Source organism: Triplophysa rosa, linkage group LG9, assembly GCF_024868665.1.
Source record: "Triplophysa rosa linkage group LG9, Trosa_1v2, whole genome shotgun sequence".
NCBI lineage: Eukaryota > Metazoa > Chordata > Actinopteri > Cypriniformes > Nemacheilidae > Triplophysa > Triplophysa rosa.
Genome location: NC_079898.1, coordinates 6,579,363 through 6,723,541, shown reverse-complemented (window position 1 = coordinate 6,723,541; position 144,179 = coordinate 6,579,363). Strand labels below are relative to the sequence as shown.

Sequence of the window (144,179 nt, the reverse complement as noted above, 5' to 3'; positions counted from 1 at the left end):
TGCCTATCCCTGTCAGAATGGTGGCACGTGCCAAGATGGGCTCAATGACTACACCTGCACCTGCCCGCCTGGATACACCGGCAAGAACTGCACCTCTCCGGTCAACAAGTGCGTGCACAATCCGTGCCACAACGGGGCCACTTGCCACGAGAGGGACAACCGTTACGTTTGCGCTTGCGTGCCGGGGTACGGCGGACGTAACTGTCAGTTCTTGCTGCCGGAGGGACACGCCGTGGCAGAGGCGGCCGGGAAAAGGTACTCTTACGACGAGGACAACGAGGAGACCTTTCCTTGGATGGCGGTTTGTGCTGGGATTATTTTGGTGCTTTTGGTCCTGGTCGGAGGTGCTGTGTTGGTGGTCTACATCCGTCTTAAAGTGCAACAGAGGAGGCATCACGAGGACACCCACAGTGAAATCGAGACCATGAACAATCTGACCAACAACTGCAGTCGTGAAAAAGACTTGTCCGTGAGCGTCATTGGAACCACGCAAGTGAAGAACATCAACAAGAAAGTGGACTTTCAGAGCGACGGTGCGGGCGGAGAAACGAACGGATTCAAATCTCGATACTCTCTTGTGGATTACAATCTTGTTCACGAGTTGAAGCAGGAGGACTCGGTAAAGGAGGATTCGGAGAAGAGCGAAATGTCTAAATGCGAGGCTCTAGATTTGGACTCGGAGGAGAAACATAGAAAACATTTAAAAAGGTAAATGTTGGTCAAAGATCGACGTGTTTTTATTAGTCAAAAATGAGGTGTTTTTATACAGTACTAATGTCTTTCTTTTATCATTTTCAGTGATGCTTCAGACAAATGTACAGAATCTTTGTGCAAAGACACTAAGTACCAGTCAGTCTTTGTTTTATCCGAGGAGAAGGATGAATGTATAATCGCAACCGAGGTGAGTCAAAAGAAAGCAGCGCTCGCAGTCTTAACATCTCAACGTGCTTCATTTCCGAAAGCTAACCGTGTGCCGTTTTCTGTTTGGCAGGTGTAACGCCACAAAAGAGCCGTAGCTCGTGTTGTTCTACAGGAGGTTTTACTCCGGTAATGCTGCTCAAACCAGAGGGAAGGTTTCCTCCTTCATGTGACTGCTGCTGTGAAACTCATGTTGAAGGTGATATTCAGAATGAGCTGGTTCTCAACTGAAGTAAACACAGTGACTGCAGGAAAGGACGTTGGGCCACACTGGCCCGGACTCTCAAAGTTTGTTTCCCAGGAACGTGCCAGATGGACTTGCTGCACTTCCTGTAGGGACGGTTTTACCTCATTGCACTATGATGGGTTGTATTTTATTGTATTTAAAAGACGAATGAATCGAATACTGTGTATGCATATGCACTCACTGCAGTGTGTATCTGTATGCTCTCGGATCCATGATGTGGATCGGATGAGGAGAAACACTGCCATCAAATATGTTTGTAACTGATAAGTTGTATCTCTTTTATTTAAACGTTATTTGTGATCACTGTGTTTGTGGTTTCTTTTTATTTGTGTGAAGTTTGATGTAATTTAAAATCTTGCTCATTTTGCAAATTTGTCTATTGTATATAAGGCACTTCGGGTCATTGTGACTGTTTTCTGATGTAAATGTATTTAAATTCGCTGTGGAAACATACAGGAGTTGTTGTATGATTGTTGTCCCTGAAGAGAATCACCTTAATATTTTTCCAAATAAATCCTGTATGAAATATTACGAAACCGGTCGGCTGAGTTCATGAACGGCAAGCGATGTGATGTGAAAAAAAGACCGTCTTTGAATCATTCTTTTCATATTGTAGCAATAACCAGACTTACATCGCAAATGTATTATATTTTCCTTTTGGTATAAGTGAGACAAATACACACCCGGTATTCACAAATTACAGCCTTTACTTTGATGGCAGGATATTTTTGGAACTCTCTGGCTCTTGACAAAAACACGAGAAACCACTTTTTGTAAATGGTTTGGTGAAAGTTTCTGTTTGGTGGAACATTTTTATGTTGAAGCTGTAGCCAAGCTCATTAAGTGACGTAAATAGAGCAAAGGGAAAAAGAGGAAAACACCCCCAGTATCTTAATATGAAGGAAATATGAAAACTTAACAGGAAAACTTATAGTATTCAGAACAATTTTTCTGGTTCACCTCACCTCAACCAAATTGTCCTGCAAAGTCATTCTAAAGCTGATCTCTACTTTTCATCTGTGATATAATGGTTTGAAAGAAGCTCTATTATCTAACATGGTTATCGGTGACCACATGGGCACCTCAGGTCTGTAAAGCAGAGCCGTCTTTGGTTGTGAGTTTAGAGAGGATAGAGTGAAAAGTATTTGCTGGTATTACCCCACTGTTGGACAGTTGCTTTCACATACCACGTTAAGCTTTTAACATAACTTTTCACTCACACAATAGGATTTCGCTGAGTTGGAAAATATCAGGAGACAGGCCTAAAGCACCTCTTTTGTTTTCTTCATTGACAGGCCGGTGGCACTGCTCAGTAGCCAGTGGCAAATATCTTCCATTAGATCTTTTTCCAGTTGTATGTTTGCAACAGTGTGCTTGGTTTGAAATAAATGGCTAAATGCATCTGTTACAGTTTTCTTTCATTCAAAAAAGGCAAGAATATTTTTAAAAAAGTGTCAGTATCATGACATCAGTTTTAATATGACAACAGGTTCACATGGTTCTACGTGCTTAATAACCACACAAATGGGGTAGGTTCCTGTTAAATCCGTTTTTATTTATATTTTATAGTTTATGTATATAATATTTCTGTACAAAAGCTGGTGTAGGCGGTATACAGGTATTTCTCTGAATGTTCTGTATAAATGAATAATTCTGCATTAGCATCACATCAAATGTAGGTGCTTGTTACCTGTACTCCAGTGAACATTCCGCAGGTTAGGTTTATTTTTGAAAGTCAATTTCAGTATTTACACAGAAATACACTTTAGAAGTACCCTGTAAGTTCACTTTGGTCTTGGCTCAACCCCCCCCCCCCCAAAAAACACAACTGTTGAACTAGAAAACAACACATCTCTCTTTATAACCCTGGAAATGTTAAGGGAATTTTCATATATACATTTATGCATTTGGCAGACACTTACATTGCGTTATCCTATACATTTTTGTTTCTAAGTATGTGCAATCCCCTGGGATCAAACCCACGACCTTGGCGTTGTTAGCGCCATGCGCTCAGCTAACCACTGAGCTACAGGAAAGCTGTATCCATATAATATATTGGTTAGGTGTTAGGTAGGATAGTGGCATAACAAAAGTGATTCTTGTTTTAGAATGCCCCACTGATATCTTTCCTGTTAAGACAGCCTGATGTTATAATTTACTAATACATCTAGTATTAAACCTAGAATTAAATCCAGTAAAAAACTGAGCCCAACCCACAGTTAAATTTCATTGGTCCAAAATCCTGTTTCTGTTTTTTTTCTGTAACGGGACCTTAAAAAAGACACTATATAATGTTACATGTATAACATGTAAAGGATCCAAGCATCAAAGGATTTGTCTTTTTTTCTCTTTTTGCCCTCTTATGAGCACCACAAACAAGCACCACTACTCAGTCAGCCACACACATCCATCATACATTAGGTGGCGCTATAACAAGACCATAGCACATAGCTCAAGAAACAGAAGCGCTAAGGGATCTGAAAGCTTAGAAAATGCATATCCATGTTGAAATTTCCACCATTTAAGGCATGTCAAGTTCTATTGGCCAGTTGCCAACAGCTATTCGGATTCATTTTGTATAGAGTATGATGTTAACTTGCCATAGTTGGCCATACTTCCTGTCCGCCATTTTGAATTTCAATTAAAGTTGACTCCCTTTCGAGCCCTACTGTAGGCCATCTAATTGGCCAGCTACACTCATGCCTAAGGTGTACAAATGTGATAACAAACACAGCAACATGGATTCTATGCTGTATGTTTACAGTGCATTGGTTTTATTGAAATGGTATGTGGTAGGCCTACTATGTGTCATTGCACCACATCCTGACTGCATGGTATTTTTGGTAGGTGATTTAAGTGCCCTTTTTAAAGGGTTTTTCATCAGCAGCAATGACATATACAGTATATACACCTGCACCTGGAGAGCGCATATTTCACTCTTTGTTTATTTACTTAATACTTACTTAGTTTGTACATTTTCCGTTTCAATGTGATTTATTGTTTCCATGTGCTGTGTCTTTTATCTGTGAGTCTACCGTGACAGCACAAGACGTTTCATGGTGAAGAACATTTACATGACAAGAGATGAATTTCAGCTGAGCTGAGCTGTTTAACTGTTTCCACTTCAAGGGCCGCTCTCGTCACAGATTATACTCTCTCTTTCTGTCATTTGCTTCCTTTACTCTTTGTTCTGGGAAGCGATGTGAGATTCCAGTGTATGACATGCCTCGGACTCGGCCTGTGTGCTCGATCTTACTTCTGCTTGGCGAGGTCCCTATAAAGCTATTTTCTGCTGCCAATCCCTTCAATGGCGAGTTAAATTTTGACAGATTGTGGCGAAAGGGGAACACGAGCTTCAGAAAAGGGATTTCGCCGCAGCAATGACCCAGCTTTTGTTCAGGCGTAGTGGTCACCTGTCAGCGCTCACAATGCTGGGCCGCCCCCTTTCAACTGTTGCAACCTGGACCCTCAGATCTCATTTGCTCTGGCAGAGGAGCGATTCAAAGTCCTGCAAGGGAAGTTTCGGGGAACAAAACTGTTCCATCCAGGACAATTGAATGAAAACAAAAAGAAGTCAGTGGGTGTACTAGCCTCTGTTGGTACACAGAATGTCAGTAAAATGGACATCTGGGAGTAGAGAAGAATTTGCGTCTTATGCTATTAAATCAATTCATTTTTGTGTTGCTCTAAATAATAAATCACATAATAGACACACCAAATAGTGCTTGGAACTCCAAAAAATCATGTCCTACCGTAAAACAAATGGAAGTAAAATCATAACATTGATTAGATAGAATAGAGAACTTGTCCTTGTGCAAAATACTATGAACTGCAGAAGCATAATAGCTATAAATGTATATATCAAAAAATTACTTTTGCTGCATATTCTTTATTTGATATCAATTACTTATATTTTAAATAATATAAGTAATTTTAAAATAATGTAATAATGGCTATTGCAGGATAACTCATTTTATTGTTTTCTCTTGTCAGTTGGAACTTCATAGATTGCAATTGAACCTAACTGTAAAAAAAATTGTTGGTTCAACTTAAAAATGGTTGCCTTAACATTTTAATTCAACTTAAATTATTAGTTAACTCAATGAATTTCTCGTTGAGTTGACTATTCTTTTTAAAAACTCAAAATTTTAAGTCAACCAAGTAACTTCTTTTTTTAAACGGAACCAACGATTTTGTTTTACAGAAAGTTTGATTTCAATCTTTAATTTTAACATGATTTCAATCCTTGACATGGCCTTACACTCTTAAAAATAAAGGTGTTTAAAAGGTTCTTCACAGCGATTCCATAGAAGAACCATTTTTGGTTCAGTCAAAGGTTCTTTTAAAGAACCATGCCTTTTATCACAACAAAGAACCTTTTGTGGAACAGAAGGCTCTTCTGTGGCATTGTGAAGCAATTGTGAAGCAAAAAAAAAATACATTTTTTGTGTGTGTTTTTTACAGAATGTTCTTTAGATTATGTAGGATGATTTTATTTCGAAAACAGTAAAGCGAAAAAAAATTAATAATAATAATTAGTAAACATTTTACAACTTTAATGTAACAAACAAACAAACAACTAGCAAAATTATTTTAAAAAGAGGCATTACATCTTTAATGTCACACTTGATAATGTGAAAATGACAAATCTGCAAAATTTTATGCAAAAAGGATTATTATAACTCATTGGACAAGCAGATTTTAAGATGCTGGAATTCCATGCCCTTGTTACACATGTATTTACACTATATTTTGCTTAATTAAATTAAACTAACCCTCAACCACACCTTAATCCTTACCCCAACCCTATAGTAAACACATGTAGTGAATTATTATTCTTAAAATTATACTGTAACACGAAACACCTAAAATAAAGTGTAACCGAATCTGATGGAATTCCTGATGTCAGCTGCAAGGAAACTCGCTTTGGAGACAGAAGGAATTATTACATTTGAATACACACCTGAAGAACATGTACCTCTAAAACATGCACAGTAAATCCATAAATCTAGGAAGATTTTTTTGTTAGTTTTTCTTTAACAATAAAACACTATAAACATTCACTACAAACTGAATTGTGAAAATGAATAGTATGGCCTGTACCATCACATCAACACAAATTTCTGATGGGATTGTGAGCCATTTAGCAAATGAAAGCAGTGTTCATTCTAACATTCAGGTAATTCAAATGATCAAATTCCTTACACATGTCCGGGTCTCTGGCTTGGAGGTAAAAATCTTAAGGAATGCGTTCATTTCAAACATGTGGCTGTCCCATTGAGGACACAGGGAGGTCCATAGCATCTGACTTATCCATTGACACAGCGGTTTACCAAATGGACCTGTGATTTATACATAAACAATCAGCAAAACCATTTCACGTGTCAGGTATTTATGGAGATGAAAATGGGTTAGCAGCATAATCAGTTGTTTTCACAGGCGCCGCAATTATTTATATATTTTAAAGTGTGATGTTTGTCTAAAGTATTACACAGGTAGGTTTAGAGGACACCTCGTGACCTTCTCCATTCTGTCCCAAAAGTGCCCCTTGACATTGCCCAGGAGAGACCACCCAGCCTGGAGAAGACAGTGCACCTCAGGCCCTGCAGATCATCAATCACTCTCCATCTCGATGAGGGACCTAAAGACCTCTTGACTGATGTGAACCCTTTTCCAAAATAAAGTCACTGATCTAGAGAGGGTGGCTTCTTTGTTTTTTTAAACACACAGAAGGACCAATGCTTGTCACGGCTGAAGAAAAAAAGGGCAATTCCAGAGTTATGGATGTGACAGTTTCAGTCAAAACTAGAAATATAAATTCTGAGACAGTGTATTTATTTCCAATATATTCAATCATCTGTATACAGTATATTTGACTAAACCCCTGATGATAGAATTCAGACATCAGAACTTAGTCTCTGCACAAGATTTCTGTTTTAAAAGAGGGGAAATGAATGCGTTACGGATGTGACCAAAAAGGACGCACGTTTTTGAGAGACACCATACTTTGTAGGATTTCTGTGAATTAAAATGTGCATAACCAAAAGCAATAATATCCAACAAATCGGCAACAAAAAATAGAACATAAAAAAAATTTACATTTTTATGTGCCCATTTCCGAGGAATATTGACAGTTATGGATGTGACAAATCCATTACGGATGTGACAAAAAAGTACTTTAAAAACTTTATGAGAGACATCACATGGGTATTTAAACCACCAAATGTTGACATCTGACCTCTCTATATAGTGAAAACATTCAGTACGTTGAAAGCCATGCATTTAAAAAAAACAAAAAAAACAATGCTAACTATTTTTAATATGCGTGCTTGGGTTTTTATTTTCAAAAGAGCGAAAGTGTGAAACATTGAGCAAAGTTTATTATTAACATCTGCTGTGTCTTCACAACCAATCGCACGGTGAGCTTGGCTTGGGGAATTGTGGACATTGTCAGAAGATAAAGGCCCAAAGTGTTTTTTACCCCCATGTTCCTCTTTCTCCAAAGAGACTCCTGGAAGTCTCATCATGGAAAGATATTTATAATGTCAATGGCTTGTGAGATATAAATCAAAGTTAATAATGTGCATCCCATGCATTACGGTCCAATTCAAGTGCATTCAAACATTATTTTCCTGATTTAAGCAGCATCCCAAATCTTGTTGCAAGTTCCACTACCAAAATAGTAATCCCGTACATGATATTTCCAAGAACACACTGGTCTTCTATGATGAGATGATCACTTCTGACAGTTGTTGTGTGGTAACAGGTCTGTAGGCATGGCAATAACTTCCTCAACATCGTGGGAACTACCCGTGGAAGACAATGATTGAATTCACAATGGTGCATACAAAGGCCACCTTTGGGAGAAACCATATCCCACGGCATGCTGGGAAAGAGGAGCAATAGCAGCAGATGTTGTGAAGACTATAAGCGACAGATGCCTCTAAAGCCAGCATTCAGCCAGGACGAGCCGAGCACACATCCCCGAGTCCAGTGTAAAAAAGAATTAGAGAAGGGGGCGAACAGAACACATAGGCAAATAATAGCAGAGGAGTTTCTCTCTAAAAAGAGAGATGGCGGTAAATTGTGAGGGGTTTGATGTTTGTGTACTTATAATTGTTTCTGGTTGTTCTAAACGTTCTTTGTGAACATCTCAGGGCGCCGAAACGTTTGTTGAAGTTACGCTGTTGTGACTGGCACAAGTGTTTGGGTACACATTAAAGAACCAAATATTGCAGCAAATGGCATACTGTATATTTTAGCAAAATTTAATAAAAATATTTTTTTAAGTTGTAAATGATAGAAACCTGAAATCGAAACAAAGACAACGCTGGATGTGACTATAGATGTGGTACTTGGACACCTGTGTGAACTTAAAGGGACAGTTCACCCAAAAATGAAAGTTCTGTCATTATTTATTCGTCCACAAATCATTCAAAGCCTGTATATGGCTCTTTCTTCTGTAGAACACAAAAGAAGATATTTTGAGAAATGTCTCAGTGGTTTTGATTGGTTTCCAACGACTTCAAAATATCTTCTTTTTGTTCTGCAGAAGAAAGAAAGTCATACAGGTTTGAAATGATGTGAGGTTGAGTAAAACGATGAAAGAATTTTCATTTGTGGGTGACCTATCCCTTTAAAGGGCGCTGCATTCATGCATACTCATTTGTTTGTGGTTTGATGTTTCACTATCTATCCAATGATATTCATAATTTCAGACATTTTTTAAAGTGGAATAAAAGTCCAAAAACATTTTGGGGAAATTCTGCCGTGAAATTCATCAGGCGTCTTAAATTGGCTGAATGAACGTTTCGCAGCCCGATTTGTGGGTGATGTTCAGCTGGCCTTGTTGACATCTCCATTTGAAAGATTTGCATGGATCAAGAGCTATAATGACTTTAGGAGTGGATCACTTCAATGAGTCCACCAGTGCAGAAAGTATAAATATGCATACACAATATGAATTCTTCCAAAAGAGCACAAAAGCCAGAGCGGAGACAGCAAGAAATGCAAATGAAGACCATTTGAAATGTAGTTGTCACAAAGAGTTACTAGCTATTTATTCTTTATGGCTGTTATATGTTGACATTTGGCCTGTGTGAACCAAACTCAGGAGTCGAATGCAGCTGCTGGTCTTGAATATGAAGATCCATCAGTGACCTGTGAAGGTCACAGCATAATGACTTAAAAAGACTTCAATTGACATAACTCTCAGGGTTCTCAGCCGATGGACCACAAGTGTCGGCCAAACACAAACCGCATACAGTACGATGACTTTTCAGCTCCGAATAAGTGGTAATGCGATTCTGGCTTGCGATTGGTTGTCGAGAAGGGGCGTAGATGTGCGACGCTCTTTTGAGACGGCGTCGGGCATGATGTGTGGGAATGGACAAGTGGACTGACGCCTGATTAATGACCACAAACTCTGAATGCTCCTCTCTCTTCACATGATAATGGTTTTCAATGCCAGATGGGGAAAGTTGAGGTTTGTAACTCTTAGGACAATGTCTGACAATTCTTCAGGGTCAGGGACAAAAGAGGGAAGCCGGCTAACAGGCTCTTGCACTACACTTGGATGAAACGGGTGGAAGCGAGATCTTTGTGTTTACAGAACACGGCCATACAGCAACATCTTGCTGTGATCCTCTTTACGCTCACTTTGTTTGAATTCCTTCTGTGGTTATGAATAAATATTTGAATGGAACAAAGCCATAACAGGAGGATGATGGGTTGGGGGGTGAGCAGGGGACTCTTGGATACAAAACTATGAACCAAGCTAGAGAAATAGTATAGACATAAATCATTGTTTGCAGAGGATACCATCATTTTACTCTCATTATAATTAGGGTGATAACAAATTGTAAAAAATAAAGGTGGCAAGCTGTAATGTGGGTGAGTAAAATTCATGCTGTGCAAATTGAGTAACTGGTCCAAAACCTAGTCCATTGCATTTAAGGGGATCATTAGATATGCTCTTGAAGTGAAGGATATACAAAAAAATAAAAAAGCATAATTCATAAGATTCATAAGACTTTAAAGGAAAAGCAATCCCATAATGCATTGTGACAAGGTTAATAAAAATCACAAATGGTTTTTAGAAATATACAAAGAATTATTTACAAACATATCATTTATACTTAAAGGCACAATATGTCCCACCGAATATTTTTACCACCGAAACGATAACAAAGGTTTGCATGACGCTGAAATGCGTGGAATGAGTTGTAGTCTTCATTTCACCCGCCGATGGAAATCAATCTGACAAGGCTCACAAAATAAGGTTTATAGATAAGATTATGAAATTATTATGAACGTATATAATTGTTATATTTTTATATAAGCGTATAAGTATACTGTGGCAGTCGTGGTTAGAGAGTGGGACTCGTGACCAGAAGGTTGCCAGTTTGATTCTCAGGGCCGGCGGGTAACGACTGAGGTGCCCTTGGGCAAGGCACCTTACCCCTACTTGCTCCCTGGGCGCTGCAGTGATAGCTGCCCACTGCTCCGGGTGTACGTGTGTTCACTACTCTCTGGATGGGTTAAATGCAGAGGTCACATTTTGGGTATGGGTCCACCATACCTGACAAATAGGTCACTTTCACTTCACTCACTTAAAAGTGCATGATAAAAATAATAGCAGTGGTGTGCCATACACTGAAAAACTAACGAGCTGGATTTGCTTATTTTTGTATGCAAAAAATTAAGTAATTGACACAAAAAATGTAGTAAATCCTACTAGTAGTTTTTTACAGTGTGGACATTACTACCTCTGCATTTTCATTTTCAAGAGACTCGCTGTTTTGCCATGATGTGTGTATTAAAATTATTGTGAGAGTGACTCGACAGTACTGCTTTCGAATTGCTTTTGTGTACGCCAATCAATCTGTGCAATGCCACATGAAGTCATATTGTGCCTTTAAAGCTGCAACGTTAGGTTTAGGGGTGGAGTTAGGGGAGGGGCTTCAGTGACACTTCTTCAAACATTGTACAAATTAGCCACCTCTTAAAATACATACTAATTCCTATGAGATCAGGTTGGATTATGTTTATTTTTAGCCAACCCCCCCCCAAAAAAAAGATTACGAATTGCAGCTTTAATCCTAATTAGGTTTTGTTTTTATTTTGTGCATTTTTTTTGCATATAAACTCATGTGTCAGTTAGTCCTCCAAGTTGTAGACTATGCATAGTGTTCCAAATCAGCCACTTCTGAGACTCAACGTCAGTTAGAGTTGCCTATGTGAGCAGCAGACAGCAGGACAGCCCACTATGGTTTGGATCAGGATGTCCTGCAGGTCTCCGGGTATCTCCTGACCATCCTCTGTGTGCGCATTTATGTGCATGTTGGTGCATTTGATTGGTGAAAGAAAAAGTGGAGACCTTTGGCTCCAGACTGCCTTCTCCGCAGTCCAGCCCACAGGTCTACAGACTGCTCCAGCATTGCGCCGAACAGATGGTGAGCACCGCCCAATGATGGGATGACTAGCATTGCACCGTCTTTGCCCTGGTAACTGCTGGGCTGTGCTGGCATTTTCTCATCCTTAACCCCCTCCCCAACAGCGACGGCAGCCCTAACACTCTCACTCCTCGAGCATGTAAATAAGCTGACAGAGAAGAGCTGCTTTCATCTAAATATGAATAGAATGAGAAGAGGCCGCTCAGAGGGAGACAGAGAGAGCGAAAGGGGGGCAGGGCCCGGTCTCCACTCCTCCCAACAGACTTCATTATGAAAACATTAGACTTAGACACTGGTAAACATAGCTTTACAGTTTTCCCCAGGATGTTTATCAGGACTGTAATGTTTTGTTATTTTTGGTCAAACCAAAATGATTATGTATAATACCAATTGTGCACCATGATCATTGATCACATACATAACCCTATTCTGGGTGGATGGCACAATTGAATGTGAATGAAAACTAAGCTGTGAGGACAGAAATGAGTTGTATTGTTGTTTACTGTCTTTAGTCCTACTCAAAAAAGTCCTACTCAAAAGAAAATGTGGACTAAAGATCAAATGGTAACACTTTACATTAAGGTACCCTTTATGAAGCATTTATAAATGTGTTTATTAATGATTAATAAGTAATTTACACATAAAGCAGTTATAAATGAATAAATAAAAAGGGGGATTCTAACGAAATACCTGACAAATAGTGAGCAGCTATAAGAAAAACAACATGACACCCTACAGTGTCCAGTCTGACAGCCTATATTGCAAACAACATCAAGATAATAATGAATCTGCTTTCGAGTCAACTAAATTATGTAAACATACGTTTAATAAGCATTTATAACATGCGAGTTAAAAATGGCTCACTATTTGGCAGGTATTTCGATAGAATCCCACTTTTTATTCATGCAGTTATAACTGCTTTATAATGCATTTGTAAATGACTTATTAATCATTAATGAACACATTTATAAATGCTTTATAAAGGGTACCTTAATGTAAAGGGTTACCGATCAAGTATTGTATCTGAAACCAATTGCCATGCATAAATGCTTTCTGTCTGAAAGTTACATATTATTATCTAAACAGCATTCTACTGCCACTATAAAACAGACACTACATTCAAATTTGATACGCCACATTTAATGCAATTACACAATAAATGTCAACGCATCAACACGGTCTATATTATGACTCTGAAGAACTTTATTAGCAACCATAAATAGCCTTTAGTTTGGTAATCTTGTGTAGCGGACCTTTGACTGTGGATAAAGCGCTGGTGTTTTTATTGCAGCTCAAACTGGACAAGAACCGCCCATTTAGACAGCAAGAGCCGTCAAACTGACATGTAAAGCCATCAATCAAACATCGTTTTATATGCCATTTAGGGGTGGAGGTATGTTAAATCACAATAATACACTGACATGAATAAAAAATCAAAGTGAAAAAATGAGTAAAACACAAAGTATTTAAATAAACTGTAATATTCATCTTGTGTCGTTGTAATTCTTGACACAAAGCATTAGATATGCAGTAAAATATTAGGTTATGTACAACAGCTCTTAAAGGGATACTCCACCCAAGAATGAAAATTCTGTCATAAATTACTCCCCACACCAAGTTGTTCCAAATCTGTATAAATTTATTTGTTCAGCTGAACACAAAGAAAGATGTTTGGAAAAATTACTGACATTTCTGGGTCGTCATTGACTACCATAGTAGAAAAAATTAAAATGGTAGTCAAAGGTGCCCGAGAACTGTTTGCTTTCCTAAATTCTTCAAAATATCTCAATTTGCGTCCAACAGAACAAAAAAAATCCTACTGTGGAAGTCAATGATGTCCCATGCAGAAATCAGTTGCTAACATTTTTTCAAATATCGTTCTTTCTTTTCATCAGAACCAAGAAAGTAATACAACTTGGAACAACTTGAGCGTGAGTAAATGATGGCAGAATTGTCATTTTTGGGTGAACTATCCCTTTAATAAACACAGGCGTTAACAAATAATAAACTTTAGCACAATATGGAAACAAATGTATGTAAAACAGCTTGAAGTTGGCATTAAAGTGGCTTCTGGAATGAGAAAAAATGTAGGGCGGGGCTTAGTTTCATCCTTTAATTAGGAGTCATTGAAAGTTGGATGTCTGGCTATTGGACAGTCAATATAGTCCCGCCCTCGCTTCGAGACATAATGTCATGCTTAAAATCCTTTAAGTAAACACTGCGATATGTACAAAAAATAGTCCATTTTGATTTCATGGTAACTTTTATTTCATGTGCAGCTTTTGTCAACACAAGTCTGCTCTTTAAATTGCCAGGTAACATGGAAAACGCCATAGGAGAGTCATATGAATTCTGCAAACCTCTTTCCATGCGTTTCATAGTGAAGTGTTACAGGGTGATAGAAGAAGCTTCCAGGCAAACAGCGCTGCTTCCTCTTGTGGTAGAATAACAGAGAGTTGCTGATTAAGATGGGTTTTGCTGAGGAGTGATAGCAGACGGCCAGTGTTAGAACAGCAGGAAACTCTGCCTGTTTCCTCCCTAGAGTCCCAGAAACTGAGTAAAAACAAAGCCATTGATTTGTTTATGGATTAGAAGATCATCGCTTACGTAAGGCTCGTTTCACACCTAAACACAATGTAAGTCATTTCTATGAACATTTACTTTTCTTCGGTTAAGGTGCTATGCCAAAAACCTAACTAAGATAGCAGTGTGATATGGAGGATCTACAATCACTAAACTTACAAACTAAGAGCAAACAAAAGCACCAAACTTTCTCTAATGGCAGGGGGCACCTTTTGCTATGCAACTTTTTCCATGTGGCCAAAACAAACAGCTTAGAAAGCAACAGTGTCAGAGCAGATCAGACAGGCACGTTCCCCAGCCCAGAGACCTCTGTTCGCTGTCAGGAGAGATAAATGTTAAAACTCTCAGAGGTTTTAAGGAGAGCCACTGACAGGGCTGTTCTGCCTGCCCTGCCTAATGGGCACGGACCCGGGGAGAGTCGACGGGACGGGAGCCCCGCATGCCCGGATTTGTCATTTGCGAGATTTAATTTGTCCAAGAATGAGCCGGAGTCAGAGGTCAGTCGGTTGGGGAGCAGACCTGCTGGCAGGTTGAACATTCACGGGGGGCTAATGAGAGCGCTCGAGCCGATGAACGGAACAAAAGCAGACGGATTACATGGGCTCATTTGTTGACTGGAATCAATAACACGCGGTCACTGGGACTCCACCTATGCACCGGGCCGGCGCAGGACTTTATTCACCAAACGTCACGCACACACTTTCACTTGGTGCAGGGACGACAGAGCACGGCGCATCAGGCGTCATCGATTTTGCGGATCTTTCCACTCGGGTTGAAACATTGTTACTGTGTATGAGCAGAGTCGCCCTATTACAGGCGTTCATCCTTTTCCACTTGTCCACTCGCGTTTTGCTTTTTTTTGGCTACTCACCATTAATAACAGACAGACAGATACTGAGTCAAGAGCAGTGGCCATATGCCTATTAAATACATTGCAAAACATGATATATTATAAAAATGTATGCGCTCAATAAATCTTGGCAATGCATGTTTCTACATTATTAACTCATCATAGTCATATACTTTTTAATTAATTCAAATGAATAAAAATAATACACTTGAAATAATAAAAATGAATACATCATTTACATAATTGTATTAACTTATTTTGTTCAATTTATATTAATTGCTATAAATATATTATTTACAGATACTCATCACTAGTCAAGATTTAAAATAGTAAGTTGAAATGACTTGTATAGAGAATCAAAAGCACAATTTCAGCGTCATTTTTTCCCCATTTCATTCATATTCATTCACACGTAAAAATATAAGTTATCACATAAATTTGGTGCAATTTGGTGTTTTGTTAACTAATATTTTTAAGTTGAATTAACACAATTTTAAGGCAGCCAGGTAACTTGATTTTTTAAGTTAAAACAACAAATCATTGTTGCACAAGCGCTCTTTTTTAATAGTTAAGATAACTTACTTGCATTTTATTTATTTTTCTGTACAGTAATGATAATTTATTTCCAGAGAATCTGAGAATAATGAGAAATACAAAAAAAGAAGAAAAAACTTGCTTAGTTAAAAAAATGTAAATCCAAAACATCTTTATACAACAAAACCAGCAGATTCGCAAATACATATTCAGAATCATTGTCCTATATTATAAAAAGGAATGTCAGATTGAACATCTCAGTGTAAGTTTGTGTGTGTGAGGTTGTTCCAGCGGAATGCTTGTGATATTGTTCAGGCTGATGAGGTCTGGCTAAAAGTTTTACTGAGGAAGTGCATCAGGACCTGGAGGAAGCCCTTGCCAGCATCCGCCCTCTATCTGCTGCACATGGAAGGGGAAAAAGAAACGCTAATGTAAACAGAAGCACAGCCATAAACTGTCTGATTGAACCTGACACAATGTAGAGAGTGTTTACCTTTTCACTCATGTATGTTGATGGATTTTTATTTGCTTTTATGACGTCATTCGGTTTTCTCCTGTCACTATCATGCTCTGAAACAATTGTTAATGAATCACACTTTAAAAGCTAGAAACAGTAAGGGTGAAGATGACATGCTATCAGAACCTTTAGTAGTCTGTCGGTTGGTATTGTAAAGCAGGCTTATACCTCACAGCAGAAAGAGCTTTACCTATGCCAACATTGTGTGCCACGATTGTCAAAAGTGCCAGAAGAATTATATAAGAGCTGAAGAGTAGAACATTTTGAACGCACTAAATCAGGAGAAAAGATTGTGTGGTTTTGTTCAAAGTAAATAGCCTTCCCTTTAATGTTAAGAACACTTCTTAGACAAAACAAAACAAATGGCACAATGAAAAGTATGATGCTTAATAAATTGTTAAGCCGTTAGCACAAAGGTCATGGGTTTGATTCCAGCGAAGACTAGACAGATAATGTGTTTGAACGCACTGTAAGTTACCTTCAGTAAAAGCATCTGCAAATGCATAAATATAAATGTGAATGACTGTGGATTTGCACATAACATTGACACGGTGCAGGTTTTTAGTGTCAAATCTTTAAAAGTTACTTAGGATATACTTCGGGCAAAAACACAGATATCCACAACAATATATTCTGCCAAACTTTCAAAGTTAAAAATAAAAAACCTGCTTTTTTGATGGACAGAAGTGCTACACACAAAATATCAAGAATGATGTGTTTCTGTAGTTATTGAAGCACAGACACAGCCTTATTCTGTGATTATATTTGATCTGATAATTGTTGTATTATCAACTGTTTTAGATAAACACAATGTTCAACAGTACATATAAACAAAACAAACTTTTTTGACACTAAACGTGGAGTTCTCATTCAGAAAAAGCTGCAAAGTACACAAGCGTGTAAAATGAAAATCAACTGAACTACAGTGAGTGAAAACTACACATTTTGACAGAACATGACAAAACAAAAAACAAAAGAAAAATCCTCTTCTATTAAGCTCATATAAAATATGATCAATTTAAGTCTTACAAAACATGAGCTTACAATCCCAGTTTCGGGGTACAATAATAGTACAATAGTTATGTGTCTATCTATAGACCCCTTTGGAAAACGTATGCTGGTCCAGAAGAACTTCCTGTTTCAGTTTTTTATACGTTTGAATAAAATACAACGAGGTAACTGAATGTATACTGTTAACTGAATATCTTTAAGATTTAATTATATATGTAAGATTTACAATAAAATAAATACAATACAATACAATACAATAATACAACAAATTCAATAAAATAAATACAAATGCCAAATTAATAAATGTAAATGTACAAATGAAACTGGAAGTGCTTCTGGACCAGTTTTCACATCTGGTCTATATATGCAAAAGATATTGTCAATCATGCTGTCATGCAATATGATGCCTTTATTTAATATTGAAACAATTAACAGCAGCAGTCACAAATACTATTCTAAAATGTACTGTGTTTATTCTGAGGCTAAATCTGCAGAATGGGCTAAAACACAGTAAAATGAGTACTATACACTCTTAATAACAACAGAAAGGTGAATGTCGGAAATTCGCAAAGCTTTGTGTGGGGACAGATTCAGTGGGGGTCACGTTAAAAGATGACAGACAACACTGTAATGCAGTAGTTCTCAAACTGGGAGCCGTGGCCCCTGGGGGAGACCCGAGATGGATCCAGGGGGCCACAGATTTTGTGGCATTTTATGAAATATAGAAATTGATCATAGATTTTATGCAATCAAACATCAGAAAAATAAGACCACCAGACAAAAGAATTGATGTTTCAGCATTATATAACCGATAATAATTAATATGTTTTGCTTAAATAAAAATGTTAAATTTAAGATTATAAGTCTTTATTTGGGGGGCCGCAAAGCGATGCACTCTACACAAAGGGGGCCTTACAACAAAAGAGTTTGAGAACCACTGCTGTAATGAAGACTAAACCATCAAATTACGTAGTTACACAAGGAAAATGTATCATCACAGGAGCAGATTCCTAGAAAGCCATCAGAACCCTCCAAACTGCTACACACTTGACTGCATTCACTCTGCAAATGTGTGCAGGGATGTATGGCAGAGACCTCAGCCCTGTCTGAAAACTTTTTCTCTATCAGACGAGGGTCTGTCCAAATTATTAGTCAGGAACAAGATGGTTTCCTTGGAATCTGTACCCATTTCCTATTTGACAGTCCAAAGAATGAGCTTTTCCTTACTGTGGCCATTTCCCCCTCATATCCGGAGACCACCCTTTCCATTCAGGATCGTTACACATTTAACTGTTTCAACATCCACTCCACAAACAAGCAGTGTTGCTAACAAATGATAATAATCACAATCAATCAAAGCAGTGAATTCAGTCATTAAACATATAGTAGTTAGGCTGTCGTTTAAGGAAAAATATTTAAAAAAATACGTTGATAAATCAAATTGATCGCAAATAATCACTTAAATCAGAATCAGTATCACAAAGAGTTTTATTGTACACTGTAAAAAACAATTTGTTGGTTCAACTTAAAATGGTTGCCTTACAATTTTAAGTTAATCAACTTGAAAATATTAGTTAACTCAAGTTGAATTAGCTCAAAATTTTAAAGCAATCAGTTAAATTATTTTTTAAGTGGAACCAACAATTTTGTTCACGTATACACACAAGTGCGAACATGCATAGCAGTTACGCAGAATACACAAAAATATTACGCAAAAATAATTGAAAAAAGAAAACAAATAATGCGATATAGTCCAGTCATGGAAATATAGATAATTGTTTTTATGAATGTAAAGATGTTTTACAGATGTAAAGAATGAAATATCATTTACGGCACACACTAATATGACTTGTTGTAGGTGAGATTTAAAAATGTTGTATCCGAAGACAAAGTACTGTCAGCACCAACAGCCCAATGGGCAGCAAGGTCAACAACAGCGCTTCGGGCGACCCGAGTTTAAGTCACACCTTGTGGTCTTTCCCCTCTCTCTAACCTTGTATGATTTCCCATCCTCTCTTCACTGTCCTATTGAATTAAAAGCCTCAAAGGACAGAAAATAATAATAATAAGTAAAAAATAATCTAAATAATTTGAATTCCCATATTACTAAACACAAATCTATTAGTCTTTTGAAAGTGATTTGGGTTAAAGAAGATTGTCCAAATAACCAAAGCAAACTCCATCCATTTCTTCATTCTCCAAATCCACTTGTCTTCAGCAAGGTCGTGGAGGGCGGGAACCTTTCCCAGCATCTTGGGCCACAGGCAGGGCACACCCTGGATAGATGGCCAATCCATCACACAGCCAAACCAATTCCTTTTTATAATTTATAATTTATGGATGAATAAATCACCATTTTGTGTAGTGAATGCATTAAATTGAGTTTTTTTAAAAACCAATAACAATGGCAGTTCCCCTTTAAACACCTCTCAACAAGGCCTGTCTAAAAACTGCAGAAAAGTTCAGCAAGTAACTCGCAAAGTGGGCCATCCTGAGGCACAACATCTTTTGGACCCCGTCCCATGCACTCTCTGGTCAGTTTGATAGAGCCAGCTCATTGGCTTTATAAAGTGGAAAGTTTAATGAAGTAGCCGGCGAGGGAATAGTGGGGACCGTTCTCTGTGCACAGATGGCTCTTTGTAACTCCTGACACCTGCCAGCTGCCTGCTCTTCAAAATGATGGTGCTGGGGGGAGAGAGGGGACACCCTCTCTTCTAAGCTGCCTACAGTGGCTGAGGTTGACCCCCTAACCCCTGGTGTCAGACAGGGCCAGCGAATGTTTTCTCTCCTCCCAGTGGGTCTCCAGCTCTTGTCTATGGCCCCTCACAATCCATGCAGTGGCCTGGGAGTCTGCCTGCTTTGGCAGTCCTTTGTAAATGTGCTGGGGATTAGATGCCCCGTGTTTCTGAGTTCATTATGAACTCGATTAATCAGTTCTGGGCAAAAGTAATATTGATACTGTTACCAGCACACTACAATATATCGAACGGATAGTTTTGATTCTGGATGCTGATTGGTCAGCAATACAATAATGTAACATATAATACCACAGCTGTGTACCAGCCTTACTTGTAAAAGAAAATGCTTTTATTCAAAGCAATTTACAGTGCATTCAATGTAAGCATCATATCAGAGTATGATCTCTGGGATTGAACCCACGACCTTTGGTTGCCAACATGATGCTTTTTAAAGGACAAGTCAGTGAGATTTAGCGGCATCTAGTGGTGAGGTTGCGAATTGCAACCAACGGCTCACTCCAACCCTCCCTTTCGAAGCACTGCGGAGGCTGACACAGATCAAAGACATTGTCACATTTTTGCTTCTTCGCAAAAGGGGATAACGTGTTTACGAAACACACTCTGTAGGGCAGTTTGTCTGTTTAGGGCTACTGTAGAAACAACATGATGAGTTCCATGCAAGGGGACCCGCGGTGTATGTAGATAGAAATACTGTAGCTCATTCTAAGATAATAAAAACATAACGCTACATTATGTAAGCTCTTTATTCACCTCTGAAGACATAGTTATGTATATTATATTGCATTTCTGTCAAGAGATCCTCCAAAAATTTACACACTGGACCTTTAAAATGGGCCAAGTATGACTCTTATCTCCGCAGCACTTTACATTGACCTCACGTTCATGTTGGCTTTGCTGGTGTAATCTTTCTTGAATTTGAAAAGAATTCGAGAAAACAGACAGCCGTACTCAAAGTGAAACCGTATGTTTAAACTGTCAGTTATGTCTGACACCTGTGATGGAGAAAGATGGATTGCCTCGTGCGATGTAAATTGGGTAATTGCACTAAATGGTACTAAATGTTTTCTTTGGCAAGTGTTTTTAGAGATTTGCTGAGGTTAGCATGGTGAGTGCAATCATCTATAATTTGGAAGTGAATGCACATTGCAGATTCATGTTGTTTTAAAGAAATAAAGTTATATTGTAATAGCTAATATTAGGTCTGTCAAAGGATTCATCGCGATTAATCGCATCCATAATAAAAGTTTGTGTTTACAATATACTTGTATGTCTGTGTACTGTGCATATTCATTTTGTATTTATACACATCCACATCCATACATACTGTATTTAGGAAATATTTGCATATGTTTGTTTATATGTATCAATCATTTAAATTATATTTATTAATGTGTTTGAATTTTTATAATGTATATCTTTCTTAAATATATGAATGTATGTATATGTATTTATAAATATACAATTATTATGCATAGTGCACAGACATAGATTATGTAAACACAAACTTTTATTCTTGATGTGATTAATTGTTTGACAGCCCTAAATCATCTTGATTTTGAAGTTTATTGACAGAAGTAAATTAATATTACTAATATAAATATAGTTACAGAATTACAAAAGTCACAACAAGCATGGATAGTGGGGCAAGCATGTACACTCATATTTACTGCAAGGAAAATACCAACACAGTCTCAGAGGAACTGTTTTAGGAGGTGGCTAATTCATTAGAATTGTAATTCAGGCATTTGTCTTTTAAAGGTCCAGTGTGTCATTTGTTGGAGGATCTATTCACAGAAATGCAATATATTATACATAACTATGTGTTCAGAGGTGTATAAAGACCTTACATAATGAAGCGTTATATTTTTATTATCTTAGAATGAGCTATTTCTATCTACATACACCGCGGGTCCTCTTACATGAAATTCTCCATGTTGTTTCTACTGTAGCCCTAAACAGACTTTTTGACAAACATTTTGTAAATGTGTTATCTCCTTAAGCAAAGAAACGAAAACGTGACAACATTTCCCTTCTGTGTCAGCCACCGTAGTGCTTCGAAAGGGATGGGTGGAGACGCTGGTTGAAATTTGCAACTTCACCACTAGATGCTGCTAAATTTCATACACTAGACCTTTAAACTATGAAATTCACTGCTGCTCAAAAGTGGCTTGTGCATTAAGCTTTTTATTCCACGTTTATTAAACTGATTAAAAATGTGAGGTTTTTTATGTGATTTCAAATCTTTCTTTCTTGAAAGCATATGCACTCTTTTGTCTATGTTTTACTTTGCTTAATGTAGACAAAATGTTTGCATTGGCCTTTGATTTTATCCAAAGCAACTGATAGTTTATTTTACTTTATTCTGCAGAACACAAAAGAAGATATTTTGAAAAAGTTTCTAACCGAACAGCACTGGCCCCCATTGACTTCCATTGTATGAACACAAAACCAATGCAAGTGAATGGGAGCCAGATACCAACATTCTTCAAAATGTCTTCTTTTGCATTCTGCAGAAGAAAGAAAACCATACAGGTTTGAAATGACAAGAGGGTGAGTAAATGATTACAGCATTTTTATTTTGGGGTGAACTATCACTTTAAGTACTGTGTTAAAGGTAAAAACATGTAAATGCATATTTATGTAGTAGAGTAATGATATGCTTTATAAGTTGTGCAGTCATTTTTTCCCAAGTAAAGTCACTCTCAACAATTACATACACCTAAAAAAAGGACTTGAGAAAAAGTAAAAATACTTCAAGACTATACATCTCTGTGCATTTGTCTATATTTGTTTCCCTCAGAATCAAACTCATGACCTTGGCATTGTTATCACCACAATCTAGCAGTCGAGCTGCAAGAACATGTGCTGTTACTGTTCAAGCCTTCGAAAGAACAGCTTCAACACATCTTCACTCCAGAAACACACGACTGCTCTGTTTGAGTCCTGCAGGCCAGCGCTGACATGTGCAACAGATGTCATTTTTAAGAGCATTTCTTAATAAGTGCTTTGATTATGAAATAAGTCAGTTATAAGAGTATTGAATCCAAATAACAAGATAAAAACAAAATGAAACATCTGGAAAACAATCTTTTGCGATTGCTCAAATTGTTACACAGTATCTGCGTGTGTTGCAACTTTTAAATATTTACATAAACTATGATTCTTTGGAAATGGCAAATACATACTTCACTAAATCCTGATCATCAATATTCAGGATACATTTTTGTATCCAGAGGAACATTTTGTCACAACTCTATGGTTCACATTTCTACAAACACATTTTCCTATTGACACATCAGATCGGGTGAGATCCCACAGGATGGGTTAAGATCTCGAGTCTGTAAATACAAGCTACTTGAATTACATCTTTAGTGCATAGAAAGCCAGGAGGTGATTTCACTTCAACAGCTGTCATGTCTGAGCAAAAGGAAACAGTAAAAGGGGGCTACAGGCGTAAGATTACCTCATTAAAGCATTTTGATGCAACAAAAGTTTGAAACCCTCCCAAACTGAACCAAAACCTTCATGTTATGAGAATACAACAGTATAGACTGTTTCATCGGATGCGCGCGACTGACCCCCAGTTAACTTCCGGTCTATGTTTGGCTAGTGTCTAATAATATAACTATTTATATTTAATTCAATTTATGTTAATATTAATTTATTTTATTGTATAATAGTTGTATTAAATAAACGATTTGTTGAATTTTGTTGTATGTTCATTTTATTAAACAATTTGTTGAATGGGTCCTGTAGTTCGGTCGTATTTAAACAAACCGTATGGTACACTGACATCTAGCGGTTGAGCTTGGTATCGCAGTCTAAATTCAAAATATAGGAGATACGTTTAGCGGTTTAGCAAAGTAAGGCCATGAACACACTTGGTGTCTTTTTTGACAAGAAAAAGTTGACGAGCGCATTTTTATTAAAAAGAAAAGCTGGCAGCGTTTGTGCATGAAGGCAGCTCAGCACACTGGATTCATATAGGCAGAGTAACGGAAGTCTATTTGAATTATGAACAGAGACCGTCTTTGCAAAAACCAACCACATATTTTAAAACTAAAGTACTCATTTCTCGCTAGAAATGCAATCGAAAGTTATTAAAGGTGAAAAATAAACTTGAATTCATATAAAAATATGTTCAAAGCAGCGCTTCAGCCAACATTTTATTTTTTAGAGAAGGATCCTGCTCGACCAATCACCTTCCTCGCATGTTGTTACGGAAACGACAGGATCGCTACTCGCTTGTCATTGGTCAGCTGTCAAAAAAGATGCTTGACGTAGGGCGTTTTCTTCAGAAAAGTTGAACTTTTTTCAATTTAAAAAGGCGCTAGAAAAAGCTGCAGAAAAAGACGCCGGCGGTGGCGTTTAAAAAAGAGCACGTGACTTTTTTGGGAAAACTCGGTTTACTCCATAGGATTATAATGTAAAACAAACGCTGGTAGCTTCAAAAAAGAGGTCAAGTGTGAACACGGCCTAACGCTTCTTCTCGATTTCTTTTGATTATTATCAGAAATAATCTACAGGCACTCTATTGTTTGTGAATGTGTACCGGAAGTTAAGGTAAGGGGGGTCACAAAAGTGTGCATGCGCAGTAACGTTTGTTTATGTCGTTAAGATGAAACCGTCTACACAACTTAATACCTAACACAAAAAAGTCGATACAACTAAAGATCTTCAGAGCTGAATCTATCAATAACTGATCTCGCTCACAATGGAAGGAGATAAAAGTATGAGCGGCGAGTAATGGATGTGGCTGTCAGGCTCTTTGGCTTCTCTTAGAAGGGGGAACGTTTCAACATGAGCTCCCATAGTACTGCTGTATTGCCACAGCCAGCTGGCATGCTGCATCCTCTTCTGCAGATCCCATCATCTTCTCACTGTGGGTCAGTGTAAATGAGTTCTCCCCGAGGTCAAAGGTGACGCTCCTCTTCCCAGGAGTCCACCCATCCAGAACAACATTCCCTTCGAACAGGAAGGGAGGGCATGGTGCATATGTTGCGCTCACTCAGAGGGGCAAATGCAGACCCGTCGGGAACTGTGAGGTGTATGAATCTATACCTTTTATCTATACCTTTTATGTGATGTATGTGCATCTTGAAAGCTTTGGTATCCTGAGGGCTGAGGTTCCAATAATGTGCAGGTGTTGTTTGGAGAGTGGGTGGCCACTGGTCAGTCGTGTTAGAATGAGCATCTGTAGCCACTTGATCCAGATGAAGTTTAGCATCTGCACGTCCTGGTTTTGGTCTAAAGCAACAGCTGGTGTTTATACTCAGCAAGATGCTGTTGGTAAGCGTGTAGCTGTTGAACAACTTCTGCATCGTATTTGTTTTATTTCAATATAGTTATCAAAATACATGGGACGCAGTCAATGGCCATACAATTATCTGGAGAAGATGGGCCAGCACACGCTGAACTCATCTCAGCATCCCAACAGCGCCGACGTGGAGTCCTTTCTGTTGTGAGGAGACAACAGGTGTGAGGCAGGTGCCCAAGTGTGCAGCCCGCCGCTGCTCAAAAATACATGAGTTTCTCCATTGCTTAACTGCTGTTTTGTGGTTATACGGTTTAGTTGCATGGAAAAAGGAGGGAAAGTATGATATATTTGTCTCTTGTTACTTAATCTTGCACTCAGTATGCAAGGAAGGTAGAAAAACGTTTCTTTAAAACTTGTAATGGTGGTTTTCTATTGCAGGTGGGTTTCTACTGTTTAATAATTGATTCCCAATACAAGCAGTACTGTGTTGTCTGACCACAGGTCAGTGTTAAACAAGAGGAGATCAGTAACCACAGTCCTGCTAACAGTTGAAAAGGACATCACCTGTAATAATTGTTTTTAGGAGACTGACAGCTCGCAGTCATAGATGGAAGAATACCTCTCCGAATAAACGGGTCTGTTCTGTGTTAACGTTTTGAGATTTCAATTCATTTAAAATTCTAAAGGCAGGCGGGTTATAACTGTTATTTTATCATTTTGTACATTTTAAACGTTTCATTTCATACATTTAAAATGATAAATCTGCAAAAGAATCCATTGATAATACTCAATAATATTTATGCTAGCTACTGTTCAAAATCCACATTTCCTAAAAAACGATGTCATTAGAAAACATCTGCGATCTTTGCTAAAGACACATTATAAACACTAGCAGGATAAAAAATCCACGAGCATTAGTACAACAATATTACCCTTTCTTAATTTTCACTGTAAATCTTTTTTTTTTCATTTGACAGTTAAAATTTTGTAAATATTACAATCAACGGTTAAAGTGTTAGTTCACCCAAAAATCGTTTACTCACCCTCATGTCATTCCAAACCTGTATGACTTTCTATCTTCTGCAGAACACAAAAGAAGATATTTTGAAGAAAGTCGGTAACCGAACAGCAGTGACCCCCATTCATTTCAAATGTATGGACATAAAACAAATGCCAAAATGTCAAAATATCTTCTCTTGAGCTCTGCGGAAGAAAGTCGTACAGGTTTGAAATGACAAGAAGGTGAGTAAATGACAACAGAATTTTCATTTTTGGGTGAACTATCACCTTAAAAAGACTGTTGCCACAAGTGATAAAACTCAAACCAATTGAAAAATGTACAACTAGAATAAATGTTGAGTTAAGGTATGTTTTTTTACAGTGCTGGAGGAAGGACAATATGAATAAACATATATAGGACATTTCTTTATATAGTTCCAATTGTTTCATTTAGTTAACTTGATGCATAGAATAACAACATTGGCTCAAAGAATTAAAATTGTAAAATATGTCATTTGTTGTGGTTGAAAATCATATCGTTTTTAAACTTAAAAAATTCTAAATGTAATATTTCATCAATTTTTCAAGACGTAAGCCATTTTACATTGTAAACATTGAGTGGGAAAGCGGAGTTACCGCGCCCTCGTGTGGTGGCTAAGAATATGCTAATTAAATTCAAACAGTCATGAAGAGTAATCGAGAAACACAAAATCTTATTGTAAATACACAAAACACGCGATTGTCTATTTTTTGTCATTGACATAACACGTATTATCAGCCTAATGTTGAAGAGTTCATTTGCAAAAACAGATAAAAAAACACAAATCATGTTTTTAGTAATACCATTCAAACTGCATAGTATTAGGGAGAAAACTGAACAGCCATGATAACACAATAGAAAACATGATTCAATTTTTATAAGAGATTTATCTATTTTTGCAATGCCACTTATTTTTTAAGTGGCATTTTAGGTTTCTTTTAAAATGTAAAATTGTGAAAATATTACTTTTACAAAAACTCCTGTCAGTAATGAGCTGACTGTATAATAAACTGTATAAATGTCACTGCATAATGACATAACTGTAATGATTTTCATTCAAAGCAGCAAAACATTCCAAAAAAAATGCACTTTAAAGCCAATAACTGAGCTATAGACTCATGTATATACTTCATGTCTATCTCGAGAATAATTATTTCAATTGTAATAGGATATGTTATTAATCTCTTCATAAAAATAGCCCAAAACTACACATAGTGACTGCTGGCTGCACACGCCTCCTTTTATCTAGGCTGGTGTATCATTTTTCATATGATGGGACCTTTTGAAAAGCGACCTGAAGATGATCAGATCCAGTTCCACAACACAAACTCCCAGCCGCCAGACATCACCCTTGGCTCGGTCAAAACAAACAAGACTACTCAATGGAAAGCTGCATCCTTTGTTTTGAGACTTTCACAAGTGTCTCTTTTCCAAAGAGCAGGCTGGCGTGTCCATTGTGGCGCATACGCACCTATCAGGTGGCACAGCAGACGTCTTACACGCAGGTCGCCCCCACACCTGTTACCTGCTGCTTTTCTATCGACCTCCACGTGGCATCTGCTACAACACAATACAAAAAAATACAGTTCCCATTCAGTGGGCAGTGAAAGCCGAGACAACTAACTTGGGTCATTATGGTATGGTTTAAAAACACACCCAACCCCTCCTTATGCCCCTCCCTCTGCTGCTCATTTGATAACACATTAGCTATGACAACATCAAAATGAGCTTTCATTAAATGTGAAATATTACAGTAATATTACATTTTAGATGGAGGATCAACGTAACAGTGAAAAGAAAAACAGTGAGACAACATATTTTCTTTATAACTTTATTTTAAACAACACAAAACTACAAGAAAACAATTATATAAAAAACTGCTACAAAACTTTAATGCAACATACAAAACATTGTTTGGGCTTGTCGAGTAGTAACAAATAGAAATGAATAACAAAACTGTCAAAAAAAACCTATTTGGATTTTCTGGGTGTTTTTGTCGTTCCTTTTTTCTGAGATGTGGATAACACTTTGTTGCATAAATCACAGACCCAGCAACCTGTTAAACAACATGAACAAATATAGTGACTGTTTAACAACATCAGGCCACACACATGTATAAGAAAAATCCAATCAGATGAGAAATGGTGTGATCCGATAGAGACTCACCTAGAGGAATGGAGTCCATGCCCACACAGAAGGTATGGAAACCCCGATCACACTTATCACAGAACATCATCTCGTCCTCGTGATGAGGCTGCTCACAGATGGTGCATGTCTTGCATTCCATGCACTGCCACGGGTACATCTTGATCTGGGACACCAACTCCACGCTCATATCCAGACAGGACGGGTGACCTGTACACAAAACAAGCCTCTCTCAAGATCTCTACATACACGCATACAACTGAGATGTTTTATCCAACATCATGACTTTCAGGAGGCTGGCACTTAGGAAACACTCAGAAATCATTTAAAGATGACAATGGGGAAATGATTCTAGAGTACATGAAGTACTAAAGCGAATGTATCTGGGGTTATAGATTGAAAATGTTGACTTACCGCTGTTTTGGCACTGGGAGCAGTGGATGAGGGCTTCTGGTTTGCCTTTCTTGTTGGCCTCCTTGCCCTTCTGACATATGCCACATATAGCATTGGGAATGACCTTAGGCTGCAAGGGCAGAGTAATGCTATAAACGCCATGGCAACCAAGGTCATGTGACATAATTCTCGATAAACACACTATGATTTTTAAAATGAATTTTTGTATAAGGATAAATATGAGACAGTACACCAACAAGGACAAAAGAAAATTTGAGGATATGTACAAATTATGCACATGTGACAAAAACAAAATTAAATAAAAACTTTCTGATTTAAGATCTTTTTGGCAGTTGTCGTTTCGTTAAAATAATAAGTACAAAAAAACAGGCAAGAACACAACATTGAATGTGCAAAATCAGCTCACCCAAAAATAAAAATTTTGTCATCATTTGCTCACCCTCAGATTGTTCCAAACTTGTATAAATGTATTTGTTCTGCTAACCAGAAAGGAAGATATTTGAAATAATGTCAGTAACCAAACAACTCTCATCCCTCATTGACTCTACTATGGCAGTAAATGGGTTACTGACATTCTTCCAAATATCTTTCTCTGTGTTCATCAGAACAAAGACATTTATACAGATTTGGACTCGAATGTGAGTAAATGATGACAGAACTTTCATTTTTGAGTGAACTGTCCCTTCAAATGCAATCTGGACAATTTCACTCGGTGCTCACAGTCACAAGCATTAAGAAATCCCTCTACAATCTAATTTCTTTAAAACCTCTTTATTCAAATGCTTAACTGTGACGTTACTCTATATACTGACATGTCAAAGGCCCTGCTATCAAACCATTATACTGAAAGAGCAGTGACAGCAGTATGAAAAACAAAAAAAGGCTAATGGAAAGAGGCTGGCCAGCTTAAAGACACAGATGCTAGTGAAGCTCATAGCCTTCATTCTGTCACATCATTAAAAAGAGAAACCATATAACAGGATTTCATGTAAGTGTAGTTGAACTACAAACACTTTTAACAAGACAAAAGAAATGGGGGATAAAAACAAGCCAACAACATACTGTACAATGAGAAGATCAACAGAAGCTGTACCTACCATACTGTAAAGAAATGAATGAATGACTCAAACATAATTAAATTAGATGAGTTTGATAACTGTGTGCAAAGTGTTATCAATATACTCAAATTGTATAAACACATAACATCACATTTTACATTTTGTAGGAAATTTGGGGTTTTGCAGGAAAAACAATCATCCCTGTTGTAATACTCTAAAGGAGAAAAACAGAAAACTAGTTCACTTTTTTTATATATGTATTTAGCAAACTGCATTATGGGAGACAACATTACATGCAATGTCCTCATCATAGTGCACATTTTGGCAAATGTGGTAGGTATTACATGCACACAAAAGACCTACATACTTTGTACAGTATGCATACTGCAGTAAATAACCGTGATAATAGTAGGGAAGCATGCTATTCTGAACACGACGCGGGACTACTTACACTCACTGTCTAAACTTCCTGAGACAAGATTACTACTTGGGAAACGAAACGAGAAAATAAAAAGAGCCTTTAGCTGGTGCATTGTTAAAACGCTGATATCAACTAGTTTGGTAAAAGGAAAAAGTAACGGATATCAAAAACTATTGCACCTATTGCACAAAAAAGCTTACTACCCACAAGTACTGTCATTCCAAATGTTTGTTGTGACATTCATTGGACAATATACAGTACTAAATGTATACATCCCTTCATCAAGGAATGAAGTATAATAATATATTATCATTTTAAATAAGACTCTATTTAGCATTGCTGGTGTTAAAGGTAAACCTTTTGTTGATCCAGTAACCACATTTTGACAAGAAAAAAGCATACACAAATTAACCAAGGGAACCCAAAAGAAACACTGATATCAAGCATAAGGTGCACACAAAGCCAGTGTAGAAAACCACTGACGTTCCCTTTAACATAATCCTTTTATATCAAACGATAGTTTGATAACCAATTTATGTCTGAAAGGGAGTAATGCAGCACTATTAAAGAGGATAAATCAAGTTTAAAGGTGCACTCAGTCGGTATGTGTGTACTGGCATTTCGTTGACCCAGTGGTACTTGATTTATATTGATACAAATAATTGTTTTTATTTGTATATTATATATTTTTTATTTTCATAAAAGTTTTACAAATAAAGAAAAATTTACAAATAAACGTAGCATGCTACATTATTACATGCGAATGCCATTCAATTGTCATCTTGGAAATATAGCCATGTTATGTTACGCTATGCTGTGCTGTGCTATGTTATGCCATGTGTTATGTTGTGTTATGCTATGTGTTATGTTTTGTTATGCTACGTGTTGTGTTATGTTATGCTACGTGTTATGTTATGCTACCTATGTGTTATGTTGTGCTATACTATGTTATGTGTTATGTTTTATGTTGTGTTGTGTTATGTTATGATATGAGTTATGTTGTGCTATACTATGTTGTTATGTGTTGTGTTATGCTATGCTATGTGTTGTGTTATGCTATGCTATGTGTTGTGTTATGCTATGCTATGTGTTGTGTTGTCTTATGCTATGTGCTGTGTTGTGTTATGTTATGCTACATGTTATGTTATGTTACCTATGTGTTATGTTGTGCTATAGTATGTTATGTATTATGTTTTATGTTGTGTTGCGTTATGTTATGCTATGTGTTATGTTTTGTTATGCTATGTGTTGTGTTGTGTTATGCTATGTGCTGTGTTATGTTATGCTATGCTACGTGTTGTGTTATGTTATGCTACGTGTTATGTTATGTTACCTATGTGTTATGTTGTGCTATAGTATGTTATGTATTATGTTTTATGTTGTGTTGCGTTATGCTATGTGTTATGTTTTGTTATGATATAAGTTTTGTTATGCTATGTGTTGTGTTATGTTATGCTACGTGTTGTGTTATGTTACCTATGTGTTATGTTGTGCTATAGTATGTTATGTATTATGTTTTATGTTGTGCTGCATTATGTTATGCTATGTGTTATGTTGTGTTATGCAGTGTGTTGTGTTTTGTTATGCTACGTGTTGTGTTATGTTACCTATGTGTTATGTTGTGCTATACTATGTTATGTGTTATGTTTTATGTTGTGTTGTGTTATGCTATGTGTTATGTTATGTTATGTGTTATGCTGTGTTATTTTGTTATGCTATGTGTTATGTTGTGTTACGTTCTGATCTCATACAACAATCAATCACATCTAAATATTATTAATTTTGTCACTTTATGGTTTGTTGTTGGATTAAGAATAGAATCAAATCTTTTTGAGCCATTCATTTAACTGGTGTTAAGGTTCTTCTATATGATGAGCAGAATAACAAAGAGAAAATGAAATGTCCGTTTGTAAACCACGTAATAAAAATAAACAAATAAAATATATACATATAAAGTTATAATTTGTCAGATTTCTAGTCGATTCATGATACTAAATCTTATATCATGTTAATAAAAATCTTAAGTAAGCATCTTTAAAAGTGCTTTTCATTGCTTTCATTTTTTTAATGGGGAATACTGAGTGCACCTTTAACATTCCTTCAACTGTTTTAAATCTATGATCTAGAAGTTAAAGTAAAACACTATGCAGTGTTTAGCAGCCAAATAAAACTACTCATTTGCCTTTCAATTTAACTGACAGGCAGACCATCAGGTAGAGTCACAGAGGTATTTTAAGCCATATAAAGTACTGTTCAATTAAAGTAAATAATATGTATATCACAGCAAAAAAGCCCTAAACTAACAGCAGTACCACACAGGAAACGTTATTGCTCCAAAGGTCTGTGCAGAACACAGAAACTGTCACTGGGTTTCCGGCACTGGAAAAAGGAGTGCCACTATTAAAAAGATAAAGAGGCTCCATTGCTGAGTGCAGTCCCGATCTATGACCACCAGGGGGAGAGTGTCTGAGTGCATGTGTGTTTGATAAGAAAGAAGACATCTCTGCTGAAAGTGCTGGAAAAGAACGGTGTCGAGAAGGGGAGAAGAGAGATGTTGGGTTATTAAAAAAAAATCAGGGGCTTTTTTCTTCTACCTTGTACCCAGGGACAGATTTTTGTTGGATGGTGCGAGGCGTGGCGTCTTTGCTCTGGGCTCCTTTGCTCTTGACTTTGGATTGAATTCCACTGTCTTGGCTGTCTCCATCTGATGTGTTTCCAGATGAACTGTCCTGAAAGTCAACAACAAATCAACAAATGAACCATTATGAACTTAATCCATGTGATAACTCCTCCCCTTCAGTCTGTAATGCCCGTTTCATATCATCCATTAGACGGATCAAATATGGAAGTGAAATTTGTTGTGAACTTTGTTTGCACTTGGTTTTGATTTACTATATCATACTGGATATCTCTGACTTGCACATCATTGTTTTTGCGTAAGCATAATGTTCTACATACTCAAAAACGGCATCTTTACCAAACGTCAGGCAGAGAGGATATGAAATCAACTTACAGAGGAACCTTTATTTTTCTTGCCGTCTTCTTTCCCCTCTTCTCCATCGTCAGAGTCTCCATCACTGTCCAGAGCCGGCAGCTCAGGGTCCAGTGGAGGCTCATATAATGCCGTGTTCAAGGGCAAGTAGCGGATTTCATTTGGGGAATACCTACAGACATACAGCGTGACTCCAGTTTTTCAATTCTACCTGCCAGTAGCTCACAACTTTTTCTCAGGTGCACAGGACGATACATTATTAAAGGGATAGTTCATCCAAAAATGAAAATTCGGTCATCATTTACTCACCTTCATGTAATTTCATACCTGTATAAATTACTTTGTTCTGAATAACACAGATATTTGGAAGAATGTTAGTAATTTTCAGTTCCTGGACATCTTTGACTACCATAGTAGACAAACTTAAATGGCAGTCAAAGGTGCCCCAGAACTGTTTGTTTTCCTAAATTCTTCAAAAGAACAAAAAAAAATACTATATTTTTTCCTACCATGGTAGTCAATGATGTTCCAGAACTGAACATTTTTGACATTCTTCCAAATGTCTTTCACTGTGTTCATCAGAACAAAGAAATGTATAGAAGTTTGAATCAACCTGAGGGTGAGTAAATGATGACAGATTTTTCATTTTTGGGTGAACTGTCCCTTTAATGCTGCAGATAAACCAGAGGCACTGATGGGTATAAAATGAGCAACAGATGAATTATACATTTACCTTTTGTAGTACTCTTGGAACTGCCCAGGGATGAGGGCAACTGGGTATGGACCCGTCTTGGTTTTTTCAGGAGGGAGGACTTTGTATTTTCCTTGAGGTACCTGAATAATCTAAAAAAAGAAAAAGAGAGAAGTTGTAGGGATGTTGTAAAGCAGTTACAAGTGTGTTCTGACTGGTTGCTAGGATGCTATGGCTGGTTGATAATTCAATGATAGGTGATGTCCTGACACGTTTCTGGACAAAGGGACATTTGGACCTACTGGATTTGCAGGATTTCTCATGCCAACATAATTATTGACTTAAATGTATTCATGTACAGTATATATCATTATTAAGAAAAACAAATATTAAAGTTTTAAAGTTTATCACTGCAGGTCATTCTTTTCTAATTCATGTGCCCTTTCATGATTAAAATTAGAAAATGCACTTCATCAGAGAAGGGCCGCCCTCTAGTGGTGATTCTTCTCTGACGATGTCAGTTTGAAACCTGGCCAGAACATCTGTTAACTCCTCCCCTCCAACTGTTACGCCCCCGTTCAGACCGCCAGTGACTGTGTCGCTTGTCTCTAGCTAAGAGGCCGTTAGAAGGCATTCCTAGCTTTGGTTGTCCTAGAAACATTTATAAACAAACCCTGCAGTAACAAATGAGACACGGATGACGTGAGCACCACTGCTGTACTCCTATTGGTAGTCGCTCATCATTTGCATAAAGTTGAGCATATCTCAACTTTGTCGAGTCGATAGACACCGCCCACTTCCTGTCGCCAACGGTCACTGTTGCTCGTGTCGCTGGATGTCGCTAGGTAACCATTGAAATGAATGACATCGCCTGGCTTTGTCGCTGGGTGTCGATTGCGGTCTGAACAGGGCTTTAGTCGTTTTTATACATCCAATCAATTTGCAGCGGAAAACAAGCCCCGCCCACTGTTTTTATCATTCAATATTCATTTCACTTGGAAATACATCACAATACTAGGGATGTAACAATTTTATCGCTATCGTGTTCTTGCAATAGCAAAATTGTCTCAATATTATCGTGGTCACATGACTGTGTGAAGCGATAGGTCTTCCGGGCCTAACATAGAGAATGTTCGAAAAAATAATAGATATTACCTTTGGCAAGGTCCATCTGGTGCAATTATTTTATTTTATAAAAGGGTCATAGACCCATCTCATACTATACCTCTAAGCCAGTGGTTCCCAAAGTGGGTGCCGTGACAACTGGCTAGGGGTGCCGCCGAATCTCAGCTTTTTTCCAGTCCCATATAATAATCTTTTACATCATATATTTTAAAATATATCAAAACACAAACATATGAGCATGTCCAAACGAAACTGAAAATACGCGAAAAAAACAATCATACATATGTAAAGTTTAAATATTTTTTTACCGCCACTTGGACTGTTCCCAGGAGAGAATCGTTCAGCTCCGCCCATTGTACTGATGCGCGCTCATGTGGGGCACGAGTACCAGCTATCCAGTGCTCGAATTGAGTCAAGTCTTATGGGGGGTCCCCCACATAAGATTTTTTTTGGTGGGGGTTAGTCTCGCAATATACAATTTATACAAAATACACAATATATTTGATCATAATATGCATAATTATATACTATTTATTAAAAACAGGCTTAAATAAAAGAACAGGCTTCTTTTACTGTATTTTGGATCAAATCAATGCAGGCTTGGTGGATAGAAATGACTTTTGAACAGTAGTGTACGTCCAACAGAATAAATCTAGCATTATTTACCAATGTAGTATTTGCTATTTTCCCTAAAAACAACTGGATGATTGACACTTTGTGATAATAATGTTTGTTCCAAAAGACTTGTTTAAATGCAAGAAACTAGTTTATTAGATATTAAAAATACAAATTGTGACAAGACCGGCTGTCAGTGTATGTGTTAGTGTTATGGGGATTTTTCAACGATTTCAGTGCAGTTTACATAGTTACGTCCAGTAGGTGGCGGCGAGAAACTGTTATGAGTGAGTCTGTCAGTCAGCAGACTATTCAACCATTTCAGTCCAAAAGTCTGCTTTATTCAGGAACTAACTACAGTATGGCTATCAATATGTCAATCATAGCTATTTCAAGAGTGAATCCCGCATTAATATGCCGATGTAATTCCCGAAACTTTGCAGCGTGTATGTGGCCGTTGGTCTTAGCAGCATGAAAAGCAAGTTTTATACAATTCTGAATGGATTATATATAACACAGAAACAGCACAACAAGCACTCCCTTTATAATTACTAAAAAGCTGTCACTCGTCTTCATCGAGATCTCTAGCACCCCAGAACCAGGCCTAATAATAATTTACGCAAAGAATACAAAAGCGCCGACATGGAGTTGATAAATACAGTGGAAAGATATAGAGAGAGAAAATTACCCCTCAAAAAAGTAGAAGCTGCCTCTTCCCGACTGTGAGTGGAGGTTTATTATTCTCCATTTTTTAGCTGAAGTTAGTTTCTCCGGAGCGACGCCAATCAAGCAGTCATGTCAACGATGTCCTGCACTTAGCGGTCTTTAAACGTGGGGTGGGGCGTTTCAAATTTAAAGTGACATGACAACTAGCCCATAAACAAACGTAATATAAATTATTGTAAATAATTAATTCACGAAATGTACCAAATCCATTTCATGAATTTTATCACATTTGTCATTATACTTTTTCCTTAAATAAAAATATGTGAGGGATATTTTTTACTTCTTATGGGGGGTCTCTAATGCCTTATGGGGAGTCCCGGACCCCCCAGTCCCCCTCAATTTGAGCACTGCAGCTATCTCAGGTTGGTTTCACGATTGCTAGGTCCGAACCCTTGTTTGATTGCTCCCGCTGCCCTGCGTTCATTTTATTCTTTTGGGGGCCGAACCGCGGGTCGTTTGCGTCATCAAGCCTGCAGCTCTTTACCCTGTCGCCTGTAACGACGACGCAGGAGAAGGCGGCAAAATGAATTACATTGCTCGCTTCACTTTTATACATTTTTGTTTTTGAACTGTTAGTTTTGTTTCCAAAGCTTCAGTACATAATGGCACTTTCGTCTATGAATGTACTGCAAATGCTCTTAAGAACGCTGAAGGCAAACAGAAATGTATGGAAAGCTCTCTGCTTGGAGCGTGTCAGTCACGCTCGTCAGAAAAGTGAGTGAAACAAGCACACATATTTACCAAATAATACGTCATTAATAGCGGTTCACTTCCGCGATTTGGTACGATATCGCGTTCATATCAGCAGCGAAGCGTACTGGAGTTCACATGAACCGCACCCCAGACCTCCCTTTTTAAGCGGACTCGGGTACAGTTCGCGGGTGCTCACCCGGGTTCAGAAGACAGTTCACATCACCCTAACGAACTGAACTCTGACATTAATCGAACCCGGGTGCGCACCAAAAGTGCTAATGTGAAACCACCAGATTGCGGCGTCAGTGTGCTGTTGCCGTTTTCAACTTGTGTGAGCTAGCGTTCTCATCCCTGGCGTACGTGAAAAACAAAAAAAGGCAGCGCCTGTCAGTGGAGCACGATCCACAATCTACCCCCGTATCAAGAGGCTGTGCTCCCAAAAGCAGGCACATGTATCCCATTAAAATACCCATAACACAGTTCCATGCACAGGTATTTTAATTTCCATTTTAGGTCGTAAGGTCAAGTTTGAACAAAGCAAATGAGAACCTAAAGAAAAATGTAATGCGAGTTGTTTATTATTATTTAAAGAATTAAGTATCAATCTTGACACGTCAGAGGAGATCTGGCCCTCCCGGCTGAGCCTGGTTTCTCCCGAGGTTTTTTTTTCTCCATTATTCATCATTGGAGTTTGGGTTCCTCGCCACAGCAGAGCAGTGCAGTGTTGGCTTGCTCACCGGGAGACTGCATTTATTTATTAGATATTATTTATTATAATGATCTTGCTTGGTCTATAAACACCATGCACTGTGCTGTGTTTTACCTTTCTGTGTTTTTCTTATTTGCTCCTGTAAAGCTGCTTTGGAACAATGCACATTGTGAAAAGCGCTATAAAAATAAAATTGAATTGAATTGAATTTATTCTAATGTGTTTTGTTCCAACGATTCCCACATACAACAAATGGTTCATATCATCCTATAAGATTTGTTTACATGTGTCATCGAGTTGTAAATGACAGATGGTTAATTTAAATGATTTGTTTCACCTCATATAATGTCCGTTGTAATGCATTTGTAATAAATTCATGCAGCTGTTTATACTTCATTTGTTATTTGCTCATCTGGATTTAATATTATATATGTATGTACACATGTACATTTAGTGAAATCAGGGTTGGGGTGCCACGGGAAAAAATAATACTGCAAAGGGGTGCCTTGCTTTCAAAAAGTTTGGGAACCACTGCTCTAAGCAACAGTTATGATTAGAGGATACAGAAAAGAGGATGCTTGTGGCACGTTTCCAAGTCATCATTTGTCATTTTAAATAACGCAATAAACATTGCACAGTGGACCTTATACCGAGGTAATATCATACAGTGAGATTTTGATATTGTTACATCCCTACACAATACTGAAGATGTTTACCCTTTCTGGTTCATGTGGTCTTAAGTAATGATTAATAGATAAACGCTATTGCACACATGCAGTTTATTAAATGAAATTAATATAGCCCATCTTACATGTGTTTGTAGGTCGAAATAAGCTCTTCTCTCCTCCATTCGCTCTCGGTTAAAATTACTGTTGAATTCAGCAGCTTTTTTAGCAGCTTTCTTTATGTACTCTGGCACTTTACTGGCCTCAACTTTTTGAGGGTTTTGCTGCTGCATTTGCTAAAAAGAAAACAGTCAAAGCATTAGAACACACACGTTTTTACAAAGACCAAACACCCACCCCAAATCATTATTCCTGCATATGACTTTATGATCTTTAGCTCTATCAACAACCACAAAAACGTGTGTATGTTAGAAAGACACCAGACAAATGCTAGAATATAAATGAATAGTATATTTTACTCACCGCACTCAGTGTGCTCACAGAGTATTCTTTAGTTATCCTCTGCCGCTCTTTCTCTTGGAGTATGACGGAGTACTCGGCGTGTTTAGCAGGATACTCCTTTATCATCAGATCAATGACCTCATCACTGCGTAAGGCAGTAAGACCTGAGAAAGAAAAAAGGAAGCAAGATGTTAAGCCTCTTACATTGTTAACCAAATAACTTACAGATGAAATTAAGCCTGAATGAACAAAAAACACCTCTCACCTAATGTACACTGTGTTTCTGTAATGACATTCTGCTCTCTCAGATACAGTTTCTCTTTGTGAGACAAGTCTCTTCTTTCCAAATCTAGTGTCAAGTGAGAAAAAGGTTATGTGACTGTTACGCATTAATTTATTCATGTGTCGGATTCCTTTCAATAGCAATACCTGGATATTTCCGTTTGAATGAGGTGACTCCTAAATATTCGCTGACTTGCTCTTGTAACATATAATACTCTCCTGTGTCATCTGGAGGCCATTTGTATTCTGTCAGATTTTCAGCAGGGAAATATGTTGGTCTGTAATAAAACACAGTAATATAATCAGAGTGTAACCATCACGACTTACACGATGACTTTAATAAGATTCTGTATATTTTGATAGTGTGTTAAATGTGCTCACCCCAGCTCTTGGTTGGATGCGTCACAGCTCCTGGAACTGTCCCCTGAACCCATCCTGCGTCTCTTTGGATTTTGACTGCCATCGCTGGAGTTCTCCTCAATGTCATCCTTAGAGATAATAATAAATAAACAAGAGTCTGTCAGTTACACCTACGCAAAACACTACCATCATCCTGTCCCGTCACAACAGACTGACAATGGATATCCAAAAAATAAATAGTCTTAAAACAAATTGAAACTATAAACGTTGTATACCTATTTTTTTCTTATGTTTATTATTGTCTCCACTGCGGCTAACAACCCAACAGTAAATAAACAAAGGCGACTGTGCCGCATATTAACGTTAATGTGGAGTTCACATATGGACAAATTCATAATTAATAGTCTAAAATGTACAATATGTATCCATTAGCACGCGCAAACCTTCATAGACTGCGTCCCAGGAGTGGCAGGGTTGCTATCGCACGGTCTTGGCGACAGTACAGCAGCCATGTTGATGTTCATTCTGCTAATGAAAGAGTGTCACATTCCGACTGGAAAGCAGAAACGTGAGCAAGAGTTCCGACCACAACACAAAAGTCGTGTCCCGAAGTGACCATCCCTATGCCCTACTCCCTTCGAAGAGTAAAGAGCTCTTGATGTGTAAACTCTAGAGGGAAACACTCAATTGTATCTTTTAATGTCCGTTTAAAATTCACTTGGCAAAAGGAGCAGTAAAAACAAAACCGTTTTCTCTTTAATGTTATTTGGAGTGACGTTTTGTATGGTGTCCCCTTCCCGAAGGGCCCTTTGGAGGGCGATATATGTCGTTTGGACGCGCCGTATGGTTTCGCGCCGACGGTTCGTCGGACGCACGCACCTGGCCCGAAGTTAACTTCCGGTCTGTGTTTGTTGATCATTCTGGCTAGTGTCTATTTTACTTCATTTATATAGATATTCGTTTATAATAACATTTTATTGGATACAAATGGTATTAAATAATTTGTTGAATTTTATTGTATTTTAATAGCATTAAATAAACAATTTGTCAAAAGGTCGTGTAACTTTGTCTCATTTAAGTTTAGACAAGTAACGGTTCTTCTGCCGGTAACCAAAAATAATACTGGCAAAAAATGCGTTTAACTTGCTAGCATGTATTTTAGTTGTTATTTATTTAGCTTGTTATCAGAAATAACCTACAGGGACTCTATTCTTTGCGGATGTGTACCGGGAATTAAGTTTGGGCCACGAAAAGCAATATTATCTGAATATATCACAAGCTAATATTGTAATACATATTTTTTAAATGTTATGTCATAATTAGGATATCTTAATTGAAACTAATACGCATATTATATAAAAAATGGACTGAAAAAATACTTGAATAATTAAAATCTTAGGTCGGCAAATATGTGAAAACTACGCTAAATATAAAGCAATACTTAGAAAATAATTTCACTATTTCACTATTCGAGATATAGTATAATTTTTTCTTTCGCTGTTTTCATTAAAACACTGCGCGCGCAGTTCTTTGGCCAGCTTTGGCCGAGACGCTCGCGCCGGTGTCAGTAACCGGAAGTAAAACCCGCTGTTGCTGCCTGCTGGGTGGGTGAAGCACTTTATTGAAAAGTTCGGCTGCCTCTGACGGCTCCTGGCCTTTGAGAAATGGACAGCCAAGGAAGGAAAGTGGTTGTGTGTGATAACGGAACAGGGGTACGTGCGAAAATGTATCAACTTGCATTTGTTTATTAACTCGTTTGGCTGTTGTGTAAAGTTTAATGCGAGTGAAACAGACATACCTCTAACAGGAAGTCATGAAAGCTTAGCACAGCTCTGAGGAATGTCTGACAGCTGCATTGAATGCATTCACTCTGACCTTACATATTCTCCTCTACATGTTATCCTATCGTGAAATGCTTCGTTTTCTCTGTATTTCTTCAGTTTAAATACCGTTGTTGTCCATTCAGTGGTCGTCAGCTTTAACGTCTGGCTGCACCGTTCATATTGAATAATTGACACTGAATAATTAGGTGATGTCTGTATTATTGTTATATGACGATGATACAAATATAACGGTGATACACGGATTCAGTCTATTAAAAAACCGATAGGCTTATTCAGGCAACTAGATTTTACCACTCATTATTTTACATTACATTTTTGGCACAAATTGGCAGACGCATTATTGTCATTATAAAAACTGTTAGATGTCTTTTTGCCTGATCTATTCTTGAATGCTATCTTTTGTAAAGCTCATAAGGTTTTGTACATTGTAATGTTTGAGTTGTTCGTGTAAGTGCTTAACTCGACGGAGATTTAGTCATTACATTTAATGTAACTAATGCATAATATTAGTTGGCCTGGAGTTTGGGGGCGTGGCCTTGCCTTTTGACTTCACCCACAGACTTCACCTTGGGTTAAGGGGTGACGTAAACAGGTTTGAACTCTCGTTGATGCATCGTGATTCGTGGTAAAGCGAGATAAAAAGAGATTTGTTTGACTGATTAAAGGATCATGTTTAGTTGTGTATTCTAAAATGATAACCTTTGTGTCATCTGTGAGACAGAAGGTGAAAATTTAGGAAGTGATGGAATGAGGAAGTCACGAACTAAAACCACAGCCAGCTCAAGTTGGATGACCAATAAATGAGTCTGAAGGTCTTGAGTCCATTTTTGGAGTAAAGTTGATGTGAGAAACAACAAAATGGTTTTACACCAGACAAAATTAGATGGGGGCAGTTCACTGTGGTTTATCTGAAACTGCGAATAGCGTCTCTAGAGAAGCATAAAGTGCAGTGGTCAGCTGTTGTAATGCAGAATCAGAAGGAGCTTTATTGCTTTACACACACAAGGAATTTGACTTGGTGACAGGAGCTTAGTGCAGAAGAAAGTGTACACATGTTGCAAACATAGTGCAAATATACATTAAGATAGAAAAAATGAGAAATTAAATAAAAATAATAATGCACTATATACAAAAAGTGAAAATATATATATATATATAGACAAAAAAGCAACATATACAGATGTGTTATTTACAGGTTTAACCTATTGTTTCTTACAATGTACAGTTTCCAGATGCTATGTGCAATGTGCAAGTGTGCAATGTGATGGACAGTGTGTTACTTTAGGATCATAGTTACTTTAACATGTTTTTGTGACACCGCAAGTCTGCTGAGCTTGAATGAAGTTAGGCGGTTAAATTGTTAATTTCATTCTGAACAGATAAGTATATTTATGTTTATGAGAAGAATCTAAAGTAATTATAATACAAAACACATACACAGGAAATAATGGAAATTTCTTTATCTTGGTTCTTGATTCAAAAGGACTTTGATATTAGATTAGTAACTATTTTTTCATTTTGGCTTGAGGGCCGGGCCCATATCATTGTTTCTAAATGTAAATTTCACAATATACTGGTATGGACAATAACCATGACATTAATAACCATGATTATTGATGTTGTGTTATGTGTAGTACTATGATAACATTGTTAAGACTTAAAGGAATAGTTCACCCAAAATGAAAATTCTGTCATCATTCACTGTTCCAATTTCTTTGTTCTGCTAAACACAAAGGAAGATATTTGGAAGAATGTCAGTAACCAAACAGATCTCATCCCCATTGACTCCCATAGTATTTATTTTCTCTACTATAGCAGTAAATGGGGGATGAGATCTGTTTGGTTACTGACATTCTGCTAAATATCTTCCTTTGTGTTCAACATAACAAAATAATTAATTTATACAGGTTTGGAACAACCTTAGGGTGGGTAACTGATGACAGAATTTTCATTTTTGGGTGAACTATCCCTTTAAGAGGCAGTATCTGGTTAAAACTTTAACATAGTAAGTGGTGGTTTTGCACCTATTTATCATTTTCTCATCATTTGTCTCAATGCCTCCCTACCATCGTATTTTGTGGGTAATGCATTGGGCAAAAAAACAAAAAGAAAACACAATAAACTAACGATTTGTGTACATTTTTATGCAAGTTCTTACACAATATTTCCTCAAAATGTATATCTTTTTGTTCTTTTTATTAACTGTGTTTGGCCTTCTTTCTCTCTCATTTCTTTAGTTTGTCAAATGTGGCTATGCAGGATCCAACTTCCCCGAACACATCTTCCCAGCATTGGTGGGCAGACCCATCATCCGATCCACGGCCAAAGTGGGCAACATTGAGATTAAGGTGAGGTCCAGATTTTTCACTTAGCTTTGTATTTTATGAATGACAATATTACAAATTATATATGATCTCTTCAGTATAAATCTTATGCATTTAGTTGTTTTTATTGTCTTTAAGGAAAACCTCCTTCTCTTACGCCTTTTGACCTTCTTTTTCATACTTAAACTCTTTCCTTTGTTCTTCTCGTGGTGAAGTAGAATAACAAAAAGATGGTAAGTGCAGTCCGGCCTGTGCTCTGTTTCACACTTGTCGCCTGCTGGGGAGAGTGTTGCACCATGCAGTATCTCAACAAGTGTCCATACAGTTGCCTTTTAATGGTCTTTGAGTGTTTTTATTGCGTGTCTCATGCTTTAGGATGAGGGCTGGGCAATAAAGCTGGAAATCTCTGTTTTTTATAGACATTTAACTATTTTTGAAAAGTATCTTCTATGTTTTGAATGGCTTAAAAGCTTGTGTGTGTGATTTATTTTCAGAGGACGATTGTTTCAACCAAATGGCTTTTGTAGCCAGTAAGAGTCAAGTGTAATGTGTAATGCAATAAGTAAAATAAAAAAAAAAACGTTTCATCGGACACGCGCCTGACCCCCAGTTAACTTCCGGTTTGTGTTTGGCTAGTGTCTAATAATATTGAATAATATATTTATATTTATGCATTTGGCAGACGCTTTTATCCAAAGCGACTTACATTGCATTATACTACACATTTGTAGTATAAGTATTAAGTATGTGCAATCATTATATTTTATTTAATTTATGTTAATAGTAATTTATATATTATTATTTTATTGTATAACAATTGTATTAAATAAAAGATTTGTTGAAATTTGATGTTCATTTTATTAAATAAACAATTTATTGAATGGGTCCTGTAGTTCGGTTGCATTTAAACAAACCGTATGGTACATTGACATCTAGCGGTTGAGTTTGGTATCGCAGTCTTAATTCTAAATATTGGAGAGACAAGTTTAGCCAAGTAACGGTTCTTCTCGGTTTATTTTGATTGTTATCAGAAATAATCTACAGGCACTCTATTGTTTGTGAATGTGTACTGGAAGTTCAGTTGGGGTCACAAAAGTGCACATGCGCAGTAACGTTTGTTTATGTTGTTAAGATGAAACCATCTATCTATACTACAATAAAGTAATAAGCAGCTATATTCCTTACCTATATGTATATATGTTTCTTAATCACTTAACATTTCTGATTTAAAGACAGCATCTCTCTTGTAACACCCTCATAGGTGACAATAAAACGTTTTGTGACTTCCTCTGTAGGATAACTAATAGATGCAATTTTCACATTAAAATTGCAGTAAAACAATCCCCAAATTTATACTGTTGCTTAATTTTTACATTAAAATTGCAGTAAAACAATCCCCAAATTTATACTGTTGCTTAATTTTTACATTAAAATAAATACTTGCATATTGTAAATGTTATAAATATTGCCCAGCCCTACCCTGATCTGTTTGTATGTATGTTTTTCTAAGTTGCAGTGTTGAATGAATCCGTTTGTCTAACATTTAGGTTTTCTTTGGTCCTGCTTAAAATGTATTTCTCACTCAAATATTCACCACAGTGTAGTGCAGATTGAAAATCTTACACTGCATTTTGTCTGTAAATGTATTTCACAGAGCATGGCAACCATTCAAAGCCGCACTAGACATTGTAGCTGAAGTTACTCCCCCTCCCGTCTGAAATAGATTTAGCAGAAGTTGGCCTCAAGATGTAGGGAAATGTTAATGTCTTGTGCACTTTATGTCGTTGCCACTCAATCTGTTTCTCTCGCAGTTAAATAGACACTGGAATCTTAAAATAATGTTTGAGGAACAAAGAAAGAACCAATAAGAAGGCTCGAACAGATTGTGATGTGTCATAAAGGATGCTGTTCATCAGATATTGTTCGTCTAAATGTGGATACGTGCCGAATTGCATTTGAAACGTTTTTTAGACACTCTTGTTTTCCCTTTTCAGGTTAATGTTTATGAAGGAAATTAGCTAAAACATGAATTTTAAGGACAGCAAGGCTCCATTAAAAACACATGGCGTCACCAGACATCCTGTATCAGTGCTTGTGCTCTCCTCCATAACACATACATTAAAGGGATAGTTCACCCCAAAATAAAAACGATGTCTTCATTTATTCAACCCATGCAGTTCAAAACCTGTACATGACTCTGTGGAACACAACAGAAGATATTTTGAGAAATGTCTCAGTGGTTCATACAATGGAAGTCAATAGAAGGCAGTGTTGTTTGGTTACCAACATTCTTCAAAATATCTTCTGTTGTGTTCTTCAGAAGAAAGAAAGTCAAACAGGTGTGGAATGACATGAGGGTGGGTAAATAATGAAATTTCATTTTTGGGTGAACTAACCCTTTAACATCCATGCCCGGTTTCACAGACATGGTTTATGGCTAATCCCAGACTAAAATGAATGTTTAGCAGTCTTAACTGAAAATAACTCACCTTAAAACATCTTAAAGTATGTCAGCGCCATTGTTTTGTCTCAAGATGCACACCAGTAATGTTTTTTACTAGGGGATTTTTATAAAAGTAGTTTAAATATCCTAATTTCACTAAGGGTTAGTCCGGGTTTAAGCTAAACCCTGTCTGTGAAACCGGGGCCCAGTATTGTTAGTGGTGTTTGCAATGGAAAGTATTGTTCATATTTAAGCTTAGGAGTTATTTAAAGTATTAAACCTTGGCGGAAAACGTGTCCCACACTGTTTGTACTACGGTTGTGAATGATACCTCAAATTGTGTGACTTGTTGAGAAGAGCCGTATTATTATTTTAAGCGGTCAGAGTTTTTGCCGGGCTGACGGTAAATAGGAGAAAATGAGTGATGTGTCATAGACTTATGGAGAACAAGAGTTCTAGTAGGCTTTTTTGGGATAGTAGGCACTAGACAGCCACTTGAATACCCTAATTAACACCTAGAAGTGCCTTAGCGACTATTAAGAATACCTTAGCAACCACATAGCAACACCCTGACATCGGAATGTTAAGTTTTGCATGACCAGGCACCACTTATGCAGGATGTGTATTTTATAATAATACTGGGACAGATTGAGACTGTGTGTTAAGGCTTGTGGTTTGAACTTTGTGACTAATGTGTGTGAGGCATTTTATGGGGTGAAGGGTGTGACAGAAAAGCCTGTGTGAATGAAAATGACTAACAATATTTGGTGCATGGAGGTTCTGTGCATGCTGAACTCACTTATAAGAATGAAGCATCTGTCAGTTTGGCCATTTCATCTCTGCGTACCATGCTTGCCCTCTCCATGAGCTGTACAGAGGCTTCCCTGCCACTTAACTCCATTAAAAGCATGGATTTAGAAAACCGTGGCTGATCTGGGTTGTAAGATTCTCGTAGCTGTGCATTTGTTGTGGAGCTGCCACACTGGTGCTGTACATGCTGGATAAACAATGAATGATGAAAAAATATGTTTGCATTTGGTTCTTTAGTTGGGATCCACGATGGCTTTTCTAAATTTTGTCCTGATTCCCCAGGATCTGATGGTGGGAGATGAAGCGAGTGAGCTGCGCTCGATGCTGGAGGTGAACTATCCTATGGAGAACGGTATTGTCAGGAACTGGGATGACATGAAGCACCTGTGGGATTACACCTTTGGACCGGAGAAACTCAACATCGACTCGCGCAACTGCAAGATCCTCCTCACAGAACCTCCAATGAACCCCACCAAAAACCGTGAGAAGATCATAGAGGTGTGTGTGTGTAATTTGCCTGCAGTCAGCCCGCAAGCAAATAAACAAATGTAGCACAACAGGATTTTTACTTTATTAGAGTAAAAACTATGGAAGGAAAAATGATTTTAATAAAATCGGTTTAAATCAGTATGAATAGAAAATACTGGATAAATACTTTGCAATTTAAATATTTGAATATTATTAATGAAACATATATAATAAATGTGAATATTATATAAAAAATACTTACATATTTGTTTATTGTGCATTCCAATTAATATCAATCAAACTGCGGTTGGGTTGTTTTGATTAAGTAATAATAGCAATAAAAGTTAATAATTTAAATAATAATAATAATAAATACTGCTAACAAACACAATAAAAACATGATAACATAATAAAAAACTTTACATTTGTTACAGTTTTGTTTTTGCAAATAAACTTTTAAATTATAATATTATATTATATTATATATAGTATATAATTAATTTGTATATTTATTATATATTTTTATTATCATCACAAAAAACCTGATAACATAATAAAAAACTTTACATTTTTAACAGTTTTGTTTTTGCAAATAAACTTTTAAATTATAATATAATGTATATAGTATTATATTTATAAAAAAAATTATTATCATCACAAAATTATTTTCTTTAAAAGACATTTGAACATAATATGCACAGTAATATGCAAATGAAAAACTGATGTTCTGACGCATGAACTACCTGTGTAACACCATGATGTCCGCACCATACGTGTTTTCTAAGACATTAGAAAAGGTATTTTTTTCCATGTTATTTAGAGTTTTTGTCCACACTAGCAGCGACGGTGATACGCGTCAAACTACAATTGATTCTCTTCAGCAATTTATGAATTACGCTTGTTTAGACAAGTCGGGCCGAGTACCAAAACAACCTTGTAGCCAATCACCAGTAAGGTGCACAGGACAGACATTAGTCGAGCCGAGCGCTGACGAAAGTGAAAGATGGGGGTAGGGGTGTGTTTGTTTTGGTGATTTGAACCTCAACAACGGCTGAGAGAAATCGGCCACCCCGCCTTTAAGCCGAAGAAGTTCTAATCATTTTTAAAGGGGACAAATATTTGGGCCAACATTCAAAACAGTACGGACTTGTGAGATTCTCTTGTGTCACTTAATCCCATCAGAATGAACAGGCCTTTCAAACTGTCATGACTTTTCAATCAGCTTTTTAGAACATTGCCAGTTTACCAAATTCATGTGGTAGATGTTTGAAGGCTTTGATGGTAGAAGTGCTGGCTTGATGGGAGGTCTTTGGAGACCAGCAGCAGTGCAGTCACTTCATCAGCACATAAGATTAACAGAAGCCCATCATTAGAGTGACTCACAGATCTCTGTCTGTCTGCTTTAGTACAACACAGTCACTTCTTCAGTCTGCAACAGAACACAACCTTAAAACACTCACTGTCAGATGCTAAGTCATGTATTAAAACCAGAGATAAAACCATGATTCACGAATTGTGTGTATTTAAGGGATTTCAACAAACCTCTAAATATTTATCCGTAGTACTTAAATCAGTACATTTGGAAAAGATGGCTCTGTTACTCAAAAGAAAATGTTGTAGGTCATTAAGCTCATCCCTGTTTGTCTTAATACCCATGGTCCTTTAGGTCATGTTTGAAACGTACCAGTTTGCAGGCGTTTACATCGCCATCCAGGCTGTGCTAACACTGTATGCTCAAGGTGAGTGACTTCAGGCATGAACACAAGTTCCTATTCTTAACATTACTGATTAACAAACCATCTATCTAGTGTACTCATACATATCAATGAGCCACTATCAGTTCACTACACATGGGACATTGTAGCAATGTTTGTCTTTTGGGCAACACCCAGGTCTTCTGACAGGGGTGGTGGTGGATTCGGGCGATGGCGTGACCCACATTTGCCCTGTGTACGAGGGATTTTCTCTGCCTCACCTGACGAGAAGATTGGACATCGCAGGACGAGACATTACACGATATCTCATTAAGGTACAGCTCCTGCGTGGATTAATACTCAGACACGACTCCAAATTGAACATTTGAAGGTTGATTTTTACAAAACGCCAAGACACAATGCATTTCACTTGCTTAAAAGTATGTACTTGGAACAAATGCTAGCATTGAATAGCATTGCGTATCCTGTCTAACATCGTTTATACGTTAGCAGAATAACACCGTATTTTGTAATTATAATGTAACCTCAATAAGAATAAGATCAATATTTCTGTCGTCACACAGTTGCTCCTACTGCGAGGTTACGCCTTCAACCACTCGGCAGATTTCGAGACTGTGCGCATGATGAAGGAGAATCTCTGCTACGTGGGATACAACATCGAGCAAGAGCAGAAACTGGCTCTGGAGACCACCGTACTGGTGGAGGCTTACACGGTCAGTTTTATGTGACTGGGAGAAATTTCATGAAGCGTTTTAACGCAGAGTTGCATTCTATAAAGGTGGTAACAGCCTGCGGGGCAGTAGTATCCATCTCGCTGAAATGTCTGAGAGTTACAGTTCAAATGTCACAGTATGTGAGGCAGGAGTTTTTCTGGCAGGGGTTTTTAGTGTGTGATTTCACGGATTCCCCGCCGGGACACATAAGTATTCTGTGTTTCCATGGTAACGTTCTTTTTGGATGGGATTTAGCAGCAGGGAAATTCTTCAGTCTACACTGTGACATCCTGTGAGTGAGACGGCACAAATTGTTCAGTCTGGATTGGCCGCTTGACGCGCGATTGCACAGGGCGACCTCAAGGGGGCAGCAGTGAGGTGATGTGTCTTTTATTGGAATGAGTGTGTGTAAAGGCAGTGAAATGTTTCACCCTCATTTCTTGGATTTCACAAGTATGGCGATGGAACTTTCCTTTTTCTGTTAGCAGGCATGACAAACGGAAGAATCAAATGAAACAAGGAACGCAGTGTGGTGTCGCAGTTGCTTAACCAGCATGTAACATCATTTCCTATGCGGCCGCAGTCTTTCCCCAGCTGGGAAGCTGTGCATTTCCTCTGGACACTCCTCAATGGGCTCTTTATATGCTCCCACGCAGCCTGCTCCCATTTTCTCATTAGTCATCACGGTTAGGTTTGGCTGCGGGTTACTCTTCAAACCTGAGACTTTGCTCAGTCGAGCCCGTCGAAAAGGAACATTCAATTATCAAGGCAGATTTAAAATAGTGATGCATGTGATAAGCAACCGGCCAAATGTTGACACGAGGTGTGGTTATATAGAGCAGTATTTATCCAGTAGGTTTTATAGCTGGAATGCTTACTGTTCGGCTGCCATTGATGATGTGTCATGAATGCAGATGAATCAATGAATGAGTGCTGTAGCTAAAATATACATGAATGAAACAACACATGGTAATGAACAGCAATATTTAGCATCAAAGTACATTGAAAAGATTCGATATAATTTAACGTTTAGTAAAACATTTTAGATTTGTAGTTGATTCGAAACATTCATTTACTCTCCGTGTGTACGCAGCTTCCTGACGGTCGGGTTATTAAGGTAGGGGGCGAGCGTTTCGAGGCTCCAGAAGCTCTGTTTCAGCCCCACCTCATTAATGTGGAAGGGGTCGGGGTGGCAGAACTTCTCTTCAACACCATTCATGCAGCAGATATTGATACAAGGTGAGTTCAGATTTCCAGTGCACTACTTGTTTCCTTTTTCACGGTCTTACAGCTGTTATCTAAACTATAGATAAAGGAATGGTTCACTTAGAAATGACAACGTGCACACTTTCATGTCATTCTAAACCAGTCTGTAATATAAGAAATGAGATGTTAGGAAGAATGTCCAAGTGCCTACATTGAAAAGCATCATAAAAGTAGTCCAAATGTCTTCTAGTCATATGATTAGCTTTGTGTGAGGAATAGGCTGGAATTGAATTGGTTATTACTGCTTGGTTAATTTAAAGGGATAGTTCATCCAAAAATGAAAAATCCGTCATCATTTACTCACCCTATAAATGTATTTGTTCCAATGAACACAAGAGAAAGATATTTGGAAGAATGTTAGCAATTTTCAGTTCTGGAACATCATCCACTACCATAGTAGGAAAGACATATTGTATTTTTTGTTCTGTTGAACACATAATGAGATATTTTGAAGAATTTAGGAAAACAAAGAGTTCTCGGGCACCTTTGACTACCATTTAATTCTTCCTACTATGGTAGTCAATGATGTCCCGGAACTGAAAATTACTTACATTCTTCCCAATATCTTTCTTTGTGTTTAATACAGGTATGAAATTACATGTGAGTGAGTAAATGATGACAGAATTTCATTTTTGGATGAACTATCCCTTTAATTGGAAATAATTGGTTATTATTGGTTGTAATTGGTTATTTACTGGAAAGCCCCCTTCGCCAGAGCTCTGAAAGTCAGTGTGGAATGAGTAAATGATGATGACATTTTTGGTAAAGTATTGGATATTTGAAAGTTAGTTATTCATTATCTGAATGGGAAAAAAACATGCAATAAACATTCATGTAAAGAGAACGAAGAAAATAAGTCCTCTTGTCTTGTTATTTTCGAAATGTAATACTTCTAATATAATTGAACCTCACTATAAGTTTTATTTGTCCATTTACCCTCTCTCTCTCTCTCTCTCTCTCTCTCTCAGGGCTGAGTTCTATAAACACATTGTTTTGTCAGGAGGATCCACCATGTATCCTGGTCTGCCCTCTCGATTAGAGAGGGAACTTAAACAGCTTTATCTCGAGCGGGTACTAAAGGGTGATGTCGACAAGCTCTCTGTAAGTTCTACATGCGGCATACATTTATAAATTTCACTTATAATTTTGGTTAGGGTTGTTTTTGCTGCTGTGCCTTTTTATACATTGACTTTAATGTCAACACCTTCTTCGGATGAGAAATGAGTAACTCACACTGTCTGCTAATGAGGCCAATATAGTTTTTATCTGCCCCAAATAAATCTGCAATACATAACAGGGCCAAATAAAATCTGTGCTGAAGCGTGGCAGGCAGACTGTTAAGATTGGTGATGAAATGATCAGGGTGATGGAATGTTAAAATAAACTTCAGGCTCTGTTTCTATTACTGGAATCCTTCAGTGGGACATGCAGAGCTCAATTGTGTTCATCTGTCTGCTTTCGGAAAATGTTGCATTTTTTGCAAGTCAAATGTGTGAAATGTAATGCATCCATAGCACCAGCAGGTGGGGTGGCATCACCTCCTCCTGCACTCCGGTGTAAAAACAGGCCAGTAGAGCAATGTTAGTAGTCTGGATTACACACAGACAACCCAGCTGGGCTCCATCTCATTTAGATTCTGGCCATTGGCCTGGAAAAGCATTTTGGGGAGCTTCGGAGCCGGCCGCATGTCAGGCCACACTATATATGATCAATTGCAGATGGCATGCTCGATACGGACGAACGGCGTGTCTGTCTGCCTGTCCCAAAACTGTGTTTAAAACAAATTAAAAAGCCATTTACTTTACACGAAAGCCTCCACGAGAGCCTTTCAGCCACCTGTTTATAGTCTGCTGGGTGTCTGAGAGTGGCCGAACGCAGATCGGCTTCAGAAGAGTTCGCATACACTGTACACCTCATTATTCTCCCGTTCGGGTTCGCCTCTCAATTCACGACCGGACAGTGCGGCTTTTTATATGTCTTAAAGAGATCCATTCAAAGGGTTTTCTGGTATGTGGGTCAGTGTCCACGCTGTTCCCCTCTGAAAGTCTCGTCACGCTGTCTATTTAATACCCCCATAGAAATTCAAGATCCGGATCGAGGACCCTCCCCGGCGCAAGCACATGGTGTTCCTGGGTGGGGCGGTGCTGGCTGACATCATGAAAGACAAGGACAACTTCTGGCTGACGCGGGAAGAGTATCAAGAAAAGGGTGTGCGCGTTCTGGAGAAGCTTGGCGTCACCGTCAGATAAACGCTTCCCGTAAGGCTGCGTCGCTGACCCCGCTTGTGCCGATCGATCTGTTTCACATTGCTCATCTCCCTGTTGTTCAGCCTCTTCTGCCGGCGATTCACGTCATTGATGTGGATTGATGGGTTTTGATTGGGAAAGGGTACTGGGGATATATTATCAGTTTCAGTTTTTTTTGGTTCGGTCCTCTGCCCCCTGCCCCCTGCTGAACATACCAGTAAAGCAGTGATGTCATCAGCAGTCATTTCAGTGTTTGTCAATGCTTGTGTCTGCATAACATACATGTATGTTGGGATCGGGTCATTATTACTATGCAGTACATTTTCATGTTCCCATCATGCGTCTTAATATATTTGATAAACTATTAAAAGCATAGTTTTAAAAATGAGAAATGTATGAGTTGTTTCATCACAATGTCAAAGAAAAAATGGCTCTATAGTTTATTAAAGAATAAACAAACGTCATTTTTTTGTTTCCTTTCTAATGAAATATTTTAAATGAACCATGTTTTCTTGAGAATTTTTAAAATTATTAATCTGCTAAATTTTCCTGTCTTCAATATCATCTTGCATGTGTTTTGTAATAACTAGGTTAGTTAATGATGTCATCCTCTAGAAAGCGACATCATTTAACTGGGAGAATAACAGCACAGACATCAGTGTTATCACTGAATTTTGTGTATTCTGTGATTGTTGTTTTAGGTGTCTGTTGGTTTGTCTCGCTCTCAACATTCCACCCTTTTACCGCAATCGGTATTAAAGTAAAAATGTTTTAACTACAAATTAACTTCATCACGCAAGGAACTCATAATCCTATAAGCCTCTTCTTGCCATTGAGTGAATAATAAAGTTATTGGTGAGGTTAAATTAGATTAGATTAGGTACAGTATATTCTCTTATAAAAAAGACTCTAGACTCAACAACAACATGTTCTATTTGTTTTAAAGGTACTGCATTACGGGAATGATGACATTGGTGATGAGAGCGAGTAAGAGTATAGAAGCTGTTAATGGCTATGACAGGTGTTATCATCACTATTGCATTAGTGCAAAAACTGCCCGTTCAACATTGTTTACTGTGTGTCAGCCAGGTGACTGAGGACCTGAACGCTTTATTGTCTCCAAATGCTTTTTTTTCCAGTCTGAGCACAACTGAAAACGAGCAACCAAAATATACCAGTTATTTTAATTCCAGTGTGGTTACGAAGCTTTAGCACTGTCTCTGTCATATCTGCCTGTTTTTGTCAAATGCTCATTCAGAAGAACAAGACGGTTTTTTTAAGAGTTTTAATAGATTGGCTTGAGAGTGTGTGGGATTTTGATAAGGTATTTAGCAAGCTGGCCAGTCTTTTGCTAGATTGCCATTGCGAATTGTATTTTAGCAGACTTCAACATGCTGTTTCAGCAGTTGAGAACAGAACTTTTATGTTGTTTATATATTATATATACAGTATACATAAAGGAGGGGGAAATCATTTGCTTTTCTTAGCTGTCCAATTGTTGCTATTTTTATTATTGTTGTTGTTTTTTACTTCTTATCTTTTTCTTCTGCAGTGCTGTGTCTAGCATAGAATAAAAGCATATTATTTTCTATTGATCAGTTGGACAGTTTCTTTTATTTGAATAAATCAATACAGGAAACTCTTTGGTTTTAAAATAACAAGGTTAGACAGTGAATCTGATGTGGTTATTTAATTATGTTTGTGGACATTCATACACTACGTTACAAAAACGTTGATATTTGATTGTTCTGGCTGGCTCTCATGTATGTAGACGCCACATGTGTGTCCAATATTATTAAAAAGATATTTTCATCCAGTGCCAAGCACAGTTAAACTGGATTTTATCTCCATTTTTGTTTCATAGCATAACTCCCTAATGCTCTTTTCAACAATAAAAAAAAACATGGAAAAAATGGTTTAAAACGATAAATAAAAATATGATTTATATTTAGCCTTGTTTTTGTTTGTGTAAATAAGGTCAATTTAACCTTCTGTAAATGTTTTTTTTTTCTCACACTTCTGATAATCAAGCATTTTCCCATCCAGCCAATTTAGGATTTAGTTAAAAGAGGATTGTTAAAGGAGCAATGGTGAGATTGCAGCGGCATCTAGTGGTGAGGTTCTGAATTGCAACCAACATCTTATTTCAAAGCACTACTGTGGCTGACACAGGATTAAGATGTCGTCAGGTTTTCGCTTCTTTGCTGAAGGAGATCATGTATTTACAAAACACACTCAAGAGCAGTTTGTCTGTTTAGGGCTACTGTAGAAACAAACATGGAGAATTCCATGTCAGGGGACCCACGGTGTATGTAGATAGAAATAGCTCATTCTAAGCTAATAAAAAGTCCGTCAGGTCTTTCACCTCTGTCACAGTTATGTACTGTATATTATATTGCATTTCTGTCAATAGATCCTCCAAAAAATTACACACTGGACCTTTAAAATGTCACATGGTCAAAGAAGTACCAGAGGGAGAGATAACCAGAGCAGTTCACCATTGTAAAGTGTTCATGAATGTAACATGAATAAGGTACCTGATTACTTTATGGCATCTGAGATAGACTTTGATAAGATTTGCCGGTTGGTGCTCATGGACCAAGTGTTAAGTAAAGCTATAGCCGTAAAGTCATATAGTGTGTGTGTGTGTCTGAAAATAAACTGATGTAATGAAGAATTCTTCTAAGGGAGCCCTGATTTAAAGTAATCAATAAGGAATTTGGACTGTCACTGGTGAACATACGCCTCAGTTCTCAAAATACTTCTCTGCTCCCTTGATCAAAGCACGTCTAATCCTCGGCTTTCCCTCCGATTCAGGAGATACACTGATAAGAACTCTGTGTTTTCCACCTTTGACCCTGAATACACTTTTTGGAGGAAGTTGCGCACTAAAGTAGCACTTAAAACACCATTGTTGTTGTTTAATTGTTACTGGCCACGTAAGGTGAACAAAACCGGGGGGGGGGGGTTTCGATGGGGGGGAAGTTGCATCTACTTTGCAAGATGTTACATATTCTTGCTGATACATTGTGGTTGATTCCTGGCTTTTAATCAAATGAAGACAGCTGGCATAAAGGTCATTCCAATTTTTTTTAATTGGTCAACTTTGGTGTATGGTGGCATGTATGTCCATTTAACCAGAAACACCAAAAGACACACAGCAACACACAAACCAAGGCTCTATATCAAATTATGTAAATATAAAGGTTACAGTTATATTATAATACAAAACATAATGCAAAAATAAAAAACAGAATATCCATATAAAAAGAAAATAAATTAAAGAATAAACATAAATGACACAATTTTCCTTGTTTTATTTATATTTAATTATTATGTTGATTGATATTGGTAGTTATTATGTCAAATGAAATGAAAGATCTTAAAATGTTACATAGGCTTTTACATACAATTACTACAATATTATTACATTGTAATAATCATTTATTACACTGGAATGTATGGTAACTGGAATAAAATTCCAGTTACCGTTAGTTTGCGTGGTCTCAAGAATACATGCCATGGTAGCCCCCTGCCCGCAATGTGACGTCATCGCTTCCGCCCTCTCTTTCTCCCTCCCCCCCGCGCGCCGCCGTTGCTCGCGCTCTGGCTCGCGCTGCTGCTGCACAATAATCCAACATGGAGTGATCCGAGATGGGGCTCGTCGGGGCCACCCTCAGCAACATCAACGCACACTTCAACTAAGGGATTTGTTTCGGAGATACATTGAAGCGCTTTTAAACGACCAAGCTGTGGGAAATTGTTCGGGGTATCTGTAGAGCTGTATGTGTATGTTTTTATTCCAAGATCCTCCAACATCAGCAACTGGTTAGATCCAGTGAAGAAAAGAAACGAAAAACCCATCAAGACGGAGACGAAGAGAGAGAGAGAGAGAGAGAGAGAGAGAGAGAGAGAGAGAGAGAGAGAGCAAAACACTTCAACACCACAAAGAACAACAAAACACACTAACGTTATAGCTGAAGGAAATGTGAGGGATTATCTGGATACGAGTGACATAAAAATGAAGAACGACACGAGTGCACCCGCTGTGGGATTTTTTTGTAGGTGAATCGAGAAAAATGATTGAAGAAACACACCCAAACGAGTAAGTACCTGGAAAGAAGTCTCCTTTTCGGCTTTGTTATGCACAGTCGTGCTCGCGTCAAATGCTGTATGTCTTAAATCAATCAGATTGCACCAGCAGACGGCGCGTGAAAAGTTTTGTGAAGTGTTTTACGTGGAAATGTTGAGTGGCATTGTCAATGGACGGGGGGATCGGGCCCTCTCCCACGGACAGACTGCGGGAGGGAGGGGGGAAGATGGATTAGGGGTGGATCGGAAATATTTTGTAAAGGGATTTGATGTTTTCCTTTAACATTCTCTGCGTGTGTACACGTCACGTGTTGTTTTGCGCCCCGGGGCATCTGTGTGTGCTTGTTTTCTGTTAAACGAAACACGTTCTCGTCCTTAAAAATGGCATTTGTGACGAAATGTTGTTTATGTACCGAAGAGGTCTGTTGAAGCGGTCGGGAATATCCGCCATTTGTTTGGTGTTTTTTGAATCGCTCTCATTTGCATACAGTGCTTCATTCATAAAAACACCATTTGACTCTGTTGGCACGATGACAATGCGTTTAATGCGCGAGAAACATCGCCAATAGGCGTTTGCTGCCCGGGCTGTTTAGTCAGTTTAATCGGCGTAAATGAACGTTAGGCCTCTAAAAGTGCAACATTCGTGACTCGCACATATTAATTTACGTCGTCTCCCGAAATGTCGCGTTTAGAGCGAACGTGGGGGCTTTTAATGTGGTTTCACTCATGGTCGGCCAACATATTTTCGCGTATTTCGTCTCGAGGCCTTTATTTATTTGGATTTTTCGCAGTCTCGAGTCGACTGCATTAGGCCACGTCTTATTTGTCGTTACATCTTCGGTTTTAATCCCAAATTTGATGTCCTTCGGTGACGGAATTTCATAACCATAGGCCGCACACGTTAACAATAGTGTATGAATAGAGTGAGTGTGGCAGCTCTTGTGAAGCGGAAGGGCGAAGGGCAGAGTTGTTGTTTGCGCTCATTCATAAAAGCTTTAACCTTCAGCCGCTCCATTCATGATGACTGCGAATCTCTCGTGCGATAACACAACGCTGTACCTGTGTGCAATATAATGCCTGTACTGTGCACATGCGTTAGCATATCCTGTCAGTATGATGAAAATAACAATAGAAACCAAAACAGATATTACATTTAATACTCGGAATTGTATTCGATTGTGTTGTTTTTTAAGTGGTCTATGTTGGTCTCCACTGGTAATGTGTTGACTCTGTTGGTGTGTTGTCAATAGTACACAATTAAATCCTACTGGAATATGTCCCAAAACACATTACATAAAGGACATCTGTAATGGTTTTAATGGTAAACAGCTGATGGTTTATAAGGGCGTTTGTAATGGAAACCATTAAACCATTTTATCATCAGTTGGATAGTTTCACAGATGTTTGAATAACACCCAAAAAGTTATATAAAACATATTAAAAAAAAGTACTGTTAGGTTATTTTTAAATATTTTATCCACCCACATACAATTGTTACTATAGTAGTGTTGGTACAATAACAACGTTGTTATGACTTGGTATTAGCCGTCACTGTCATCAGAAGCACAAAACTATTCTACACAAAGTGTCTCACACGACATATTTAGATTTCACTGATGTAAGAATAATTGGAGGGACTATAATACTAGCAGGTGGAGGATCTTGCCACTTATGATAAATGTAATAGATCTTTGAAACAAACAAAACACGTCCGCACAAACACAAGCCGTCCAGTCATATCGATGCTATTGATCTTAGTAACCATGTTACCAAACTAACACATTAGACTCTGCCAGTAAATAGTGCTGAAGACAACAATGTGAAATGAGAAGGTCACTCCGGATTCCCAATGCCCTGTGCAGGAAGAATCGATTTTAGATCCACATTTCCACTCTGACTCACAAAAACACTGTCTACAGACAATAAATAACACATTTTCTTTGTTTATTATCATTATCTGCAAGTATTTCCTCTATAATAAATTGCATTATTATCTATTCAAAATATTGTTTGTGTTTGTTTAGGTTTACTGTTCTGTTGTTGTGTTTTTTTGTGTGCCTAAGAAAGATCATGTCAATTTACAGATTGTAGATAATACTTTTAGTTGCTCCTTCCTCGCTTATTTTTTTCGTTGGCGTGTCATTGTCCAATATTTTTGACGTGCTCGCTAAATCTACAGAAATAATTAACCCTAATGTCTGAGTCATGTGATGAGTCCTCAATATGCAAGGACAAGCTCAGCAGTTTCAAGTCTTGGACTCTTTCCATTAATTTGATTTAATATTGATCATGTTGGCCATTTAATTCGTTCTAAGAGGATATGGAGCATTATGTAGGGCTGCTATAATTTCCATAGTTTTTTGGCTGGGAAAAAGAGCTTTAGAGAAATCTGCTTATATTCTAAGCGATTGTGTTTCTTGAAGTGAGATAAACCAGGGATTGACTGTTAAGCCACTATGACTAGAGGTGTACTTGTGTTTGTTTATTTATTTATTAGTAATATGTTTTGTATTTGAATGAGCTTTTGATCAGTTTTCTGTTCTGTGTTGAAGTATAGAATATGGTTGGGACTAGGGCTGCAGCTATCGATTATTTTAGTAATCGAGTATTCTACTGATTTTTCTATTGATTAATCGGTTATTCAGAAAATAAGTACTTTTTCTTTATTAAAGAGCAATACTAAATATACAAGAGAAAATAAGACAGGTCTCTTAAAATGAACAACTAATTTGTTTCCTTTTTAGAAAAATTTATATATTTATTGCTGAAATTGCATACATTAATATCTGTGAAAACTAAACCCATTTAGTACATTCCAGTGCCATATTACATTCAAAATGCAATATAGGCCTAATACAAATGTATAAATAAGAAACATTAATAAAAATAGAAATAATTTCAAAGGTAAACAACTAACTTCAGCTTATGCATGATGCATTTAGTTTATCTAAATTAGTTTTAGTTTCTTTTTATACTATTAAATAGTAATATATTTGTCCACATAAAAATACCGAGTTAACCGGACTTTTATTTTGGCAGGTCGTCGGAAGACGCTTATTTTTTAGTGTGGTAGCTTCACTCAGTAAAATGTTCTGAAATAAACTCTCAGAGCAACTCTGGAGATGAAGTTCATGTGTTCATGTCCTCATTCAGCACAGACGCAGACAAATTCATGAGCATCACGCGTGTAGCACGTTAAACTGTGCAGTTCATTCACTCAGACATGTAGAACAGACAGATGGCATGTGTAAATAACATGATTTGGCATCCACTAGTGCGCATCTAGTTTTATGGACTCAACGCAGCCGGAAAACAAGTTTCACTCGCAAAATAGACTAAAACTAAGTAAAATAGCAGTTCACCATTTCAATAAGCTATCACTTATTTATCAGCATGAGACATACGTGTGAGCGTGTGAACAGACTAAAATGCGTGTGTCTCACGGTGAATGCGTGAGACTTGAGAGCCCTGTAACATGAATAGAGTTTAGCGGGCTGTGCGTCTGTAATAACGGTCCGTGGGGAAACGCAGTGCTCCGTGTGTACTGTAGTTAAATGGATTAAACGAGGCTTCGAGGCAATAAAAATTGCCTCGATGATTTTTTGTATTCGAATTACTCGAGTTACTCGAGGAATCGTTTCAGCCCTAGTTGGGACAAACTTTTTATTATTATTGTGATAAAACACTGATATTACGTTTTCTTTGATATTGTTAAAATTGATAGGCACGTTATTTTGCATCCAGAGCTCTCCTATTGAAATTGGCCCGGTCTTTATCAAAGGAAATCCAATTATGTTTAAGCTGATGATGACACAAACCGTATTTTTCTTAAATTCGGTCTCATTCACCAACATTTATTTCACATGCACCTTTGAAATCGGTAACTCTTCGAGAAATAGTTTGAGTTTCAAAACCTGAAATTGAAATAAACAAGTCAGTGTCAATGAAATGCTTTGTGCTTTGCTTTTATTTTTGTTCCTTCCTGTGTTGGGAGTACAAAGAGTCATACTGGTGTTATGTAACCGATGCATGAATATTGGAGCTGGCAAGAATTTCTGTTCACATAACAGCACAAGTTAAGCGAGATGTTTCTCTGTAGGATTCTAGATTGAGCAACAATCCAGTAACACATTATTAAATGTACTCTGATACAATAACCATCGAAGTAAATATACAATCATCGCTTGTATTACAACCATTCTCAGAAATATCAGATGAAAAATAAGAAGGACATTTTGCCATTTAGCCTTCAGATTTCCATTCATAGTTCAAATCCTGCTTTTCTTATTTCCCATTATCAATCATCCTGTTGTTCTTATAAGTGTGTTTCACATCCTGTAGAAAAGACGCCATGGGCCAGATACTTCTGTCCAACCTTCCCGGCTGTTAATTTTTTATTTAATTGTTTCCTTAAATGTTTTTTTTCTGGTCAAGCCAAGTAATAAAACGTGGTGGTTTATTTGTTAAAGCCACTCTGCAGTTGTAAACCGGCCTGTCCAAACATAGCTGCCGGTCCTTGGGAGAATGAAAGCGTTGTCTACTTCTCACCCCTCTGTGGTCCTGCTGAGAAGAGAACACAGATAGCTCTTGTCACAGTCCAGACAGGAAGCCATTATCTGCGCTTTATTGAACCTGTTGTTCTTTTTCATTCAATACGCCCCTCCCGAAAAGTGTTGCGGAGCCAAATGAGGTCTTGTCAATTTCAGTGCTCTCGTGTGGAAATGTGCATGCATCCACTGGAAGTCCAGTCAACTGCATAGGTCCTTGTATTCAGACCACTTCCACTGGCCAGTGACCGGCCATTCAGATGGATAGAGCTGACAACTCTGCCAATACGGTGAAGAGAAGCGGCCAAATGTTTAAGCACAGTTTTGAATCCATCTCTACGTTTCTCATTTCTAAAACTGTATTTGAGCTGAAATGAATATGAACGGGAGACCTGGATATGGACAATAGCAGTGGTATTACGTGCCACCATTATTTAGGGCTCTTTGTGTCCTTTCTGGCCTTAAGGGATGGTTTTCCCCTTCTCGGATTGAGAATGTGGAGTATGATACTGACAGGAGCTCTATGGCTGAATAGGACTAGACTACATTCAAAGAGAGTTGCTTGAAGGTTATAGGCTAAATGATTTTTTGTCTGTGCATCTAGTCTTTTATTCAGAAATATGTTACGCATTGTATTTAGGAAATCAAAGCACCCGTAGACCCTCATTGGTGTGTGTCAGAAGGTCTCTTGCGAATATCAAATCACTTTTCTTTAGCATGACAAAGTAACTTAATGTTGTCAAATGGTGTAACTCAGGGCTTAAAGTTTTCCAGCACCGTGCCGGAATTCCGGCTTGTGGCGTTTGACTGCGGAAAAAAAATTACATTTAAAAAAGCTTATTGATATCAGTTCGAGTTCATAAGTTCGCCTACCAATGGTATTAGAGGAACACAGCTATCACTCTCAACCAAACAAACATTACTAGCCAATTAAAATGAGGCGGGTCTTGGTAGCCGGAGTGGAGACGTCACTTTGGAGAGTACGTTAGCAAGCGAACAGTCGGCAGGATGGAGAGTACGTTTATAAAGCCTGAAGCGGGGGGCAGCTTTTAAGTCCCTTACAAATATGACATACACAAATTGGAGACTGTGACATAAAGATCGATAACGATAAATGTTGTTTCGGCATCATCTAATCAGACCTCCGCTTCCACTTCTGTGCTCATGCGCGCGCTAACTGCGATCGATATATCAAGGATCGATTTCTAAAGCGTCTAAATAGTTTTCAAACTTTTTCACAGCTCATTGCACCTATCTCACAGAGTTAAGTCATAAACATCTTCGTTTTTGTCTGAAGTGAGCGTAAAAAGTTCGGATGTCAATACATTAGTGAGAGCAGCCTAATATTCCTGCTATTCTATGTGATTGATATGACTCAAACAAATGAAAAGAGAAGCACTCACTGCTGACGCCGTATCCTTAGTAGCTTTAATAGGAATTTAGATTGTTTTCGTTTCACAGTTTGTAGTGCAAAATTTGCCAGTAGGAGTTTAAAAATGGAAAATAAATCTGCCTTTACTAATTATTATAAAATAAAATAAACAGGCTCAAAAAGGTGATCACCTTTGCTTTTTTGAGGGCTCATTTATGCTAACCTGCTTTGACCAACTGTGATCTCATTACTGTGTTTTGTGGACAGTACTGTGTTTTTTCGACTTGTGCCATATCATCACCATTAATACCTATGAAACTAATGATTAAATTACTACTACACAAAATAGTTTAGTAGAGTACAAAATTCATCATAGATCTGGTCAATTTATTTTGCTCTCAAAATGCCACCCTTGATAGGACAAAAAATGTGAGTCTTATTTGTTTTCTTTTTAAAAAGTAGGATTTTTATTATGATGAATTCGGTATGTCAGGGCTCTAGACTAACTTTTTGCACTGGTTGCACTGGTGTGCCTAACTTTTTTTCTTAGGTGCACCAGCACAAAAGTTAGGTGCACCCAAATTTTCAACCGCATCGCATTTAACACCGCAGTTTTACAAGTTCACTTTTTTTTTAAATCGCTGTCCATATAGGCAATATTGACTTGTAAATGATTAACTAACAATCTGGTCAACATAAAGTTCTTTATTTGAAGCACAATTCTACAAAAAAGCAGGGCTCTAGACTAACACTTGAGAGAGGTGGCACTGGTGCTACCAAGTTATTCAGTTGGTAGTCTCGCGTAGCCAGACCTTCATGCTGAAGGTCTGGTAACTTTGGCCGCTTTTATTGGTCAAGGCCCTCCCAAAAGACAATATGACTGACAGGTGAAGCTACCAATCCAGTATAGTTTTGTGCTGTGTCATGTTTAGTGACGTGGAAATGTCCCCACAATTACAGACCGATGTGCAACTAGTAAATCATTCATTCACGATCGTCACTAACAATAAACTGGGATAAACACACTAGACATAAACTAAACTGACACGAACAGGAATCACACTCAGGGTACGAGACACGATGAAATACAAGGTAACATTCCAACAAGCACATACAATGACCGAGCACAGGACAATGAAACAAGAGGGCATTAAGTAGGGAACACAAACGAGGGATAATAACACAGGGCAGGTGAGGGTAATGACACACAGCAGGGAAGCAATACAGGAAACGAGAGGGGCGGGGCCAATGACAAGACACGAGAAAACACATGAAGTGTCAAAAGACAAACACCCCATGGTTTTCTCACAGTAAACCAAAGGCTTTGCCATGACTCTGCCACAAGACCAAGAAATCCATGACAAGAAAAAGCAGAGTCGTGACAGAAGCCCCCCCTTTAATGAGCACCTCCAGGTGCTCACCAAGGGGGCAGACTAACAAGACAAGACCGACTGGGTGACAGACAAGGCAAAATAATGAAAACAAAATCAAGGGCAAACATGACAGAACAACAACAGAACTAGGGTGGGACATCAAAAATAATAAACATGGGAGGGGGGGTGGGGACAGACAAGGGTTCATGGGAGGAACAGTCTTAGTCCCTGATTGCGCCTTAGGGCGCGGAGTTCTGGGGGACTTAGGGGGAGAAGGGAGAAGTCCTGGGAGGGACCGCCGACTTGAACGTCGGCGGGACAAGGTTGGGCGCTGGCTGGAACGCCGGCTGGACCGGGCTTGACGCCGGCTGGACCGGGCTTGACGCCGGCTGGAAGGCCGGCTGCTGCACTGGCTGGGACGCCGGCTGCTGCACCGGCTGGGCAGGACAGGACACCGGAATGGACTCCGGCTGCACCGGACTGGACACAGGAGTGGGCGCCGGCTGCACCGGGCTGGGCACGATACTGGACACCAGACTGAACGCCAGCTGCACCGGCTGGACCGGACTGGATGCTGGCTGCACCAGGCTGGACGCCGGCTGAATCACCGGCTGGATCACCGGCTGGGATGCCGGCTGCACCGGACTGGACGTCGGCTGCACCAAACTGGATGCCGGCTGGACCACCGGCTGGGCAGCGCTCACTGGCGGCTGGGCAGGGTTCAGCATCCCCCTCCTCAGCTTCTTTTTCTTGGCCCGGCCTACAGGACATGTGGCCGGCTGGAGAGAAGCGATGGGGAGCCCGGTTAGCTCCGTACCAGAGGAGTCGGGCGGGGAGTCCCACGACTCCCTTCGTCTACGTCGGCCACGGATGCTGATGAGCGGAGGAGGAGCTGCCGGGGGAGAGGAGGATGGCGTGGTGACACCCAAAACCCCAACCTGTAAGGGGATATCCTCCTGGATGGTCGCCAGCCCCGTGAGAGGCTCCGCCATGGACATTCCCCTGGGCTCCTCACGATTCATCGCGAGTTGGATCTGGTCCACGAAGGGGTCTCAACCGGTGCATCTCAGCTGGCTCGAAAGGTTCATTGAGGCAGCTGTTGAAGATTACCTTCAATTCTGCCTCGGTGAACCCCGAGTAGCGCGCGGTGGACAGGAAGTCCATGGCGAAGTCTTTCACGGGGTCCCCCTCTGGCGGAAGCCGAACAGGACAGGAGCCTGGCGATTCCTGAACGCCTCGCTCGACTCCTCCATGCTGCCTGCTGGGTTCTGAAGGGGCTCGGTCATTCTGTCACGGAATTGGCAGAAAGAACCCAATTGCAGGCAGCGTTCAAGGGTAACAACAAGAATATTTATTAAAAACACACAAAAACAAAGACCCACAATGGGGTATAACAACTCACAAGAATAATAACTGGATGTAGACTAAGTAACAATAAACTGGGATAAACACACTAGACATAAATTAAACTGACACTTACTAGACTGACAAGAACTTCAAGAACAGGAAAACAGGAATCACACTCAGAGTACAAGACACGATGAAATATAAGGTAACACTCCAACAAGCACATACAATGACCGAGCACAGGACAATGAAACAAGAGGGCATTAAGTAGGGAACACAAACGAGGGATAATAACACAGGGCAGGTGAGGGTAATGACACACAGCAGGGAAGCAATACAGGAAACGAGAGGGGCGGGGCCAATGACAAGACACGAGAAAACACATGGAGTGTCAAAAGACAAACACCCCATGGTTTTCTCACACTAAACCAAAGGCTTTGCCATGACTCTGCCACAAGACCAAGAAAAGAAAAAGCAGAGTCGTGACACATATCTCTCCACTTTTTAACTCCAACAAGTAGTTCTGGAGAACCAAACACAAGACTAAACCGTCCAACTGCTATGTCAGCGTCTGTTCTTTCATCTTGGCCCGCATATGCGGCGGATATCCCCTTCTTGTTGTGAGGTATTTTACTTGATCTTCCATAATAGATGTGAGAGGGCAAACAACAAGCAAAATTGTATCTCTATGGTACCCCTCCATATTCTGGGAGACGGTCGGCCAGGCTTGAAAGATAAGACTTTTGCCATATCCAGTCGGCAAACACGTTAAAACATCTCTTTTAGACTCCACTAAGTACCTCAAACAAAACTCTTGGACGTCTTTTAAAGAATCTATACTATGAACCTCGCATACTTTAAAAAAAGCAGCGTTTAGTCGGTCTTGATGAACGCTGGATGTCTCCCGGAAATCCTGTGGAATTTAACCAATCAGACAACGACTCGTTGAAGTGTTTCTAAAAAAGTGTGCCAAATGTATCAGACGTTCAGCCAACGGATCGTGGGCGTGACCTCTGAGGCTGAGACTATTCAGTTGGTGGCACCAGCCCTTAATTTGATAGCACCAGAGTCGTGGCGTGAGGTAAGAAAAAAGAATCACTAAAACTTCATTAAAATGTGTTTAATACATTAATAAATCAATTAGAAATTAATACAAATCATTGTTTATGATTGAATTATTTTTATTGTATATGTAAACTCTCTTTCAAAACTTTACCATATTTAAAGCACATCTTTCTTAAAGCTACTTTCTTCCTTTATTTGTTGTGAATGACTCCTATAAGAGAACACAATTCCTTTAATATCAGTGAGTGTTTTGGGGCCCGTCCGTTGTTGTTTGATGAACATTATAAACAGAGATCTTTATTATGCTGCTGCCCCTTTAAGAGCTCGCGCAATATACTGGAACACGTGTTTTGTTTCCCAACTGTTTGGTCACGAAACAAACTGAATACCTTTACAAGGTTTCTTGTTAATATGGGAATTTTTAGGTTATTTTGTGTTAATATGTCCATTTCAGAGTAAGAAGCGTGAAAGAGAACTCCGTTTAGTATTTTGTGCTCTGACTCTCTGGGCGCATGCATCTCAAACAACCCGCGAGACCTGAAGGCTTTTAGTGATTATTCTTCATGAAAGCTGCATTGATACACATTTGGCTTCTATCAATAGCGACTTACAAATAAATAGTATTTAGCGTGATGTATAACGTTTTGTATGCTTTGCAGTATTGTTAGAGATCTTTATACAATAGTTCAGTGCTTAAAGTTCTAGGATGGGCGATATTATATCATTTGCGATATACCGGTAGAAATTGCCCCACACGATAGGAATTAGTCTTCCCGCGATATAAACGATAAATTCTAGTTGATGACGTATTTCTTTGTGAGACCCATTCACAGCTCATGAAGCGAAACGGGTATAGCGGAGGGCGGACGTGAAGCTGAGAAAGAGTTTGCACTAAAAGACGAGCTCTAAATCTCGTTTAGTTTGGCACTGTAGATGCATCCGAGTTAATGTTCACTTTCGTTTTATTTAATTCGTTTGGTAAGTATTCGTTGATAGTCATAATACGTAGTATTAGTTTTTATACTGTAGTTAACATAAAAGTATTTATTTAAACATTCATTAGATGTTATGCGCGCGTGCGCAAATTGTTTAATATGATTTCTTGCCTGTTATATACAGGATGAACGGAGCGTCCCGTGCGCAGCTCGCGCCCACATGTGCTTTCATAGCGACACAGCGCGCACAGCACTGCTGCCTGTTTACGTACTAGGGTTGCACGGTGTACCGGTGCTACGGTAGCATCACGATGCTAAAGCTTCAAAATACCCGCGATGCCTTTCTATTTTTGAAACGGTAGTATCGTAGGTAATGTTGCATATGCGCATTCATATTTATTTGAACACTTACATCTGCCTTTTTTCGGTGTTTATCTCCAAAATGAATGTGTGTTTTGAATGTCTCGGACGAGTTAATGATTCAAATTGGCGATTTGAACGAGTTGGTTAAATGATTCACTAACTCAGTGGAAAGTTGACGCCACCTACTGGCCGTTTTAGTTCTGCATTTAATGTAAGCCTAATATTTCCCTTTATAAAGACTGCTGTATCAATTAAATTTGTCCAACATTTGAATTAGTTCCCACGTGAAAAATGATCTAGTGTACTTTAGTATTTACTACAGTAAACTACTAAAACTCATAGATACTAGTGTTTTTGAGTCTTATCATAGTAAATATTTAAGTATACTACAGTATTTATAGTATTTACAAATGACTAAATGTAAATGTATTTGCTACAATTTATCCAATTACTACAGTTAATACAACAACATATTCTAGTGCAAAGTATAATACAGTTTACTATAGTAAATACAAAATGTTTAATCTAAATCTGTGTTTTTTGTATAGATTTGAATCATATGGCTCAGCATCGTGATACTACTTGGTATCGAGATACTTCAGCTGGTATAGTATCGTAAGACATGTTTATGGTACCGTGACAACCCTATTACATACAGTACAAATGCGAGTTTGTGTTACGTTATTTTAAATACGTTTATGAGCGTATAAAAGCATGGATTATTTCATTAGATTTCTTTTATCCGCATTTTTCTGTTCTCTTTCTGTAGCGCGAGTCATAGACAGATTCAGTGTATGTTGCTGTGAGAAGAGAAGGTTCACACAGTTCAAGAGAGAGCGACTGACAGCGTGATGCGATCGTTTCCACCCAACAACAGAATATATACAGTTTTAGGTATGACATGATGTGTTTATTGAGCTTTAGTTCATTTAACTTTTCTTTACTACAACCTTTTGAAGTCGAATCTCACTATTATATGTTATATTTACAAAAATACTGTAGGTATATTTTAGGAGCTGTTTGATTTGGGGTAAGTTTTACTTTTTGATAATATTTGTTTTTCTGAGGATCTAGACTACATGCAGCTACTATCACTTGACACAAAAAACAGCGGTGGATGGCGTTATGGATATATCGTCATTTTTATCGTTATCGCAACAAATACCAGGAATTATTGTGATAGAGTTTTAGGGCCATATCGCCCATCCCTAGTTTAAACACGTGTTTAAACATGCATACAATACTTGCAACACATTTTGTTATCTTTGCTGTTTTGTACCTTAGCAGGGGAAATTCTTGTATTCTGCATATTTATTTAAGTTGCAAGATTGAGCGCTTCACTCGTCTGCTCTTTCGGTCCTTCGCCTCTTACCCGTAACCCGCGAATTACATCTTTGGGGGCGGGGCACTGATAGATAAGTGAATGGTTGAAGGAGGGGAGACGAAAATGAGTGACTGAATGCGCAGCTTGCGCAATATAACATTTCTGCGCATTAAATTTATAATACGCAAAAATTATATATTGATCAGTTTGACAGTCGCACCGGTGCAACCATTAAGAAAAACTTGTCGCACTGGCAGGAAAATTTGTCGTAAAATGAGACCATTTAGTCGCAGTCTAGCGTGTCAGAGCATTGGTTATGATTTTCGGACGGATCAGGCCTTAACTTAACATTATTCACAAAAAAGTTGTCAATCGTTCTTTTCATCTTCTCTCATCATCCGCGGCTACATCCACTCTGTTTAACTGATGGGCCTATAGGCTCCTCACCTCTCTGTCTGACTGCAGCACAGCATTTTCAAACGTACACACACGTACAGGAATATCTGGACCACGGCCAATCAGAGGGGGGTCCGCCCTTCACTATCTCTGATTGGTTTAGACCACGATATGGGCCTAATGTGTCTGTTGTTGAACCACAGGGAGACTTTCGCAGAAACTTTTTTTCCCTCGAACGGCTGGTCGCACCGGTGCGACCTCAGATTTTTTTTAGTCGCACCATTGAGAAATTAGGTCGCAAATTGGTCGCACTCTAGAGCCCTGTATGTTAAGCTATGTTTTTATATACCATAATTGCATAAAACTATGGTTTTGTGTGTTATAATTATGCCCCCACTTATTTACATCTGTGATCCATACACACATGGCATAGCATCAACGTTTAAGAAATGTCTGAGAAGCTCAAAAACGGCATGTTGCTAGTTAGTTTCAAGGGAAATAATGTTCAAATAATGTTCTTTTTTTCTCTCTCAACCCTGCAAAAAAAACGTTCAGGCTCAGGATTTTTTTTGCTTTAACCCCTGTGTAACTACAAGAGCATGATATTACACCACTTGACATCATCAAATCAAATGTTTTGTGGAAAATGTTGTCAGAAAAACATGAAACCAACTGATGCACTTCTAGTAGTAGTTTAGAAATGACACACTTTAGCTTTAAAGGTCCATTGTTTGAAATTTAGCGGCATCTAGCGGTAAGGTTGTGAATTGCAACCAACGGCTCACACCACCCTTCCCTTTCGAAGCACTATGGTGGCTGACACAGGACTAAGATGTCATCACATTTTCACTTCTTTGCTGAAGGAGATAACATATTTACAAAACGCGCTCTGTAGAGCAGTTTGTCTGTTTAGGGCTACTGTAGAAACAACATGGTGAATTCCATGCAAGGGGACCCGCGGTGTATGTAGATAGAAATAGCTCATTCTAAAAGAACAAAAACATAATTCTTTATTATGTAAGGTCTTTATACACCTTACATAATAAACACATTGTTATGTATATTATATTGCATTTCTGTCAATAGATCCTCCACAAATTACTCACTGGACCTTTAATATATCATATTAACTATTCAAAAAGCTGTTTGGCCCTAATTTTATTTGTCAAAGTATGCAAAATCATCATGCATTTTAAAGCAGAGCTTTGGTATTCCCTGTGGCTCTGTTTTGAAGTTGGCTGTGACTCGTGCAGGGTTACAGAGACCTTATCTTAGGAAGTAACAGTCTGCTCTTATCAGGTTTGGTGCAACTGTTTAACCCACCTGCCAAAAAGGGCGGAAGCCACTCTATCCCACATATTCTATATTTGTTTTTCATTTCTCACTGAAAGTTTTTGGTTTCTTTCTATGTGTGTGTGCCTGCCCCGTGGGGTACCGGAGGGCTTGCTTTTTAAAACAAATGAGTTAATAAACCACTCGGAGAATTTAAACATGTTTTTTTTGTATGACTACCAGAGTCTTTTGTGTGTGAATGAAATGTAAATATGAGCTCTCGCTTCACTATGAGGCCTGTGTCTGCAAAATACATGGAGGGCTTATACGAAAAGGATTGTTTATACACATTCATGACGTCCCAAACCAAGATGAATTTCTTTCTTTTGTGAACGTTTCTGCTGCTCTGTTCCTTACTAAAGCACGGCACATAAACAGTGTGTCGTTAAGCTAATACACTACTTGGTTTAAGAATAGTTTATTTTGATTTTTTTTTTCAGTGTGCAACTTTCTTCACAGCCTATTTATCATTTGTGGTCTTATATGTCAGAATGAATTTCGGAATGAAATAAGAGTAAATGTGCATTACAAGGATTTTACCACAGTTAAAGGTCCAGTGTGGGATTTTTTGGCGGATCTTTTGACACAAATGCAATATAATATACATACTGTAACTACTGTATGTCTTCAGAGGTGTGTAAAGACCTAACATAATGAAGCATTATGTTTTTATTAGGGATGCACCGATATGTAAAATTTGGCCGATAACCGATAATTCGTTAGCATTGGAAGACGATAACCGATATATTGGCCGATATACAGTATCTAAATATTAATGTAACATTTTCTGAGACTGAAACAAAAGGCAGAAAGTTGACAACTGCTTTTATTTGAAAACATTCACTGCAGAAAACAAAGTAACCATTAATTCTATTTTTCCCTGAAAATTATTACCAAGCCTACTTTACACTAGGTAAATATTCCTTAACTTTTGAACTTTTCTGGTATCATGTTTATTTAATAAACAAATTATAGATGTTCTTCCAGAGCAACCCAGAAAAGTGTTCTTAATAATAGTCTAACAGGTCTCAAGACAGAAAGAAAGCATTCAGACAGCAATTGGCTTTATACAATAGATTTTTGTTCCTGTAATTAACACATTCATAAATACTGTATCTACATACTGTACCTACATCAACAATGTTTTGCTAATAGCAGTAAGTGAATGATCATGACAGAAAGACAGTGCTGTACTGGGTTTTATCTGTGAGCAGCGTGCAACTGAAATGGTTTAACAAGAGAAAATTATTCATAATTTATTGGCTATCATTTATCGGTCTAAATTTTAGTATCGGCCGATACCGATATGGACGAGAATTTATTGTGCATCCCTAGTTTTTATTATTTCAGAATGAGCTATTCTATCTACATACACCGCAGGTTGCCTTACATGGAATTCAACATGTTGTTTCTACAGCAGCCCTAAACAGACAAACTACTCTACACAGCGCGTTTCGTAAATGCGTTATGTCCTTCAGCAAAGAAGCGAAAATGTAACAATTTTTTTTCCTGTGTCAGCCACCGTAGTGCTTCGAAAGGGAGGGGTTGAGTGAGCCATTGGTTGTAATTTGCAACCTCACCTCTAGATGCCGCTGAAATCTCCACATTGCTCCTTTAAAGGGTGTACACGTTGCTGATTATTATTGCATATTGCTTTAATAAATTGTGTAAAACGTGTATGTGTTGGGTAAATATTTGCTTATTGTCTGTGTATTAAGTTTTTCTGCCGTTTTTCTAGAGAGAGAGAGAGAGAGAGAGAGAGTTGTCATGTGTTCATATGTCTACTGAAATCGGGGCTTGACATTAAGCATTGTCATGTGGTTGTCCTTGTCCGAGTACAAATATTACTTAAAAAAATTATATTTCATTTGAAGTGTCAATATAATTGTTTCGGATCCTGATTGGTCAAGTTTGCTTATAAGCATTTTACCTTAGTGTGCGCTGCGGCCACCTAAATTTATTAATAGTCTCCATGATTGCTATGGAACAAAGGCAAGGAGTAATTATTATTAGTGGCAGGGCTGTACTTAAACTTTTTTGCACAAAGCACTGGTGCTACAGAGGCCAAACAGTTGTAGCACAAGTATTAAACGTCTGTTGTCATCATTAAAAAAATAAGTGCAGTTCATCACATGAATAGGCAGGTAACTGACAAATGACATTAATGTTACATACAGATGGATAAATTAGGGCCATATCATTTTTAGTTGACCTAAATTTGTTTTATTTCATTTTTTTACTATACAATAGAGGTATATTTGTCCACATAAATTACTGAAGTATACTATAGTGATATTTACTATAGTAAACTGTAGTAAAATTTCTAGATACTATAGTGTTTTTGAATCTTACTATAGTATACTACAGTTTATCAATTTACTACAAGGGTACTACAATTTCCTTTAGCAAATACTACAGTATTTTTTCGTCTGAGTCTTCAGGTTAACGGGACTTTTATTTTGACGGGTCGTCGGGAAGACGTTGAGGTTTAGTGTGTGCTTGACCATAGACAATAAATAACTAGACGCCGCATTGGCCGCTTTGCTCCGCTGCTGCGATACGTCAATGGCGCCGCCATATTGGTGAGGGCAGCAGTGCACTAAAAGCCCACTGAACCCAATGGGAGAGCTGCGCTTTTTCGCATTAAAAGCACAATCACGTTTACATTTCTAAACATATTTCAATGGTTTACGATATACGTAGAGTACAACTTTACCATGTCTCTGGTTGCTTCATGTCTCGATTATAGCCTACTTTTAAATGAATGGTTGTCATAAGGAAATGTGAAATCCATTATTTGTGCCTGTTATTCGTGAGAATCCACTAGATGGCACCATGTTCAGTGATATGTTGTAGACAAGACAATAAATAACCACGTTGCAGTAGTCGAGAATAAAACAGACATGTAGTTTAGATATTGTTTCTGAGATTTATTTGAATCATCGAACAAACACCCAAGGTAATATAGTTTAATTTACGTGTTATATAAAAACGAATGTTTTTCACTGTGGAAATGGCTTTTTCTGTAGTAATTTTAGACGATAAAAAGATGTTCTTTTATTTATCCGGTAAGCCCGTTACAGCAGTAAAACATGATGTATGTGATATAGTAAATCAAATAACACTGCCGTGCATTGTAAGTATGACATAGCAGTATATAGTTATATAGTAAAGACGAATTGTTTTGATTTTTCCCATGATTTTAAAGTGAATGAGCTGTGTTCTTCTGATCACGTGCATTTAATACCTTAAATTATTTCACATTAGCGATGTGTACACAATTATTAAGCCTAAACGAGTGCATGACAAGCCTGAGTTTTAACAGTTCTGTATGACAATAAATACATTTTCAAGTCTAACCATCTTTAACTGGAGCCAAAACGTTTCTGTACTCCACTAAATAGAAAAGTATTGCAATTAGTTGAGAAATGAAAATGATGTTGTGTTTTTATCCAGAGAACTGCAGCTCCACCATGCACTCGTATGTCTTTGTTGTCGGCTTTTGCCCTCACCAATATGGCGGCTGTATTGACGTACGATCCAGCGGACAATGAGGCGTCTAGTTATACATTGTCTATGTGCTTGACGTCAGTTGTATTCAAACTAGGGGTATTCGATTGCGGGTTTTTTTGAGTCGACTCCGATTCTCGATACCAATATAAAATAAATGAATGTAACTTCACAAGTTAATCTAACTGTGAATTTCAATTGTGCAAAAACACAAAGTTGTTTTATCACAAGCCAAAAGAATAAAATGAAGATTGCTGTTAAAGCAAGAAATTCAGTGATGATATAAGAGAGAATCACACATGATATTACGAGTAAAATAAATGTTAAATACGCTTTGTCTAATGGGATTGTTTTCCTCATGGCAGTATGTGACGTGCTGCTAGCTTTAACAGTTAAAGAGAATATTGATCATTATCAGTGATTGATACATTATGATGATGAAGTATGATGATTAAATGACATCTGTATATATTCTGTAAATGTTCTGCATATTTTGACTCATTTGAAGTGCATGAACGAGAAGTGTTTTTCTTTTTAAGTCAAAATAGACATTTCTCTATTCTTCCCTATAGATATAAATGGGTAGCTATGGTAACTGGAGTTTGTCATCTTGCAGTCTGTAGCGCATACGGTACAGTAGCTCAGATGTCATGGGTTTGATCCCCATATACTGATTAAATGTTTAGCTTGTACTGTATGTCGTTTTGGGGACAAGCATCTGCCAAATGCATTGAATTCCCCCCCTTGACTTCCATTGTATAGACACAAAACCACTGAGACATTTCTCAAAATATCTTCTTTTGTGTTCCACAGAAGAAAGAATCTAATGCAGTGTTTGAACGCCATGAGGGTGAAAAAAATGATGACTGAATTTTAATTTTTGGGTGATCTATCCCTTTAACGTAGAGAAATCGATTAAAAAAACGTCCATCATTGTACTTCAGTGTCTGTATAAGCTTGAACCAGGTTGCACACAAACGCTTCCCAGTTAGCACTCAACTAGTCTTTAGAAGCAGCAAAGATGATTGATGGGTTAGAAGTAGGTGTTTACATAACGCATAGGCTCGGCGTGCGTGTAGGTGTGTTGTTTGATATAAAGGGGTACAGTAACAGCGCTGGTTCATGTGCGGCTGAGCCCACACCCTCTGTACATGTGGGTGTACTTGGTCGTAGCTTTAGCTGGAGGTGTGGGCGAGCTGGAGCTTATGCTGGTTGGAGATTATATTCTCCGCACGTTGGGCTGCAAGAGAGAAAAGGCGAAGGGAGATTTCTGTGCTGTAGGCCGGGCGGCTCGGAGGAGAAATGGCTGCCTGCGGATGACTCATACCCCAGCATTCTGAGTGTTTGTCAAGGAGACTGAATCATACAGAGATTCAAGCTTTCTCCGCGATCAGATTGGACGCCACGCGAGGCTGCGGGCATGCCGAGGCTAGTGGCACGGTTCGGTCTCTGTCCTTCTGAGACGGTCGCCACGCCGACGCTGTGAGCGCTGATGCTGCTGGATACGCAGAAATGACAGAGGACAGCCGGTAAGCCCGGTCAAAGCTGTTTTTTCTGGATTGTTCTGCTCTCGCGTGTCTGTGTTATAATGCAGCGGTATCTACGGCTGCCTGATGTTTCTGTGATAGCTGATGCAAAACAAAAGAGGCTTCTTTCAATAGCAAAGGTTGGCAGTGTCTGTGTGGTATGTGTGAAGAACAATGTTTGACGGGCTACAAAATAGACGTCTATGGATCTGATTTGCATGAAAGATGTTGAATGTTGAAGTAAGCCATGAGAGGCCATGGGTTACAATGATTCATGTGAAGGCCATTGAAAAATCACACATGCTTGAGTGGATTATTGCTTTTATATCATGATGTCAGCAACAATATTATAAATCAGACCAATGTTTAGTGAATTCAGTAAAACATTTTAATAAACAGACCTTATGTAAGTCAATATTCTATCAATATCGTGTTTGTGGTTGCCAAGAAACAAAACAACTTGCTATGCTATTATAGTGTGTTTGTTTAACTGCATTCTCACAAAATAAAAATGTGTCATCATTTACTCATTCTCCAGACCTGTATTAATTTATTTGTTATGCATGTAACTCAAAATAAGATATTTTGAAGATTGTGTGAAACTACCGTTCAGGGGCACCATTGACTACCATTGTAACTTTTCCTACTGTAGTAGTCAATAGTGCCCCAGAGCTGTTTGGTTAAAAGCATTCTTCCAAATATCTATTTTTGTGTTGAGCAGAACAATGAAGTTTACACATACTTGTAACAATTTGAGAGTGAATAAACGATGACAGAATTTTCATTTTTGGTGAACTGTTCCTTTGAGTTTTTTTTTGTTAAAACTTGTGTGTGGGTTATGCTAATTAAACTGGCTAATAATCTGTATGCTAAAATAACCTAGTAGGATAAATTGTTAGCTTGCCAACTGCAATGAACAAGAAAGTCTTAATTTCAAAACTCTTAGCTTCAGTTATATAATGTTATTAATGACATATCTGTACATTTAAGCATTTATCAGGCACCTTTATCCAAAGTAATAGACAAAAATGAGGAAAACGAATGAAGTGAAATCAAGAGACAACATATAATTTGATAGACATTATCGACGTATTTACATAGTTAAAACAACAAAAATCATTATAACTCTTTTCAGTCAGTAGAATCACTTTGGGGTTTAAAATCCCAGTGAAATTAAAAAGGACAATTCTTATTTTTTCACGAAATATTGCAGCATTTATAATAAATAGCTTATCAATGTGGGTCATTTTCTTTTTAAAATTCATGTACCCTCATAATCTTAAAATCTGAAACTGCACTTCCGCCCTGAAATGACTATCCATCTCTAATGACGTAAATTAGACGGCTTGGGCGGGGCATCCGTTTACTCCTCCCCTTCAACTGTCAGTCTGCTGCCAGTTTCATTTCAAAATGCAACAGCTGTTTTTACACATCCAATCAATTCGCAGTGAAAAACGCAAGCCACGCCCACACATTTTCTCCTCTGAAATTCCTTTTCACTCGGAAATGTGTCAGAATACGGAAGTAAAAACGATCGCAACTTCCGGTTCTCGTGGACTTTAAAGGGGACCTGATTTTACCATTTTTTACATTAGAATACCATTTTGACACATAACATAGTATTCTTTAAGGTATCTTTTAAATACCATGCTATATGAATTTGACAGTCATTCGGTAGTACATTGCCATGTAATGGCATCAGTATAGCTCGTGTCCCATTTGTTGCTTGTATGTTTTGAATTAAATAAGCAAAAAACAATTATTCATATTTACTTGTTCGGTTGGAAATTCTTTGGGAATAACGTTTCAAGCATCTCACTGTAACCAGGACCACCCAGGCTATATTTGCCCTCACAGGAGAAGATTGCGGATTGAATTCATTTGGAGCCATGCTGTCATAATTCTCTGACTTGTCCATTGTTGATCTCATTGAGACTCTGGGAAGAGGTGGCGACATATTATTTAAAGCCATTAGGACGCGGACAATTCCGCATTGTACGGAAACCATTGTGCCCTATTGTTATGCCGGCGCCCCCTGATTGTAATCGAATAGACTAAACTATGGTGAGAAAAATCTGTCTATGCACACTCACTGCTGACTTTCACCACAGCCAGCACGTACGCCCGAAGAATCCCAGCAGCCACTGGGCTTTTACTTTGTAAATCTGAATTTTTACACCTGTGTCTTTGAACAACTTCCTGTGTGAGTCTCTATGGCTCTGTATGGTCTTTTCCTATTACTTTAAGAATATCGAGAGCGATAAGACGATAAGGTGAAAACATCTTTTTGTTGTTTTTAGTAAATACGAGTCTGACACTCGCGTGCACGGTTGAGTGGATGTAGAAAGAGGAAGGGGGTCATTTCTCACTTTTCTTCGGTTGACTAGAACAAAATGCTTTTGAATGGAGGCTGTAATGCAGAAAGATGGATGTGTTCAGGTTGATATGAAGTCTCACCTGCGCTGTGCTCAGCGACTCATTTCTTGGCTGGTTGTGTGATATGGGGTGTGACGCTGGATGGAAGCCCACTGCCGCACAGATGGGAGAGAGGCCGCGCTGCGACGCCTTCCAGCCTGGGACGGCAGCGAGCAGAGGGAATCGTGGCTTTCCACGCCTTCGTACATTCTGTTGTGTGTGTGTATGTGTGCGAAAGTGCGGGCTCCACATCGTGTCTGTTAAATGCCTTTAATTTTATGACCCTATTTTTTCCCGCAGAAGCCAGATGGTAGATGCAGGCTAAAGAGATTCTAATTTAATCTCAGTTTGAAAAAGATGACCAGGTAGCCATCATTGTTAAAAGCCAAATATGAATAGGGTGAAATTGTGGAAGAGTCATACTGTATTGTGAGTTTCTATGATGATGTAATTGTTTTTTAAAGTTAATGGAAATTAAAGTGGGAACCCTGACTAAACTGATGTTTGGTCATATTGGCCTCTTGACCCCGCTGTGCCCTCCTGCCCTCACCACAGTGTAAAGTTGAGAAGATCAAAGCATCTTTAAGCTGTAGACGGAGGAAAAAAGCTGTTTTTTGTAAATTTCCACATCACAGATGGATGGTGTGACTCACTCTCTCACACACCCCGACATAAACGCTCACACATACTTCAGTGACATTTTCACTCGCCTTTCTGCGTGTAACATCCAGGTTCTGTCACGCGTCCTCTTTTACATCCCTCATCTTTCATTGCGATCTGTGATATGAGATCAGATGCATGCAAACAAATATCATTTTTTTAGGTTCAACTTTTGTATTAACTATAAACCAATATATCATCCAGACCAGTTCACTGATATCTTAGTCCCTGTTAGGGGATATTAAAAACCACAATTATCGAAACCGTGTTAATTCGACACATATTGTAATATCTATTCAGCACCCATTCAAAACTGCGCCATAACAGTTACAATGGTTACAAACTCTCTCGCTGCCTGCCTTCACACACTTTTATTTTAAGCGTGATTCATTGACCAAATAACAGACAAAACACAAAATAAAAAACGAATTTCACTGATGGCATCATTTATTTATTTTTATAAACATTTTGACAGATATCGAGATAATATTGTCGTGGGTTTTTTTTGGGGGGGGGGCGCAATAATCGTGCAGTGATAATTGGATATCGTGACAGCCCATTAGCTTTGACATGGATATCAAATATTTTTATTATTAACATATTTTCAGGAAATATTCTGCTAAATATGTTTTAATCATGTCAGTCATTTGTATTATGGGCAGCCTCACCAAAGAATGTCAAAGTCGCATTTTCCCCAAAAATCATTAGGAATTGAAACTACAGTATGTATGCATGAAGATAAAGCATTATTTCCTTTCAAATTTAAATGTACATTTTTTTATTATTTTTTTACTCAGCAAAAAAGCTTACTTGCAAAATCTGTTCATCAGTTTTAACATAAACATAATTGATGAATTAACATTTCAGTCACAGAAAACACCAAATTTCTTTCGGGTACGTTTACACCTTTTGTCCTGAATATATTCCTGTAAAAACAATCTCCCCAATAAACCCCAAACACCCGACGGGACGTGTGATGTGACCACACGACAGCTGCAGATTACAGAGGCATCAGCATCTCTCCAGTCATCACTTATAAAAATACACCTTGTGTTATCAGGAGCTAGGTTTGATATGATTTGAATTAGTTGTAGATATTGAATGACTCTTACTGTAAGTACATTAGACGCTGCTGCTCCCACAGGACGTCCTCACTCATTAACTCTAATCCCGCAGACGGTTTTTCTTTCTCCCTTTCCACACGAGGAGGCGCAGAGCCAGTCACAGTGTCTAATAATTATAAATGCCTGATCTCAGTGCTTGCTGTGGATCTGTGTTTTGTAGAGATATTTGTCTGTTGCCATTAACTGTCCAGTTTCTAAAGTGACATCACTTCCCAGAGGAACGTGTTATTGCTCAGAGGTTCAGCATTCATTGCTTAGGAAACTCTGTGTTTCGGAATAGTTCACCTAAACATTCTCTCATAATTAATAGACATCCTCATACCATCCCAAACAATTTTTTTTTAAATCTCATTGGTTTTCTTGTGACTAGTTGCCATATGTGTGTTTTGTCATGAGAAGCAACAGCCAATGGGATTTTAAGTTTGTTTATAAATATAAAAATATAGTTTTGCAGAAAACATTTAGTAGCCATTTCGACCCTTATGTAAGAAAATATTACAGCATTTTAATAGAAAATGATTTATTTGTGTCCAGCTGAAGTCATATACAGTACATATGGAATAGTATGAGGGTGGGTAAACTATGAGGAAATCCATTTCTCCTAAAATCCATAGAAATAGAAACGAGTGAGACAATGGTTGTCTCAGTTGAGCAATAAAATAAGTGTGCAAAGCTCACATCCTTTTGTACGACTTCATATCAAAATTTGAGCAGCTCTAGGTGAGATCATGTCTCTTGGGGAGACGCATGTGAGCCTTTTTCTCAGCAGTACTGAAGCACACAACTTCAAATGAAAATTCTGTCATCAATTACTCGACCTCGTGTTTTTTTAAGCTGACTTTCTTTGAAGGCTTTCTTTCATCTTTACAACACAAAAGGAGATGTTTTATGCACATGCAGAATGTCTGAGCAGCTCTTTTATTCATAAAAACAAATGATTTGTGCAGTCAAGTTCCATGACCAAATACTCGTAAAGCACCGTTGAATAAAACACACTGTATAAATACACAGGATATGCAGTTTCGGCCTTTAATCTTAGTTGTTCTTATGTTCTCCATTAAACCTCCAACTCGCTGTCTTGGAGAAACAATAGAGATATTAAGGCGATCTCATTTCTGGTATTTCCTACAGTAGTAGTTTGTGGTCCAAAAGATTGAGGCACATTGTGCGTGTTTGACACGGACATGAGTCTCTTCCTCAGGTTAAGTGTATTGATTTAGTGGCTCTCCGGTCTTGAGAAGGGCCTTCACCTCCTCAGACGTCCTCTCTGGTTAATTATTGAAGACACTGGTTCAGGTTACCATATAAGGCTGACTGCTGGCTTTCACAGCATTACAGAGGAAGAGCGCTCGAGTTCATCTGAAAGTAAACCTGGCTCGGGCCTTGTGCTAGTCTGAGTGCACGTGCCTCAAGGGAAGAGGTTTTTTATTGAGTTTTTCGGCGTTCATACCCAAACGATTTTCACTGGCGATGAGTTGAGTGAAGGTGCAAATTCGCTCCCTGACTTAATGAAATTGTGCTTGAGCGCCACCAAGTCGTGTTTTACTGTAACTTCAGAAGCTCCAGGCACGTGAACAAAAGCGCCAGTCTCATTGGTCGGCCAGTTTTTAACGCCGCGCGTCAAACGAACAAAAAAACGAGCCCGAGGCGTTTTTTAAAATGATGCATTTACACCTGCCGTTTTGCGCCTCGGTGTGCACACTCAAATTGGCGATCTTTGTTTAGTCACGAGGCGTTAAACGACGACGTGCCGGTGTGGACAAGCCTTTAGCCGTAGATTCAAAATGTTTAATGCAATATATAAGCTAGTTAACTATAGATTTTTTTATATAGTAAACTGTTTACAGTACTATTTAGGTTAATATAGTCTATTTAAAAATTTTCAAGGGATGTTTTTCACACTTTTCTCTAAATTAACTTTGGAATTATATTTAAAGGGATAGTTCACTCAAAAATGAAAATTCTGTCATCATTTAGTCGACTCACCCTCAGGTTGTTCCAAACCTGTATACGTTTCTTTGTTCTGCTAAACACAAAGGAAGATATTCGGAAGAATGTCAGTAACCAAACAGATCTCATCCCTCAATTACTCCCATAGTATGGAAAATAAATCTGTACTTGTATTGATACTATAAATTTGACTCAATCTTTATTGTAATTTAATGTCCGTTCCCTTTTCTACCCTATGTTTTCGTGAGGTAAAAACCTAATAAAAATGTAATTGGACCTAGGTACATATGACAACAAAAAAGTCATGAATCTTGAATCCGCTCATGTGTCTTTTTCTCTCTTTCTCGCAGTGACAGTTACATCGTGCGCGTCAAAGCGGTGGTCATGACCCGAGATGACTCGAGCGGAGGCTGGCTGGCACAGGAAGGAGGGGGTCTCAGTCGGGTGGGTGTCTGTAAGGTGATGCCTGCTGAGCTGACCGGCCGCAGCGACTTCCTCATCCACGGCGAGCGCCTCAAAGACAAGCAGGTGTGGCACGAATACCCACAATCCTCCCCCTCAGCCACAGCACGGAAATCAACCTGATTTACAACATGAGCAGTTTTGCATGCTGAGGTCTTTTCCAGGAAAAATCTGGTTGCGAACGCGTTTGTGATTTGCTGACCTCTGTCAGTGGTGTTGTGGGCTCTGTCTCTGAAATGTCCCGTTTGTTTTGGCTGGCAGGTGATCTTGGAGTGTTTCGTGAGGAAGGATCTCATTTACACAAAGGCCACGCCCACATTTCACCACTGGAAGGTCGACAATAAAAAATGTGGCTTAACGTTCCAGAGCCCCGCTGATGCCCGTGCCTTCGACAGGGGGGTGCGGAAAGCCCTGGAAGATTTAATGGAGGGTGAGAACAATGCAGTTAGACAAACGCCACGTTAGATTTGGCCTAAATTTAAGCTTCAAGGGTTAAAGGTGGTCATATTTTTTCCCTCTTAACAATGTTTTACATCCAGAAATGAGTAGCACTGTTATTGACAGGCACGATCTACACAACAGAGGACCCTCTTCATGAAGACCTTCACAGATTTTTTTAATGTATTGTTTGTAGGCCTTCTACAAATGTAAAAGCAAAATTGTTTGGTCACTTTACCTGACAGTCTGATGGCTCTTCCCATTAAAGTGGTCATTTTTTGGCCAGCAAGCACTAGCTACGGTCAAAATTCCGAGGCTGTGAAACCAACTACCATGTGATCTAACACATTTTTACACATGCCAAAAATATAATTTCAAAATAACCTCTCGCCATTTCCTAAACTATTCATGCAACACAATGAGGTCATGGGACAGTGTAGCATTTTACTGCCGTGTGAAGCTCTTGCTGTTATATATTGCATAATGCATACTGTTTTAATAAAACAAATGTTCATTTTCAACACTTTTAGGGTCATTTTTTCCCGTTTTGGATGTATCTTACAAACACATATTTTGCCTGGCATGTACACTTTTGTGTATGCTACAGAGCTTTACAGATAGAGAAGGTGTTTGGGGATGTGAGGCCGCATGTGTAGCGATGTAATGTGAAGCATCTGACAGTCAGTCAGTCAGTCTTCAGGGTCGTGCGACCAGGTTCGACTGTCTGCCTGTCAGCTTCCTTCTCTCCCCAGCCTCAAATACCACCATTAACCGACAGGATGTGTGAAGGTTTGCCGGCTCACGTCTCCTGTTTGCGTGTGTTTTATTTTAGGTTCCACAACTTCCTCTTCAACACTCCAAAATGAGGCTGAGCTCGGGGATGACGATGTGTTCACGGTAAGAGCTTCACTGATTGTTTATTTGTGCAGCAGAGAGCCAGCAACAAACATGTGAGTGGATTTTATGAAAACATGTTCATGAAATTGGCATTGTACCCCAAAATCAAAAGGAAAATATTTTTTCTTCAAGTATTGAAAGTCTATTTTTATGCATTACGTTCTCACAAATTTTCAATTTCAAGGTACTTTAAAGTCATGTTGCATGGATTATGGTAATCATTTAGAGTTCATAATTATTCTTCTCTTTTAATTTCCCGTTTTTATTTGCATGATTGTAATGGAAATATTGAGGTATCCCCTCACTTATATCTCAATTTTCCATTACAATAATGCAAACAAAAAGGTGCATAATTGTCTTATAGAAATTATTTTACAATGCAGTGCTTATGGGTTTTAAAGTAGGTTTAAATTATTGTTTCATTCTCAATTGTGTCTGTATTTTTGGGGTTTCGTGGTAAAGTATGACCCAGACATGTTCTTGACGGGTGATTCACCCAAAGTTTCAGCGGTGCCTATTAAAAGTCATGTTTATCTTCTTCCGCTTCCCTCCAGCGTTCATGTCTGCGGGTTTATTTGAGCGTCCCAGAGAAGGCAGAGTCCTTGTGATATTTTTACCCGCGAGGCCGCTGTGGGAAAGATGGGCCTTTGTTTTTGCGAAGATGGCGGACGCGATAGCCGCCGCTTGGCTTTTGCCCACATACTGTCCTTTCGTGACAGTCACAGGAGACGGAGAGCAGCAGGCGGGGTCAAGAGATGACTTCCTGCTCGCCCCAGTAAAACTATCATTAGCAGCTGCTTCCTAGCTAACTGCCAACCTGATTTACTGCCGCCCCGGGTGGAAGGGGGGGAGGGGGCATGCACAGGGGAAGCCTCGTGGCTCCTGTTTCACTCGCTGTCTGTCTCGCTTTCAGGCCAAAAGGGTAGACTGCTAAGCCAAGGACCCTGAGCTGTAAAGGAAACTTAATCCAGTGCTTCTTTCCGTCCTGGAATTTATGCTCCTCTTGTGCCGTCGGGCGCGTCCCCGCGTTCGGAAATCAGAGTGATGTGTTAGATTTACTGCAGAGCGCTGGCTCGTTTTTTTTTAGTAACTTTTTCGTTTCCAGACGCAGATTGTTGGCACAGTTGTCGGGTCGGGTCGGCGGGGTGGGGGGGGGTTTGTTGGGGGGTGTTGATGACCTTTCCATATATTGCCGTGCGAGGCAAGTGGCCGCAGACAGCAGCAATGCGGGTCTGGATTTACAGCTCGGGCGATTATGTGGAGGGGAGCTGTTCTCTGCTGGGATGGACATTCCTCCTGATGCTTCCTCGTGAGCTAAACTATACTTAACCTCAGCTGGTTTTAGCTCATTCAGACCTGGCAGAGGACTTGGTCTGCATCTCTGAATGCTGGGCATTTCGCAGGGTGTGTCCGGCCTCGTGATGTTTCTGTTCGCAACACCTCCATTTACATCCAATCAGAAATGTCAAGCATAGCTCGGCTCTTCTTGCCTCAGCTGACCAAGAGATAAATGAACACAAAAACACCAGAGCAAAAGCAAAGCAATGTTTTTTTTAAATATTGTGCATTGGCCAGTGGTCTGTACGCTTGCCTCCCAAGTGTTACATCATTCATCTCAACGGGCTGACGGGCAGAACAGAAAGTTTAGCATCCAGTGAGTCATCGGCACACTTCAGCAGAGCTCTCCACATCCGTCCTCCAGCGTAATGCTGACATAACCCCATCACAGCATCCTAACATGAGCAGCGCTCCCTGATGCTATCTAAAAATGTCATAATGCCTGTGATGAGTCATCGCTTATTAAAGGAAATGAGTGTTTTTGTTTTGATTGTGTACGGGCGAGCTCTGGTGTACTCAATGTTTTAAAAAGACCGGTCTGCTTGGTTACGCTATTGACTAGGTTGTTAGCTCATTATTAAAATGAAATATTATCTACTAAAAAAAGCTGAAAACACACGAAAAGGACAAAAAAAGGACATCATAAAATTGTTATTAAAGTCATCTGTGTGCGCTATTTTCCGAAATAATTGTTAATGCAACATTTGGTAACATGAACTAACAATGAGCAGTATAGTGTTTTAATACTTTTTTGTTAATGTTAGTTAATGGCTATACAAATGTTCATTGTTCATTCATGTTAGTTCATTGTGCATTAACTAATGTTAACAGAAACATTTTATTTAAAAAATGCATGAACTAAGATTAATAAATGCAGTAGAAGTATTGTTCATGTTAGCTAATGCAACTAATGTTAAATCCAAGCGTATTGTAAAATGTTACCCAGTAGTTTTATGTGCGCGACAGTGAAATATATTCAGATATTTTGAATATTTAGACATCAGTTATGCCAAGTAACTGGTGCTCACATGTCATGTGACTAATTGTGACACTATAAATATAAATGTGTGCTGTTGCAAATAAGATCCGAGACCGGCAGAATTTCTGTGACAAGCGGTCTTTTACGCACACAAATCGTATCGCGTGGCTTTGGAAAACAGTCCACAAGTCATATGAAGTACTTATATGATATTTTTATGGTGCTCTTTGGAAGCTTGGTGGTACAAATCACCATCTACGTTTGTTGGAAAATTGTTAAAAGAAACTATCTTGTGGGTTGTAAAGTTTTATCACTATACTCATTGTAACGATGCATTTCTGACACTGAAACATTGAAACATATACCCGTACCTGAAATATCAACTATTAAAATGCTCACAATAACTTCAACTTTCTGATGTGAGCTCATGCAAAGCTGGCACTGTTTCTGTGTTCTGGCAACGAGTCTGATTTATACTGTATATAGCAGAGACATACTCTAGCCCTTTTAAAATAAGGAGTTTCGGACTATTTAGATCATGTGGTGTGTGAGTTGAGGGGAATTATATAAATGATAAAAAAGCTGCTTCCTGTGCAGCACTAGGGCAGGATAAGGGTTTAGCTGTATGGAGAGCTCACAGTCGGGACTCTAGGGGATGCTCAGGGGAAGTGGGATGTGGAAGACTAACAGTTCTGGGAAGAGCAGAAAAAAATGAGGTGGAAAGAATAAATGCTTCTTTATGCTAGTGCTAGAGAACCTTTATTTCTTTATTCTCTCCAGTCCTTAGCAGTACCGGGCACGCGTGTGTACGTAAAGGCTCTCAGGATTAATCACAGTAGTGGAAAAGGTGCCCTTCCACCCTCCGGGCATCCCGCCTCAGACGCAAGGTGCCTAGTTATGGGCAGTTTAACTTGGAACTCAATTAGTTCCAGCATATTGTTCAATCCCCAGATTGTTGCATTGACAAACTGGAAAACCCTACAACTCTTGTTTTTTACAGAACGGCTGCTAGAACAACCCTGCCCAGATATCATCGAGGGTGCACGTAGCCATACACAGCCATGCACGTGGTAGGCATTTGGTGCGATCAAATGCAATTGCTTGAGGTTCTCCTGAATGGCAGGAAAGCTTTTGTTTTTTGCTCCTCAGGCTGGTCCTCTGTCAGCGGGTCCTCTGGGGCCACAATAAGCTGTGTCCGGTTGAAGCTGGTTTAATGCACAGACGTTACGGCTGGCCCGCTTTGGATTGGTCTGGTGCAGTTTCGTGCCACAGGGTGGCCAGCCTGAATCCCAGACTTAATTAAGGGGGGGCCCATTTGTGAAATTACCCAAAAGACTTGAGTTCCCCAAAGCTCTCTCTCCCTCCCCTCCCTCATTATCTCTCCGCCCTCCCCCAGCGCGCCTCTGATTGCGTGTCATTAACGGTCCGGCATGGGCCCTGCTGCTGTGAAGGTATTCCTTTGAATTAGAGCCGGGCCACATGTGCCTTTGAACTCTTTGGTTATCTCTTTACACTTTAGAGCTTTTCGATAAGACGGCTGATTTCATAGTGGGGGCGTGTGATTTAGTTCAGTGTGCCCTGTCTTGTTTTTATACGCTGATAGCCGTTTAGCTGCGTTACCGATGCGAATGCCATTCCATAAGGTTTGAAGAATATTTGTGCTAGTAAAGCAGTCATTTCTAAGAATAGCGTGAAAGCATTGTGAAGAAGGCAATCCCAGAAAGCATTGCAATGTCCAAGAAGCAAGACCAATTTTAAATGTGGGTTACATTTTTATTCACTATTGAAAATTAAAATAAACTTGTCAGACTAAAAATTTACTGTACCGCTTTGTATTGTTAGCTTAGCAATATGCTAATACCAAATTATTGGAGTTACTTGTGTTACTGTCTAAAAATGAAAATAAACTAATCATTCTGAAAATAGTCTTTTTTTGCCCAATATTTGTTTGCTATGTATTTTTGTTTATTAAAATTTAGCTTTGGTAGCTTAGCAATATGCTATAATTAAACTCTGTTGGAATTACTTATGTTACGGCTTGATTTCAGTCAGGTCTGTTTTACCCAATCTTTAGGTATGCTATGTATTTTTTATTTATCTGTCACACCTTATTAGCTTAGCAATATACTAATATACAATTATTTAAAACTGTTGTGAGTTACTTCCTGAAAATAAAAAAAACTAGTTCAGTCTGACTAAAATATTTTGTTGTACTTGATATTTATTTATGTATGCTATGTATGTTTGTTTAGTTTTGCATTTTTACCTTACTGTTACCAAATTATTGGAATCACTTGTGAGCTAGCCTGAAAAAAAACTAGTTCAGTCAGACAAAAAATGTTTAACCTATTTATTTGCTATACTGTATGTATTTTTTATGTATATTAGCGTTTTGCATTGTTAGCCTAACAATATGCTAATACAAGCTATTGAAATCAGTTACTGCCTGAAAATAAAACGAAACTAGTTCACTCTGATTAAAATGGTGTGTTTTCGCCAATATGTATGTATTTTTGTGCTATTAGTCTCGCATTATTAGCTTAGCAACTATTTTGATCTAATATTTAAGTGTGCTATGTATTTTTATGTTTATTAGATTTTCTCATTGTTATTAGCACCATGTTAATACCAAACTCTATTGGAATCAGTTGTGTTTCTTATCATTCACTTGTTAGGTTAGGATGCTGCCTATGTATGCAGTAGAGAGTAAGGCAGCTCACTTCTTTTCTTCTCTGTTCGTCTCGTAAGTTTTTGGATGTGTGTTTTTTCGTCCTGCAGTGTAAACATCTGTGTTTTTAATTATCTCCAGCAGTCCTCTTCGACGTATTTTTGAATCACGTCGGCTCAGGCTCTCGGCAGTGCTCTGAGGGACGCCTGTATTATTTTTGGCCGGCGGTTCTGCGATCTTTGTATGAACATGAAGGGGAAAGGAAGGGCTGGCCAGGCCGGATCGTGGCAGTGCGAGAGCTCAGGCCGGGGTGCAGAGGCACGGTTACCAGAGGCTTCTGTTCCGCTCGCCCAGCGGGAGTTTAGCCTCAAACATGGAAAAACAGGAAAGAACTCTGTTTGAATGGCATTGCATTATCCAAACTCTGTGATCTAATCTGTGCTGCGCCTCTGTACGGGTTGGATCTTCCAAGTGTTTGTTCCTGTGTTGATGTATTTTCAATTGAAAAAGGAAGTTTGGGTAGGACATTTAATCCGGTGGCTTTTCTTCTAGTTTAGAAGAATTTATTTGCTTTATTTAAGTTGGAGGGAGAGCGACATCTGGGGAAAATACTAGACAAAATTGTAAATCTAGATATCATTGTAGTAAACAAATATTTGGTTACGCCTGTAGGTGCGAGATGAGTCATCAATATTTTTGGCCTGTTTTCCCAATATAACAAAAGATGGTAAAACTTAAATCCATGTCGTAAAAACACCTCATATCGCATATGAATCTTTCTAAATACACATATCAGTTAATAAAAACAAAAGTGTGTGTGTGCATGTGTGTGTTTGTTTAGACTCCACCTGGCAGGTGGTTATTGAAGGCATCCCGTTCAGGCAAAGGAAGGATCACGTCCAGACTCACAGCCACTAATCGCTTCCTATCCACCCATCCGCCCTGCCTGCTGGCCTGTCTGTCTGTCTGTCTGCCTTTCATTCTGTCTGTGTTCAGTCCACCTCCGCATGCAGCTGTCTACACACGCACCATTCTTGTGTCCTGCTGAAAGATCAGCTTGACTGATCTTCCATCCAAACCAGCTGAACGCGGCCTCGGCCAGGCTGAAAGATCTTAAACCAGCTGAGACCTGCAAACCTGTTGGTTTAAGTTCCTTTAAGCAGGAATTAAGTGAAGCTACACTTCTTATCCATATATCAATCGAGTGCTAACCTCCACGGCAACATTTTTACTTCACGAATGAAACTAGTCACTTGTTTATTCAATATAAATATGACCTATAAAACAGACACTGTCTTTCTGTTGTGAATCTCGCTCACTTTAGGATTATTTTTTTTCCTCAGCAGGATGAGAATATTTGGACTACATGCCACAAGCTCTGGACCAATGTGGTGATGTTATGGACCAGAGCTGTTGGGTCTGTGTTTGATGGCCTATATCCCAGCATACTGGAATCATTTTGAGTTCCTCTAATAACAGGGAGACTTCAGAGGTTTTTTAGAAATCCTGAGGCCTGATTTTTTTGTTTAATTGCACACTGAAGTAGAGCGACGTCACGTCGGATCGACTTCTCTTACGTGTGTAGGTAGGTCTGCGTGTTTGTGCGCATTATACGGCCGGCCGTGTGTCTGGCGTATTATGTTTAGCTGTGAATCAATGCCAGTCGCCCATGAGGTCATGGAAAACTGTTTTCTCGGCGAAACACCTGCCTGTGATTGGGATGTCATCTTGACTTCTTGTCAAAAGACTGACCTCAATGTCCTGGACAGCACACGTACTGTTTCAATTCTTTTCCTCGGGATACGTTTGGAGGAAAGGCACTGGAAATGGTGTTTTTGGCTTGCAGATCTTGAGTGTTTCTCTGCGTCTCTGTTTTACAGACCGCCACTGATAGCTCTTCAAATTCGTCTCAGAAGAAAGAACATCTGCTGGCCACCTCCACGTTCTACGAGCCCCATCCGCATCGCTGCATCCTGCAGTACCGGCCGCCCGAGCGCTACAGTCTGGATCAGGTGCGTGAATAATAAAACCCTTTGCATTTATACTTGAGATGCCTAGCTGAGCGTATTCTCGATCAGCGGTGTCAAATTCATTTTAGCTTGAGGCCTGGAGTCGTTTTAGCAGGATGAGTTTTTGGGGGAGATCTTTTTTGTACTCATGCAGAGCACATGCACAACACATGCTCTTCTGGAGTTAATGAAGTCCAGGATCAACTTTATGCTGCTTTTACAACTGGATAAAACAAAAAGAAAAGAAAAGCCTTTCGATTGTTATTGGCCAGGAATAAAATATTTTGTGTCAAAATATATGCCGAAATATATCGACCAATGTTATATACAGTGCTTATTTTATTAGGCCACCTAAAGAGAAAAAACGAATATTTTGAAATAAAGATGTTATTGTCATTTATTAGGCAAATAACAAACTAAAATACTCTTTATTCGCATTTGTATACCCAAATCTGAGCTGGCATATTCAACTTTTCTCAGTAAGAGTAGGTCCGTAATGAATCAGATGTAACATTCAACCATTAAAATGTATTTTTCGTTTAAGGGCTGCAAGTGAATAACTGTAACAGGGCATCTAAATAAAAATAATAGTGTTTTAATAGTGCAATAGTGTTGGAAAAATTCATGGATAACAACAAGGATTATATTTATCATTTTCAATAACATTTTTGCCGTACATACAACTTGTGATAGAACTGAAACCTTTTGTATGTAAATGAATACACATTGAATGTCTGTCACTGAAAGTAAAACTGAGTTTCATCATAAAATTAAAATTTAGAAAAGAATCAAGAAAGCCAAACCCTAAAGGCTTTAAACAGTAAGAGTAAAAACACAAAAAAATTAAAACAGATGTCATAACTGTATGACTTCACCCTACAATACATTTACCCTACATTTTTAAGTGTTTTTTTTATGTGCGTTTTCTGAGAATCAAAACCACGACGCTTGCACTGCTACTGCAATTCTCAACCAGTAAAGCTTTAGGATTAATGTTCCATTTGCATAAATAAATGTTTTGTGGCCCAAACGTCACTTCCGGTAGACCTCTGCAAAGAATCAATAACTGTTGAGTAGTTATAATTTAAATTCATACAATTAGTATACAATAAAATATTCATATAAATTTCATATAAAATAAACTGACTGCAAGTTAACTTCTGGCCAGGCGTGTGCATCTGATGAAACCGCATATATAAAATACACCTAATCAACTGCACACTTATTGATTCAAGTATGTCATGAGAAAAAGAATTGTCATGTGTATCCGTGCTCATGTTTCCTTATCTCTTCCAGAAGTTCTCCAGGAACCTCTTTCCCTTCGAGGAAGAGGAGATCGTCCGCATCAACCCGCGCGAGCGCTGGCTGATCACGGGCTACGAGGACTACCGATACGCCGCCGTACCGGACAAGTTCGTCCAGGCCGAAGACTCGGACTCATACGTTCACATCGAAAAGAACGAACCCTTAAAGCATGACTACAACTACCCGTATGTGCCCAGCTCTGACTTCAGCCAGTGCGACCTCAAGAGCCACTGCGCGGGCACAGAGGGCGGCGTGGTGGCCTCACAGCCGCGGGCTTTTAAGCTCAAGGGCAAGCGGAGGAAAGAGGACGGTGAGCGCTCGCGCTGCGTCTACTGCCGGGACATGTTCAACCACGAAGAGAACGGGCGCGGGCAGTGCCACGACGCGCCCGACCCCATCCGGACCTGCATCCACCGGGTCAGCTTCATGTGGTGCGCGGACAGCATGCTCTACCACTGCATGTCCGACCCGGAGGGTGACTACTCCGACCCGTGCTCTTGCGACACCAGCGAGGAACGTTTCTGTCTGCGCTGGACGGCCCTGCTGGGTCTGTCGGTGCTGGCGCCCTGTCTGTGCTGCTACCCGCCGCTGCACATGTGCCACCGCTGCGGCGTGGCCTGCGGCTGCTGCGGGGGAAAGCACAAAGCCGTCGGCTGAGCCCCCGCTGCCCCCCTCCCGAACAAACCCTACGCAGGCCCCTCAGAACGTTAGCACTGAGGAGGGCAGGAATGGAAATACCAGACACGGGCGGCTCGCCGGAGCTTTTCCTTTCGGTTCCGCAACGAATTGGTGCATTTAAATGGCTTGAAAAACTTTTCCTGCTCTTTTGTTTTGGTTTTATATGAAATATATATAAATATATATAGAAATAGAAATATATGTTTATATATATGTGTTCTGTTCTTCCCCTTTTATTGTGGATGTGTCTTTGAATTCCTTGTGAACGAAATCGCCATTCTTGTCAGGTGGCTCCCGGAGCCCACGTGTCACGCATCACTTATGCAGGTACTTTATATTTTTTACACTGATTTTACTTTTCAAGAACTTGAATCGCTTGTCGTTTTTATGTCGCGTGTGCTTGATTTCGCCATCTGTTGTTTCGATCTCGTGTCGGTCCAGCAAAGGAAGGTGTTTATAGCTGTTTACTCTTCCCGAGCGGCTCCTTACGTGAACCGACACTTATATCCCAAGCCCTTTAACCATTAAGAACAATAACAATGAGATTAGCTTGAGACACTAAATCTGTAGTTGAGTGGACCGGTTCGAATGGGTTTTTAATGCGTTCGATGGAGAGCGTGTCGATGCCTGTGTGTATGCGTGCTTGTTGTAAAGGAATGATAACATTGTATCACAGCATAGTATTGTTGTTATAATATTTAAGCCAAATTTACATAAGCTGCATTGAGAGTATATGTAAATACTGTATACTCGTATGTATATGTTTAAAAATCAAATTATTGTAATCATCTTCAACAGCCACTGCTGGTCTACAGTTTCCTTATTGTCGACGTAAGGGTAGCTTTTACGTTTAAGCATATTTGATATCCAAAGATTATTTTTGTCATATTTATTTTCACGGTAAATTGAATCACCAGCCAAAGGGAGAGAAAAAACGTTGGGCAGAGACTCGCAGCCATATGGGAAAAGATGAGTTTCCAGCAAGCCCACACTGCTTACTCTGCAGAAATATCCTTTCCTCGTTCACTAGTTTTGTCTTGTTGTCCAGAAAGAATGTCTGAGCAAGATACAAGGTAAAATTGTGCACATTTTTTATTCGCCCTTTAAAAGAAACTGTAGATAAAATGTCTTTTTTCTTCAAATAGATCTTATTTTCGTGGTGTTCGGAAATGCAGAGCAAGACAAAAATATTGATGAAGTAAAGGTTTTTTTGTAGTCTATTTGATTTTATATACTCAAGAGGGAAACACTAAACTTTTCTCCTTGCTGACAGATGGCTCATAATTTGTCTATAGAAAAGAAAAGGAAGGAAGGAATTGTTGTCTCAAAGATGTTTCCAACTCCAATCCTGTTCTCAGAAAAACGGAAACCGAAAAATAAGCTCGATTTTAGGGTGCTTCAAAGAGGGACGTTTGCCAAACCGATCTCCAGTTTCTTCATTACAATAATGCTACTTAACGCCTTAATTTTGTCTCACGAAAGCGAGACCTTATGAGAGGACGGTAAAACCAATCAGTGCTGTTTCTCAAAGAAGTAAAAATATTTTTCTATCGTGTGAAAAGAGAAAAAAGAACATCCCAATGCGTAGGCCTTTATGTTAAATACAAAGATCATGCTCCAGTGTGGGAGTCAAAAGGCATGGTACAATCTGTGAGACAGCTCGTATGCGTCGTCTCCGTCACCTCACTTCATGGGTAACCAGTCACCTTCCCCAGTAGTGGTTTATGCTTTCTCGGAATAAATCATTGACCGACAGAGCGTTACACTGCATAGATATTCAAACTGTATGTGAGCAGTCACGTGAATGTACAGCACGCATCGAAATGCCTGAAATCATGTTCTTAAAAATAAAGGTTCTTTACATTTTCTGTCATTGTAGATTCAGAACCGCAGAGTTCTGGACCAGATGTTTTTTGGATTTGAATGTTATATTTTATGTTCATTTTGGCTCTAGTTCTTATCTGTTAAAGTCAAAATCGACCACATTTACCTTCATAATGGACATTCCATATCGCGCACAATTCCTCTGTGCATATTATTTCAAAAAAGTACAAAATTGTGTCTGTAATCTATCAAAATGTACTCCTCCCCTTCAACCTCCTGACTTCTGGTATGCCTACTTTTCACAGTCTAATCAATTACGAATAATAAATCCATATTTTTCTTGTTTAATATCCTGTTTTGCTTTAAAATATGTAACAGTAAAATTGCTGTTGACTTTGAAAGAGTTCTTTAAAGGGCCAGTACAATGATGTCCAAAAGTCTGAGACCACCAGAGAAAATGTTTGTATGACAAAATCTGACGATTTATTTCGGGAACCTTTATTTTTAAGAGTGTAGAGAGGATACTATGTGTTAGACATCTAATGCCTCTGTCATTCACTGGAGTCCGTATGTGACGGGCGGCAGAGAGGATGCAGACCTCTGCAATGATGTGTCAGCTGTCACTGTGTCCTTCATTCACCACGTGTCCTTTCTGTATCCGAATCTGTCAGCGTCTGCAATACCAGTGTCATCCAAGCTCAGAAAAGAGCCGAGTTTTATTTTTCTATCTGTGGTAATGGAACGTTAACCAAATGCATTCTGTCTGAACGACTGTCCTGGTGGATCATCCACACACATTTACCTGTTAAAAAGTGCCTGAAGCGTATTGTTAATCTATCTCCTTGTATATTAAAAACCGAAAAGAACCAGAAAAAGTCGAAAATGAAACCCTGTTGTATTGATCAGTTTTGTTTTTTACGATCCAAATTTTTACCTCTGTAAAAAGCAAAAAACACTCAAAAAAAATCTATATCAAGTGTATGATGTACATTTTTATTTCTATTTTTTTTAACCGTTTCTAACATGTACGATCGATGTAGCTCCTGCTTTTAGGAAAAGACGGGATGGAAAGAAAGGACTTTGTAAATACAAGTTGATCATATCAGAGCTACGTGACGGCCTGGCCGCTGTGTAGATCTACATGTTTGTCATAGGTCCCAATAAAAATGAAAGAAACCAGTTTTCAGGCCTACGTTTATGATGTTTAAAGAGTGTTTAATTCATTCCTAAATCAAACTGTGCCATTGTTTGCTCATCCTGGTGTCATCCAGGCCACACCCACAGTTAAAAACATGAATGAACCTTGCACGTGAGTGACTAGACTTTTATTGTGTTCTCTTTTACTTATGTAAATCACCATCCACCTTTTCTATATATAAAACCAATGATTTTGGGTTTCGAATACGAATACAAATAAAAGAGGGTTGGGTGGATACTGCAATTAGCAAAGAATGACAAATTGTTCATTTTGTTTTTAGGGAAAGGAGGTGGGGGTTATTTCATGTACATTGGTGTTATATCATGCACTTAATGACATGTAGGCCTATTAATGGATATACTAAAAAGCTATTCATAAAAAATCTGAAATAAGTAAAAAATGTAGCTATGCACACTCAACTGCACATGCAGTGCTCTTAACATAATGCTTTAAGCCAGACGCTGTGACTTCAATGCTCGCATCTGGACCCAGAAGTCTTTGAGGCCCTTCTGCGGAGCCCAAACATGTGAAAGCCATACAGGACATTATGCTGTTTCGCTCAAGATGTTTCTGAAAAAGCATATGGACGATTATCTGGCAAGAAAAAAAGGGGGTGGGGGGTGGAATGTCCCCAAAGGCTTGGCCTGCTATGCTGCTTGGTGACTGCAAATAGCATCAACCTCCACATGTGCAAACATTTAAGATGTATTTTCTCGTAATGAGGTCACTTTTCTTCTTGCTTTAAAAGAAAGGAAACAATTCCTTACCTCTGCTCACGGCACTTTTGCTTGTAGCGTTTGGAATTTCGATTTGGAGACCTGGGCCACTAAAAGTGATCTGTTTCCAGATCCTTTGATTTGAAGTCACCGTGAAATCAAACGGTGTTTTACACAGTGTTGCAGTGATTATTCTAAATGATTTTTTTTATTCATAGCGATTTTTCATGCAAAAAAATCTTAATCCGCCCCTGGTCACATGGCATCCTTTTATAAAACTCGATGGTGTATTTTGGCATTTTTGGAGTTTGACAGACCCAGTTCAGGCTTTCCATCAACATTTCAATGCGGGTGGATAAATGCAGATTTTTTTTGGAGGGGGGGCTATTCCATGAGCTACTGTTGACCACATGAATCCGCCATCCTGTTTATCTGTGAGCACAAAGCTGTTGGATCTGTGGACGCTGGTTTCCTGTCTGGAGGCTGTGTGAGACAGCTGCTTCTGCTCTTTTCCTGTTTGCTTGTTTGGGCTTGTTTCCCCACCTGTTGTTTGTCTCCTGCTGTAGGTGTTGTTTTTAGAATCAATCAGGCGCAGATACAGCCGCTCTTGTCTGGACTCATCAGTGCTGCAGTCATTGTTTGACTTCCTTACTGAACCTCAAGAAACAGCCCATATAAATGAAAAAACACGCATGAGATCTTAACTCTTAACTTCTCAGTTATTTGAGCTATAGCCATGAGATTAAACGGAGAACAAATGCAAGGGATACTTCGACCAAAAATAAAAATTCTGTCATCATTTACTCACCTTCGAGTTGTTCCAAATCTGTATAAATGTCTTTGTTCTGATGAACACAGTGAAAGATATTTGGCAGAATGCTTATGACCAGACAGATTTTGCCCCCCATTGACTCCCATAGTAGGAAAAAATACAATGGTAGTCAAAAGTGCCCCAGAACTGTTTGCTGTCCTACATTCTTCAAAATGTCTTCTTTTGTGTTCAACAGAACCAAAAAAAAAAGATAAAGTAATTTTTCCTACTATGGGAATCAATGGGGGGCAAAATCTGTCTGGTTATAAGCATTCTTCCAAATATCTTTCTCTGTCTTCATCAGAAAAAAGACATTTATACAGATTTGGAACAACTCGAAGGTGAGTAAATGATGACAGAATTTTCATTTTTGGGTGAAGTATCCCTTTAAGTCTTATCTGTGTCCAATATTTCTCCTGAGAAAAAGAGCCAATAATCTCACAAATGTCTCCATTAGAGTTTCAGAAGAGATCTCAACAGTGTCACAAACTGAGCTCAGATTTATCAAGTCTGCAATCAAAAGTCAATAAATATTTCAATATAAAAGTTTATATTTCTCATCACCAAATCCTCTACAATCTACAGTACAGTACATTTATTTTACACTTCCGAACTCTTCACATATCATTTATTTTCGAATTAAGTAAAAGATAAAACCATCCCGACTTCAAACCAAGTGTTTGTTTTTACCAACCCCTCATTACTATATATTTGAGAATTCTATTGTTTTTTTGCAATTATTATTAATCTTACTGATGATTTTCAATAAAATGTTTAGTTTTAATGTCATGCAATAATTTTTAGAAATAAATATTTTATAAACCAGCATAAATTATATTTAATATAAATAATAAATAATTATTGCCCGGTTTCACAGACAAGGTTTAAGGCTAATCCCAGACTAAAATGAATGGTTGAGCAGTCTTAACTGAAAATAACTCACCTTAAAACATCTTAAAGTATGTCAGCGCCATTGTTTTGTCTCAAGATGCACACCAGTAATGTTTTTTACTAGGGCATTTTTATAAAAGTAGTTTAAAGGGTTAAACTGGTCTTAATCTAAACCCTGTCTGTGTAAATGTTTTTAAAATAGTAAATTATTAAAACTTTAGATAATTATGTATCTTAAATAGGTTTACGTTAAATTACAAAAACATCAACTATGATGCATACTGTACATTTACTCTATATATTTTTAGATTTAAAAAAATGATATTTATATTATATTATATATTTCTATTTGCATTTTTTCAGAAAATAAAAACTGGAGAAACGGGTGAAAAAACAGAAAAGATGCTCTGTATTTTTCCAGACTTCAACTACTGCAAAGAAAACAAGTTCAGATTCACTTTTAATCAATACAACTGTAATATTTCTACATGTATTTAGGAAAAGTTCAAAATTACTTATTTATGTGATCATCTGGATTTTTCTCACAGTTTTCATGTGTCTGGTCATGCTGTCAGTCTTTTTCATTGCTGTTGGATGACTTTTTGTCACTCCTGAGGTTTGATTTTGTTGAAATTCAACAGACACTTGACTGGAATGACCACAATACATCTAGAAACGCTGATGTAAAATGAAAATCTGGAATTGTCTCTTTTTCTGTGGCTGTATATATAACCTGTATAATATATATACTGTAAACTCAATATTTATATACCATTACAGCAGTAGTTTATAGTTTCTTTTTATTTTGCATGATATTAATGATTTGGGCTGCTTAACTGTCATGTAAATAATGTCACAATTTATTGCCGTAAGGCTTCATCAAGCAAAATGTGACTTCGCAATCTCTTTTAATACTTAAAAATAGTCATTTCAGACCGTCATTGATAAATTCGCAAAATAGCTTTTTGTCTCTTTGTTGATGAGATTGGATGTTTCCCAACCTTGACCTCAGTAAATATCTCTCAAACAACCCCGCTTCTTGTTTGTACCGACTATTATTTGTGTCTCACTTCCTCTGCGCTGAACATTGTGGTACATGTATCAGGATGTTATTGTGAGCAGATAACAGCCTTGAGTCTACACATCCTCTGACTGGACAGGGAGGGGTGATCACTTTCCCACACTGGCCAGCCAAGGAAAAGCCATAGTGGGCATTGTGTCAGTCATGGTCTGCCTCTCTCCGCTGCTGTTCTTCTGTGGGCACTGGCTCATATGCTGAATGAAAGGAGGGACCTGAGCCTTATCGACTTCAAGCCATCACATAGTTTTACACAGACGAGCATCACCTAGCAACCACCCAGAAAACCCTAGCAACACACTTGGAACTCAGAACACCTTAGCAACCGCATGGCAATGCCCTGGCAACCAGTCACAACACACTGGCATCGTAGTGTTGTGTTTTGCATGGGCAAGCAACACTCACATTTCCTCAAGAAAATCCAGCTATTAACGTTTAGGGCATGTCACAAAACAAGGTTACTTTGTGGCAGTTGTGTTTTGTTTCTAAGCAGTCAGCTGCACACAAAAAAAACAGGTCATTGAGTAAGAAGTGTTGGAATTGTTTACCGAGGCCTGTCTCAGCTTGTTGCCAAGGACAGGAAGTAAAAAGTGTTCAGACCCTGATGAAACTTTCATCCCAAGGGGAGTAAAGCTGGACTCCATGTGCTGTCCTAATAATGTTCTTCCTCTGCAAGCTCTCTTTGTCTCTTACTTCATGCACTGGATTACTTTGAGAGCTTTTTTGGAGTCGTATCATACTTTTTTATTTATCGTTAGTAAATAAAAATACATCCTTTATACACCATGGTCCACTTATATTGTTATATTTTATGGATAGGTTTTTCCACCCTCTCTTAAAGGGATAGCTCACCCAGATATAAAAATTCTGTCATTGTTTATTTACCATCCTGAAGTTCAAAACCTGTATATTTTAATAATCCAAACCTGTATCTTTCTTTAGTGGAACACTAAAGAAGATATTTTGAGAAATGTTTCAGTGGTTTTGCGTCCACACAATGGAAGTCAATGGGGGTCAATGTTGTTTGGTTACCAACATTCTTCAAAATATCTTCTTTTGTGGTCTGCAGAAGAAAGAAAGGCATACAGGTTTGGAATGACATGAAGGTGAATAAAAGATGAAACGAATTTCATTATTCATAGAAGCCTGTGAAACTTTCTCTGTAGTATCTTACCAAGACGGGGTGGGGCCAAATTTCTGCACAGCCAATAGACATCACTGACATGTTTAAACATTTTTAGAAAGTCACGAAAGTTCAGAAGGAACATTTTTTTATTAGATTCCACTTTGTCACTAAGAAAGATGTTTCAGTATGTTTTAATAGTCCAATAATCTGTTAAAAATAAAAACAACCATTTGATTCCTCACAAACCACAGCAAAACTGCAACACATTCTTAACTAAGTGAGGTGTTTGTCACGTCACTCATTTTAAGTGGATCAAACCAAAGATGATGATGCAGTCTGTGTGTAAAACTCCCTCTCCTCGCTCCCACACTGCCTAGAATGTATGATATCATTTTTGGGACCGTGGAAACCGTGCTGCATCTGAGAGCTCGCTCCCCATTTCCTTTAATGTGTGTGTGTATGGGTTCCATTCCCTCCCACCAAAGCTCAGCTCTGTCTTCCAGCCCAAACCAGGGAATGATTATTAAAACAAAAATAATTGTTATAGGGACCGAACTCATAGACCATCAAAGGGCTGCTTTTGATTCGATTTGGGCTTTGCGAGAAGCTCTGGGCTTGTGGATTTGACAGATCTTATTGGGGCCTAATTTAAACGGGCCCCAGCGTGTCTGCCTGCCTCCCTTTGTTTACATGGTTGAAATCTGAAACAAATGTGAACATGACACTCCCTGTCCTTTGTGCAGCTTCTCGCACAGTTAGTCTGTGTGTGCATGTGTTTCACTGCACAACTCGCTCGACAAACACAAGTGCGCCTGTGGAACAGCGTATTTACCGACTCTCTGACCCAACGCTACTCTGTGGACTGTATGCAAGACCTGGACAATTTTACTGATTGTGATTGTCTCTACATAAAGACATGGTGTGCTTTTTTTCCTGTTTGTGATCCAATATGTCATTCTATTCACAATCGTGCCTCCCAACAGCCATGAGTAAAGAATAAACATTAGTATATGGGTCAATCTACCTGTTACAGAACATCCAGGACATAAATCTAGATCTACTCGAATGAAAATTAGCTCTCAACACATGTGTCATTAAATGTAAGAATACATTAAATTTAATATTATTTTTTAAATGTATAGTATATTATTTTAAAATTTCTATAATATAAATGATTATTTATTATATTATTTTTACATTTATATAAAATAATATTATTGCTATTCTCGTTTTATTAAAGCAAAACAAAAAAGTGTACCCATGTTACTCATTTGTTTTATAAATAGGCCTTATTTTGTTTATTCCATTTTTTTTCTTCTTTAGGCTGGAGGATTTTTTTATCATTAACTGTAGTAACAACATTAACAGTAATAAAGCAAGTACAAGAAATAAGTTACTTACTTTACAAATATTATTACATTGCATTATTAATAGAAATGCCATTATTATAAAAATCACATGCTAAAATACATTCAAACAGTCTGAAATCATGCAAATTTGATATTGAAATATTTTCAAATGCATTTACACATAAACATCTAATCCGAAAATATTACACAATGTTTTCATTGAGTAGGCCTATTAATAACCAATTCCTAAACATTTATTTGATTTTTGTCAAGTTGTGAGAAAGGGAGTTACTGTCTCATATGTCCAGTATGAAGTCCACTGTGGTAATTTTGGTTTTATTTGTGATATAAAGACAGACTCGCACAGGATAGCCGTCGTGTGACAGACGGCCATGAAGAAACATTTTCACTGTTTCCTCTGGAATCTCTATTCCAGGCACGGAAATTGTGTCTCTTCCTCTGATGGTCCCTCTCTCCCCTGCCACATTTACATTTCCTCATGCTTTGTCCGTCTGCCTTTGTTTTCTTTTTTACAAACTCCCTCCTCTTTTTCCCCTTTTTTTCCAGGGGCCTTTTCTGTTTTTGTTCTGAAAATGACTTCCTTCCTTCCTTTACAAGCAGCCCCCCTGGGGCCGAGGGGAGGTGTGTTTGACAGTCTGGTATGTAATTACGGCCCCCTCTCTGTCTCTCATCTCAAACTTCATGGACATTCAAGACATCTATGCTGTTTCTTGTCAGCACTTTATTTAAAAATATGTTACAGTTCCTGTATGTTTACAGCATGTGTATCTTGCTTGATCTTTTGAACTAAAATGTAGGATATAGTCAAAAGGTTGGACACACTGGTATTTAAAGTGTATTATATTTTATCTTATTCAAAGAAGCCAACTTTATGAGGTACATCATGGGATGCTTCCAAATCAACATGCATGCTCAACATAGTAATGTAGACAACTAGTTTACAGCAACGAAGCATCTAAACATTTAGATTTTTAGACCATGAAGGAAAAAACTGAATTAAAATGACTTATGCAAGTTTGTAAAAACAATCCTCATGCAAACACAGAAACTTCTTTAGCTTTGTTTCGGGCATGCAGACAGCAGTGAGATGTCCTTGGGCGAGCTGTTGGGCTTGTGCTGTTGCTCAGGAGACCAGAGGAACATCTGTGTGGAATTCAGTACAGATCTGCCACATCAAAGACTCTGGTGCCTCTGCTTTAATAATGATCTGCTCTCAGCTCAGTCCACGCTCAACAGATGCACACACATTTCCATTTGTTATTTCCCAAATTATTCCTCAAAGACCAATGCCATGTGTAGGGAACATTGTTTTTATTTTACTTACATTAATGCGAGTAGTATGAGCAAAAAGCGTCACGTTAACCTCACAGAAACAACCATTTTCGCAAAAATTCAAAACATATAAATCTTATTTTAAGATATTTTAAAGATGATAACCGTTTGCCCCAGATTATCATTACCAAATGTACCATAACATTTAACCTTTTTCTGTAAAAAAATACTGTATTACAGTTAAAGATCTGTTATTTTTTTAATCTTTCATAAATTACCAGGCAGTAAAATCTTAAAGTCTTGAAAACATTTTTTTTCAAAAAAATTAATTTATGTCTTTCTTTTAATTTTAGGGTGTTATGAAGATGTTCTTGAAAAGTTTTGTGAACAACCTAAAACAGTTATGCAGCGTTTGAATTAATCCACGTTCTGTAGCGCCACCCAGTGGACAACTTTAGAGGTTGCAACAAATGTAGAGACAAAGATTGAAATTGCCCAAAACTAGCAATGAGCACTATTAAAAAGTCCAAAGTAATAACCAATAAAATATTTTAAGTAATGCACATTATTATTATTTGCATTGTTGCCATTTTAAGTAATGAATTATTATAACAACAACAACAATACAATAAAAGAATGCATTTCATTCACAAAGATTGTCAAACTTAACATTTTCCTACATTAACACAAAGAAACATTTGAGCATATTTGTATTTCATTTTATTCCGGTTGCAACAAGTTATTCAGATAACTTTTAGCTGTATATTTTTAATGTGTAAAAATGAAGACAATTTGTTTGATTTATGTCCGTTTGGGGATGAAATGTCAAGTTAAATCCTATCTGATTCTGAATATATGTTGAAGAGCAGTTAAAGGAAAGCACACATTCATGATGAACTGACACTGAGGCTGTTGTTATGCGAGGACTGGAGGATAGCTGTGTGTAATGTATAATTACACTTGGAGTCGCCCGCGGGGCAGTGAAGAGCTGCTGGAAATATGTCGTTTGACTGGTCCCATGGCAACAGTTGGGTCAGAGAGGACATATTTTTTGTTTAAGCCTTTTGAAGGAAGAAAAGAAAGCTGCTTTGAGAGGGAACTGCCAGGAGTCACAGCGTGCTATCACATGAAGGAGTGCTTCATTACACAAGTGCAGTGGGCTAAACACTAACAGTAACCTTTGAAAGGAGCACTATAACCTATTGACTTTCTAATGCACCCTTGTGGGCCTGTTTCTTACATACACTGGAATGTTGCCGAAGGATTTCTGATCGAATTCCTCACCTCAAACAAAAAGAAAAGCGTGACACAAAGAATTTGACATTTTAGCTAAATGTATATTTTAAAGGAGCAACATTGCAAATGTCTTGTTATAACTTCTCCTTGACCTATGAGTTGATCAAATATTAGAAGATTTAAACCAGTTTAAATATTTAATATCTGGATTTTTTTGACAACAGTCTTTATAAAAGATGAAGGATCATAAGAAAGATGTCACCTTCACCACACTTAGCTGTGACAATGACAAGGTGCTGCTCTCAGTCGAGGAGAGCTCAGTTTCAATGTGCATGAATTGCCCCTGATGCTCTTCACTTGTTTATGAGGCTGGCGTGGACTGGCAGAGGCAGTGTGGAAATTCAATTTGGTCTCCAGTGCATGAGATTCATGTAGTGGAAAAAGGCGAGGGGAAACTTGACCTTGTTTACAGCTGACTGCTGCTAATCTGCCTGTAAATAATGGGTGATTTATTTAATTATACTGATAAATTCATCACACATTTGGAAGACACTTTCATCCAAAGCAATTAACTTGCATTCAAGGGAATCAAACCCACAACCTTGGCTACATACAGGATGCGCTATTTGAGCTGAAACTCTAATACAAATATACAATCATACGATATGATGAAGTCCATGCTGTTTTGCAAATATCAAAATATACATAGTATACAAGCTCTTTTTTTCTCGAATGTTTTGGGTTTACGTCCATGTGCTCGTATAGTGGACCATATGTGTTATAGAAGCATACCGCACAAACCAAACTTGACCAGAACATACCCATGTCATAAGACGAATTTTAAGGAGAAAGGGAGAATATAATAAAGGTAACACATTATAGTAAACGTCGCCATTCTATCAATAAAACGTGAGACATTTTAATGCAAATGAACGCTGCACATCCTAAGTGTGACCAACAGGGGGAGACAGAGACTAAGCAACAAATAGAAAATCCATTATCCAAGTGCTTTACAGAAACTCATAAGAAAGTCTTATTTTAAGATCTAAACAGTTTAACATGTATTACTAAACAGTTTATATACGGTTCTGAGTTAGGATGCTTTTGTAATAGAGCCCCAGGACTTTTTTTAAAAGGCCTAAAACCATCCGAATAAGCCGAACGGAATCAATGATCTGATTGGCTCTCGCGTGTCACGTTACCGGTCACGATGCGCGTCACCTGGAGGGAATTAATTGAGCTTTATCTCAAGATTTTTTTATCAAACAACTTGAATTTTGTACTGTTCCGCGCTAAAAACTTAACAAAACTACAATATATAAATGAGACGAGATGCAAGGATATTTTTTATGTTACCTGCATGGTGTATTTCGAAGACAATCTGTGGAAAAGACAAGCCTCAATGTTTAGTTAAACATCTCCTGTTTCCCCAAAGGAAAGGCTTTATGGTGGGTAACTTAAATGACAAACTTTCATTTTAGGTCGACTGTTCTCTGTCTTTTAATCCACTCATTTCATAAACCAGAAGGTGCGTATAAACGTGTCTGTTTCCTCAGGGACTATTTAGTCGTGTTGTCTTGTAGTAATACAAGCTGTTGTAGCTATCAATTAAATATGGCGCGAGTTATTTGTACAGTACATTAGATCTGATGTCCAAACATCTTTTCACCTAAAGCGTCCTGTGAATGCCGCATGCAGTCACACTCACCGATGATTGATGGCATAAGCTTGGCGTGGTGATGTGAACATATCTGTCACGAGCGCATCGCAGGAATGTTGCTTCACGTGACTTTTTTGAGCACGGGCGTTGCGAAAGAGTAATAACGTGAGCTTTGAGGTCAACGGGTTTATTCACTGCTATTCTCATAGTCCTGTCAAGTTACAAAGACATTGTAAAGAAAGAATTAGTGTGTTTACTAGGAGAACTTATAGTTTATAAAATAGTTTATTCGACATGGCCTAACACTGTCTCATCGGGCGCACGCGCCTGGCCCGAAGTTAAGTAGCCTATGTGTTTGATTACATAACAATTTATTTTATTTTGATGTTAATAATAATTCATATTAACATTTTACAGTATATTAATTGTATTACATTAAAACTACTCAACAGTTATTGATTCTCTGTGGAGGTCTGCTGGAAGTTGGGCCACACAACATTTGTTTATGTTGTTGTCGCTGAAACCGAACTGTTATTATCATATTTCTTTCGTTTATCTCTTTATTATTTAAAGGGTAGTATGTACTGTACAGTACATTTGTCAAAATGTTCAAGGACTGTGTGGATATATCACAGCTGTTTCCCACAATGCAGTGCCTTTCTGTTTCCAGTTTGACAAATGAACAGAATATTTCTCATCACAAAATCACCTTAAAATAAAAGAAATCCTAGAAAACAAATAAGACTTCTATTGAGTATTTGTCTTTGCACAGAAAAGGGACTTCTCATATAAAATATTAGTCTAATATAAGAGCGCGTCCATTAGCATTACCATTCACCTTAATGGCTGTTTTTCGGATAAGCCCATTGTTATCTTTGCATCATGCTCGCTCACTTCTGGAAACATTTTTGAGCCAATCAAAAGTCTGTTTCATGCTGGTAAGAGCCATCCTAAAATATCATCCGGAAAATATGAGTGAATGATATTTTTGCTTGCAAAAACATTATTTCAGCACAGCCCTTCAAAAAAATATATCCATACACTTCTGACCATTTTAGCAGAACGTACATTTATCAATTTATGGTTGGAGCTCAGATGAATTTGCCTTCTGCGCTGTGGCCTTCAAATGACAAACAAATCTGTCTGCATCGCCACCCGAAATTAAGCCGGAGACAGTGAAGCGTTTTGAAAAGAATCCACTGAGACGACGTCCTTCCTTTAAGATCCTATTTAGAGGCGGGTTTGTAAGGATTAAAGGGTGTTTCTCTAGTTTTTATCTAGTGTTTGAGCACTTGATCAGAGAGGCGTGCCGTAATCCCGACATCAATGCGGCCTCATCAGCGCAGTGGCTGTGGAAGTGACAATGGACCACCAGCTTGTTTGGGGTCTGTTGTGTGTGTGCTATTAAAGTTCCCGGCTGCTCGCTTTGATAGCTCTTGTCAAACGTCTAATCTGATCAAATTCACCCATCTCTGAAGTAAACGCTGCCTCCATAAAGATTACATGAGGGACGTTTTTGTTTTGTGAAGATTAGGTTAGGTTGGTAGAACATCAATAGGTTTGCTTATATGTATTAGTCGGAGCTTATTTTTTTGTGTAGGATTTTAACGTCTGGTTTACAGATAAGGCTTATTGGTGGGCACATTCTGAACACGACGTCAGTATCAGATCTTGATAAGATAGAAAGACCTCAAGCACGACTGAAACAGGATTTTGACCAGGCTGTGTACAGATTCGTAAACCTCAGTAGCGAGTGTGCTTGATGTAAATAGAAATAAAAATGATGGTTTGGTGTAAAACCTGCGATCAACATAATTACTAGTTGTGGCCAACATGACAGGCGTGTGAATCTGTTTATGACAAAGACCAGATGCTAGTAATCTTCCTGTGGGAGAGCGAGTTGTGTTTCAGGCGTTAGTTCTTGTTGTGTGTAACAGGGGCCAGAGCTGTTCAGAGGTTGATCTCGAGACTCAATCAGTCTCTGAGCTGTCAGAATAAAAAAACATGGCTAGCGGGCATAAATTTATCTTGCAGGTTGAATGTGGTCATGGTGGCATATCCAGTTATGGGCGATGCCCAACAGTTTAAAACCGTACATGTGTCGTATGGTATGACATGGCAAACAAAATAAGAGCGATTCATCTTCCTTGGTAGTTTTTCTTTATGATATTTTATAATATAAATATGAATAATCTAAAACAATATATTATTAAAAGTTTGTTTTCGAAATTGTTGCTGTCACACCAAAGGACACATGTTCGGTTTATTTGGTAACTACCAAGTTACATATAATCAAGTGGTGTTTTCCACACCATTTTTACTAAATAAACATAAGACAAGTGAAATTCATCACATTTAGATGTACTAATAAAATAGTTATTAGAAATAAACAGCAGTATTTACAAACCTTTGTTGCTAAAGCCTATTAACTTCAATAAACACTTCTGAATGATGACAAAAACAAATCATTGAGTGCGTTTACATGCACAAAATAAACGGATATCAAAAATCAGCTTATAAAAGAAACCTGTTTTTAAGTGTTTATATGCATATCAATAAACTGGCTACGCAGAAAACCGCGGTTACATGGAAATTTGAGACCTGTCAGGTTTACTGGTTTACATTACCTCACACGTTAGCTTATTAAGCATAATCGGAGTAATGCTGTGCATGTAAACACACTCATTGATTCAGATTTGGAACCGATTCAATGGAAGATTAAACTGCTTCATGAAAATCATTGAAACATTCCAACTTTAATGTTGTTTTAATACTACAGTTTATATCAGATGCCAGAAAACATCCTTCAGATGACTTGTGTGTGGTTTCGTCAGTCACATGGCGCTAGATAATTCCGTTGTTCGTAGTAATTTTCAGTGAAATGACTGTTTTCTCAGGGAGGTCAGGGGCCAGCAGCCCAGAGGGCTGCAGGTTTGTCCCTTTGGTGATCTTAAAAGAAGAACCACCCTCTTTTTTTACAGACAAACCTCTGTCATATACACATGGTTACGAGGGGGTTGGCTGTGGAGACAGAGGCTGTCCCAAGAGTTCATTACTGCACTGCTATAGTCTGATGGGGGTTTGTGAAAAGTGGCCAGGTCAGCAGTAGGGTCAGTATTGTTTAGTCTATAGGCTGGTCCCCCCACAGGAGAGGAGGCACCAGTTTTCCGTTTCTTAATGCCTTAGATTTATGTACAGGACTTCCAGTCTGTGAGATCACACGGTCTCAGGCTCCAGTAGTTCAGATTGACCCCTACATCTCGGTTTTTGAAAACAAAAATACACAGTCGCGACTAATCGTTTGCAGAATAAAAGTTTTTGTTTACATAATATATGTAGGTGTACTGTGTATAGTAATTATGTATATATAAAAACACAGACATGCACAAAATAAAGGTGCTTTATACAGCGATGCCATAGAAGAACCATTTTTGGTTCCACAAAGAAGCATTCAGTCAAAGGTGCTTTAAAGAACCATCTCTTTCTTACTTTTGTATAATCTTCAGATGTTAAAGGTTCTTTATGGAACCAAAAGGTTCTTCTATGGCATCGAAGAACCTTTTGAAGCACTTTTTTGGGAGTGTTTTGCGACTATTTTTCCTGCCGGTGCAACCAGTTTTTCTTATTGGTCGCACTGGTGCGACTGCCAAACTGATCATCAATATATATATAATTTTTATGCGTTGTAAATTTAATGCGCAGAAATTTTATATTGCGCAAGCGGCGCGTCCAGTCCCTCCATTTTGTCTCCCCTCCTTCAGCCATTCGCTTATCTATAAGTGCCCCCACCCCCAAAGACGTAATATCGCTTTTAATGCTATTGATGATGAAGCGGAAGGACCGACAGAGCGGGGCTAAAATAAATCTGTTTAGACTGCAGAATACAAGAATTTCCCCCACTAAGGTACAAAACAGCAACGATAACAAATTGTGTATTGTGTGCAGTGTGAGGCTAATGCAGAAAACATGTGTTTAAACATGCGCGTCCAGAGAGTGAGAGATTATTTTTTTACACATTTCTGATACAAGAACCTTTTAATTGATGACACTTTAATTACATGCTTTTATTTCTTATTAAAAAATGTGTTAGATCTGATAGATCTAAGATCGAGAAATCGTTTTTAATCATAATTTTCTTAAATGAGCAGGTATTTGATTTTTGATTGACTTGAAAAAACCCCATTGATTTATATTGCAGGATGGACTTAAGCCATGTTGATGTGTAGGAACCACATAACAAAACCACAATGAACACCCTAGCACCATGGTAAGTTTTATATTCTCAAAAACCACACAAAAAAAATCCTAGCTAGAATCATTTCATATTTGAGCCATGAGCGTTTGAGAGTACAGGGTTGAGAGCAGAGAAGAAAATCAAGAATGAAATCATGTAATTTCTTAAATCACCCGTATCGTTAGCTAAAAGCCTAAATATACAATCTTAACAATACGTCATAATGCGATTAATTGATGTTGAAGATGAGATCTAATTCATGTTGGAGTTGACTCAGCTCATGTGGCCAGGAGAAATCAAAGAGAGCAATCAGGTTTTACTCATGCATTGATGTTGATAGCCAACATACGTGATGCTTGACTTACAAGGAAAACAATCAGCTTTGAGATAATAGGGTGTGTTCAGAGTTACGTGAATTATCTGTAGTTGTAATCTTAAAGACTATAGTTGTCTGGTAACATGATTAGATGTTGTTATGTTTTAAAGCCAGGAGGAATCAATCCCATGTTGCGTTTGTTTTGGCCCTTTTCAAGCAAACCTCCAGCTGGACCGTAAAGTTAAAATGAGGCTCGTTTCAAAACAAAACAGAACTTCAAATTCTATTGCTTGTTTAATAACAAATCTGATGGTGGACAATTTTCAAGTGTTGTTTTGTGGTGGAATGCCCGATCTGAAATCACATCCTGTTGCTTTGACGTTTCTGTTCACATCGAAACCAGAATCTTAAACCGGTTTCAAACTTGTGCCGCTTCTGTTTCTCAGCTCACATGAAACTCTCTGCTGACTAGAACAAACATCTCGATCGACTTGATGTATTGTAAAGCTACATGCAATACGAGCAATTTCAACTTCTTTAGTGAAGGATTAAAGGGAAAGTTCACCCAAAAATAAAATTCTGTCATCATTTACTCGCCTTCGAGTTGCTCCAAATCTGTATAAATGTCTTTGTTCTGATGAACACCGAGAAAGATATTTGGAAGAATGCTTGTAGCCAAACAGTTCTGGGGCACCATTGACTACCATAGCAGGAAAAAATACTTTATAATTTTTTTTGTTCTGTTGAACACAAAAGAAGATATTTTGAAGAATGTAGGAAAGCAAACAGCTGGGGCACTTTTGACTACCATTGTATTTTTTCCTACTATGGTAGTCAATGGGGTCCAAGAACTGTTTGGTTACAAGCATTCTTCCAAAATATCTTTCTCTGTGTTCAACCAAACAAAGAAATGGATACATGTTTGGAACAAATAGAGAGTGCACTATCCCTTTAAGGCCTAGCTTTAATGCCTTACTTTTGCATATGTGTATAAGGATAATTTGTGTAGGTTTGTCTGAGTGTTGTTGTTTTTACTTTAGGTTTGTACGTTCTGTCATAAGACATGTTTGATAAGCAAAGGAAGCTTTTATAAAACACCCTTCCAAAGTGAATACAGTTGAAAACATTATTTTTCCAAACACACTGCAACATGGAAACAATGTAAATTCAACTGACAAAAATGCCACAGATAGAATATGCTTTGAATGTGTGCGAGCAATGTTGACTGTTTTCTTTCTTAAGACGTGTAACTTGTTATACCTGTACTAGCAAATTATGGTGTATTTTAAATAGCAGCATTCCAGGTGGGATATGTTATTAACGCCCTAACATTCATTCTGTGCCGCACTACTGGCTATGCAAATCTGATCACGAATATATTGTCTCTGAAAGTAAAATGTCAATATATTTTGACACCGAGTCTGTTTTATTTCCAATAAAAATGTACATTCTAGTGGGAAACGTTTGTAAATGATTTATTTTATCAGAATTATCAATGCATGAATAAAAGTCGCCCATAATGCTGAAGGTTTTTTATGTTTATGCTTATTTATTTTCATATGTTTATATATCCATGAGACAAATGCTTTAAAACGGTGCAAATCAAGCATTCACAGTTACAATAACTTAATCTTGCCTGTACTGCAGTCTCACGGGAGATGATGAACCACATGAGCTCTACATGCCTTCATTTCTCTTGGTGGTCGCTGTAGTGTATCTCAGTTTATTTGCATTAAGTCACACTTCGTTGCATTCCTGGACACACCCACAATGAATCACCAGCAAGTCATATCCTGACTTCCATCAGTGTCATTGGTTACTGTTCAACCTGTAGCCTGCAATGAAATGTTCTGTACGCACATATCAGGACTGTAGAACAGGATCAATTGTTAATTTATTTGTTAACGTGAAAGGCAACTGTTGGTGAACAAGGATTGTATTATGTCTGGTGGGATGATGAATCTATAGTGTAATTATAACGCATCTGTGATGTTAAAAGGCAAGTTGATATTTCCCAATAGATTTCAGTGTGATTAACCGAAACACTCGCCTGTTTGATATTCAAGCCACAAATTAAGGAGGCGCTGATATTTGCCTTAAAAAAAAAAAAATCTCCTGCCCCAAGCTCCTGCGAGCTGAATACATAAAACATCTTGTTCCCTTGTGTCAGCACAATTAGCTGCTAAATAAAATGCCACTCTCTGTTGTGTGTGCCGTTTTAATTATACAAACTGGGTGAATTAGTGCCCCATTTAAGTGAAATAAACAGCCATGTTTGCCAAGAGAAAATTTCCCCTGAGAAGTGTTGAAAGAGGGCAAATTAGCTCAGGAAATTCTAAATATCACCACGTTATCTTGGAGGTGAATAAAGACCAGATCTGTTTACAGTTTTCAGAAAAAAAGAAAGCCCAAATCAATATGGCATCGCATCGGTACCCAGAAGAAAACGCTCAGGGTTGGCTCGTTCTTAGCTCAGGAGACTTAGTGGTGTTTTTATGTTGCATTCAAGGAATTCCTTAAAAGAAATACAACTAAATAAGACGTATAGAAGTTAGCCTGAAACGTGCCATGTGTTCAGGGGTCTGGCTTTAGATTGCAGGCTTTTAGAGATTTTGAAATAAAATATTGTTTAAAGATTATGAGGAAACAATCTTATTTGTGATTTTTTTCATGGGCAAACTTAAAAAACTCACTGTTTTATGTTTGTGTTGGCTCTTAAAATCTATGAACTTTACAAATCTTGTAAAAATAGTCATTTATATAATTTCAAGATGTAATTATATTTATTTAGACTCACCACTATAACAATATATTGTAATAAACCTCAAAAAGGAAGTGCATATATAAAAAGGTGCTACTTTCAATAAAAGACAAATCTCACACAGATGTTTTTGACTTTTTTTAACGGTGCAAAAACATATGAAATCATAGTCGATTCATTAAAATGGCCCACATGAAAACTGAAATCTAGGGGTGCGTTCATATTTGTAGATCCGTTCTTTTGGTCCGGACCAAAAATGAAAAAATAAATGTAGTCCTGGTTCGCTTAGCGTTCAGACTGGCATTTTAACAGCGAACCTAAAGATATCGAACCTAATAGCTTACGTGTTAAGTCGCAACGTGATTGGACAGCTTTTATGATTTATATTTTAAAACGGAACTTACCGGACATCCAAAACAATGCTGTGTGCTGGGTTACTCATGTTATACATATATTTGAGCATCAGTGTATGGTTGCCCATATGAGGGTATTTTTAGCAAGCCGGTAACTCGTGAAGACCCCATGAAGTGTTAAAAGCAGTCAAAACGGCTGCCCCGTTATGCGCATGCACAGATCTAAAAAAAAACACTCTTTTATGTTACCAAATCACTTGATTTGCGGGTCGTATATTGTTATCACTTCCTGTTTTTGGTTCGCTTCGATGCCTTTGTTCTGCGTTGCGTTCATAATTAAATCGAACCGTGCCAGAGTTTCATTTGAAAGTGGACCGAGACCCATCTTTTCAGTGGCCTCGGTCCGCTTGTTTGGTGCGCACCAGGGTTCGGGTGGCAGCGTTCACACTTACACACACAAACCGCACTAACCGAGCAATCGGACCAGAGTTACTTTTAATCGAACCAAACATGGCATATGTGAACACACCCCGAAAGAGATGTTAGTTTACAATAAAACCATGTGGTCACACTTCAGTATAGGGGGCAATTCTCACTATTAACAAACCATTAACCACGACTTTTCCCCCAATAAACTCTTAATTTGTTGCTTAATAATAGTTAGTAAGGTAGTTGTTAGGTTAAGGTATTGGGTAGGATTAGGGATGTAAAGTATAGTCATGCAGAATATGTGCTTTATAAGTAATATAAACAGCCAATATGCCAATAATAGGCATGCTAATAACAACTAGTTAATAGTGTGAATTGCCCCCTATACTAAAGTGTTACCAAATTTTTTTTTCTTAAATGTTCTTGAAAATCCAAATAAAAAGTGTGTCAGAATCATTGTAATAATCGCAATGCTACCTAATAGTGTTGTCACGATACTGGAATTTCTAACTTCGATTCAATACCTAAAAAAAATCGATATTCGATACCATTTTCGATACCACGGGGAATAAACTGCCATAGCAATAAGGCCATAATAAGCAATAGCAATATAGGCCTTTTTAAATTTTATTTGAAGTTAAATTGAACAAGACTAGACAATGAGGTATATATTTTTACATTATTTATTAATTGTTAATCTAATGTTAATTTTACGAATACATTTACTATTTAAAATCAAAGTTGTATTTGTCAGTATTAATGGACCAGACCCTGTTGAAAAAACCAGCCTATGCTGGTTTGGTATGTTTTGATGCTGGTTTGCTGGTTTGTGCTGGTTTAAACTGTTCATGTGCTGGTTTAAGATGGTCATATGCTGATTTAAGATGGTTCTTAGCTGGTTTAAGATCAAACCAGCATCGATCAAAACATACCTTACCCAGCATATACTGGATTTTTCAACAGGGGAGCTTACATAAATAGTTGTATTTTTTAACTAGCATTTAAAAGAGATTAATAAATACTTCAACAAATGTATTGCTCATTCATTGTTCGTTAATGTTAGTTAATAGCCTACATTTTTATTTGGCTAAATTGGCTTTTATTCACATAGGCCCATACTGTAATCATTGATCAGCGCACATATAGACAGAAACGCAAACTTAAACGCAAGAACTGTTGCAGAGACTCCGCATATTTCTAACATTAACAACTTTTAACTGGAGCGAATGAGACGAGTGGATGAAATCATTGAACAGCGCACACACATAGAGCGCTATGGTAAACACGGAAGTGCAAACGTGTATCACACGCGAGAACTGTTGCAGAGACTTTACCCGCACCAGCATCATTTCAAACATCAACTTAACCGGAGCGAACGAGACGAGTGGATGAAATCATTGATGAGCGCACATACAGACAGAAACGCGTGCATTAAACATGAGAACTGTTGCGGAGACTCTGTACTAACATAAACAACATATAACCAGGGCGAATGAAACGAGTGGATGAAATTATTGATCAGCGCACATACATGGATAGCTATGGTAAACACGGGAAGCGTAACGAGCGTGCACCAAGCCAGATGTGTTACTGAGACTGGCCATCTTTTCTAACATAAACACAATTTAACTGCCACAAAAGAGTCAAGTATGTGAGAGGAGGCGGCGCTCTGTTGTTATGCGTTCACGTGCAGTGTGTGTTAACTCACTGTCGGAAAAGAGAAAGAGAGCGGGAACGCGCAGCTGATATCGATACGTGGGACATGGGTATTGGAACCGTTTCAGATTCTTCAGTATCGATACTTATCGAAATATCGATATTTTTGACAACACTACTACCTAATTTATACCAAAAACAAAATCATCGCGAACACATATAAACTATATCAGAAAGCATATCAGCGTTTTCAGACAGAAGAATGACGTTGTTTAGAGAAATGGCAGATGCTTGTATGAAGCACACACACACTGTCCTGTCATCAACACGTTCAGATTTCACACTGATCCTCTCAGGCATCCACACACTGACACTGACACTGACACGGCCTGTTTGTGCTGCGGGGAAATCAGCTTGCTTGCAAAGACTCGTCTCTCGCAACCAAAAGCTTCAGCGAAATCCTTCCCACAAAAAACAAGAAAATCCATAGCCAGAGAAAAAAGAAACGCTACGCTCTTAGACCCCAGACGGACTACATTCCTTTCCTTCATCACTGCCAAACACATCTTCAGCGTCTCCCCCCAAAATTGGCACCGGTTTCTTTTTCTCCCTTGAGCTTTATCAAGCAGTGCTCAGCGTGGCTCAATCTGCGTCACGCACATTTTCTTCTTTTGGACAGTCGGTGGCGTTATATTCACATATCTGAATAGTTTACGCTTTATTGGCATAGCATGTACTAATGAGATTTCTCCCTGGCAGTGATGTGCTTCTCTCTGGCAGCTCAGCCGTTTCCCCTTCAGACTGCTGGAAGAGAGAGACACTCCCTGCCTGCCGCCACACGTCTCATTGCGGTGTTGTCATTGCTCTCTGTACTCTATGTTCTTCTAATGGCATAAATAAAAGAGCTTCCTCAAAAATTCAAATGAAGTCATCATGTGTTTTAATACAGAATTAATAAAGCAAATATATCTTGTCTGTATGCATTACAGAGATTGTAAATTCATGGGGAAGCTTGCATCAAGGACTTAAACGTTGTCTGTCGTAATGGTGTTTTATTAGTGGTGTATGTATGTAGATTTTGAACATTAGCGTCATCAGCCGAGAAGTCTTTTTGTTCGGCTCCCAAATGGCATAATAGTGCCTTGTTCTAGAAGACAAACCAACTTAGATGTAAAGCATCAAATAGACAAAAAAAAGACTCAATCGTAATCATCATCATTGACATTATATTTTTTGTTCACTAGCCCAAGTTACTAGCCACTCAGCATTTTACTGGCCACAATTTTGTTGTTGGGAAAATACATTTTATACATTTAAAGTTGAATTTGGCATGCTAAAATAACTTGATTTAGCTAGATTTAAAACCCTTTTAAATGCACATTAACCACCCAAATTAAGAATACATGGCCTTTATCAGCTGGCATATACAACAATACGTACTCGCACATCCACATGTAGTCCCTAAAGGGTCGACCTTTCTTCCCAATAGCGTGTGTTCACAATTCGAAAGTTGCGTCCTCCGGAGGTCGCATCTGTCGACCGCATACATCATCAAGGTTGTCTCCTTTCATGTAAAAACATTATTAAATTAACATTTATTTCTCTTAAGACGTACAGGAATCATTATAGTTTCATTCTTACCTTAAAATGTAACTGTTGCCTTTTTGAAATAAAACCTGAAATAATAAAGCTTGATGACGTATACAGGCGACAAATGCGACCTCCGGAGAAAGATATTTGGAAGAATGCTTGTAACCAATCTGTTCTTGGCCACCATTGATTTCCATAGTAGGAAATATGCCAATGACAGTCAAACGTGCCCCAGAACTGTTTGCTTTCATACATTCTTCAAAATATCTTCTTTTTTTGTGTTCAACAGAACAAAGACATTTAAACTGATTTGGAGCCACTCGAAGGGTAAGTAAATAAAGACGGAATTTTCATTTTTGGGTGAACTGTTCCTTTAAGGATATACACTAGTGTGATTTCAAACATTGACGAAATTCACATTTCTATGATTGTTATGACATCATTTTGCACTTCAGCTTCCCGTCAAAATTTTCTGACCAATAAAAATCTCTGAAATCTAGAGAGTCTTGTGTCTGTTCCCGCTATTGGTTATTTTAAAGGGCAGGGGGCCACTCAGTATGTCTCGCCTTAATTCCCTGTTTCAGAGGAAATTACACGGACGCATTAAACAAAGTTGCAGGTTTCAGCCACTTCAGTTTGTCTTCAAGTCTGTTTTGATGCTTAGCTGCCTCATAATTGGCAATTGGCTCTGTTTCTAACTCAACGTCAATATCGGCCCACCATTAAATGTGGGCCAACCATTATATGTCAAGGCAAGAATCAATAATAAAATGGCCCGTATTTCGAGTCAGGGGTTTGTTTATATCCCAAAGCATTTAACTTGTAACTGTTTGCACATCTTTTCTAAAAAATCAGGCCTACTTTTTGTGGGGTGGACCAAATACAGATGACGAAATTCCACAGACCAAACAAAATATAAAAACTGGGCAGTGTTTTCTTGTAGGCTATCTTATAGTATGTCTCGAATTATATCATCTATTTCAGTCATGTAGTGTTAAAAATAGTCTTAAATGAATATTTTATAGGTCTCCCAGCTGCAGTTGGGCTCTTGGCTGCCACGTTTGCCTTTCGCAAACAGCCTATATTGGTCTAGCACCCCACATGAGAACCCTGGCATTCCCAGGCTGACAATCACTGGCACACATGCTCATGAGATCATGCCACGCCTGGCATGACTTATCAGCCCATGTCACTTTCCATCCCCGTCGCGTTGTCTAAAGTGCTGTGGCCAACATGTCAAAACATATCTGCCTCCCCGCGGTGCGATCATGATGACACAATCGTTTGCTCGAGGAGACAAGAGGCTTAAAGAGGCGGTCGCCGCAGCGACATGTCCCCGTCGGAGGTCGCGACCCTCACTCAGAGCTACGGTCCTATGGGCAAATAAACGGCCGGCCCTGCGTTTCCTGCGACCGTACCGGCAGTCGAGCCATCCCTGGTGCCGCTCACGAAGGGTGGCCGCTGTTAGCTCGAGGGAAACACATGCTTTGTGTATACTGTCATAATTCGCATTCGACTTTTTCTGTTGATTTACACGGGGTTAGCTGGCGTTCCTGGCACTCGCATCGCCTGGGGCTTCTTGCTCTGTGTGACACTTTCTGTATGTTCGTGTGTGTGTGTTGAGTATGTGAAACTGTTACTATTGTATTTCTCGGTTTCTCATGGAATGTGTGTGCGTTTGTTTTTCTTTTTCTGAAGCTTTATCTCTTTCTCCTCGTGCGTGGAATTGTTTAGACGGCACACTGGGCCCACGGTTGAAGAACAGGTTGTGCTACAGGTTGTACAGAGAATTTCGTAACCGAAACAGCATATTATTGCATCCCTGCTTGTCATGAAATCGTGGCTGCTTTCTGCACTTTTACTTATGTTGGTAATACTTGTTGTTTTATTGTTATTATCTACTGCTAAAAATAATGGAGATCTGTGCACATTTTCACACTTTAAACCAACAACTACTTTTTCATGGTTACACCAGTTGACATTTTTTAAGTCATTTAATCAAAAATGAAAATGGTATGAATGTACAAACCAAAATAGCAACGTGAACACAACCATTACAAATTTTCTTAAGTAGATTTTAAGATTTCACTTTTTGACTTCTCGGACATCCCTGACCCCTAATATTGAGCGTCTTTTATTGCAGGCAGGTGCCAGGTGATGCTCTTGAAATAAAGCAGATGGCGTTTCTGTAGAATAAGCCGTCAGTAATATTTTAGGGTGGATGTCATGACTGTATTCGCCTGTATTTCGCTTCAAAGACCGACTTATTTTATGGGTTACCATCATAAAGCCAGAGGAGTTTTACCTGCACACATGGATGACGTTGGGGAATTCATGGTTCCCGGCTGGTGGAAGGGTTGGACAGGGTTCAGGGGCTCGACTGGAATGTTTCTGTGTTGGCCCTGAGTGGAAGCCGTTTTTTGCACTAGGATCAAAATTTACAACTGCCAGCATTAGCATTACCGCAACACAGAGAAACGAACAGATCTTTGTGTACAATGGCTTCAAAAAAGTATTTGGACAATTCATTTCACATCATTGCATAACAACATAGCAAACCAATTAGCTTTTATTAAAAGATAGTGTAGCACATACAGCAAAACATTTCACAAAAAGATGAAACAGATATAACAACAGATATACTGTTTAAAAATAAGGTGGACTGGCTGTCATACATTAGGTACATAGTTCATAGGTCCAACATATCCATAGTTAATATAATGAATTACATCTGCGGTTATCCTGGTTTCACACAAAAAAATTGATGTTTTTGATGAGCTGTTTTTTTTGTTTAGTTTTCTGACCTGTGGCCAGAACCAACTAACTCAACAAGACCGACCTCTACATCAAATCTTCATTCTTCTCCTTCGGTCCAAGAAAATAAATGTAAGGTGCCTATATCACACAATAAGGGTTAAAACACAATACACAAATACAGATTTTGACCATAAAAACCCCACAAAATGCTTAAGTTAAACAATCCCATGATGCCCTTGGAGGATGTACCTGTTTTGAGCACTGGATGGCAGTATCAACCTGACGGTTAGGCAGGAGTTAATGGTGTTCAGTGGAGGGGAGTGAATGTGTTTACTGCGGTGTGTGTTCTGTCCAGTATAGAGATGACTGCTCCTCCTGACACTTGTGGTAACAAAGGGTGATTTGGGGGAAAAGTGTATTCCGATAAGATGGGCTGACACAACTAAAGTAGACGGGCAGTGATACAGTAGCTACACATGTGACCAAATGTATTAGGAGACACAACAGAACTGTTCCCTCATGCGTCTGATGCTGTGAATCCTGTAAAACCCATTGAGAACATATTTTAAAATGAATTGTAAAATAAGATAATGATATTTTGTTTAAAGAAAATGAATTCTAGTTGTAAAATCATTATGATTTTGTTGATCGTGACATTTATGACATTTAAGCACATACCTAATTTTTTGTACTTGAATGCATTATTAAAGAAAAATATGGTAACACTTTACAAAAAGGTGCTATTTGTTAACAATTATTTAATGCATTAGCTAACATGAACTAACAATGAACAATACTTCTACATCCTTTATTAATATTAATTCATATTAATTTCAGCATTTACTAAGACATTATTAAAATCAAACGTTGTCACTGTTAACATTAGTTAATGCACCATGAACTAAGATGATTAACTGTATTGACATGAACTAACAATAACAAGGATTAATAAATGCTGAAAGACTAAAATGTTCATTGTTAGCCAATGTTCGCTAATGCATTTACTAATGTTAACTTATAGCACCTTATTGTAAAGCGTTATGATTAAATATATAAACGATAAGATTTCACAAATGAGATCATTAGAAAAATTACTTTAAATAAAAAATAACTTCAAATTAAAACATCCACATGCATTAATGAGAATTATGTGGAAAAACGTTCTTAATTATGAAAATAATGCCAACTATCAGTATTTCAAAACAGGCTTTATTTTCTTTATGCCTTTTTTATTCTTTTGAGGTGAAATGTGACCTGTACCTGCCTCATTGTTTGTAAAATCTCAAATGACATGAACTGCTGTTGATCCTTTCTCTCAGCGGTCAATAAATTGGAAATATCGAATTAACTCATCTGATAATGTGCAGTAATTCCCTGAACAGCATCATACGCTAGTCTGCGAATGCATTGCCTCTGCACCTTTCAGATGGTGTATTGACCACTGTTAAAATCAATGTTACACATTTCAAAGACGACAGATTTATTTTTATTACACAATGATTTAGGCACGTCAAATGCCCACGGCAGCTTCTAAAACAAGGTACGTGTAGCATAAGAGCGAAGAATACAGAGACATAAAAGACCAATCACAGAAATATTTGATTCCAGTTCAGACAAATGATGCTTAAGTCTGATGAATTAATAAAGGGGTGGCAGATGGGTCCCTGGAGCACCGTGTGTGTGTGTGTGTCACGAAGACCCTTAAAAAAGATCATGACGGTTGCCCGAGATTAGAAAATAGCAAGGTGTGTAGCACGAGGCATAACTGCATGAATAAAATATAAACATCTCTCTGTGTTTACAGCTTAGGGGTCATTATCATCTTCACGAGGAGCATCAGCTTCATGCCAGACTGGGCCTTATGTTGTCATTCAGACTCCTTTAATCTGAACTGTGTTTTTTGAGAGCCAATTAACTACAGGCTCTGTTCCAAAACAGCATTCAGTCTGTTCCAAAAGTTAAACACAACTGTTGTTAACAACTGAGATACCTGTATGTGCCTTTAACAGAGAAGTCAATCCCGTTGACTTTTGAGAGAAAGAAATCCAGCCAAATAGGATCCACTTTTTTATTACATCCATCCATCCAACTAACAAAAAAGAATGGGTAATATTGTCAATCATTTATTCACCCATGTTGTTCAAAACCTGTATATGACTCTTTCAGTGTGAAACACAAAAGCAGATATTTTGAGAAATGTCTCGGTGGTTTTGTGTCCATACAATGGAAATCAATGGGGTTCAGTGTTGTTTGGTTACCGACATTCTTCGAAATATCTTCTTTTGTGTTCTGCGAAAGAAAGTGATACAGGTTCGGAGTGACATGCGGGTGAGTAAATGATGAAAGGATTTTCATTTTTGGTCGAGAATCAGAAACCGAATCCATTGACACTCAGTTGGGTTATTTAATGGGTGGTCAAGGTTCGCGGGCAATCCTTAGCCTGATGGTGAAACAGAAACAGAAGCAGATAGTATGGGTAAACAGTCAAAAAGAGAGGGGTACTGCTATTGCCCAACATGCACACATTTATTCTCCACCTCTTCAGGGAATGCTGGGAATTCTGAGGTGACGTCTCGCTCATGCGTGTCTATTTGTCTCATGCACGCTGGAATGCATTGATCACATCACATCAAATTCAATGCACGTGTCAATTAAGGGATTAAACGTGGTAATGCCTGAATGACTAATGAGAAAGAATGAAAATACTTTTATTTTATTGCATGACAGCTGGAGTTTAACTATGTCACAATGCATCAGCCCCACTATTTTAGTCCCGTCTACTTTTCTCAGTCTGAATGCGTAATGCTGCATGTCAGGTTTAGCCGCATGAGACGGCGAGGCGCAAGAGGGTGCTGTATAAACGGAGCCCGCGACCGTCTCAAACTTCAGCTGTGACTGAATCTAAAGGAGAGGCACAGATCTGCTGTTTGTCTTACTAATGTGAATGCAGCAACCGGACTCTCGGCTTTTCCCACCCTGCCGAACATGCCAACAGGCAGCATGGTTGGAGGGGATGTTTATTTATTCATTTCCCTGCGGCTCTGTGGTTTCAGGAGACAGAGCTGCACTTGGCCAGGCCCTTCTCCCCTGACCCATTCTCACCATGCTCCTGCCAAACCCTTTAGATCACAAACTCACACGTATGAACATGTAAAGCACCTCCTCGGATTCATTTGAATGTTTATCACAACAGTCTGTTGCACGAAATTCATACGTGTCTCACTAAAACTCGAAGATTGACTTGCAAACCACAGCAATGCTGTGATATTTCAGGTGTATTTTTACGGCTCCATGACCAAATGTGAATTGAAGAGACATTTGACAGCGACAGTGTTCTCAGCTGGTCTTCGCCGAGGGTTTGTGTGGTGGTCTCGCAGGTCAGAATGCATCGCTGTGCCTGTAAAGCAGAACGCGTCTCTGTGATGCAATCCTATTCACACCTCCATCTCCCTTCACAAGCGCGACTCGCTTTCTTCTCACAGGGTCGTCCTCACAGGACACGCGCCATTTACAAACCCGCACATGCTATCAAGATGCTTTTATTTAAACCTATATTTAGACCTCTGTAAAACTCAAGAGCCTCAAGAAGTTTAATTTGAGGTGATGTTCTGGGTTTCGAATAAACCGTAGGCACAGAATCTGAAGATCCACAGAAAATAATTTCAACACGTCCCTCAGCTTGTCAAAATAAAAAGCAGGATTGGATTTATGGTATTGAACAATGGACCCTTTTCACAAGACATTGATGACATGTTCAACGGTCATCGGCATCGTTAAGTACTCCAAAGTTTTTCTATTTTTATAAAAAAAAGACGTATGTACGTACGTTTATAACACTACACTTTGTATTATATTGTCTTTGCATCAACGTTTATGCGGTAAATTCGACATCATTCTCTCTTTTAACTGCCGTTATTAGGGCTCGATCAGACAGAACGGCAGGGAACGTTTTGCCGCCATTTTGTTGAAAGTAGTGAAAACACTATCGATCAGTTTTTCTTTTTGCCATTTGAGCAAATATGAATGCAAAATATATATTTTTGGTGTTCTCCCATTCACCGCTATATAAGTTTACCTAACTATGAAGACTTCCGCTGCTTAGAAACCTGGAAATGTGAAAAAGTCCATTTTGGACTTCCTGTAAAATGTATGTGACGAGATATTCTGGAAGCAGGATTGCCAGATCTGCGTCCCACAAAACTAGCCCAACGACCCCATTTCTAATACAAAAACCCCCACTACTACCTAAAATGCACACATTGTTTTTATGCATTACACAATATCGTTTAAAATCACTGTATAGAAGTTATCATAAACAGTCTTTTTAATGCATACTTTAACCTGTGGAACAGAAAAACCCTCGGCAGCAGTTAAAAGTCACCCAATTCTGTGGGAAAACCATGGAGTTGGCAACCCTGTGTGAAAGTTTAAAAGCAAAAATGCGATGCTTGCATCAAGGTGTAGATTTTGTCTAATTTTGTAATATAATTTTTTTATATGACCCTTCTGCAGGCCATGACAAGAATTTAAGTGTCAGATAAGTTTGCATGACAAGTATAATAAGCGATTTTATTACAATAGTATTGTGGTAAAATGTGTAATGTTTTAGTTTTGTTTACATTATTCTGGTGTTGCCCCATAGACTTCTATTGTAAGAACATTACTGTTAAAACCATTTTGGGTATTGTTTGGGATTTTTATGAGACCGGTGCCAAATTGATACTTTGACAACAGTACCAGTGCCTAAATCAATACTTTTGTATTACAATTATGGACTTTTTATGTCTTTATTATGACAGGATAGTAGAGAGCTGACAGGAAAGTGTTGGCTGGACACAGGGGGTCGGGATCGGCAAAGGACCCTCGGAGACGGGATTTGAACTTGGGCTGCACGAATGCACTGGCACTATATGCCGCTGCACGCACCCTTCAAGGACAAGTCACTTTTTTGAGGTAATAAATGGTATACAGGTGTATGTCAGGTGATGATCTCACATTAACATTACATAACATTCCTGTAAATTAAGAAACTCAACTATGTCTCTATCATGCCTGGTTTATTAATGCGTTTATTTATGAATGTAGTTAAATGTAAAAAGTGATGGTCATATAATAGGATATAAATACACAGTCAGTTTTGCTTGATGCTTAAATGCTTATAGGTGGGAAAATATGAAAACATTTGGAACTCTCAGATGTCTCGTCAGACCATATCAATATTTTATCTCAGTAGACTCTCACGCACACTTACCTGTAGGGCTCTTTCAGTTCAAAACCATACAGAAATATCCCAGTGATGTATATTTTAAAGGCTTCACAGAGAGGTTCATGTGCTAGTGTTTTGCTCTTACTACCGACTGTCAGCGTGTAAAGCTTTGCTCACATATCTGTTCAAAGCAACCGCTTTATTTGGCTATTAACAGATAAACAAAGTGAAAAATCGCACTGAAACCACAGGACAGTTACATAGTCAATAGCTGATGCCACCATGTTTTTGCCATATTGTTTTGTATGAATTATTTTGGCAGAATACACAGATGCTTCCGAATGCCTCTCAATGGAGAGCAGGGTTAGCGATTGGATCTCAGCATACCGCAAAATTATCTTTTTATACCACAAACCCTTTCTATTATTTCTGAAAAAGTTGACACCACACTCTTGGATTGTGATCGCTACAGAACCTACTACAGAATAATAGTATTTGATGCATTTTGCAATGCAGTTTACCATGTGTGTCCAACCTTTGGAAAGCATTGTATTTGCATTGTTCTCTGATGTGACTCTAGTGGGTACAGTAGGTGGTCTTATCTGAAATCCACACGGAAAGCACACGGTATGCAAATAGCAGCAATAATCTAATGGTTCCAGTCTGTAGTTAAGCTTGTACACAGTCGGTTTACATGTACCCTTTGTATTCCCCCATCACATGACCTGCCTCTGATAATCAGTCCCTGGTGTGAGAGTATTGATTTGTGAAGCATAGATAGATGAAGATCTAAAAATCCTTTTGTGTTCTTCATTCGGCTTCGGTGTTCAGATGTGCTTGAGATCAATGGGAGAAGGATCCATTCCTCGAGCACTTTAATGTCAAATGCAATGTGGCATCGGTTGCATGTCTGGTCCTGAAGGCCCATTTAGGGTCAGTTAGCTTGAAGCTTGTGGCTTTAATATCAATGACCTCATACGACAGGGTAGTTTACATGAGATGACGCGTGTCTATATGTGAAATCTATTGTTGGTACCTTCAAAATTGACCTGATCTCTTCAGATGGGATCGATGGTGATGGTGTCCACACAGCGATGGGCAGTTTTATCCATGCTACTAGAACAATAGTGTTCAATCTGCCAGACTGCGCTCATTTATTCAACATATTGTTTATAGCAAATAAATGCAGTCTCCTTGTCACCTGGCCTGTTGTGAACTTTATGCCACCTGTCTCTATTTAATAGTTACTATAAAATAAAGACAGGCACATTCTGCATCTGTTTATCTAGCAGATCTCGGGTGACCTGGAGTGAGGTGCATGCTGGGTCAGAGAGGGGCTGCACTGTGGCTGTAGTACAGACACCCGCCTAGGCTGTGCGGATCTGGCGGGGTGAGGGCCATGCATGCCTGAGCCCAGGGGGACGCTCCGCAGCCCACTTTCTCCTTCCTTCCCCTGGAGCTGCATGCACAGGCATTAATTACACCCCAACTGACAACAGGGTCACCCGAGCACCAGCACGCCACCACAACTCCGTATGGAGGTTTACAGTACGGATGGTTCCAATTGAAACTTCTGATTGGATGAGCAGTGTGAAAATGAGACAGTTGCAAAATAACAACTAATACTGTACATCCGTGACAGGAACTTTCATGTTTTGATTGGCTGTTGTTGTAAACACCTTACACCATGTTTTCACTGGATGCGGCGCGACAAGAGACAATAGAACGCATTAGAACCCATTATAATGAAAAATTTTGTCCACACCGGACGTGGCGTGATGCGGCGCGACAATCCCATTAGAACAAGCCATGTGTCGCATCGCATCTCGCCGCGTCCGGCGTAGACACGGTGTTACAGTTGAACTTCATTACTTACCTGAGTTTTAAATAAAAAGTAGAGGGGAAAGTGTGGCATATTAATGTTAAAATACTTTTATCCATTTCTGTTAATTGAAATAAACAAATATAGGCCTAAATATGATTTGAAAACCTTTCCTTAGCAATAAACTGAAATTAGTTCAAGATTAAGGTATTGACTGTTACATAAAATATATGAAGAGTTTGGTTCCAAAATGTGATAACTCCGTTTTTAAAAATATGCAAAAATAAGGTTTTTATTATGTTATCATGTTTTTATTGTGTTTTATTGTGTTAGTTAGCTGTATTATTTGAGTTATTATGGCTTAAATCAAAACAAACCAACTGCAGTTTGATTGATATTAATTGGAATGCAGAAGAAAAAAACTTGATTTTTTAACCAAACTCTTCATATAATAAAATTATAAAAGCTTGTTGTTAAACATCAATATGAAATGAGCATGAAAACTAAAACTATAAAAAAAATAATTTAAAATATTAATAAAAGTACTTAAAAAAACTATAGCCATACAATCGTTTTTTAAAATGGTGTTAATTCTATTTGTTTATTATTCCGTTTGTGTAGTTGAAAAGGTTGAAGTTAAAATGACAAACCTCACCTCTAGCTTTGTTTATTGATTGGACACCTTCTTTAGCCTACTGTACCATCACCTCTCACCTTTTGGTAATGGGACAGGCCTATTGCCTTACTTGACAAACACAACTAACAAAACACCAACACTGTAAAATATATGAGAGCAGAGCACCAATCACATTTCAGTTACCACACTGTGATCAGCCAGTGCATTTTGTGCATAAAAGTTCAAATAAAGTAATGGAAGCCAAATGTTCAAAAGGAGAAAACACAAAAGCATGAAAGTTTAATAAAAAAATAAAGTGATGTCGTTCCCGTGGAACAGATGGGCTTTGTGGGTTTGGTAGTGGGGAATGTACCTGAGGCAGTGGGAAGTGTTAACATGAAAAACACATCAGAGGACTCAAGCACGTGACTCCTCACACTGTAATTAGTCTGAAGCGCACGCACACACACTCATGTTTACTTATCTACTTGGATTGGGACATTTCCATAGACTCCTACTCTTTTAGATAGTAGTTATAAATACTATAACTTAACCCAACTCTACTCTATTTGTATAGATTTTTTTTCTTTTTCTTTTTTGAGGTTGTCCCAAAAAGGGTTTTGCTCTACAAAATTGTAGATCAACACACATAGGCTTATTTGTTTTGGCATCTTTACTGGACTTGTACTTTTTTGCTGATGTAATGGTATTTTCCATCAACAACACCCTAAACCTTTTGTATTTTACACTTTCAAATAAGCATCATTTATATGTTTTTAATCATTTTCCATCATCATAATGTAGGTGCATCTTATTTCTTTGTGGGAACATTTGGTTCATAATGAAGGGTAATCTTCTTCTTGTTTTCTAGATGGTCTGTCTTTGCAGTGGACCTTCCCCTCAAGAGATCTCACTTCACTGTACATTTGGCTAAATACACTCCTGAACAAAATTTTAAGAAACATTACAAGTATTCATTACGTTTCTTGCTGGTGGATCGTAACCAGGTTGTGAGTACAGCTTCAAAATGCCAAAACAAGAAACGGGAGCAAGAGACAAAAAACAGAGAGTAGGCAATTTATTGAAAACTTCCTTTAAACAGGTTGTTCATAAGCTGATCAAAGGTTTAAGACCATAGCCCAAAAAAAACCCACAACAGAACTAAAAGTGTCAAAAATGGACTCAGTAGTGAGTAGCCCCACCATTCTTGTTGATCACTTCAAACACTCGTTTCCATGTGGTGAAGATGGCTTACAAATGGCTTCCACATTCTGGAACTGACGTCCATTTTTGTAAACATCCCTTGCCATCCATCCCCTGCCATCCATCCCCAAACGTTCTCAATGGGATTTAGATCAGGGGAACATGCAGGATCTCCTTATCATGCCAATAAGCCAATAGCCATCAGGACCATCGCGGTTAAATTTTTTCTCATCAGAGAATACAACTTTTCCACCTGTCATTGTCTCATGTTTGGTGCTCCCTTGCAAATTACAAATGGGCAAGTTTGTGGCGTGGAAGGAGATGTGGCTTTTGAAGACGTTTTTTGTTTTTGTTTGAAGCCCTTCTCTCGCAGATGCCGTCTTATGGTTATTGGGCTGCAGTCAGCATGCAGGTAAGGGCCTTAATTTGGGTTGAGGATCGCCCTGTGTCTTAAAGGATAGCCCGTCGGATCCTCCGGCTCAGTGCAGGTGAACTTTTTTTGGGTCTACCACTTGACTCTTTTGTCCCATAACTCTCAGGATCTTTTAAGAAATTTGCAATGACTGTCTTACTGCGTCCAACCTCGGCAGCGATGGCACGTTGCGAGAGCCCTTGCTTGTGCAGTTTAACAATCCTGCCACGTTCAAAGAAAGCCTTTTGCCTTTGCCATCAGGAGATCATTACAGTGTGACTGCCTGAAGAACAATGACATGAAAGCCACATTTTTGTGCAGATTTGAACTTTTTAAGGCTATGGTCTTAAACTTTTGATCAGCTGATGAACAGCCTGTTTGAGTTAAATTAAGTTTTCAATAAATTGCCTACTCTGTGTTTTTGTGTCTCTTTCTCCTGCTTGTTGTTTTGGAATTTTGAAGCAGTACTTATAACCCGGTTACGATCCACCAGCGAGAAATGCGAATACTTGTAATGTTTCCCCCGGTCTTAAGATTTTGTTCAGGAGTGTATACGATGTTAATATGACAATAATAATTATAATGCGAGTAATCTGTATAATGTTATCTGGTAATAACTGATCAATTGGTTTAATAACCAGTCCCCACATGATTTTGCCAAGATTTTTTGTTATTTTTGTGGCCAAAATGCTTAATTTTGCAGCGGCTTTATTCAAATTTGCCATAATTTTTTTTTTTTTACCGAAAAAGTTAAAAATACTACTTGAACTGGCAAATAGGGTTCTTTTTTAAAACTATCACCTGTGAAAACATTATTTATGCAATTCCTATGATTAAAAGGCATGCAGCAGATTCGTACTGAAGGTCTGGAAACCTTGGCCGCTTTAAGTTTAAGGCCTGCCCAAGAGGCCATTTTGACTAACAGGTCAAGCAACCAATCACTTTTCGTTTCATGCCGCTTCATGTTTATGGTTGTGGAAAGTCTCTGCGTGCGATAATAACGTTTATGCCACGAACCTCACATGCTTTTAAGAAATGAGCGTTTAGTTGATTGAGATGAATGTTCATTGACATCGAAATAAACATGACAACTTTCTTAATAAATCAGATGGCTTTATGACATCGGTGAGGCTGACTTAACTCAAAGCCACTAGCCTGCAACCAAAAGTGTAACGGCTAATGCTAACGCCTTCAGCAGAACGTAGGAAGAGACCAGAGGCTATATTTTTTAAATAGATGGCAATGGATGCTGTTAGCAAATTGTAAGTGTTACAGAGGCAGACCCTCTATCTCCCTTCTATAGTATCTCTGCTTGACTTTTGGAGTAGGTTTTGATGGAATGCGCGATGTGATGATGTCACATGGCGCGTTTTAGGCCAAATTATGCGGAAAATCTACGACAATCTCAAAATTTTGCAAATTGCCACAAATTTTGCAGAGTTTGATTATTGTGTTAAATTTTGCTATCGCAAAATCCTGCAGGGACTGAATAACATTTATAAAATAAAACCCTTTTAATCCATTCACTGCATACAAAATGCTGTTTTGTAATGCAGTTGGAAAGTATTATTCACTGGAAACATATTTTAATTGATTAGTAATTGTTAACTGTCCTTTGTCTGGAGTAATGGCAAACATTAGTGGTTCTTGTGGGTGACCAATTACAGCACACGAATTTGAATCATTTCAAGTTCAGATGAGATTAGAGCAGTACATGGGAGGGAAGACTTTTAGCACACTAATATTTACTTTTTGGATTCTTTCTACAACCATTGCATGGTTTTGGTAGACTATAAGGTCTATAAAATGTGCCGTATTTATAATTTCCGTGTCCGTATGGAAATGTTTGGGGATATTTGTTTTATCACACACTGCTTCCTTCCGCTGTGGCGGAGGCTAGCGTTTTAGCCTACGGAAAAAGAAAAGCGAAGAGAAGCAGCAAAGTGTTAATCAGTCAAACATCTTGGGGATATTTCCCCTCATTAGATGCGCATGCAATTCCCACCTCAGTGCTGAAATGCTAAAATAAAGAGAGCCTGCGTAAAAGAGAGAGAGAGAGAACTTGGCATCCAGATCCTTTCGGTTGTAACCCTCCAATTTCTAAATGCGTCTGACAAACTTGTTCTGAAGTCCCATCACTCTCATTTACGTCTGAGAGCCACTGGGCCTAATTACGGATAATCTCCCCGTCTATCCGTTAACCACATTAGTTTAAAGGCCCGTAGATTACGGCCGCGTCAGCAATTTGAGAATAACCAAATCTAAAGCTCCAGTCTCTCCATAATGCCATTATAGTCCTTTGAAATGATTTCAGGGGCCGGGGTCTGCGGGGCCTTTTGCCGCGTCGCCCAAAGCAAGTTATCAGTTTCCCCTTTGAAAGCCGGGTCATTCAGGTCTTGTTTGGAGCAGAGATAAGGAAAGACACCGGGGAAACCCCCCTGAAATGCCAGAATGTCAGGTTCACCATCAGATAAAGAAGCTGATTCTATCAAAGCCCTTTGAGGCTGTGTACGCTTTAGCCCATTCACCGGAATGTGGCCTTCAGGCCTGGATCATACAGACCCAGGTATGTTGCCTTGAAGCGCTGCGCTGCTTTGTGTTTCGAATGAAACGCATCTCTGGTGCTAATGTGATTCTAATGTAAATCCCTTTCCTGGAAAACAGAGCTCTCCCCCACCCCGTCTTTTCCTCTCTGATCTGTAAATGAGTTTGTTTATGCCCAGGCAGGCACTTGAGGCCAGCGCTCTATCATTTCTCACCGGGGAAGTTGTTGAGGTTACGCGGTTATTGGAGGCGGCCATTAAACGCTGGATTACTCCGAGGCTTTTTGCTTTAAGACGGGGCGAGGGCCTTTATTGGAAATTACATTTTAGTTGCGTTCAATTACCTTTACACTCATTTGTTTTACGAATGTTTTTCAAGGATACGCTTTATTCTCTATGGGTGTTGTTTATGAGCCCCATACTATATTACAAACGGACAGCTTTCACTGCAAATTACCCTTCTGTGGTGAAAAAAGAAAAAAAGCCAATGCAGTTTAGCTCTAATGGCTTTTTCCAGCAGTTTTCGAACACAAAGCACACTTTGTTTGCAATAACAAATCACTTTATCATTGGACCTGAATGACTGCACGAGGTCGCGGTTCTTTTGACCTTTGGCCTTTATTTTTACATGGCACTCAAGGCCGACCATTAGCGCGGGCTCACTGGCAGGCATGATTACATCTTATTGTGAGAGGCAGTAATTTGATTGGTGGAGAATTAAGGCTTCTCCTCGCGGGTCATTTTAGCTCACTTCCTCTACAGTCCTCGGCTTGATTAAAAATTGATCCACGGCTGTAATGTGAATATATTATTGAGGCTATCTGTCACCACTGACAGATAATTGGGAGTACACAACTTCAATTTCGCCAAACTGTTCCACCTTGGATTGCTGTGGTTTGTGTAAAGGCTCTCTCGCTCTCTTGTTTTGAAAGCGCTGCTTTGGTTAATGTATTATAAAGAATAAAAGTTATGGGGTGGAAGAAAAGCATATGGTTTGGAAATTGCTTCAGTTGTTTTTGGAATGGAAATGTTTTTTTTAATAGGACGTGATGCCGCTAAGCTCCCCTTAATGCACTAAATATACAGTAGCTGTGTGGTTTCAACTGTAAAAATAATAGTAATAATAACAAAAAGTTCATGTAATCAAAGTATAACTTTTTTTAATTATAAATGTAAATTATTATTAATGTGATTCATTCTGCTGTAACAATACATTTCTTTTTAATACATTTTTTTATCAAGATTACGGTAAAGAACTACAGTAAAAAGCCTGCCAAAATGTTATATTTATTGTGGAAACTGTTATTACTGTCAAAAACTCATCACTCCAAGGCACTCGAAAGTTAAAAAGCCTTTATTATCTCATGGCTTTATCTTAAAATAAAGAATTAAGAAATATATATATAGACAGTAGATATATATATATATATATATATATATATATATGATGAACTGATATTACTGTATTTGATTGTTTAAAATTAGTTGACCGATATAGTTTTTTTAATGGCCGATGGCGATATAACAGAAATGCAATTGTAACAGTCAACTGTAAACATTTGGTAAATCTTTACAATCAAAAGATATTGGTTGTAAATTATAAATTGCCATTGACAATTCTTGTAGTGTTATTTTCATGAATGTTCAGTGTCATTGAAATGATTTAAAAAATGCTGATTCTAGGGTCATTTTTTATTTAATAATTTCAGAAGTTATACGTTCAGAAGTTATTATGGTAGTTTTAGTTCAGTCAAAACATGTAAGTTCGTTTTTTTTATATGTTGTTATGGTTTAAAAACATCTGTTGGTTCTGCTTTGTTCTGGTCTGTGATTTTAAAACAAATGTCAATGTTCCCTTGATATCGTTTCTATAGTTTCGAAGAAGAATGAAAGCTGTGTATATGTGGATAAATAATCTATTATGACAGATCTTTAAAGGGATACTAAACCCAAAAATAGAAAATCTGTCTTCATTTACTCACCTTCGAGTTGTTCCAAATCTGTATAAATTTCTTTGTTCTGAAGGACACAGAGAAAGATATTTGGAAGAACGCTTGTAACCAAACAGTTCTTGGACCCCATTGACTACCATAGTAGGAAAAATGACTTTATATTTTTTGTTCTGTTGAACACAAAAGAAGATATTTTGAAGAATGTAGGACCGCAAACAGTTCTGGGGCACTGTTGACTACCATTCTCATTTTTCCTACTATGGTGGTCAATGGGGTCTAAGAACTGTTTGGTTACAAGCATTCGTCCAAATATATTTCTCTGTGTTCAACCAAACAAAGAAATGTATACAGATTTGGAACAACTCGAAGGTGAGTAATTCATGACAGGATTTTCATTTTTGGGTGAAGTATCCCTTTAACACTGAGTCTGGAGCCAGCTGCTACTGTTTTATATGTATAGGCCTTTACCAACCGTTTACATCATAGTTCAAGAAAGTCGAAAGTTTATAAATGATAGAATTTATAGTTTATATGATGCATTGTGTAAAGACTTGAATAATTCTACTTGTGTAATGTGACATTTCTGAAAATTAGAGAATATCTAAAAATGTAATGTTACAGGATCAGGATTCAATTGGGTTATGAGAAAAGTTGTTTCATTTTATAATTGACAATAATGTTCTTTGGTCACCAAATGAAATGATTGCAATAACTATTTTCTCACTGTTTTCCTTTGTGGAGCTGATCATTATGCTCAAACAAACAGAACAATGTTTTAATAGCAATACAGTATTAACACTGTTAGCATGTAAATGTGATATAAACGTAATGATATTTGGAGCTCAGTACAAAGATACGTCACCCCAACACTGAAGATCTCATACTACTTGTCTTTGAGGTAACTGACCGCCTTTTTCATGCTCTCAGTCACCAAACTCCTATTTCACTTCACATTCACTTTTAACAGGGACATTAATTAGATCGCCTGCGTGGTTTCCACTGATGGAGACAGGAGTCATGTTAACAATCGAATGTAATTTTATGGACAAGTAACTCTCTCTCAGTGCTGGGAAACGCCGCTTTCCTCACAAAAGAGCATTTCCTCCTCAATGGAAATTACCGGTAGAGATTAATAACTGCATTAGGCAGTAATGATGCTACGCTGAATGAAATATTTATTAAAGATCCCTCTGCTAGCAATTAGCATGGCATGTAATCGTTCAGCACATGAAATCAAGATGATTGCAGCGAGCCGTCCCACGACTGCTTCTGCCGCCAGCCCACGCCCACCGCCAACAACTGCCATCCTTCAGCTGCCCCATGCCATGACAAAAGATCTGGGACCTGGTGAATATCCCACCTTAATTACTGTAATTCCACCATGGTAAGAAAGTGATCCGAGTGTAATTACGCATGGATTGAATGCCGCCTCTTTGATTCGCTTGAGAGAAATGAAGTCCAACTCGCTGCTATGGGAAAGAAAGACTTTGTTTTCGTTTCAAGTGTGTTTCTACTTTTAGTCTTCAGTGATGTTTTTTGAAAGATAGACTAACACTTTTCTTGTTCTAATACATCCTACACTATAAACTCATCCCTAGAATCTGATTGGTTGATTGGAATGTGGTCCAAGGGTGAACAACAATGTTAAGACGAGAACATCTCTCACTCAGCTCTGATGTTTTGTTTGTATTGACAAAAAATGCAAGCATTCAAAATGAATTCCCATCACTCTTTCTGGACGTTTACAAAGTTTGTATAATTTGTTGTTTACGGAAGTGACTAAAAATGTACTAGCCGCTGATGTCGAAGCGGGAGGGGAGCAGCTCGAGAAGCGTGTAGGTCAGAAATCTAATGGGTCAGTTTACGGCATAGATCATCACACAGCTAAGTCATCAACCGAGCCTGTGGAGCATGCATAAGATTAATCAGCTCTGCTGTTTAGCCATGCTCATTCCATTCAATGAAGAGACGACAGAAAAGCGGAGGACGTCAAAAGACGACTAATGCAACAGTGGCTCAGAAACTAACCACATAGAAGACGGATCAATTTGCAATATTCTGTTGGCCATCCGTGCAACAAAGACCAGACATGAAAGTAAAACATTAAGGGACGCCGTCTATGAAGTTGCCAATCCATAAACAACAGAAGCAGAAAAAAAGGGCCCAAATTTCTCATTCTGGTGAGTAACCAGAGGCCTTTGTACTGACTGATGAACAACGCTGCTCCTGTCATATTTCACTTTCACCTGTTTGGTGTCATTTATCAAGACGAACCTGATCAAGGCGGCGCTGTTTGCTGTGAATGAGAACCAGGGAAGAAAAAGAGGAGGGTGAAATAATAGAGCTTATTTCGCACCCCAAAGGCATGAGATGTCAGACAAGAAAGTTGTCTTTGAGACGATAAGATGAAATTTGATCTTCTGTGTTTTGGGTTGACGTATAGGTTGGATGTATGAATTGTCAGTACTGAGTATGCTAAAACGAAAAGCCACAAGAAGATACACAGTGTAAGACCTCGGCCAAATCTAACAATAGTATATATTAAAGGGTCAGAAATAAAAAAAATGTAATTTAAAGTAGTACTACTTAAATTGTTGTATAATGTTTGAGTACAAAAAAATAAATACATGTGCAGTTATTAGACTTTTATAGCACAAAACTGTCTACAGTTATGGGCAATTATGTAATTCAGCAATTTTTGTTTTGTTGGTTTAACTCTATATGAGTTTAATAGTAAATGTTGTTAGTAAACAACATGTGCGATGAAGGCAAAAATAAAAAACCTTGTGTAAACCAACCAAGAAATCTTACTCTCACTGGCCAAAGGTTTTCGATATAGCTACTAAACAATATTTTGGTACTCTCCTATTGATACCAGCAAAGCTGGTGTAGTTGCATTTAGTTTTATAAAGCTTCTAGAATCAAACCATTTAATAAAGGATATACGCCACTTTGCAAGATGTAAACGCAGGTCCAGAAGCACTTTAGGTTTCATTTTTATTTATTTTAAATAAATTATAAATATATATTTTTAAATGTACATATATTAATAAATCTTAAAGATATTTGTTTATAGGAACAGTGTGGAGATTTTAGTGACATCTAGCGGTGAGGTTGCGAATTGCAACCAACGGCTCACTCCATCCTTCATCCCTCCCTTTCGAAGCACTGCGACAGCTCTCACAAACAAGCACGTTTTCGCTTGTTTGCCGAAGGAGATAACGTATTTATGAAATGCACTCTGCAGAGCAGTTTTTCCCTTTAGGGCTCATTCTAAGAGTACGTTTCACATACACATGACAGCGTTATCAAAACGATCTGCATTTACACAGTTCCGGGAAAACAAATAAAAACACTGTAATATGCATGCCAGGCCAGTGGATGGCGATGTTGCGCAGTAAAGAAACACTACGTGCACATACGCATACCCTGTTTAAGCTAAAAGCGCTATTAATACACTTTGTTGACGTATATGTGTGTTTATAGTTTGTGTATACTAGAGGTCAACCGAATCATCGTTTTTGCAGATTAATCGGCACTGATAACGATAATTTGAACAATCGGCTATCAGAAATAATCCCCACCGATAGTTTTTCCTGGTTGCGTTTGATCCAGACGCAGCAGGGAAAGCTCTACTGTGATACGCAGGTTGAGGTTGTTTGTGCGTGTGCGTGCTTGTGCGTGTGTGCCTGTATACACGTGTGTGCGAGCAGAGGAAAAGCAGATAGAGATGACAGAGACGGCACGAACGGCTAATGTAAATGACATTCGTTTTAATGTAAACAAACACTCATGTGAGCACGACAATATATACATATATAGTAAAATATTACAATATATCCATCATTCTTATGCTAATTTGGTGCCAAGAATTTTTTAAAATTATTATAAATGTAATAATTACCTACTTATAATTTTGTTTAAATCATACACTGGAGTTTAATATTTATTAATATAGTTAATATTTTACGGTTTTATTTAAAAGTACAACACAGTTTATTGGTTCAGGCAATATTGTTTATTGTTGTAATACATTTCATTGCTATTTTACTTTAAGAGTAATTTTTTATTTGAAATAAATCAATAAAAAACTTCAGTTATTATTCATAATCGGTAAGTACTGACCACCTTAGTTATCGTTATCGGCAAAATTCAATATCGGTCGACCTCTAGTGTATACTGTGTCTCCACTGGTCGTAGCGGTGCAGTAAATCTGATATTGAAATGATAATAAGTATGTCATGCTGTACAAACATGCAGCATGGAAGCCGCTATTATTGTTTTGGGAATACTCTTGCATACCTACAGACTGAACGCGTAATAAGCACGCCTATGATGTCATCGTTTTTGGAAAATGCCACATCAGAGTTTACACATTGACGAAAACACTGTCGTTTTCAAAAACTTGCATTTTGAGACCCGTTTTCAAAAGTTTGCGCTTTCAGTCCCCCAATACGTTGTTGTCATGTAAATGGACAGCCAAAATGCGTAAAAATGTTTCCATTTTTAGTTGAAAACGGTCTTGTGTAAACGGCCTCCAAGGTAATAAAAGCATAACTCTTCATTGTGTAAGGTCTTTATACACCTCTGAACACATAGTTATGGACAGTATATTGTGTTGCATTTCTGTCAGATCCTCCAAAAAACGACACACTTGTCCTTTAATATTTGATGCGGTTATAAATGTTCTGTTGGTTGCATTCTGTTCAAACGTTTGCGTTGTGTTCAAAATCTGAAACAAGAAGTTCATCTGGACTAGCATTTGACCACACTGTCTATGTCTTCTGAAGTGGTCTATAAAAGGCACTACAATATTCAGAATTGAATTCTTCAGGTATTATCAAAGTTACCACCGTATTGTATTTCATAACAGGCCTGCTCGATAATGACATAAATCGTAATCACGATTATTTTGGCCAATATTGAGCTCTTGTCGTTTTAACTTGAATTCAAGTTCAAAACAAATAAAAATACAATGTAAAATAGCTGCGCCACTGTAGATCTTTGCAAAATGGACAGCCGCACAATAACCGTTTCACCCCATTTTGTCATGAAATACAGGGGAAGAACCCAATTGCAGGCAGCGGGGATTAAGGGGTTAACAAAACAAGATTTATTAAATAATAAAACACAAAACAAGAACCCACGAGGGGGTATAACAGATAAACAGGATAACAGGATAAACGGGACGACGACTAAATGACACTAAACTGAAAATAAACCACACATGACATAAACTAAACTGGACACTTACTAGACTCACGAAACAGCAACAACAGGAACATGAACAGGCAAAAACAGCAAGCACAGGATTCACACAAGAACAGGGGTACACTGGACGATCACAAGACGCACTGAATACAATGACCGAGCAACAAGACAATGAACATGAGGGTATTATAAAGGAGAGGAAATCAAGAGGGAACAGGTGTGAGACATGAACTAATCAACAAGCAATAACGAGGGATACAAAAGGGCGGGAAAGCAGACAAAGACCGGAGAGAGTATCGAAGACCGAAAGGGTCAAAAAGACTCTCTCCACACATAACCAAAGACTTTGTCATGGCTCTGCTACAGGACCAAGAAAAACATGACTAAATGAAGCAGAGCCATGACAGAAGCCCCCCCTTTAATGAGCACCTCCAGGTGCTCACCAAGGGGTAGACGGACGAGACAAGCAGACTGAGACAGTGACATGAACAGACAAAACAGGAAACAAAATCAGGGCAACAAGACAAAATAATCATGGGTTGGGGTGACAAACAAGAATAACAAACATGGGAGGGGGGGTGGGGCAAAACAAGAGCATGGAACAAAAGAGTTGGGGGGAACAGTTCCAGTCCCCGGCTGCGCTCGAGGGCGCGGAGTCCTGGGGACTTAGGGAAGTCCTGGGGGGGACAGTCTTTGGCCCTGGGAGTTTCCCAGGGACCGGCTGGACAGGGCTTGGCGCCGGCTGGAAGGTTTGGGCCGGCTGGACAGGGCTTGACGCCGGCTGGAAGGCCGGCTGGACAGGGCTTGCGCCGGCTGGAAGGCCGGCTGGACAGGGCTTGACGCCGGCTGGAAGGCCGGCTGGATCACCGGACTGACGCCGGCTGGATCACCGGACTGGACGCCGGCTGGATCACCGGACTGGACGCGGCTGGAAGCCGGCTGGACAGCTGACGCCGGCTGGAACCTGGACGGCGACGCCGGCTGGACCGGCTGGACGGCGACGCCGGCTGGAGCCGCTGGACACCGGACTGGACGCCGGCTGGATCACCGGACTGGACGCCGGCAGCACCGGACTGGACGCCGGCTGCACCGGCGTGGACCCTCCTGCTCGACACTTCTCCCTCCTTCTCCGCACCACTGGGTCCGTAGCCAACTTAGGCGGAACCATGGGGACCGGAGGGAGTTCTGCGTCGTGGAGACCGCAGACGTCATCCCGGGTCACACCTCACCCACTCGCCACAGGCCCGCCAGGAGAACCGGGGACCGTGGAGCTCAAGCCGAAGGGTACTGAGTCCCCCCGGGCAGCGGCAGCCAGGACGAGGCCCTCCGGAGCGGTCGACCGTGGGGTGAGGGCTCCGAGTGGAACCTCACCCTCGGGACCGTCCCGGTTGGCCACGAACCTGACCATGTCCGCGAACCCAAGGGGAGCCAGCAGCCTCTTCTCCGACGGGGCGAGGCGCTGAGTGAGGCAGCAGTTGAAGATCGCCTTCAACTCCGCCTCGCCAAACTCAGACGACCTCGCCACCGTCGAGAATGCCCCGGCGAACTCCCGGTTCCCGTAACTCCCCTGACGGAACCCCAGCAGCAAGTGGGCTTGGGCGGCCCGCGAGGACGACGCCGTGCCGTCCTTTTAGCTGCCGCTGGGTTCTGGCTGGCTCTGGTCATTCTGTCATGAAATACAGGGGAAGAACCCAATTGCAGGCAGCGGGGATTAAGGGGTTAACAAAACAAGATTTATTAAATAATAAAACACAAAACAAGAACCCACGAGGGGGTATAACAGATAAACAGGATAACAGGATAAACGGGACGACGACTAACTGACACTAAACTGAAAATAAACCACACATGACATAAACTAAACTGGACACTTACTAGACTCACGAAACAGCAACAACAGGAACATGAACAGGCAAAAACAGCAAGCACAGGATTCACACAAGAACAGGGGTACACTGGACGATCACAAGACGCACTGAATACAATGACCGAGCAACAAGACAATGAACATGAGGGTATTATAAAGGAGAGGAAATCAAGAGGGAACAGGTGTGAGACATGAACTAATCAACAAGCAATAACGAGGGATACAAAAGGGCGGGAAAGCAGACAAAGACCGGAGAGAGTATCGAAGACCGAAAGGGTCAAAAAGACTCTCTCCACACATAACCAAAGACTTTGTCATGGCTCTGCTACAGGACCAAGAAAAACATGACTAAATGAAGCAGAGCCATGACACCATTTATTTTGTTTTTGTTATGATTAGAAGCCAAAATTGACGATTACGATGAATTACAATTAGTTACAATCAATTGCACAGGCCCATTTCAAAACATTGTCACGCAAGCTTTTTCACGCTTCAGCCTAATTGTTTTCACTGCAGTCCGAGAGTATCAAGCGTCGCTTAGATGAAGCTCTTTCCTCTGTATGAATTCAAGTGGCACGGCGGAGTTGAAAGTGTTCTGATACGGAGGAGTCAAGCAGAGAACCAGCCGAGTAGAGCAGCTCCTCTCAGCACCAATGTTTAACTCTCCCTACTTATTATGGGAATGGAAGGCCTCTCCCTTACCGAGAAATGTAGCGCTCTTCTCCCCCAGCCACCTCTTTCATGCTGGGTGCTATGAAATCCTATAGAAGTGCTTTTATCCCCTGAAGATACAGTACAAATCATCATTGGTTTTATCTCAGCTGGGGATGTCGATTTTCTAAATGAGCTTACTCTCTCCAGCTGCCTGTCAAGCCCATTTTCCCTAATGCTTACCCATCACCCCCTGCTTCTGCTCTGCCTAACACCTCCCCGCTCTGGCCCATTGCACCCCACCTTTTTTAACAGTGGGGTTCGGGCCCTTTCTTCCCGCTCTTTGTTCACTCTGGGGAGAAGGAACAAACAGCGGGATTGATCCTACATTGCGTCTTGGTATTGTTCCAGAGCCTCGCTGTCAATAGGCCGAGTTGGGGAATGCATTGACCGGGTAAGCTGAAGGGGGCGAGAGTGAAATCGGGTGAGATTTTTTGCTTCAGTGTGTGTCGCTGTGGCTGGCTTTTTGTGTGCAGCGGAATGTCGCTAATCTGCCCGCCTTCGACATGCAAATGAGCCGAGCGGCCCTGCGTCATAGATTTCAAAGCCTGGGAAACGGCTCCGCCAATCCCCGGCATGGCTGTAAGTGTGCTATAAAACACACTGAAGTGAATATCCTTCACAGATTGTGGACAAACACGGAATTAAATTTGGTTTGGGGCGCCTTGTAGGCGCTCTGTTTTTCAAGTTTGTTTATCATGGTCACATATAAATAACTTTGTCCTACTGCTTGATAGCCGTGTCAAATGACCCCACCCTCAAGTCTCTGCTATTCTGTTCCCTTCTTTAGTGAAAGCGAATGGGATGTTTTTCACTCATTTTACTGTTTCCTTGCCGAAATCACAAGTAGATAATAAAAGCACACCTTTCCTTATCAAGCTGCGTGATTTAATTGCATGAAGTAACATTTATATCAGTATAAATATAGCAATAGATACAGTGCAAGATGAGTTACATAAGTTGAAGAAATCCATAACAAATCTGTAACACTACAGAGTGTATAAATGTATTGGTGGGGGAAAAAAATCAGTGTGCTATTAGTATACTTCACTAAAACTAAACTAAACTTAACTAAAAATAGAGTGTACTTTGAGTCTACTAGTTTTATATACTTCTCAGATATAAAAGATTTTGTGTGCTTATCAGAAATTACAATTAAGTATACTTATACTGACAGTATGCTTTAACAATACTTGTACTTTATACTTGTCTTTTGGTTGAGACATACTTTAATTCTAGTTAAAGTACAGTTAAAATGATATTTCAAGTATAAAAATGAATATCTAAATAGGAACATGCTGTGGTAGTATAATTAAAGTGCAAAAATAATATATAAATAATCAACTATAATTATGATGTTAAGTTCACTTAAAGAAAACTGGCAGTATAAAAACTACTAAACTAGTACAGTAGTTTTCTAAGAGTATACTTTCATAAACTAAAAAATGTTGCTGCAAGTGTAACTATTGCAGTGGTTGTCAAACTGGGGGCCCTGAGATGGATCCAGGGGGCCACATATTTTGTGGCATTATATGAAATAAACTTTTCATAGATTCAATGCAATCAAACATCAGAAAAATAAGATCACCAACCTAAAGTATTGATGTTCCAGCATTGTATAACTTAATATGTTTTGGGTTTAATTAAAATTCTAAGTTTTTTATTTGGGGGCCACAAAGCGATGCACTCTACACAAAGAGGGCCTTACAACAAAAAAATTTGAGAACCACTGATCTATTATATACCTGTCAGTACTGTACACCTATAGTATAGTTGCAGTAAAATGAAAAGATAGTTGTAAACTAATTGTGTACTGTGTACTTTTAAGTAAACTCACTTTTACTGTGTATACTAAAAAGTGTGCCAATTTATATTATTTATAAATCATGAAAAAAAA

At 38.7% G+C, this 144,179-nt stretch overlaps 4 protein-coding genes across 7 annotated transcripts in view; 3 read left to right on the top strand and 1 right to left on the bottom strand.

The window, feature by feature from the left end:
• The window catches only part of dld (deltaD), a 5,169-nt gene extending 3,373 nt beyond the window's left edge, over positions 1-1,796 (top strand). Inside the window, exons 9-11 of the mRNA XM_057342579.1 lie at positions 1-708; positions 799-901; positions 992-1,796. The exon at positions 1-708 is cut by the window's left edge and continues 94 nt beyond it. Of these exons, the coding sequence (XP_057198562.1) occupies positions 1-708; positions 799-901; positions 992-997 (817 nt within the window). The 3' untranslated portion in view covers positions 998-1,796. The remainder of the gene's footprint in view (positions 709-798; positions 902-991) is intronic.
• Positions 1,797-28,026: 26,230 nt separating this feature from the next.
• On the bottom strand, positions 28,027-40,182 carry phf10 (PHD finger protein 10). The gene is made up of 12 exons (XM_057342679.1): positions 39,971-40,182; positions 39,549-39,655; positions 39,315-39,445; positions 39,151-39,234; positions 38,907-39,049; positions 38,570-38,719; positions 33,933-34,042; positions 33,221-33,371; positions 32,802-32,936; positions 28,729-28,837; positions 28,336-28,524; positions 28,027-28,225 (listed from the first exon to the last, which is right to left on the bottom strand). Exons 1-12 carry the CDS (start codon positions 40,049-40,051, stop codon positions 28,140-28,142), a joined length of 1,476 nt encoding a protein of 491 aa, XP_057198662.1. The 5' UTR covers positions 40,052-40,182; the 3' UTR covers positions 28,027-28,139.
• Positions 40,183-41,105: 923 nt separating this feature from the next.
• actr2b (actin related protein 2b) lies at positions 41,106-54,951 on the top strand. 3 transcript variants are annotated; one of them, XM_057341670.1, is made up of 10 exons: positions 41,106-41,239; positions 43,609-43,719; positions 43,914-43,928; positions 47,231-47,446; positions 49,083-49,155; positions 49,309-49,445; positions 49,695-49,844; positions 50,938-51,083; positions 52,079-52,211; positions 53,189-54,951. In XM_057341670.1, the coding sequence occupies exons 1-10, from the start codon at positions 41,192-41,194 to the stop codon at positions 53,357-53,359; spliced, it is 1,200 nt and encodes a 399-aa protein (XP_057197653.1). In that variant the 5' UTR covers positions 41,106-41,191; the 3' UTR covers positions 53,360-54,951. The 3 variants fall into 3 exon arrangements, with proteins under 3 accessions (XP_057197653.1, XP_057197654.1, XP_057197655.1); XM_057341671.1 differs by lacking the exon at positions 43,914-43,928; XM_057341672.1 differs by lacking the exon at positions 41,106-41,239 and having other exon boundaries at positions 43,608-43,719; positions 43,911-43,928.
• Positions 54,952-56,958: 2,007 nt separating this feature from the next.
• Positions 56,959-96,465, top strand: spred2b (sprouty related EVH1 domain containing 2b). Of its 2 annotated transcripts, none has more exons than XM_057341656.1 (6): positions 56,959-57,461; positions 83,038-83,215; positions 83,411-83,579; positions 84,420-84,484; positions 91,350-91,481; positions 92,775-96,465. In XM_057341656.1, exons 1-6 carry the CDS (start codon positions 57,436-57,438, stop codon positions 93,438-93,440), a joined length of 1,236 nt encoding a protein of 411 aa, XP_057197639.1. In that variant the 5' UTR covers positions 56,959-57,435; the 3' UTR covers positions 93,441-96,465. The 2 variants fall into 2 exon arrangements, with proteins under 2 accessions (XP_057197639.1, XP_057197640.1); XM_057341657.1 differs by lacking the exon at positions 56,959-57,461 and adding an exon at positions 76,148-76,541.
• Positions 96,466-144,179: the final 47,714 nt, after the last annotated feature.

Bases quoted from the DNA above. Each gene is read 5' to 3' on its own strand.
- phf10 (XM_057342679.1), bottom strand. From the start codon at position 40,051: ATGAACATCAACATGGCTGCTGTACTGTCGCCAAGACCGTGCGATAGC. The intron at 32,937-33,220 runs GTAAGTTGATTT...GTTGACTTTCAG, and splicing joins AGAAAAATAAAGGTTCCTCT to GACAGTTCATCTGGAAACAC. The intron at 28,525-28,728 runs GTAAGTCAACAT...TTTTGTGTACAG, and splicing joins CTCCCAGTGCCAAAACAGCG to GTCACCCGTCCTGTCTGGAT.
- actr2b (XM_057341670.1), top strand. From the start codon at position 41,192: ATGGACAGCCAAGGAAGGAAAGTGGTTGTGTGTGATAACGGAACAGGG. The intron at 51,084-52,078 runs GTGAGTTCAGAT...TCTCTCTCTCAG, and splicing joins GCAGCAGATATTGATACAAG to GGCTGAGTTCTATAAACACA. The intron at 52,212-53,188 runs GTAAGTTCTACA...ATACCCCCATAG, and splicing joins GTGATGTCGACAAGCTCTCT to AAATTCAAGATCCGGATCGA.
- spred2b (XM_057341656.1), top strand. From the start codon at position 57,436: ATGATTGAAGAAACACACCCAAACGA. The intron at 57,462-83,037 runs GTAAGTACCTGG...TCTTTCTCGCAG, and splicing joins GAAGAAACACACCCAAACGA to TGACAGTTACATCGTGCGCG. The intron at 83,580-84,419 runs GTGAGAACAATG...GTTTTATTTTAG, and splicing joins CCTGGAAGATTTAATGGAGG to GTTCCACAACTTCCTCTTCA.